The sequence below is a fragment of the Apis mellifera genome, linkage group LG2 (genome assembly GCF_003254395.2).
Source record: "Apis mellifera strain DH4 linkage group LG2, Amel_HAv3.1, whole genome shotgun sequence".
In the NCBI taxonomy this organism is placed as follows: domain Eukaryota; kingdom Metazoa; phylum Arthropoda; class Insecta; order Hymenoptera; family Apidae; genus Apis; species Apis mellifera.
This window is the reverse complement of record NC_037639.1, coordinates 1440068-1565000: the sequence shown is the minus strand read 5'-3', so window position 1 is coordinate 1565000 and position 124933 is coordinate 1440068. Positions and strand designations below refer to the sequence as shown.

At 19.5% G+C, this 124933-nt stretch overlaps 1 protein-coding gene across 9 annotated transcripts; it reads right to left on the bottom strand.

Annotated features, from left to right (window-relative positions):
• Positions 1 to 3836: 3836 nt before the first annotated feature.
• Positions 3837 to 91976, bottom strand: LOC412853 (brain tumor protein). 9 transcript variants are annotated; one of them, XM_006571921.3, is made up of 3 exons: positions 91655 to 91938; positions 45763 to 45852; positions 3837 to 9017 (listed from the first exon to the last, which is right to left on the bottom strand). In XM_006571921.3, the coding sequence occupies exon 3, from the start codon at positions 8996 to 8998 to the stop codon at positions 6602 to 6604; it is 2397 nt and encodes a 798-aa protein (XP_006571984.1). In that variant the 5' UTR covers positions 8999 to 9017; positions 45763 to 45852; positions 91655 to 91938; the 3' UTR covers positions 3837 to 6601. The 9 variants fall into 9 exon arrangements, 5 of the variants coding, with proteins under 5 accessions (XP_006571984.1, XP_003251836.1, XP_016772787.1 ...); XM_003251788.4 differs by lacking the exon at positions 91655 to 91938 and adding an exon at positions 75401 to 77169; XM_016917298.2 differs by lacking the exon at positions 91655 to 91938 and adding an exon at positions 75401 to 77169 and having other exon boundaries at positions 45777 to 45852.
• Positions 91977 to 124933: the final 32957 nt, after the last annotated feature.

Sequence of the window (124933 nt, the reverse complement as noted above, 5' to 3'; positions counted from 1 at the left end):
TTTTATTACCTTCATTATCTTTTTCTTCCTTCCGTTTTCAGTTTACGAATAAGAAACGTTCATAATCGAATATGTTAAAGCTGAAAAATTTAAGAAAAAATCAACAAGAAAAAATGAAAGTCAGCGCATACAGTAAATTTTGTAACGAAGACATATTTCAAAGAATAATTATCGTAAAATCTATTACTAGCTAATTCTTTACTATAATAGGATCTCTCTACTAGGATTGTCAAGAAATGCATTTTTCAATTGCATTTAATTCAAGCTTCATCAAACAAAGCTACAAAAAGTAAATATTTTATAGAAAAAATTTTACAATCGATTCGAATTTCTCTTTTTTCAAAATAATTACATTTGATTTTATAACAAATAATTATATTTCAGTCATTTAATTATAATTTACTCAAAAAATTATTTTTAAATTTTCATTCGTCACTGATAATTTAATTTTCATATATTAGAAACAACTGAAATAATTCCGATATTTTATTCCGATACATTATTCTATTTAATTATAATTAAAATATAAAAATTATCGACTAAATTTTGTTGACTAATTTGGTATCGATCTTCAATAAAAGAGAAATCGCGAATATTTGATAAAAGTTTCGTTAAATTCAATTAATTGACTGATATTTCATATTAAAATTTATTTGATTAAGCTTGAACGAAAAAAAAAAAGGAAAAAAAGATTTGTTCAGGAAGAAAAAGATGGGGATATGGAAAAGCGAACGAGTGTATAAGAAAAAGTAAGGTGAGACAGAAAAAAAAACTGATGTAATGTGAACTGAAAATATTATTAAAAAGCATTTTACAACAAAAAATAACTAAAAAAACAAACAAAAATACGATTTACATTTAAATTAAGAACAATCGAGTTGTATTATCTAAAAAAAATAACATAACAAACCAGTACAAAAAAAAAAAGAGAGTCTCGCATGTTCGTTTCTTCTTATGTTTCGTTATCGTCCATCATATTCGATGCAAACAACGTACGCACATTCGGAAACACTCAGACACACATACATACGTGTACATCTCATTCCTTACTTTGGAAATAATGCGTATCAAAGTGATATCTTTTTTAATTTCGTGTCTCTTGAAGAAACTAAAAAAAGTGACGAGAAAAAAAATGGTAGTGATGGCTAGCTGGCAAGTGGCATCGTCTTATTTCAACTTCCATTTTATCTACGGACATACAATAGTAATAAACGCGATAATTATAATTAATTATATATAATAATTAATTGATAATAATAATGATGATAGTTATGATGATGATGATGATGAAGATGATAACAATAATAAAAATAATAATAATAATAATTGTAATAATAATAATAATAATTGTAATAATAATAATAATAATAATAATAATAATAATAATAATAATAATAATAAACAATAATAATAAATAAGAATTAAGAAAATAAAAAATAATATGGATTATAATATTAATAACTACGAATTAAAACAGGAATACGCAATTTAAATACTAGTGGACAGATATGTTGTGATGCAGATCTTGATGGAATAAATTTTTTCATTTTTTATAGAAAAAAGAACTAATAATTTTACAATATTTAAGATTCGAAATTTTTTTTTCATATTCACTGAAAAAAGAAAAACGAAAACCAATATGAACAAATGCAATTACGAACTAAAGAATTGAATAAAAATGAAATTTCTATCATTTTTGAATGTTATTTAGAAAAAAAATTTCTGTATAATGTACTTTAACTGGTTATTCTTTCCTTCAATTCTCTTTACACTTTTCCAAATTTAATGTTAACTTTCCTTCTTATTTTTATGTTATCTTATCATCGTCGTGTAAAAACTAGCTAGAATACTGTAAATATATTCGACTACAATTAATCTATTACGAAAATTCGACAATGAATCCAATACTTTCATTATTTTTCATAACATATAACGGTAAACTGACCAATATAATAATTGATTCGTGTCATCTTCTTCCATCCATTGAAAATTCTGGAAAGGAAAGATGAATCAACCAGTTTTATCGTTTCTATATCTCGTTGAATGAATAAGAGAGAAAATAAAACTGAAAAAAAATGCACGAATCAACGAAAGAATGTTGGTTGCTAATCGAGTGTATCTGGCATTAAAAGATATTAGAAATAACTTCAAGCAAGAACCTCGAATTGAATTGACAGCGAGTGATACCGTGACGACGAATTATCAAGGATCTTCTATCATTTTTCAATTTCTTATCAATTTTTCTTCCTTTTCTCACTAATTTTTTTAATATGATTTCATATTCACTGAAAGTACCAAGGATTTTAGAAATTAAAAATGTTTGTAACATAACCCTATTTCACAGCACAAAATCTCATTGATAATTTGTTAATATTTATATGATTATGAATTAATCATGAGAATAGATTCATCATTAAAAAAAAAGACAATATTCTTAACGTCAAGTTATTTTTAAGAAGAATTAATTAATTGAACTTAATACAAGATACGTATTCATATATTATCTAGTTATTTATTAACTAAGTATTATTTAACGATTTAAACTTTATTTTTAGCTAACTCGTTAAAAATTGATTCTAATTTCAATAATTACGCTATATCATTCGAAATTATTCGTGCAAATATCCTTAAACTTCATTTGAAAATTTGAATGATGTCGATATAGTTTTGCGATAAAAAAGTTCATATATAAAATAACAGAAAAAATCATCAGGTTAAAAAAACAGAAGAAAAAAGAGGTCAAGAAATATAACAACGATTTCGCAAACTGGAAACACTGACTATCTCACTTTCAATAAAGTTTCGATTTACTCGATGTCTCGAAAATTATGAACCGGCTTCATGACTTTCCATAACTTTCAAGTAATCGAGAAATTATCGAGGATTATTCGCACAAATAATTTCAATCAAATAAAAAGAAAAAAAAAAAAGAAAATTATTTTATACCATTTTCGGAAGATCCTCAGTAATTCATGGTTTTGTACTTTTCGAGGCCAGCTAACCTCCTATTACATACCTACATACACACATACATACATACAAACATACATACACACACACACACATATATATATATAGATATATAATTGTAATATATATATATATATATATACATACATATATATAACAATAAGATTTATTATTATAAATATATTTTAAAAATTATAATGCTTTCACAACCTCTGGCAATGAGGCATTTCAATAATGAATTGATAAAAATAAACATAAAAAATAAAAAATAATAAATTAATATATAATAATAATAATGATGATGATGATAATAATAATAATAATAATAATAATAATAAACAATAATAATAACTTTAATGATAATAATAATTGTAATGATGATGACGATGACGATGATGATGATGATGATGATAATAATAATAATAATAATAATTAATGGTAATAATAATAATAATGTTGAGTATAATAATAATAATAATGATAATAACATTTATAATAACAATGATGATAATGATAATAAATGATAATGATGATAATGATGATGATAATGATGATAATAATAATAATAATAATAGTAATGGTAATAATAATAATAATAATAATAATTGTAATAATTGTAATAATAGTAATAATAATTGTAATAATAGTAATAATTGTAATAATTGCAATAATAATTGTAATAATTGTAATAATAATTGTAATAATTGTAATAATAATAATAATTGTAATAATAATAATAATAATAATAATAATAATAATAATAATAATAATAATAATAATAATAATTAATAGTAATGGTAATAATAATTAATAATAATGATAATAATGAACAATAATAATAATAAACAACAATAATATTAATAATAATAATAATGATAATGATAGTTATAGTGATAATAATAATGATAATGACATTGATAATGATAATAAACAATAATAATGATAATAATAATAAAAATATTTTGATAGTAAACATGCAGGAAATCGTGGTGAAGCCTGGACATTCAAGACTCCTATTATCAACGATTCATCCAACAAAATATATTAATACTATTCATTCAAGTTCAAAAAGCTACTAGCGCAACATACTGGTCATACTAAAGAATGGACTAACATTTTCAAATAGGAAAGTAATTGACAATAGTAGTGGCCACAATAGTGATAATGATGATTCATTTACGATCGTGATGATGTTCGTATAGGTGCTTCCAAAATAGGAGCTGGTTTCAGATAAGAATTGAAAATAGAGAATAAGAAAAATAATATCAACGAAAAGAATGCGAAAATGAATAAGAAGAACCGTTCAAATAATTCATTATATGATTTTACTATAATTCACTAAGACTACTCGCTATAGTAACACCACTACGATTACATCATCAGATTAAAAAATCAAAATGAAATGTTCGACCGACTGAAAAACAAATTTTTTTTTAGAAATTCCTTATCGTTTTCATTGGAATATAGAAGAAATATCGGATATTTGCATCAAGAATATTTATTAAATATGATTGATACGATATCGATGGAACATCCTTGCAAAGTTCGAAGATCAGTCAAGGAAGACGAGAAGATATTGCATGAATTTTGCAATATTTATCGCTGCAATGCAATTGTTTGCAATATACAATTTTCTTTTTTTCTTTTTTATTACATAAAAGCTCGACTTGTAAACGAAAGAATGTTCTCAGTCTTTTTGAGCCTATTTTCTGTAATTTCTCATCTTCCTTTACGGTAGACAAGTTTCGGATCAAGAAAATGAAAGATAAATCATACAAAAAGTAAAATATATAATTAACGCGGATTTTATAATCACATTTGTTCAAAGAAAAAAAAAGAAACTTAAACATATGTAAAAAAAGAAAAGACAAAGAAAAATACATTAACAAAACAAAAAAAAAAGTAAAAGAAAAACAACTAAAGAACAAAGATGAAATGAATCGGAATAAGTAAAATGGATTATCATCATTGTCATACTTAAAATCATAGGTTAAGATGAATGTCCGTTGATTTATATGAAAAAGAGAAATATACATATAAATATGTATAAAAAAGAACATCTACTTAATTATCTAAAAAAATAAGAAATAAATGACAAGGATAAAGAAGGATTTGGAAAAGATAAAAAAAAAAAAGAAGAGAAACAGAATACAGAATTGTCCGTTGATAAAAATTTTCAAAGATAAGTGAAAGCTTAACGAACGGACATTTGACAACGACGGTAATTGATATTGTCAATTATCATTCTTTGATTTATGTAGTAATTTAAGGCAATAAAACATATAGAATATCAATCGAATATTCTTATTTTTCAATTACGTACGCACATGAGAGGAGAAGAGAGAGCAACGAAACAAGCTCTCGCTACGTATCGATCTTTACGAATCGATGATGTCGGTAGCAAAATTATTTCGCTTTGGATCATAGTGAAATATATAATTCTTCAATGATAATTGTCATTAAACGCGATTAAGACAAGTTTAAGTCCAAAATTAAACCCAAAGAGTCGATAGTTAAAAAAATAATCGTGTCAAAACCGGACGGGTAACACGTTCGTTTGCACGACTTAGAAAAAATACGTGCAGAAACGTGATAAATATCTGAGATAATGAGAAATAAATGCTCCTCGTGGTTTTTGATCGAGAAGGGGATGAAAAGGAAAACTGGAAGGGAGATTTTGATTGGAAATCAATTTTTTGGAAAAAGGAGATGTAACGTAGAGAGGATAAATTGGTTGAAAAGGGAGAAAAATCTGGATGAGGAGGATGAGAATGGAGTGACTAGCGGCGGCGAGCTCTACAACTAAACAACAACAACAGTATTTTCAGTTATAACAACATTAACAAGTAAATTCTCCGCGTATATGCGCTTACACGTCTTGTATGAATTTCCGTTTTTCACGCGTGCGCGTATACGTAATGCACGCAAACAAAATGGGCATCCCGAATTCGCCTGCGTTTATCTTTTTCGTACGAACATTTCATATACGTGCGCGTGCGCAGTTTGGAAAATGATTCGTATATGTGCGTGTCGCAACGAGCATTGAATAGCCATTTTTCTTTGTTTGTTCTTCTTTTAATTTTCATTCCATTTATTCTCTGTATCTTGTTTTTCTTTTCAACCTCATTCATAGTTTTCGGAAATACGTGCTCAACATACATTCACACGAAAGTGAGAAATTCGCTTTACATCATGGCACGCATATATACGAAAGTATAATTGTCTGCTAGGCGGAAACAAATTCTCGAACGATCGCGACGGGAGATTTCTACTGGCGAAAGGAATCCGTTCCGCTTAGTTGGTGTACGCGCACGTATTCGTATAAATAAGGCCTGTCATCTTGAATTTCGACAGCTGTCGAATCAACGCAATTTCGCTCGCATACGCGCTGCATTTTGTTTCGTTTCATAAAACGGAAGTGAAGTGGATCGAGCGGGCGAAGATGGAGAGGTAAAGTGAGTACGAGCGATGATGGTAAGTGGGTGAAGAAAAAGATAGGCAAGTATAAGTAAAAAAAAGATCGATGAGATCCTGGTTTCATGGCCGTCGAAACAATGCCGATAAAGATGACGACGACAACGACGAAAATGACGTTAGATGATCGTTGTTGGCGTCGTAATTTTTCGATGCTCTACATGCCAATTGGCGGTACTTGTACATAACGATATATATAGAGTCGATAATCCTTGCTGGCCAATACGACCGATCCATCGTCCATTAATGCGACATCGAAACACTGGGCATGCTTAACTTTGCTTTCGAGAGCCGAAACCAATTGACCGTCTTGCGTGAAGATCGTCAGATTGAAATTATTATGATTGTCTGCTATCAGTATTTCGCCTACGGCGTTGATCCCTACCCCGATGGGGTAGTTGGTGATCCCTTCTCCACCTATTTGTCGAAGATAGGCACCCTCATAATTGAACACCTTCACGCAATGGGCGCGATTGTCGCTAATGAAGATCTCTTGTTTGTCGTTCACGACTACTCCATTCGGGAATTCTAAGTGTTTTGAGCATCCAAATTTCTGAAGAACGATGCCGGCCTGATCGAAAATAATTACGCGCATCACTTTGCATTCGACAACGACTATGCGCCCTTTCGAATCGACCGTAACACCGCGCGGATGTTGCAATATATTTGCCCCAAATTTACGCACGAATTGACCATATTGGTTGTATATTTGTATCTGATGAGTCGGTGAACGTTCGGTAACAATTATATCACCCGATGTTTTCACTACTGCCACCCGATTCGGATAAAGTAATTGACCGTCTCGTTTACCACATTCCCCAAATTGGAATTTGAATCTACCCTCTTTATCGAATATTTGAATCCGATGATTGTTCGTGTCGGCTACGATAATGTCATTTTGTGCGTTCACCGCCACTCCCGAAGGTTCGGTAAACTGTCCTTCCATAACACCAAACTCGCCAAATTTGCAATGATAAATCATTTTTTGTCGCTTAATCTGCGACTTTGGCGGAAATATCACCGTAGCGGACATCAGTTTCGAGGTAAGGTCAAGAACAGAGTCACTGGACGCAGCATTTGCCGCAACAGCAACGGATGTTGGCATTGGAAAATGATCGTTTGTAGTGACAACTGGATAAACATCGCTACCTCCGTTGCTCCATTTTTCATAAGGATTCGCGTTTATACCGTTCAAATTAAGATCGCTGATTGTGGTTGAGAATGGGCCTAGGCTATTAGCCGAACTAAAACGCTTAGTAATAACAGTGTTGTTGGTATCGAAGGACGATGGCGATGTGGATGAGGCGCAAGTAGAAGTGGAGGATATCAGGCCATTGCTGTAAGAGCGATCTAATAGAAGACCTCCCAAAGATCCAGCACTATTGGGTCCATTGTTGGCATTGCTTCCACCGTTACCATTATTGGAGAGTGCCGTTGGTCGAGCGATAGGCGGTTGTTTCCCAATCGGGCCAGCGTTACTCTCATTATTGCTTCGAACATAACCGAACGTATTTCGTACGCCTACTTGAATCGCCTGATAATTACTGACAAATTCGAGATCGGCGGTTTGACTGGCAATGTCCGGTGTATAATTCAACAATAATTGAAGTTTCGAGTCGAGAAGCTTCTTTACCATCAGTACCTCGGTAACAGTAGTGTATTTGGTTAACCGTTCGACAAATTCGCAAGTTTGAAGCATTTTATCGGCCATGTCGTTGGCCTTTTGCGTTAGAACGCCAAGAGACATTTGTTTCGTGGAAAATACCGATTCGAGTTCTTTCAACAATTCTTGTTTACGTTCTTCGAGCATCGATCGATAGAATTGAAAAGTGTCGTTGATTTCATTTTGTGCTTTGTGATACTGCACTTGTAGCCGTGCCGCTCCGTGATCGGCTGCTTTCACAGCGGCTCTTACATCCGCAGCTTTTGCTCTACATTCTTGAACTACTCTTGCCATTGCTTCGAGTTGTTGCGTCCCTACCTCAGATATGTGCGCGCAATCGTGTAATGGGCCAGGATGATCAGTAATAGCGCACTCCTTACAGACTAATGCTGTACAAGTGCGGCAAAAATATTTTAGCAATTCCTGTTTATGCCGAGGACAATAAGGTACTTTCTCGCCGTTGCTGCTACCGCTGTTGATCACCAAATTGTTTTTTGGGATTTCATTATTCGCGGTGCTGGTGGTAACCGTCTCGAGTTTCGAATCGCCCAAGTTGAGGACACGATGGCCTTCGAAGCAGTGCATGAACTGATGCGCCATCACGCAGTTAGGGCAGAGGAAATTCGCACAGTCGAAGCAACGAGCTACAGCGTCGGATTCGGTAGATTTGCACCCAGTACAACGAACTCCACCGGCGCCTCCTAATCGGCACCGTGGGCAAGGTGCCTCTCCAGGTTTTTGCGAGTCGAGGCAAAGGTCACAGCTGTCGACGTCACAGATCGCCGAGTCGCTCGCAGGCGGAGAACTGCCGCTTACTGTAAGCGGAGACAGCGAGGCCAGGGATCCGATGGAATTCGCGCGCGATTCCAGCGAAAGTGTCGGCGAGGCCATTTTCAATCAACCGGCATCCCTGTTAACAAAAATAAATAGTTTCCTTTAATAATTGTTTTCTATTATATTTTTTTAAATTATATCTAATTATATCTTTAATTTTTTATCAATTTTGAAACATTAATAAATACAAAATATAATTTCCATTTCTTTCTCAATTTTATATAAATTTTTTATTCTCTCTTTTATTCACTTTTAACTCAATTATTGCTGAATATATTTAATATATTGAATTATAATTTTAGTCATATTTTATTCTACACATTTATATTTGCAAAAGAAAAAAATGTTTCGGATAATGAATATAGATAAGAAGTGATTTTATATATAAGATATAAAATATAAAATATGGATATTTATTATATATAAAATAAGATATAAAAATAAATGTAAAATATAAAATGATATAAAATATTTTTCATTTTTGAGAAAAATCAATTAAAATTTAGTTTAAAAACTTGTTAAATACATATGAATTTAATTAATAACTGACTATATAGCAAATAAACAGTTTATAGGATATATATATATAATATATATATATAATTATGTATAATAGAACACAATATATTTACAATACAATACAATATATTTTTCTCTGAAAAATAATTTTAAAGAGAATTGAATTCGAAAATTTTGTGTACATAATACAGAATTAGGTTAGATTAGATTAAATTAGGTTAGATTAGCCAGAGAGTCGGAATTTTGTTTTATTATTAATTCTTCATTGTTATTTTCTATCTTATTATGTTTCTATATATTTAAACGAGCATGATAATTCTGATTTTATATAACATAGTAAGAATCGAAATGATTAAAATATTAATTATCAAAAATTAAATTATTATATTTGAATACTAATATATGAATCATGAAAATAGAGATGTTATAAATTCAAAATAATTTTTAAGTTAATTTTATCACTCTCTTGTATCGTTCTTTTCTTTAAATTGATATTTATATCAATCTCAATTTTTATAGCTATCATTATGTTTATAATTCTTAATATAATCTCTTTAGAAAGTATATCATTGATGATTAATAAAATTGCACAAAAAAATATGATTTCGTACTGCATTTTTCTATGAATATAAAGTTTCTTTTAATTTGTTTTCTCTTAAACATATGAAAATAAGTAAAAGCAAATTAATCATTTATAGTGAAATTTATTATATGAAAGACAAGAAAAACATAAGCAATAAAATATTATTTAATATTCTTTATTTTTCATAAAATAAATTTTATAAATTTCAAATTACAATATTTTTTAAACTAATGATTTTTCGATATAAATAACTTTGAGTACTTTTTTATAGAAAAATAATGAGTTATATTGATTAGAACAATAAAAATTATATAATTCTATTTAAAAAATTAAAATTGACTATGATTTCTAAAATCTTGATATTGTATAATGTACCTTTGTATTTATTATATAATGTATCTTTATGTATCAAACAACTTTTATCTGATATATTCTTTCCTATCATTTATATTTTTCAATAGTTATAATTTTCAATATTTGAATAATTTGAAATAAACTAAATACGTTATATATAAAAAACTCGATTTATAAATTTATTAGAAATATAATGAAATCGTCTATGTTCATTGTCAAAAATTAATCTATAAATAATCTATAAAAATTTAAACTATATGAAAAAATAACTATTTTTAAAATTACTAAAAAATTTGGAATAAAGTTTACTTAATAATTATTTATTGAAATACTTAAATAACATTTATTTGTAGCTAGTTGATCCGTTTTTCATATAGTTTCGACTGTTTGGCATTATTTTATTATTAATTATTTACGATTATTATTATGTTTAGAACAATCGAAGTAACTTTATTCATAATTATTCAACTATTAAATTTTGCTCATCAATAGATTAAAAGCGTATCGATCATCGGATATGATTGTGACTTATTGACATTTATCATGATAATTGACCGAAAATTGTTTCTTCTCGTTGCATATTTGCTGCAAATCGAATTTAAATCTATCTTTTCTTTATTTTTTATTTGTTTCCTTTTCTAAATTCTTCTCTTTTTTCTAAATAACTCATAAACAATTCACAAGGAAAAAATGTCATCCCTTTAATTAAATTTCCACTGAACGATTCTGTTTTATCTGAACCTTCCGTAGATAGATGGACGGATAAAGAAAAAAGAGCAAAAGGGAAAGACAGCGAACAAAAAGAAAAGAGGTCGATACCCTGCGAGTCCAAGGTTATGAATGCGAAGATTATCGTATATTTTCTAGTTGGCTTGGTGAACTTATGATATTCCATGTAACAATGTATTCACAATTCCACGACGGAGAATAGAAACATAGAAAAAAGATGGAACAAGGGAGGGATAAAAAATAAAAGAAAGATAATAAACGGAAGAATAAAGGAAGAAAAAGTAGAAAAGCAAAATCAGAAGGAAGAAAGAAGGTAAAATGCACGAATAACCGAATGGATGAAAACAAAGAACGTTTCACCGCTCCAGGAAACGCTTCTAAAGTTGGGCTAGCTACTCTTCTCTCTGATACACAGCGGTACCTTCGTGCAGGAATTTCGATCGAGTCCCAAGATAAAAGGTGAATGCTCCTAAGGGAAGCACTTGGATTCGAGATCATTGGAAAACTACATTTAATGTAGCGAATATCAAAAAAAATGTATTTCAAGAACAATGAAATATATAACAACATTGTTATCTGAATTTTAATTGTAAATTATCGAAATTTATTTTAATTATGTCATGATGAAATGAACAGGAATTTAAAGAAGAAATTTTATATTACGTACTATAATTATACTATTAACATTAAATTTATATAAAATTATTTTCCATTAATTCCAATTTCAATTTGTTTTTAGCAAATTTATTTAAAATATAATTTAGTGGAATATTAAAACGATTGTTTTCAGTTTTTTAAACAAAGTTAACAATATATTCATTAATTCATTATCATATATATTTTTTATATGCACTTATATAAGCACTTATTATATACACTTATTATATTTAAAATTTTTTTTTACGTTATATCATTTTTGATGGAATAGTAAAAACATAAAAATAATCCATTAATTTTAATTTTTGTTATTAATATAACAATATATATTAATATAATAAAATTATATTATTCGTTTATTTGTTTATTATTATGTTATTATGTATCTGTTATTATATACTTTATATTGAGAAATATAATAAAATAGTACAAATTTTTACTGCATCATTATAATAAAAGTAATGTAATTTTATAATTTCATAATTTGTTAATATTATATAAAATAATCATATAATTTAATATAACCATATAATATAGTCAATATCAATGTTATATTATCCATATATTATATATAATCTATATAATATATAATTATAAAATGTGTAAAATATATATATAATAATCTGACATATAATTTCTTATTTTTGATTATATCATATTAATTTGTGTACTTTTCAGAGCTATTTATTTTTATTATTCTAAATAAAAAAAAAAAATTCTAAGTAAAAAATTTTTAATTTTTTATTTATATTAATTATTCAATACAATAATATTTAATAATTATAAAAATAAAAAAAATTCGAATTTTGAAAAATTCTATTCATAAAATAATTTTTTAATATAATATATAATATAAAATAAAATTATAGAATTGTTTTTCATAAATGATAAAAAACAAGAGCAATAAATGAAATTTATTTTGGATAAAAATAGATTAAGATGAAAAACTAACTATATTGTATAATATTTTAATAAGAAAGAAAAATGTTATTCTATAATATTTGTACATTTAGATATTGACAATTTACAAGAAAAATTGAAGAAAAAATACAGTGAATTTGCAAAACTATTGGGACATCTTATATATATATATAAAGATATGTATAATTTTATACACTAAAATAAAAATACACACATTTTATACACTAAATCATAAAATTTTCAATGTGTCCAACTGTTAAAATACATCAAAAAAAATATTGAAATTTTTTAAATATCCTTCTTAAATATTTAAAAGATGATTTATAAATATTTTAAGTAAAAAAATTATTCATTTCATGAGATTTATCATATTTTAATATAATTTAAAACATTTTTGTTACTTTATATATTATATTCTAAATATGTATTTATTTATGTTTTATAATTCTAAATGTAAAATATAAAAATCAAAATTATATTAATATTAAAATATATCAACTATATCAAATATACTTTTGGAAATAATTTTGCAAGTAAATTTAGAAAAATAATAAATTTATTTAAATATCTTTTGAAATATCTATTTATAGAACATCAACAATACGAACGCTTAATTTCTTTACAAGTACGAGGGAGAATTAAGAAAAAAAAAAAAATGTTTGAACATGAAAGATTCTAAGGAGGCATAACAATAGAAAATTGTGAATCGGAAATGGAGAAGGGAAGGAAGAAAAAGGGGAAGAGTAAGATGGAAGCGAGAGAAGGAGAAATGGTAAGATAGAAGAGCGCAGTGCCGCCGGAGGTAGAGTGCGTGCACCCCGATCGATGAACGTCGTTCAGGGGTCACGCTGCGTCGCACCATGCCGCACCGCACTCCTCTGAACCACGACGCGTTTTCCCGCCCGATCCTTGCCTACTCATAGACCCCACAAGTGTATTGACTCCCTATCCCCCACTACCATCCTCCAGCGATTGCCAACTTGAAAAAGAGAGAAGGAGAAGAGACGAAAAGAATACCTATAGCAGTGACCGCTGCGATCTACGACCTTGGGCGAGAAAGGTCTCGAATCAGCCTTGCGAGGAAATCCCTTACAAGTCAACAATTATGCTCTTTTTTAAATTCATTTAATAATCATTTTCTTGTGATTTCATTTTGTTTCTAATAATCATGATTGTATCTAATAATTGTTGGTATATGTAATAAAAATTCTGTATATATGCTCTATTTATTGTGATATAGTAAATTCATTAACGAATTAAACTTCGATATAAATGAAAGTTTATAAAATATCGGATTGTAGAGTTTGATTTTAGTTTAGAATTTAGTTTGATTTTATTAAAGAATAATTAATTTACATTTCCCATAATTTTTATTATTTGATAGAGAAGTACATTTTGTCAAAAAGCAAAAGGTCTTAAAGGAAAAAGAACAAATTAATTATTTGTTAAATGATTAAATGTTAAAAAAGAATTAAGTTGAAATAGTACATATTTTGTAGTTAATAAAATAACCAGAATAATCAATGCAGACGATGTAAGATCGCTAGTTGATTTTTTTTTCTTATTTTTCTCTGCTTCCAATAAAAAAATAGTCGTGTATCCTATCCTCTATGTTTTTATAACAGTGTAAACCAACGTCTGTTTATACGACACGGCATTAATTCTACCGGTTGTCTAGGCGATTGAATCTCTTCGGGAAGAATACTCTCAAGGGCGAACCATAAATCTTGTCACCCCTCGCTGGGCCATCTTTGTAAGCCAATACCTAACAATCATGCCTAAGTGCATCGAGAAAATCGCGAGGGGCGACAAGATAGTTTGTAAAATTGCGTATTCTTTTACATACGTAATTGTGTAATGCATATCTACTATAAAGTATCAACATAATCATTTTGTTTTTGCGGTTAATTGTATAAATGCATCATTATTTAATTGCTTTCCAGCAATTGTTTAATGTTCAAATTAAAAGAGATTTTTTTTATTTTTAAAAAAATAAATAAATAAAATAGAAATATTATATTTATTTCATCGATTATTTTTATCGAATATAATTCCTTGAATAATTATAATAATTTATTACAAATATGTAGATCTTATAAAACTTTTTTTTTTGATTAAAAATTATGTAAACCTTTTATATATTTTTTATTCAATGAAATATGAAATAATGTATATGTATACATCTATGAAAAAAATGTGTTATTGCAAATTTCAAATATTTTATATTCTAATAATTCTGCAACAATATTGTAATTAATGATTATTATTTATCAATTTATATAAAATAAGTTACCGAATTCTTTAATATTCAAAAAAATATTAAATATTCAAATTTCCGCAGTCGATATATTTTTTCATTGAGACAAATACACTTATAACCATTTGAAGAAAGGAAAATGAGATTATTCGAGAAGATGACTAGAGTTGCTGGAGAAACAGCGATACGTTTTGAAACGAAGACTGCAGTCCACGGTTGAATGCACTGTAGGAAGGGGTGGCGGACGGCGCGTCTGGTTTCTATGGAAACACTGCATCGACCTCTCCAACCCTTCGACAGAAGTTCCGACGAGGGTCGAGTTCGTCACCAATAGTGGTAGGATTGAAGGAGGGGTAACCGCCCCTTTGGAAAACGCTAACTGCTGGTGCATCGCCATTCGACGCAACGCGGCAATGCGTATTTCTCGTTTATTTAGGATGATCGTGAAACAAATAATGTATAAATCTTCTTTGTTTAATCTTAAATTTAGGTATATCTGTTAAAATACAAAAAATATAATAGATAGAAATTCATTTAAGAAATAAAATAATGAACTAAAGAAATCCTAAACAGATACTACTTATCGAAAGATTAATTTTCATATCAAAGATAAATCAAAAATAGTTTTTTAAAAGTAAATGTAAATATGATTTAAATAAAATAAAATAAAACAAGAAAAAATAAAAAAATAAAAATTAAATTTAATAATTCATAAATTTAATATAAAATGTGCTGTATATATATATATTAATAATATATATAAATATTAATAAATATATATCAATGATGTTTCATCGTTATGCTTTTTGGTACTTTATTATTATCTATTTACTTTTTAGATATTAAATGTATATTTATATAAAAAAATCTAAAATGAAAATATGGAATAAGCTCAATAGATTTAATTTATACTGTAACGATAATTAATAAATTAAAATATTTAATATAAATATATTAAAAAGATTAAGAAAAATTGAAAAAAGAGAATGATAAAATAAACAGAGTGAATTATTATTTAGTTTTATTACATATATGTATAAATTAATTATATATTCATTTTTTGTGAATTATTTTTATGATACAATTATTAATTCATTACATTATTGATATCATTTATAAACATCCGTGTATAATATAAAATATCCGTATTTGATCGTGTAAATCATGTAAAAAATATATGCGATACATAATATATAATACAAATATATATACCGAACAAAATTAGTGAAAGCCATGAAAAAAATAATTCCATATAATATTTTATAGAATTATAAGATTCTTATATTACATTGATACATTATTTAATATAATAATACAAAATACAAAAATTATTCTTTTCCTTCTTAATATATTTAAATTGATTTAAATAATTTTAATGGGTGCTTTTATTCAATATGATAAAATGTTTATTTTATATAAAAAAATTAAATAATAGACTCTTTTATCTTGCTTACGAGAATAGATATAATTTAGTACGTGCTACGTATTGCAAAAAAGAAGAATCGAATTTAATACAAAACTAAATAAAAAATAATTTAAATATCACACGAAAATTTCGATAGGATGAAATTCAAAAATGAAATCTTGATAATTCGAAGATTTTAATTTGTGCTTTGAGATGTAAATTATCAAGATTGAATATTAGAATGGAATAAAAAATCAGAATTGTTATTTTTTAATAATAAAAAATATTTATTTCTAATTTTTCAAATTAAAAATAATACTTAATTTGTGAAGAGTTATATTAGTTTTTCCTTTAAAATAAATTTTTTCTTATTTTTATTTTTATATTATATTATATTTTATTATAATATTAATTATTAATATTTGTTTTTATTTCTTATATTATAAATATATGTAATAAAGGATCAAAATGAATGTGCGAAATGATTTTACAATGTAAATGAATAAATTAATCTTTATAAAATATAAAATAATTTTCTTTAATAATTTTGATCTATTTAATAAATTTTATTCAAAATTATTCATGTCTGATTATTATATTTTGTTGAAAATGAATTATTATAAATTATTAAACATTATTAGTAAATATAATGAAAATAATATTGTATAATATTACACACTTATCTTAGAAATTTATTTAACAAGAATTAACTTTTACACGTTCAATTTGTAGAATTAGATTTTTAGATAATTTTTTTACTATTTGAAAATAAGTCATAAATAAGTATTTTTTTTATTCCATTTTAACAATATCTTACGTTTTGTTTAAAATGAATAAATATTTCGACGATTTACACGTATAAATATAAAATTTTTTTATACATTTTTATGTATTATGGATTCATTTCTCTTTTTCATGTTATGTAAATATATAAATAATGTATTATGTAAATAATTACAATAAGCTTAATGCAGTAACAATTGACTTACAATATTTTCAAAAGATTTTGCAATTAATCTACTAGCTGAAAACATCTGTTCACCATGAGAATTGTTGAGAATAAAATCATGGAGTCTGGAATACTATGTTTGCGGCGTCGTTGAACTCGTGCGAGCATGACGACGAGACCACTCGCGAGAGAACGGTTTTCCGGAAGTGGCGCTCGTTTCGCCGCGGAACGGTTTACGAGCGGCAGTGTTACAACGCCTGTGCACTGAATGTGTCAGGGTTCACTGTACTCAGCGAACTTCGTGATGCCGGAAGGTCGCTCTAACACCACACGATACAGAAAATCGATTTCTAGCTCGGATTCTATCACTAGTAACTTACGTGCAACTTTTACTTCTTCACTAGACCAGTTTAAATGCTCTTTCCCATACATGTCTCTTTCCTATTTCATATTTATATCTCTTTCATAACAGTTTATATTTAAATTGTTACTAATTTTTCTTAGCAAATAATTGATTTGGAATTTCCACAAATTCTTTTTCTATTTTTATTTTTATTATAATCATTGATTGTTGATATAATTATTTATTTTTTAAATTTAAGTTTAATTTTTTTATATTGTTATTTAATTTTATAATTGAATATAACGATGAAATTTTTTTTTCTTACACAATCTTTATATTTAATTTATAATTTATGAAAATTTTAAAACGAGAGAAAAGTTAATATTTTAATTATTCAATGTTTTATTTTCAATAATGCAAAATTTATTAATTTAAAAATTTTATTTATTATTAATTATTATTTTAAAAACTAATTTTAAAAATTTATTTAGAAATTGCGATACAAATGAAATGAAAATAAAAATAAATTTAAATTAAATTGTATAAATCTTTTTGAAGCAGCATCTAAGAAAGAAGATATGATAAAAATTTAAATGTCAATTATTCTTTTCGTTATTTTCTTCAACATTTGCGTACAGAACATTGTTAATCGACATAATATTCGATATTTGAAATATCTACTTAATGTTCATAATAATAAAAGAAGGAAGCAAACAGTTAATTTTTTTTACCAATTAGATAAAAAAAAAATATATATATATATATATTTAGATTAATGGACATCTCCATTTATAATGTCGGATCTCTCTTTGTTCATGAGACAAATACTTTAAAGAGATAGAAAGAGAAAAAATACGATATACATACAAAGAAAGAGAAAGAGAGAAAAAGAGGGGTCAAGAGGAGCCAAGGATCGAGGAAAGGATTAACGCGAGGAGCAATAGAAGAGAAGAGAGGAAAAGAAAAAGAGGGAAAAGGTTCAAGCACCATTTGACCAGTCTCTGAATCATCGTTAAGCCGACCGTTACACGACTAGTCGTTAAATCACAAATGTGGGTGGCTCAAATGAGTCTTATGGTTAAAATAACATGACTATACGAATATTTATAAGAATTTCATATTATACTGTTTATAGTAATTTCGTGTATTTCGAAATAATCCGTTTTGAAAAATTTAGTAACTAAATGGATTGATATTTATATTTATTTTAATTATATTTATATTGAAATTTATATTTGCTATGTACTTTATCAATTTTTAACATTTGCAAATTTCAATTAGATAAAAGATTTTGAAATTTATATAATTGAACGCATAGAAACATGTATATATTTTCTTAAATTATTAATGAATTGATATTTTGGTTTTTAGGTATATTTAATGGTATTAAAGATTTTTTTCGATGATACATAATATTTTTATTTATAATATAATATTCTTTACAAAAATTATTAATAACAATAAAACGAAAACAATTTAAAAGATCGTAAATTCAAGTAAAATTTTATGAAATTGCAAAATAAAAATATGATGATATTAAATACACATACATAAAATAATATTTTTGCTTTAGAAGAAATAATATGTTCAGTTCTTTATTGGAATGAAAATCATATTATCACAAATGTGTCGATTTTTTTATTCAAATAAAAGTTGTATCGTATAATTTCTATTATACTTGTGAAATTATTTTTCTTAATTCATGTAAGAATATTTAGATAGCACTAGGGAATCAAAAGATATCTTTTGTTTTAGAGATTTCTAATCAAATCTATATAATCTACATGATTTATATAAGTTAGTGACTATAATAATTTTGTTTAATAATATTCTTCCTCTATCATAATGTATGCAATATATATGCAATATATCAATGAAACACAAAGATGAAATAGGGAGACGAACGGAAATATCTAATTTTAGAAATAAGTCTGGGATTATCTATACAAGTATCAATTAAATCTATCAATTAATTAATCTCTTTGAAATAAGTTAATTTTGATTATATTTGATTTGTTTTTTGAATATTTATTCTTACGTTTTTTATATGATAGATTTAATTTTCACTATATATATAACTGTATGTATAATGTCAAACATAAGATGAAAATGTGAAAATGTTAACATTTAGAAAACATATTACATATAAATTATAAACATATGAAATAATACGTAAAAATAATTGATTTATTTTTTTTATATTTTTCTTATTAGATATATATATATTTTTATATATCTATATTTAGATATATAATAAACAGAAAACTGTTTTAATTTTGTTTCGTTTTTTAGTTATTTTTTGTTTCTAATAAATTATATTGTGTAATATTAATTTGAATAAAAAAGATCAAATATATTGAAAAAATTATTTTATAAAGATTCTTAATTTATTTATTTATATTGTAAAATCATTTGACATATTAATTTTAAAATAATAAAATTTATAAATTTTATAAAATTAAGAAAAAAATAAATATATTTTAAAAGAAAATAAAAAATTATATCTTTAAATAACATCATAAAAAATTTATTTATTAAAAAGTAATTATTAAATTTTTCTTATTTAAAAAATTTTGATTTTTTCATCCATTTTAATTTATGATTTCGGTATTTTGTATATTTATAATTTCTAATTTATAATATTTTGAAATAATATATATAATATATATATTTGGGATGAATAAAAATCTGATTTTTAAATTCGCAAAATTTAAATTCGAAATCCAAAATGTTTATTTCTCTCTTTTTTTTTTCAAAAACTAAAATCTTAATTCGAAACTTTCAATTTCTAAGGATTCTCATACTTCATATAGATCCATTTATAAATTCTCATACTTATAAATGATATACCATTGATTTTTTGTTGGAGATAATGAAGGAAAATGTAGTTTAAAGTTTTAAACCGGTCTACAATCTTAAAACTTCATTTGGTATAACTACTAAATACTTAGGTGGTTTAATTTATGACTTCGTTATATCTATACTATACAAAAGAAATTTTTCGTTTTGTGTGTAACGGCAATGAAAAGTTCAAGTTTCCACGGGTAGATTTCACGGCGATAGATTTTTATGTCTGAACAACGGTGCAAAAGATTGTCAGAGAATATAAGCACTTACATACCAACGTATCTCTGACCGTGGCTACAAAGAGGCAGTAGGAGGGATAAAAACAGACGAAGCAGACGAAAGGACGAGAAGCTTTACAAGAAGCATCGACGAAAAGCACACACCTGTAGCGCGTCTAACGACTACATCACAAAAGAAGTTTCGTAAAAAAAATTTGTACGAGATTTATGCCTCAATGAAAATGCGATATCGTTCACAGAATTGTGAATTTTGCACAATGGAATAATACTCAGAAAAGAATACTTTTGTTTTGAATATACAATTTTTTTATAGAATTTAAAATATCTGATAAATAAGTTAGTGAATGAGTGAGAGAAAGAGAGAAAAAGATATTCGTGTATCACGAATTATATTGAACGAAATTCAAATAATGTTTAAATTTAGTGTTAATGAAGCATAATGAAAACGAATTATGACGATATAAATTCGTAATGTCAAATATACGTGTAATCTATTAATTTAAAATTTGAAATGTTTTGCATATTTCAATCTCAAACAAAGAATGTTTTTGCGAAATTATGAATGAATCATTATTTGATAAACGATAGTTTAGAAATATATTTGTAAGCCGAACATAAAATCTTATTTTTTCAACGTAATATGAATTTATCGTTTATATTTTATAATCAATTATAACATTATAGATATTTACTTACACATACATTTTCAGAATTTTTTTTCTTTTTTTAAAATTAAATTTAATAATAATATATATTTTCAAAAATATATATTTATTAAAAATTAGGATAATGATTGAAAACTTCAAAATGTATTAAAAATAACGTTTAAAAAAAATTAATATTTTTATATAAATATAATAAATTTATACTTTTTGTTATAACTATTCGTGAAAATATTATTTAGACGATATTGATAACAAATAATTCGAAAATATTTTTTAAATTTCTAAGCAAATAAATATATGAATTATAGGAGTTGAAATCTTTTGTTGCAAAAATAGTATCTGTTATAAGTCAGATTTTTGAAAAATTGAAAATAGAATATCGTTTTAATTTTAATCTGACAAATATTCATTCTTTTTCAACTCTAAATTCTACGAATTTGTAAAGTAGAAAAGAAATTGTGAATAAAGGATAGGTTTTCAGAAAGATTTTCCGTACTATCCTTCTTTCTTTTATTTCTGTTTATTTATTTTTTTTTTTTATAAAATTTTTTACGTTTCTTTTTATATTTTATGCATTATTATATCTCTATGAAATCGCTATCACTTTTAATTATAAAAGATAAATAGTTTAATAAATATTATTATTAATTTTTAAATTATAGAAATTATAAATATAAAAATTTGAATTTTGTGATAAAAAAAATATTGTAAATTTCATCTGTTACAACCTAATTAATAAGTCATTTATATATTAAATGATATAAAAATCATCAATAAATTTCAATGTTTAATAGATTTTAATATTTGATTAAATATTTATTCATGTGAAACATTTCAAATATTTACATATTTACAATTCAAATACAATTTCGTCTATAAATTTCGTATAATTTTTTCGACATTAATCATTTTTATTACTTATCTAGTTGAAAGCAACTTTGTGATAAATTTGAAATGATATAAATATATCAGTATTTTTCAATCTCTTTTAAGCAATTAAACCCTTTTATAGACTTTAAATAACTTATAGTTTTTTCTTCAAAATAAGGAAAATTTAAAATATTAATTGAAATTAATTAATCCGTGATAATGAAGTCATTATTACGAAATAATCAAATATTTTGAATAAATTACCAATAGGATTAGTCTGACTCGGCTAAACTATGATAATGTAATTAAAATAAATAATTTAAAATAAATAAATGTTATAAATCATTAATTAAAGATAAGAGCAAAACACTTAGCAATTCTTCTTTTGCGAAATGATTCATAAATCGAGAAATTGATATATTTATTTATGCCATTTGATGATAAGTTTCATAAAGTTTTTAATTGCTCATAAATATTAAAAATTTTATCATTATGATAATATTGATTATAGTGAACAAGTAGAATTCTCATTTTATTAAAAGCAATGAATAATGGAATTTTTTTGACAAATAAATCAAATAAATCCGTTTTTTCTATTAAAAAAAGTTTTTAAAACATTATTTGTGAAAAATATTAATATTAAACGAACTAAGGCTTAATAATATAACAATAACTTACTAAAAACTTAATAATAAAAACTTATAATAATAATAATAAACGAATATATTACACGAATATAAAAATCTTTTAATCGAAATTTAACAATTTTTTATATTATTTGTTTTAATTTTCAAATCTTTCTTAACTATCAATTCAATAATTGTTTTTAATGTTATTATTTTACTGTTTTGTACTTTTTGTTGTTTAAACATATTTATAAGTATGTATACATATTATCAGTAAACATATTTACTTGTTATTTTTTTTTTATTTCTCAATGAACTTTTTGATGCTTCTCAATTTTTTGTTTTTATTTTATTTTACAAATAGATTGATTTGTCAATTCCATATTCATAATTCTAATTTTATTCTAATTTTTAATTTTTCATTTCGTATATAATAATAAGATAATATATTCTTAAAATAAAATTTTCTTACAATCAATTGGATAATTGAATGTTCCGTAATTGAAATTTGATAATCGAATTTTTCGTTAATCGATATTTCAATAAACGGTCATTTTATTAATAAAGATTCTAATAGTTGAGATAATACTTGAATATTAATAATAAATACTAATAATAACTGAGACTCCATTTTAGTTTCTTTAATAACAATATTCATAAGATCTTTGTATATTTTATTCTTATAAGCATTGGAATAATGAAAAAGAAATTATTATATCGTTTTTTTCCAAGATATTTATTAGAATATTTATGATAAATTCATTTTATGCAAATAGTATTTTATTCCTTATTTTCATTAGAATTTATAACAAAAACTAATTCATATCAAAATAATTATAATAATTACATATAAAACATTTTTGTTTTCTAATTTATATTATAAAAGAAAGCATGAATCATTAAAGAGGGTAATAACTATTATAAAGAATGTTTTTTATATGTTTTTATAAAGTGATAGAACATTAAAAATTAAATATTTAGAGACATTAAAAAATTTAATGTAGTAAATTAGTAGTAAATTATATATTAATTTTAACATTTTATATTATAAAATTATATAATATTACATTATAATTATAGATTTTATAATTATAAAATTATTATTATATTTTTATCAATCTTATATATATTTACGTAATTATTTTAACGAGATATGAATTTATTATTATAATATAAATTAATGGTAATAATATTATGAACGTGAAAATTAATATTTATTTTTTCAAATAATTTTTCTATTTAATATGTTTGTATATGAAACTTGATATGAAATCAGTTTTCATATTATCAATTTTAAAATTAAGTGAAAAAAATAAAGATATAATCTCTAATTAAATTCTTCTATTTTATTTCAAGTCTTTATTGCAATTAATTAATTCATTATATTATATTATAAAAGAATATAAGAATAATTAATTTATTAAAATTGTTATTTTTATTTAATTTTTAATTAATATTTACATATAAATAAATCATTTTGTTTATTTTAAAAAATCGGTACGTTAAAAGAAGAAAAATCTCATTTTTCAAGTTTCGTTCAGACTTCAAAATTGTATTTGAAATTGAATTTATTTTATTATTATTTTTAATATTTTTATTTTAAAATATAAATAATTCATTTATAATAATAATTTCAGATAATTAATTAAAATTTTATTTTTTTTATTCAAAATGACAATTTTTTTTAATTTTTTATTTCAAGAAAATATTCATCAAAATAATGTTACGAAAATTAGCATTTATTCAAAAAAATAGAAAGAGCAAATATAAATCAAATTCTGATATTATTATTTCTATACTATTAACTAAATATTTATGAAATAACATTATTTAAAATAATTATTTCAAATAATTATGAAATAAATCTTTATGAATATTTCATTTGAAATATTCCTAAGTCTTATTTTATTTCATACTTACATTAGTAATTATCTACGATATAATTAGCTGGAAAAATTCAAAAATGCATCACGAATTATGATTCATCTAAGAACTATCTTATATCAATTAGTCAAGTTTTACTTCGTATTTTGTAAAAAACTGAACGAGCGGATATATCAATCAACTGGATTGTTGCCTCTTTGAATCGTCTCAATATCCATTGAGTTATATTTCATAAAACGTTCATTCTCGTTTTTATATACAGCTAATTGGCGAAATAAGAGAAGAAAAGGGGAATGTTAAACATTGTTTTTTTTAATAAACCAGAGAAATATAATATATGAGAAAACATGAGGGTACATTGTCGATTCACCCGCATGCATGTCCTCCTTACGCGCGAATTCCTATATGCACGCTTGTTCATGCGTACACGGTCTTTAACATTGATGTACGCATGCACGTGAGCATGAAGGTAACGAAACAAAGGGATGCGAGAAAAAAGGAATCGTTCAAAAAGAACAGATGCAAATGAAGTTTAAAGAAAAAAGGGAAATTGATTTTCTTACGTGTTAATTTTCTTCTTTTTGAATTCGATTTTAACTAGAATAGAAAACTATTAGATAGATAAGAAGATTATAAAAAATATTTTTCTATAAGAAGATTATAAAAAATAAAAAAATCTGAGACAAATATTCTATGTGCAAAAATAAAAAAAATATTATAGAGGAGTTAATGTATATACGTGAGATATCTTTGAGATTTTCAATTATAATAATTTTATACTACAAAAGAAATATAGAACATAATTAAAATGCTCTTTGAAAAAAAATATGTGTAAATACTGTACTTTTTATAAATACTGTAGATAAAATTGAAACGAAATTAAATCTATGATAAATTTAATAATACAATGATCTATATTTAAAGATAGATAATTGTTTTGGAATGGTATTCTAGATGTTTATCTATTGTTTACAACACATTCAAACAATATAACACATGTTTTTTAATATGTGTAATGTTTTAATAAAGTACTTATAAAGTTTTATATGACATTTAATTTTTATTTTTATCTATTGATTATACATAAAATTTATTAATACTTTTGTACGCTAAAACTTGAAACCTCACTGTGTGAAAGACACGTAGGAGGATGAAAACAAGTATGGTGGAAAGTGAATCCTTCATAAACGAATCAATAATCTTATCCTCCACTTTGCTCCTCCCTGTTATTTTTCTTTCAAATTTTCATAACTATCAATTTATTTCATTTTATATAAAAAGAAAATATTTTTTTTTTAATCTTTTGTTCGAATATAAGATTCCAATTTTATTATTTAAGTATTAATACTTAATCTTCCATATATCAAAATATATTTTTCAAAAACGATAAACAATATGGATTTTTTTTCTTGTTTTAAATTATTTGTTCATTTTGAATTAAATACTAGTTATTAATATTAATTTTATTTTTACTACTAGTATAGACTACTACGCTACTAAGCTAAATCGAAGTTTCCAATTCAATATAGAAATGATTTTAAAGAGAAATGAATTTTTTTATAACTTTCTTCAATAAAAAATAAAAATTCATTTGGAAAAATTTTACAATGGAAATTTCTCGATCCTTAGTGAGTCAGATTATCAATAAAAAATTAATATTCATTATAGCGTGATTTTCTCATTGGAAGTTAAAATATTATGATCGAATGAATTGTGACTAATATTTTTAAAGCTTTAGCAAATCATCATGTATAATATAAAAAAAAAAAAAAAAAAAAAAAAAAATAAGAAAAAGCAGGAAAATATAAAATTTCAAAAAAAAAAAATTCACAAAAATTTTCCATCTCTCTAAATAATAGTTTCACATGAAAAAATTTTTTTAATTAAATAAATTTGTTCGTTGTTAAAATATCAAATGTAAATGGATAATCATTTTAAATTCTCAAATTATTTTGTTTTCGTCAAGAAAACAATATCTTTTATCGTGCAAAAATGTGATGTAATCAGCTCTAATCATTATTTCTTTGCAATAATGCTTTTTTTGGGATATTAATATAATTAATGAATTTACGAACATTTTATAATTTTATTTCTTTCTCATTTACATCACAATAAACCATCTGTTTTTGAAAATGCCGCACTCTTTCATTTTTTTATGAATTTATTTTTTATTTTTACCGACGATACGGATTTGTCTGACTTATTATAACAATTAATCAATATATATATAAAACATGACGTTAATATATTTATGGGATATTTTCGAAGGATTGATTCTAAAGATCAAAATAAGCAAAAAAGTTGGTAACTATTGCTCACTTATAAAATTCAATTCTTGGAATCTTGAAATGAATTTCGAGTATGCCGAATGAAACTTGATACCAATCATTAATTGTTTCAGCACATATCGATACATCATGGACATTGATATCTCACTTAACTTATCTCCTTTTTTTATCTTTTCAATTGAATTCTCAGAAATCACGTATTCCTGACTGTAAGCGTTTAAATATAATATTGTATACAAAAAGTTAAGTTTATATTAGAAGCCTTTCAAAAATAGAAAGTGATAACGGAATGGTCTCGCTCTCTTTTCGTCTTTCTTCGTTTAGACATACAAATTTCAATTACTTATTACTTAAATAAATAAGTCTTAAACGACATTTTTGTATATATGAATTTTTGTATTTGCTTTGATTTCTAGAATGGACTCTTTGGAGATGCCTTACGAATATATTGTCATTTTGTATATAAATTAAAACAATCTTTTTAATCGTTTACTATATGATTAATCATAGTCTCCGAAAATTGTTAAATAAATTTTCTTTTACTACATATACTATCATTAAATATTATTATTATTAGTATTGGTAACAAAAAAACTTTGCTCTTAATCTTCTATATTTTGTAAAATATATTTAGTATTGATATATTTTGTGAAATATATTAATTATAATATTTTTAGTCTTATATTATAAATTTATTCATATTTTATTAAAATATTTGTGAAATTATTTTTATTTTTTATTAAAACTAATAACTATTATATTTCTAAACAGTAAATTAAAAAACAAAAAATTATTATATTGTACATTATTAAAAAAAATTTAGAATCAATAAAAACAATAACTTCTTAAAAGTTTACATTATATTAAAAAATATATTATATTAAAAAATTTGTTACTAATCATTAATTGTATAATAACTAAATTTAAATTTTAACAGTTTATAATATTAATATAATAAAAAATAACTTTTTTTTGATAAAAATGAATATGAAAAAAAAAATTTTGCTTTTATTTTTTATTCTATCCTACTATATGTGTTTCATAGATTTTATTTCATATTTCATTATTTCGAATTTATTTGATATTATTTCGAATTTATCTCCTGTTAATGTTAAATTTTTAAATATTTAATTTCTCTTCATTTTTTTTTTTCAATTTAAAGAAAGTTATATTTAGCAAATATATTATTAAATAACGCGGGTTAAAGTAATAAAAATATGTTCAATGATGATGAAAAAGAAAGTTTTATATTTCTTTTTATCGTTTAAGATTATTCTATGTGAATTTTGTTTCTCAAAAATAAATTTTCGTAATTTTCTAGCCATCCACAAGCGTTGGAAAACGAACTAGGCTTGATGATTTCACGTATTAATTAAGTTGAAGAATGAAAGAGCAATCGAATTTATTTGATTTTAACAAAACTTATTCTTGAGAAAATTTCTATGAATTTATTCGTTTTTATTTATTTATCTTAATTACTTTATTACTTTAATACTTATTGATCTAATTACTTTTTCATCTTTCCATTTTTTTCTTATAATTTTAAAATTAATGTTTTATTTATTTACGAACAATTTTTTTAATGAATTTTCTATATTTCATTTCAATAATACTTATATTATTTAAATGCATTTAATTGAAAATTTATAAAGTAAAGAAAAAGGAAAAAGAATTAAAAAAAAGAAAATTATTATAAAATTAACATTGCTGCTGAGAAAATATGCAAAAAATAAAAAAAAAAATAAAAATTAAATAAAAATTATTTTTCTATTATCTGAATTCAATAAATATTAAACAAAAGTATTTATTGAATAAAATTAAAAAATTTTTTTTTTAAATATAAAAATAAAAATTTTACAAATAAACTTACATTTAAAATAATACTTATATATAAAGAACTACTATTTTAAATATGTATGTATAATTTATTTATACTTTCTACTTTAATTATATATATAAATATTATTTTGAAATGAATATTTATTATAAATCTATTGAAAATTATCTATTATAAATCGTTGAAAATTCATTCATAATATTTTCAATTAATCAGAACTGATTTTGAATTATTGTATATATTTATATATTATTATATAATATTTAAATAAATTTAATTTGTATCCAATGTTTAAGAAATAAAAAAAGAAAAATAAAAAATATTTTATAATCGTATGTAATTATGAAAATTATTGAAATGTTTCAGATTTATAATATAATTATTATTATATTATGTAATATAATTTATTTTGAATATTTTTCAATTCTGCAAGTAGTTGTAAATTATATATGATTTACTAGAAAATATTAATTTATAAAAAATAAAAAAGAATAAGAATAGAAAAATATTTTTCACATAACAGCATAAGATTTCGAAAACAAAGTAAACTATTCATTTTATCAAAACACCATGCATTCTGAACATATAAAAGGAAATATAACATTCGATGGATCATAGGTGAAAATTCTAAGTTGAATCTAAGTATAATGTACATAGCAATACATATTTTCTATATATCTGTTCTAAAATTTATTTTTCAACTGGTGATAATTCAATATCAAGTATTATTAAAATATATATATATATAATAATATATTATAATAATAATACTCATTTCATTTGATAAATAATATATATATATATATATAATATAAGATATATTATATATATTATATATATAATATATATATATATAAGAAATAATACTCATTTCATTCAATAAATAATATATATATATATATATATATATATATATTATTTATTGAATGAAATGAGTATTATTTCTAATCAATAAAAAAATACCTAAAAAAAATTTTATTTCAATAAAATTTAAATATATATTGAAAATTGAAAAATTTATTTTATCAAGATATCCGACAAGATTTTTTATTTTATTTCTAATATATATTTAATTATTAGCTATTTAATTACATCATATAATTCCAGCATTAATATTTAATAAATAAATAATATTTAATAAAATATTAATAACCGAATAGGTAAATGTTAATATTTCAATAAGCAAAAAATACGTGAAGTATTTTAAACTACTTATGTAAAACTGAAAGCAGTATAACTTTTTTAAACTTATTACTATATATATAATGAATAAAGTTTTGAAGAAAAAATTCATTTTTGAATTTTAGTTTAAAATTAACTTCATTTATCCTAATAATTTATGGAAGCTTATCTTTATTTAATTATTTTAAAATATTTTATTGAATTGCAGCTTGATACATTTAATATATTATATATACACATTATATTACATATAATAATAGATAATATTAGATAAAAATATAAATATGTGTCAACATTTTTATTTTATTATTTGCAAATATATTATTTATTTTATGATATTAAATATATATATATATATATATATATATATATATATATATATATATATATATAATCAATCTTCAGTCAATAATAAAGTATAAATGCAAGAATTAAACATACAATTGTAATTACATATGAAATCCGATTATTTGTTTTCAAATATTTACACATTTTTACCTCATTTATGTTGAAATGCCAGTTTTCAGTTGCGGTAAATCAATGCGGATAAATCGATAGATAACTTTCATCAAACGAATTGATAGAAAGAATTAAAAGAATTGGAATCATATTTAGAATAAATACGAAACATAAAAACAAAATTTTATTTTGTTACTCATTAGATTAAAGTTGCATTTTATTGTAATGTTAAAATTTTTGAAATACTATTAACCACTATTTAAAAATTATTTTTATTTATTATATTAATTATTTATTTTTTTCGTTTCTATATCTAATAATAATCTAATAATTTTTAATAAATATTCTTTGCTAGAGATTTTTGAATTCATTACTTTGATAGATTATTACTTTGAATAGATTAAATAAAATTATTTTGTATATATTGTTAATTTTGTTTAAAAATATTTAAAAAATTTTTATTAGAAAATTGTTTTATAATTTTGACTTTTTTGTTTCATTCTAATATTCATTTTTATTAAATTTGTTGCATATATGTTGTTCTTTATTATTGTAATTTTATTTTCACAGTATTTACAACAAATCTAAAATATGTTTCCTTTACGAAAGTGATTCCGTAAAGAAAAAATAAAAGAAAAAAAAAAGTAATGGAAATTTTTAAATAAAACAAATTTAAATAAAATAAAATTAATAAATTAAAAATATTTGTATTAAATATATAACTTACTCCATTTTTAAATATTTTTTAAATATTAATGATAATCAAACAAAAAATGAATCATATCTCACTTTCTCGTCAATAAAACATCGAATTATAATATCGAAAATTAAATAAACAAAATAAAGATATAACAAATCTGATTTGTATTTTATATGTCCAAAAAAAAGAGGGAATAAAATTTTTTAATTTGATTTAGTTGAAAATGAAATTTTAAAGGAATAAATTTTAGTTTTTTTTTTCGATTTTTTCACTTACATGTATTATAGAATTACTTTTTATCTTATATTATTAGTTATATAATATTTTATAGTTCTAATTTTTTTCATTAGAACTACAAATGAACTCCAAATTAGATACTCATTAATTAAAAAAAATAATGAACTATTATAAAAATGAAAAGAAATATAATGTAAGAATATAAATAAAAGAATTTATACATATATATTTATTGTATTTTATTCCTATATAGATAATAGAATAAAATCAAATTTTTGATCAATTTTTCAAAATCTTAAAAAATTGAAAAGGAAAAAATTTATGTTGAAATATATTTAATGAAACATGGAATAAAACTGTTTGGGATAAGAATATTCCAGACAGCTCATAAATTTTCATAGATCTTTCCGGCCATATGTGCTCTTTCGTCGATGTTAAAAACCATTCTTTTTCTTTCGACGTGAAAGAATCCTGAATGTTCTCTTCTCTTACTGGAAGGTCCCTTCTATGGATTATCCTTATATCACCCTTACTCACATTGTGCAATTTTTCCTAGCAATGTCAATGTATTTTTAACTCATTCTTGTATCTCATAAGTGAAAGTATTCGTTTCATAATAAAAAAATATTTAGGAAAAATTTAAATCTTTTAATGGATGAGAAATTTATATATATATATAAATTTAAGTATATAAAATTAAGCCAAAGTTTCTTTTAAAAACTAAATTCAAAAAGATTAACATGAATTACAATGTTTTATTATAAAAACTATAATATTTTTATTTACATATAAACTAATTTCAATATTAATTTGTCATTATTTGTTAATAATCTGTTAATAATTTGTTAATAATCTGAAATTTGCTTAAAATTCGATATTTTCTACAATTTGTTAAGTTTTTTTAAATAAAAAAAACTTATATTCCTTAATTTTTATAAAGAAATCAAAATTTGCAATTAAGATATTGATAATTTATTATATTTTATAATTATTTTATCAATTTTATAGGATTTTTCAAATTTACTATGTAACATCTATTAACGTTCTACGTATTTTTAAAATCGAATAACATATATTTATAATATAATAATATAATGAGTAGAAAATCAGTAACAAAATAGTAATATGAATAATAATATGAAAACTTTTACCGAATATTCAATTTGAAATTAATATATATTATGTTAAAATAAGTAAAAAATTGACATTTCATATGATTTATAAGATTTTAATGTTCCATTTTCATCGTATTTTAATCGTATTCATTTATATATTAAGTTTATGGAAAAATAATATCGGTTTTATAGCAGAAGCAAATTATAAATTTACTATTTTAATCATATATAATCTTAATCATACGTTTTTTAAAATCAGAATTTATAAAATAAAATATATAAATAATATAAATACTATAAAAAAAATTGTTATGATTTATTAATAAATATTATTTTTCGAGAATTTATGTAGTATTATATTAACAATTATATCATTTATTTTTAAATAATGTTATTTTGTAATTCGGAATTTCATCACTCAATAAAATTTTTAAAATTTATTAATGTATATGTTTATTCACATAAATTTATTCATTTATTTCAAAAGTATAAATGTTTCTTCCTGAATAATTGAATTTATATATTTCTTAAATTATAACATGAGTGTTTAAGAAATACAAATTTATGAATGTGTTTAAGAATACAAATTTTCTTAGTTTTTATTAATTTAATTAAATTTATTTAGTTTTATTTAGTTTTATTATGACTTGATATTTCATTAATATAATTTTTTATTTATAATTTCTTTTTAAATATACATCAATTGTAGTAAAAAATAAAAGTAAAAAAAAATAGTAGTAAAAAAAAATACAAGTAATTGTATTTTTTAAAATTTTAATTATGAAAAGAAATTCTAAGAATTTGCTTTTTTTTTCATTAAATTAAAAATATTATCCTAAGATTAAGGATATTATAAGACTGTAAAAATATTTTTAATATTAAAATAACATTAAAAATATTATAAAAAAAAAATTGCTTAAATTATGGAAATATTTTTTGTATCTTTGTTTTATGTAATAGATTCTCCTATAGTGTTATAATAATACATATTTTATATTTTTAAGAAATTTAAACAATCATGAAACATCATGAAAACTAAAGAATTGATGTAGGGAAGTTCTATTTTAAACTTGAAAAAAAATATAATAAAAAGATCTATTTATTTTCATTCAAGATAGTTAAAGTTATGATAGTTCAAAAGTTTCAAATTCAAGATAGTTAAAAATTAGTTATACATATATAAATTTAGAGATAGATATTCGATTTTCGTTATTATTATTATAATAAAAAATATTTTATATAAACTTAAATGATTTCAGGAATGATAATTTTACAATTCTGATGTTATTAATTTTTTTTTTTTAGGTAAACATATATGAAAGACATTAATGTTTTTTTAAATGGGATTATATGTTTTTCATTGCATCATTGATATAATTTAATATTTTTAACAAAAAGAATATTAAATCATTAGTTTTGGAAATATTTTAACTTGAAATTTGTAAAATTTACATATAAAATATTAATAAATTTACATATAAAAAACAAGGAGAACATAAATAATAGGGTACTATTTCATGTGTTTTTTATTTTTCTGTAAATGATAAATAATTAATAAATAATTAATAAATAATTAATAAATCTTGAATAAAATATTTCCTAAATTAATTTTTGAACATAAATATAATATAATGTATTGTTAATATTTTTATGTAGAGAATATCAAATTGTATCAATTGATATAATAAAAAATATATGATAATAAAAAGTATTAATGATTCATATTCTGTTTTCATCTATAGAAAAAACTAATAATATTAAAATATGTTCTTGAAACTATTTGATTCTGAAAAATTTGTTACTAGCAATAACAATGGCATGTTACAATATAATATCAGGCGAATCATCTTAATAATATATAAGAATCAGTAGTATAATATAGAAAGAATTATTTTTTTATTCATTGTTGCATTAATTTTCAACGAAAAATAACAATAACTTTTATAATGCTAATGCTTTATGATAATAGCATGTTCAAATGCAATATTCTAGTAAAAAAAAAAAAGTAACAAAAAGAAAAAAATTAGTTTTCGTCACAAAAAATATATTATTTTTTATAACAAAATTATGAAATAAAATAAATAAATAATTTTTATATTGTTACTTTTTATAAGAAATGAAATTTACATATTTTTTGTAAATCATATTAAAATGATTTTGATCAATTCTCATTTCACACAGATAATAAGTTATTTATATTTATATTTCAAAATATATACAAATAAACATTATAATTATAATATAATATTAACATTAATTTAATTTAATATTTGTAATCATAAAAATATTATTTTAATAATTTTTTAATTTGTTTTTAATATTTTAATAATAATATACATTTAGCTTAATATATATTAACTTAATAAACATTAAAAATAATAGTATTTAACATTAGTGAAAAACATAGATAAAATAATTCATATATTATATACAAAGTACAAAAAATATACTCGAATAGACACTATATAATATAAAATTATATAAATTTAAAAAAATTTAAACAAAAAATGTAGCTTATCATAATATTTAAATTCTAATTTTTTTTTAATTATAAATTGTATAATTTACAATTAAGCATAAAAAAGATAAATATTCAATGATTTATGACGAAATATAAAAATAAATATGCATAAAATATGAATGAAATTAAATTTTTTTTTGCAAAAGCATAGTTTCTATTATAGAAAAGAACATAGGAACAGAAACAATAGACACCTTTCGTTCGATATATCCTTGGTGACGATCGAGCAGCATACTTTTGTGCGTTGCAAAAACACTTTCCAATACCTGCACCCACTACTACTCTGCTCTATTGTAAACCGATAGGTTGTACGACACGTCATACGTTTCCGGACCAGCTCGGACACGTTCGAATCATTCCCATGTAAAATACCAACATGAATACTCACTCGCCACGTAAAGGGGTAATTTTATTTCTAATCTGAAATAACACGATACTATAATCTTAACTGACTTTATTCGATCAAATAATATTATATATTCTATATTTTATATGTATACATATTTATTCTTTTTATTTTCCAGATGTTTGTATTTTGTATTGATCAATATTTATTTTCTTTTTATAAGAAGCATATGTAATTGATTTTCGAATAATACTCGTTTTTGAAGAACATTGTTCACTTTTATATAGACTTTTCTTTTAAGAATATTCTCTTTATACTTCATTTTGATAATAGAAAAACTATTGTGAAAAAAATAAGTGACATATGTAACTGAAATATATAAGAATCTTTAAACTTTATATTCAAATAATCAAATTCAAATAATCTCTAGAAATCAAAGTTTAATTCTTATCAATTAAATTTATATTATAATTAAACCACCAGTGCTTTTATTTAAATATAAATATGTAATTATGTGTTATAAATTATTGTTCGATATTATTTTTTTTTTAACTGTTAGAATTATTTAGAATTGTTTAATTTTTTAAGTCATTTTTGTTTGAAGACTTTGATAAAACACAATTTTTCCAATTCGAAAATTTTAATTTTTCCAATTTTAAGATTCGAGTTATTGATGTTTGACTGAATATTTTAACCAAATATATAGGATTAGCACTCATTCATAGTTGAATATATATTATATATAATCATGAAAATTATCAATTTATTGAAAAAGAAAAAAGTTTTATTTCAAGTTTTATTTATTAATAAATCATTACATTTATATTATGATTTTATATGAAATAAATATAAAAAATAATCTTTTAAAAATAAGTAAAGAATTAACTAAACTAAAATAATTTTAGCAAAATCTCAATCATGATATTTAAACTTATTGCCATAAGGTATAAATTTAATATTATATATATATATTATAATAATGATAAATAATATGATAAATAAATAATGATATGATAAATGATAAATAAATTATAATAATGATAAAGATTATTATAATTATATATATATATACGATTATATATATATACGTTTTAAAACTTGAATTTTCTTTAAATATTTCTTATTTTATTTATAGTTTCATATATCAATACAAAATAGAATTCATATCATAATTAAATGTGTAATGTATATATTTTTATTCTTAGATATTAATTTTCTATGTTAAGAAATTTAATAATCGATTGATTAAAATAAATAAAAGAAATAAAGACTTATATTTGTATATTTATGCATCTATCATATTTATTAAATATTATAAAATAAAATGAAATACATAAATACATATTCGTAATTATTTTTTTTTTATTTTAGATTTTTATTGCTATCTATATTTCGATCGAATATCAGGAGTATACAAATATTAATTTTTCTTAAAATAAATAAAAGCATAAATTATAAATATTAAATAGCACAATATATAAATATCAAATAAATATAAAATAAAATATGATATTTATTATTTAACTTTTTTTTCATAAATATTTATACTTAAATTAAGAAAGGAAAGAAAAAAATTTAAATAGAACAAAATAATAATTATAATGAATAATCTGCTGAATATTTATATTTATATTTATATGATATAAAGATATGATATAAATTTAATAAAACAAGTGAAATCAATTTTTTATTTTAATATTATTTTAAACTAAACATTCCTATATTACGAATGAATTTTATAAGAGATTAGGCAATCTGCAAAAAAATATTAAATTTTTTTTATAATATTATAATATGAATAATATGATAATAATATGAAAATAATAATTCTAGAAATTTCGGGCATTGTTTCAAAAAATTTCATAATCAATATAATATTTATCATGCAACTTTTTATTATGAAAAAATTCGTCAAAAAATATAAAATATAAGTATATATAAGAATGATTATATTATAATATTATAATATAATATTATAATGAAAAGACAATAATAAAAATTAGAAAAAAAATAATAAATCATGTAAAATGATAAAAAACAGTCTCTCAATAAAGTAATTTTTAATATATCAAATTATTTAAAATGTTGTCCATCAAAAAGAGAAAATATCGAATTAAATTAATTATATATTATTAAAAAAAAGTTATCATCATAAATATCTTTATAATTATATTATATATATAAAATCATTTAAAGACATCCGAGAACTTTAACAAATGATTTTTTAATAATTTCAACTTGGCTACAATTTAAAAAATCAAGAACATATAAATACAATAAAAAAGTTATAGTCACTATATTAAATCAAATAAAAACGAAAATAATGTATGATTAATTATCGGCGTATTAATGAAGAATACTTTATGATGCAGCACGAAAGTGTATTGAAATATATGCAAAAGACTGAACAAGACTACTGCTACATTTATACGATGCGTAATAATGGTCTGTTTGAAACAAGTCTTGACGTTCAATCGAATTTCAAACGATGAAACTTTGAATTTTCAATCAGAGTTCGTTTTCACCGTTAGAACATTTGGTCGGCGAAATCTCGTTTTCGTGATAGACCGTGGCGCATCTCTCGCGGTTAAAATAAACTCATATTTTTAGAATACTCGCATGTATAGCGTAGGTGCTGTTTTATCTCTCTGCACGCGACGCGTTTGGAGGTATATTCACCTCCCTGCGACCTTCGATCTTTCTTATTTTCTCCATTTACAAATATCATCTTGAGGTTTTGCCAATTTGAAATCTTATGTTTACATATTATTTTTTTATTGTTATCTATACAAATAAATAACTGTAATTAAATATTTTTATATTTACATTAATAACTACATTAGCTTTATCATAATAGTAATAATAATTATCATAATAATAATTATTTATCATTTATATTTATCATTATTTGACAAATTATTAAAATGATGATATTGTCTTTCGATATTCTGGATTGAAATTGTTGTCATTTTTTATTTTACATTTTACATTGTTTTAATATTTTTCTTTTCTTCCTTTAACTATTCTGAAAAAAAAATTCTGTAAAATTTTTTTAGATTTTTATAAAAATATTTTTATTATTAGTAATTTGAAATAACGAATAAAAATATTCATTTATTATATATATAATTATTAAATAAATATCTTTTACACATAAAATCTGAATTATTTAAAGGCAATTTTTTTCATTATAAAATATATATCAATAATAATGAATACTTATTTTATTGAATATACTGATTTATATTAATGATTAAGATAATATTATTATATATATTATATATTAATGATTAAGATAAAAAATTTTGGGAATTGTTTTTGAAAATTTAATATGAAATATTTCTGTAAATGCTTGCTCACTGCGCAATATTATGTATTTGATCACACTTATCAAGAACATAATTCATAAAAATAACTGACCTCGTATAGAAATGTAATAACAGAGTAGAAGGCAGTGTTGAAATTACGGAAATGTAACAGACGATTTGCCTCAAGATATATCGACCCGATGCAACCAAGTAGAAAAGAAAAATGAGAAAACCGAAGAGAGTATAGGTCGGGTTCAGTAGAGGCTTGAAATTCTTTCATGTCTCATACATGAGACGTTCCAAATGTCGAACCACCTTGAGCATTTGCCCGTGAATAGTTTATTTTATTTTTATCATATTGACTATAGTGATTTATAGATTTTTGTAATTACATTTATCACGATTTTAAATATTTCAAAATTGTAGAAATAAAATTTGATAAATCATTTTTGAATTTTTAGAAATAAGCGATTTCAAAATTGAATTCAATAAAATATTTTCCCGTATACCTATGCAATAAAACTTCATTTACATAGAATTTGATAATGTTAGGAGAGTAAATTGTACATAATTGTCGATAATAACAATTTATTTAATTCTTCTCTTTTATTACAATTTTTTATTTTTTATGAGTTTTTTTATTTCTATTAATATGAGTTTATGTTTATTTCACGAAACATTTTCTCTAAAATGCATAATAATATATCAAATACTATTTGGAAATACTATTTGTAAGTAATATTTGTAACTAATATTTATTATAGTATTTTAATAAATATTATTTATATTATTTATGCTTAATAAATCAATTCTTCTTATCATAGATATGAAATATATTTCCAATCATATTATATTATAAATATATATGTATGTGTATATATATATATATATATATATATATAAAAAGCGAAAATCGGCATTAATCTAGATAATATTGATTAAAATTATAAAGATAATCAGATAATCAGCTATTAATATTTGATTATATAATATTAGTTGAAATTAATGTTCGTTTGAATTAATGTAACTTATTAAAAATTTATTAAATTATATTAAAATATAATTATCAAGATACTTTTTAGAAATAATGGAAAGAACAATTCTATTTTATGAACGATTCAGTTTGGGATTTGATATTACTTGATTAATTTCTGTAGCGATATCTAAAAAATGAAGTTTATCATAAATTATCCACGATATTTGAAGACATGAAATATCATAAAGAACATATATATCAAATGGTTGATCATTTTAATCATAATGAATCGTATTTCGTATATAAATTAAAAATTAATTAAAAAATATTTCTGTAATTATTAAATTGTAAAATTGTTTTTTAATTCCATATAATATCTTTTTGATATTTATTTTCCATATAATATCTTTAAAATTGTTTCTCATTCAGTTTATTAATTTAACATTTTTTAAAATTACATAGTTAAATATTATATATAATTTAACTTAATTTTTAATATATAAAATTAATTATTACTAATTATTATATTTATTCTTTAATATCAAAAAATTTTTGTTTGAAATATTTTTTTATACAACAAATAATTTACATAATAAATTTAGATGGAAAAATTAAATGATTTATATATAACTATATGTGTTATCCATACGATCCATTATCCACACAGTATTGTTTTATTAAACAATAATTATTAAAGAATGGTTTTGATTATTAACATTAATAACATTTATTATAAAAAAGAAATCAACATTTTTAAAATGTCAAACTGTTCAAATATATTATTGATCGAAAAGAATTTCGAATCAAATAATTTTCTATAAAAATTATCATCGTAAATATTTATTTATTTTTATTTTCGATTTTGTAATATATCGGATATTTTTATAACAAATATTTAATTGTATTTATATATTTTCTTCATTTTTCTTTAATATTTAAATAACGATTTATATTATTAAGAACTATAAATAACATTTAAGATATTATAAATAACGTTTGCTTTTAATATTTATACTGTGATACGAGTATACAAAGTATATTTGTTATTATCTATATTTATTATGAATACAAAGTATAGAAATCAGAGACTGAATATTATTTGTTTTGGAAAGATAATCATTTGCACATGAGAGAGAAGAAACAAACAAGGAAAACACGACGGAATTATCTACTTTTACCTTATTAAATGCAATGTTGTATAAAAGCTTTCTGTATTTTCGTTATTGTTATATTGATCTTTGGCAAAATCTAAAATATAAAAAGTAAAAGAGAGTTATATCTTGAATGTCTTCGTTATTTTTAAAGATAGAAAAGGAAAAATCTTTTAAGAAAAAGTTGTTATAGATTAAGAAAGCTGTAAAATAGAAAAATTATAATATACAATAATAATTTTTTTCTTACAAAAAGATTTTCAGATTTTTGTTAATTACATATTATATTTTTATTACTGATGATGTAGAGAATTTTTTAACAAATTCCAATTACGAAATCATTCGATAATAAGTAAAAGAGAAATAAACAAATATCATGTTACAACAGTTATTTATTTAAAATAATGTTCGTTTGAATTAATGTAACATTGAAACTTTGGTTACTAAATTCCACAATATATTTCTGTTTCTGATTTTTATTCATTTCTTTCTATTTCCAATTCATTTATCATACGTATAAAAAGATAATAATTACAAAAAAAAGCAATATTAGGAATAAAAAAATCTTTTAAATACTTCCCTAATAATAATATAAAATTTTTTATAAATTTTATAGGTATATAGTTCAATTGTCAGAAAGAAATAAATTTTAAAGTTAAACATCGGAATTCATATACATATTTGTGAATATAAATATAATTTATTATTATTAGTAAATAAATAATAATAATAATCATATTTGAAACATTATAAATATATAACATTATAAATATAGAATTACAAAAGTACAAAAAGCATAAAAAATGAATAATAATATACTTTCTAAAAAATAATATTACAAATATATCAAATAATATGAAATATTATTGATATATTTAATTAATCGAAATATATCTAATTGTTTTTTGTTTAATATTCTAAATATTTTTGATTTCATTTTGACGTAGCAAATATCTAGTTTATTATATAGCTACGAATCAAAATATTATATATGCTTATTTAAAAAAAATAAATATATTAGGAAAGAATGAATATCGATTAATGGATATTAATTAATAAAATGACTTTATTTTATATCATGTATTTATATTTATATATTTAGAATTATATATTTTTTTATCTTTAATCCAACTAATTAATATTTACCAATTGCTTTATGAAGTATGTAAGCTATCATATTATTATTTTATTATTATTTTGCTTTTATTTGCTCAATATATTTAAAATAATTTTTTTATAATTATTAAAAAATTTCAATGTTCATGAAGATATTATTCTATAAAAAAACATAATTTCCTACTGTTCGAATGTTTCATTATCCGAGCACGTTTCACATGTAAACAGTTCTATCTAAAGCGATCCATATACGACGCAATTTCTTCTAAAAATTAGCAAGGATTTAATCTAGTAGCACGAATAAAAATATGTAGTACTAATTATGAGAATAGAATATGAAATAAAAATTTGAGAATGAGAAAAATGTAGCTATAAATATGAATCAATGCAATGAAACTTTTTATATTGATCTTATTATTATTATATATACATCAAATAATAATTTGGAAATATATATAAATGATATAATGATAATGATGAAATATTTATGTGATATTTCAATATTTTGAAAGGTTTGACGTTGTCAGAAAGCTGAAAATATGAGAGTCAAAAGAAATAAAGTTATCGAATTAATTTGCCATAAAAAAGTTATGCATTTTAACAATTATATTTTTGAATTAAAATAAAATAATTTGAAATTTCGAAATTTCATTTGTAATTAATATTTATCTATTTTCTGAAAATGAATAGCAATATTTTATTATTTAAATTTCTTTTTCTTTTTCTTTATTCAAACATTTATATTTCTCGATCATCGGATAATCTATTTATTGTATAAAAATGATTTTTCAATCTTATTTTTTGATAAAATGTTCATCCACAATTTATTTCTAACAAAAATTAGATACAAACAATGATCGATGACAAAATTTTAGCTTTCGTTTAATACTTTAATTATTAATTTTTGATAATTACAATTGAAGAAAAATTTTATAGCAAAATAGAAAGTATTAGAAAAATCTGATTTCTGTTCAGAGAATGTAATTACTTTAGGCAAGATCTTACAGATCACGTTCATAAAAGTCTAACCTCGGAAAAGGATCGTGTAAGTGCGCCGACTTCGCGTTCTCAAGGCTTCGGGAATGTAAAAGGTTGAAAAAGAAGATGACCGAGGGTTCGCAGGGCAACAACCAAGTTGCCGCGAGTCAAAGAAGACGAAAGAGGAGGAAGAAAGAAGAAAGAAAAAGAATGAAAAAGAAAAAGTAAAGAAAGAGACTATACAGATGAATTATAGGAATAAAAATATATAGAATGTTTTTAGAGTTTTAAATATTTTTATATCAAAATTGGATTTTCTTAAAGATTAATTATGATATGAAATAGCAAAAATATATAAATGAAAAAAAAAAGATATAAAGAATTTATATTATATATTTTGAAAGATCGTTTTAAAACAGAGGAATAAGTAAATTAATTAGTTATTGTTTTGTTTTAAAGCATAAAATGAATTATTTAGAAAACTGCAAATTGTTTTTCAGTATTATAATAACTTATGAATTTATATAAAATCTGTAGATTATTTACATAATAAAATAAAACAGATACATAACAAAAAAAGATTAGACATGATGAAATATTTCATATTTAACAATTACAGTATTATACAATTTTAATATTAAATAATGTTAAAATACTAAAATTTGTAGTAATATTAATATTTTTTTTGATTATTTATATTTTCGTTTAATTTTAAATTGTTTTTTTAAGTTATTTATTATAATAATAAATATTCCAATAATAAAAATATTCCAATTTATCAGTGACGAAAGATATCAAAATTCGGCATTCAAATGTGGAAGTTATATGCTATTTGTCAAATATCATTCACGAGAATGCATAAAAGATCGGTCAGTTTCACATTATTATATATACTTATTATATATATTATTATTATATATTTATATATATTGTATATTGTATATTGTGTATTATTATTTGAGATTTATTAAATTGTAAATAATTTAAATTCATATTAAATGGCTGAGACAAAGATAAAGTGAAATTATTCTCTTTTTATTACATTTTGTTTTCATCTTGCTTTATTTAATTTAAATTATAAATAATAATAAATCAATTTATAAATAGACTTAAATTTAATAAATTACTTATAATTTAATAAATAAATCTCAATCGATATTTCTGTATACCAACTTTTAATCTCTAAAATCAATTGTCCACAGATATTTCATGAATATATTAACATATAAAGTATATATTTGTTTATATATTTGTTATATAAATATATACTGTGCATTAAAAAAAAATCGATATAACGATATATATTTTCCATTTAATACTATCGATTTTTACTACTAATTTATAAAAGAATGAAAATGAAATAAAAAATTGAAATCGAAAACGATAATGTAGCTTAAAATGAAGAAATATTCATGGATTTATTAATTACGTTATAGCATCGAAAGCGATATTTTGGTTCTCCCTTTGCTAAACTTATTCACTAGACGAAAGATAGTTGATAGTTAGTTACGAGATTAATCGATTCCTTCGCTTATGGAAGTGTGCGTAAAGCAGCAGCGATTAAATGGCATGTCGAGCAAGGCCGTAAAATGTTCGTCAGGTGCACTGACCTGCCCTACGGTGATTAAGGAGAGTAAGAAGTGCTCACGGCGAGAAATGCAGAAGGCAGCGCGCATCGAATAATTGATGGTAGCCCCGAGAGAGCGAAGCGCGTTGTTGCGACCATGTGATATTCCATGCACGTATCCTTCACATAATAATATGCGGCGGCTATTACTTGTTATCAGACCAAATATACTCTTTCGTGAAATTTTTTTTCAATTAAGAGATATTTTGTGATTATATCTATGTCACAAAATTAATTCTTATTAATTTTAAATATAATCATATTAACTTGTTATAGCTTAAAAAATTATATAAAAATTAATATAATTTTACATAAAAGAATGCATCTTTTTATTAAATTTTTTAACATATGTGAAATAATTAACTGATAAAATATGTAAATTTTGATGAACTCGGGTATAATATTAATAACACCATAATAATAAATTGTATATAATATATATATATATATATATTAAATTAAAGGAAATTTTTCTTAAATTTGTGCAATAAATTATCTATTATTTTAATATATTATTTTTTATTTTGATATAATAACAAATTATTCTATTTAATTTTCAATAACATTATGTTATTGTTATTGTTTAATGATCAAAACAAACTTATATAAAAATTAATAAAAAATAATAATGTTTATTATTAAAATACAAATGCCTAATTATCTATATCAATATCACATTATAATCATAATGTTAATTATTTATATCCTAAAATGTATTATTAAATATATTTTTATGAATAGTATTTATATTTCATTATCATAAAGTTTATAATAAGATTCACCAACAACAAATATTTTATTAAATTTATTTCGTAATTATTATTTTATGGATCTATTAATAAATTTTAAAGAATAAATATATATAATCGAAAAAATAATAAAATATTATTTTCGTATGAAATAATATTTGTATTGAGTTAAAATAAAAAATTCATTGATTTTTAATATAATATATATTATATATATTAAAACATTATATTAAAAATATATTAAAACATAATATATATTAAAACATATGTTATTATGTTAAAAATCAATGAATTTTTACATATATTTATATATATTTTATATATATATATTATGTTTTATATATATATATATAAACATATCGAGAAAGTCTATTATACTTTACCCTCAAAGCGTAACCTTTGTAAACTTCACAATGGGCTCGCAGACTTATCGTTTCCGTAGCAGCACCTCTCAATAATAATACAGGACTCACCTGTAAATACAAAATAGATATTAAAATATAGAAAATAAATAGAGATAAAAAATAAAATTCTTCATTATGCGAAAAATATAATGTATAAAATTTATATTTCGGATTAATTCTGGAAGATTTATCTCGAAATAAGTCACAACGCATAGCTTAACTTGTACTTCTATGAATATAATTTCTCGGTAAAGAGTAGTGATAAAACACTTTTCATAATCGATACTTGTATATCACAAAAAAGATTTGAGAAAATTTAAAATAAATTAAAACAATATTTAAAAAATATAAATATTTATATAAACAAATTCTATTTGAAAATAGTATTTCATTTAATGTAATGTAAATCACAAATATAATATTTACTTTATAGTCAGAAGTAAATTTATCGAAAAATTAGTACTAATTTCAATGGCTTTAAGATATGTTGTTCAGAATATTATTTTGAGCCACTTCTTTCTATTCAATATCTGATGGTTGGATTTATTTTTCAAATTATTCTAGAAAAAACTATATTACTGAATTGTGCTTATATTTGAAAATATATTAATATACAAATATTTCATAGTATTTCATATATATAGAATACATTTATCGTAATATATTCACATTTTTTTACTGTTTTATATAAATTATAAATAGAAATATAAACAACACAAATACATTGTATATTTATCAATTTTTTATCTTTAGTCATTATTTATAGTATAGCATAAATTTTTTACGAATAATTCAAAAATCAAAACATAATTTGAAAACAATTGCACAACTGCTTATAAAGAGAAATGTTATCAAAACAATTGTTATCAAAACAATAAAAATATATTTCAAAATTGAAATTAATAAGTAGATAATTGTTTAACAAATTTTATTTCAATTCGAATTATTTTAATTCAATTCAATTTTATTATTAAATATTAAATATTAATAATTAAATATTTCAATAGAAATAAAATATTTATATTTTTCATTTAATTAAAAATAAATAATTACTACATAAATATAATAATTATTAAATAATAAATTAAAAAATTACTATGTTCTATTTTTTACTCTATTTTTTTTATTTTTATTGTATATATTAATATAATTTTAATATTCTACTGTAATTATGTTACTTATACTTATCAAGAGTTACTTATTTAAAATGTATACTATTATTTATAATATTATTTTATATTTCTGTGAATTGCTTCAAAATATTATAATTTCTGTGAGTTGATATTAACTATTATTTTAAAAAAAATTTATTTACAAAATCGTAAAGAAAAATATTTATTTCTACTTATCTACTTCAAAAATTTATTTTCTTAATGAAGATACAATATATAAAAATAATAATAAAAATAATATAAATAATATAATAAAAATAATATAATGTATAATAAAAGTAAAATATATACACAAAACATTTTTTTTTAGTAAGTGTTAAATTCTGAAGAAAAAATTTTTTATAAAAATTTTTTGTTCAAAAATACAAATAAAATAAAATTTGAAATTAAAAATCAATAATATAATATATGAAAATTTATGTATGTGAATATAATGAGTCAAATATTTTATAATTATTATAAGAAAAATTAAGATTGATATTATATAAATATTACATAAATGTTTTAAATACATTTAATATAATTTAAATTAAAAAAAAAACTATATAGTTTTCTAATGATAAACAATGATATAGAACAGAATAGTAATTTAGATAACAAAATAGTTTTTTTTATTTCTAATTAAATCTTGAAATTTCTCGTTCATGTATGTTTTCTTATTTTTAATTATTTTAATAATCATTTATTGAAATAATTACAAAAAAAATATATTTTTAAAATAAAAATTTGTTATGTAATTAAGAGATTGTACAAAATATTTATTTTGTATTTATATGCATTATACACATGCATTACATACACATACATCACAATGCATTATACACAATATATTTCGCATATTTATGTATATTTTAGAATATATATGTTTATTCCATCAATTTGAATTAATTTATAAATAAAATAACTATATGTATCTTAAATAATAATAATATATTAGAATTACTTGAATGAATTATGTAATTTTTAAACTTAATTTTTTAGAAATATTTTTTATTAGAAACAAATAATAATGTTTAATGTTACTGTTTATTGTTTTCTTTGTTTTCTATATCTTTTAATTAATGTACATAGATAAAAGAACATCAGAAGCAAATAAATTTGTCATAGCAAAACTGTTTAGCGTTATCTCTTCATTTTAATGTTCGTTTGATTTGATTTAATTTATCGTATTATAAAATGTAATTAAATTATATGATACAAGAGGAAAAAATATTGCTAAATTTTTGTTATTAAATCTTTATTGATATATTTATATCAGTGTATATGTACAAGTATTTATTTCATATTTATAAATATTCATAATTCAATAATTATCTTTACAAAATGATGGTATAAGAAAAATATTTTTGTCGACGATTTTCCTTTTTAAATAAATGTTTTTAAACTATAATATATCTTTTATCATTAAATAAAAATTTTTTTCTTAACAATTGTAATTATATAAAATCATTATTAATTGATAAGATGTATTATTAATTCAAAAAGATTAGGAAAATTTGATCTTCAATATTATGTACATATATATGTTACATGATATATTTATTCTTTGAAATAAATTCATTGGATGTTTACTTATATTGATTAATTTGAAATCTATTGTATCCATTGTATCTAGTACCTATAAAAAGCGTTAAAATACTTATAAAATTGAACAAGATTTACAATAATTTTAAATAATATTACGAAATTATGTTACAAATAACATTATATTGAAAGAAATTAATGATAAGATATCTATTGAATTATAAGATATATAATTTAATTAATACATAATTTTGGATAATTTTGGATATTTTTTGCATAAAAAGAAATACAAAACTATAAATATATGTTTACATAAATTTTTTTTATAATTTTTAAGTATCGAATTAATTTTTCAAATATCAATCCTATAGTTAATTACTTTTTAATTTTTTTTTAATAAAGATTGTAGTAGCTATCAATCAATATTTATTATAGTAAAAAGAAAAAACAAATAAAAATATATCCTAAAAGAAAACTGTAACACATATATTTATGTTACATTAAATAATATCATATCGAAATACAATCAATCACAGAACATTTTTATCACCTTATGCAATTTTAATTAACGCGTTATATTATCAAAACTAACGAAAATTTTGTTTGTGAGTATATTATAACTTATACATATATACATATATAGAAGAAATTTTTATTCTTAGTCATGTAATCATTTTGATGCGATTTTAAAACTTCTCTTTTTTTATTTTGTTATATGTAAATCTATAATAATATGAAATAAAGAAAGATTTCAATAATATTCAAGTTTTAATGTTTTATTCTTTTCTAAAAATAAAATAATAAAATAATTTTTATTTCAAAAGTAGATTTAAAATATGAAAAATTGCTAAATTTTGAGGATTAATTAATTTTATTTTTGTAAAAATAATTACTCTACATATATAATAATGTAGGATATTTACATTTACATAAACTTTTAAAATCAAAATTTTTAATTTGGATAAATTTTTTTATAAGATAAATAATATCTTGAACAAAAATTTTTTTCCTTAACTTTTTTTCTTATAATAGATATTATTATAAGAAAAATTATATAATAGATATAATATATTTTTATTTTTATAGTATTTATAGTATTTAGCTATTCTATATTATATTATATGTATCTTTCATGAATATTTATGTATGATTAATCATTAATTTTTTCGTATATTACGTTTATAAATAACTTGAATGTCATTTTCAATAATTCAAATCCAATAGATATTAGTCAAATAAAAAAATGCTACATTTTCGCGTATAATTTATTTTATAAACATTTTAACAATAATAACAAACAATTTATTAATAATGATTTATTAATAATCAACGAAATATTAATAAATTAAAAAATTACATATATATTTAAAATTAAATGTATGATATAATCAGTACCAGTATAGTATAATAGTAAGATTATATCTGAGATTAATATAATTCATAATAAAACATTGTTTAAAACGATAATAATAATAGTAATGATATAAAAAATGAAAATTATACAGAAATAACAATCATAAATTATTTTTAAGCAATTTTTTCAAACCAATATCTATAAAGACAATATTTACCATTGAAACTGATAAGATAAGAAAAGTAATGCATTAAAAAAGATGTTATAGAATTTCAAGATTTCGATTACATTATTATTAATAATAATTCGCATTATTTTTCGATATTACGATATTTATATGATTTCTTCGTTCTTATAAAAAATAACGTAAAAATCATAAAAGATTTAAAAAAGAAAAAAATAAATTTTATGTTTAACGTCAATTTTAAATCAATTTATATTATTATGTATATGTAGGATATATACTACTGAATATTTAGTAAAGCTAGGTACAATATAAAAAAAAATATAAACATGTTATAAAAAATTATAACTTTGAAAATTTCGGAAAAAATTATTACTTTTTTAATAAATAAATCTCAACACTTTTATCTTTATTTTAATCTCTAGTATTTCTATTTTTCAAAAATATCGAATACGAAAAATACGAATATATTTATGTATATATATTTATATAAGAATTGCAATAAATTTGAGCAATTTGAGCAATAGAATTTGAGAGCATAGAAAATTATTTCATAGTTAATGATTCATATAATAATTATTTTCTCTTCTGTTTTATAATTATGAATAAATGCAATAAGAAGGATCTTTTATAGTTATATAATTTTTTATTTCTATATCTAATAGTTTTTTTAAATTTAATTATCAATATATTTATTATTTTCAAATATTGAAAATTATTCAAATTATTATATTCTAATATAATTTCTTAATTAAAATAAGAGAATGAAATATTCAATATAATTAAATATGCAAAAAGATATTAAATTAAATTAAAAAGATTAGAATAAGAAAAAATACATTTTATCATAATAAAATATTATAAATTCTAAGAAATGTTTTTAAGATAAATCATTTCTAATATTTATTTTTTATTATCATTATATCTTATTATCATTCTAATCATTACATTATTATTATTCTAATCAATACATTAATCATCAATAATTTTTAAAAAAATGTATAACATTTTTAATTAATGTTATTATGTTTTTATCTATTTAATCTATATATCTGTATGTATATATATAATTATAATAATTATTATTATTATTACACAATCACTTATATGATTTCTATTAAAATTAGAAAATTTATTTTTTTATAATATTATGTAATTTTATAAATATTATTATTTGAAATATATATTATTGACATATATCTTGGAAAATATAATGAATAAAATAAAAAATAATAAAAATTATTATTACAAATTAATTTTTTAAAAAAATTAATAAGTTAATTTTAAAATATTTTATTATCAAGAAGAATTTATATATTCATAATTATGATACTGAAAAATGAATTTATTCATAATTTGCTTTGAGAAATTAAGAATAAAAAATGAAAACAGTTTTAAAAGCGACAATAACGTTGAGCTTGGAAATACATGAACAAGGGCAATGAAAATGACGTGAAAAAAAAATGAAAAAGAAGTGTCCGTTAAATTGCTATAGGCTAATAAAATCAAAAAATACATGATGAATTGAAAGATTATAGAAGATTGGAAAATCTCAGAAAATAAAAGAAAAATTAAAGAAAAACTGACGTTTACATATATTACTTATTTATAAATCATTAACAAAAATATAGTTTCATGTAAGATGTTTTATACAAAAAACTTGCGCGGTTATCAATAATAAATACTACATATAAAAAAAAAAGCAGAAAAAGTGTAAAATTTTATTGTTTATATTTTCGTTTTTCGAAAAAATCAAAATTGAAAAAATATATAAGGATATTGTGTGTATTCAAATTTTAAAATTCAATTTTCTCAAAAATAAATATTGAAATGAAACAATTTTATGCTTATTCTCATGTCTAAAATAACTTATCTTAATTTATTCATATTCCATAGAGATTTTATTTAAACTATTTTTTAAAATCGATTTTATCAAAAATAAAAACTCACATAAAAATTTATTTTTGCGACGTAACGATAAAGAATACAATCTATAAAATTCTTGACTTCCGAAATGAATTAAAATTCTTTAAAAAAAAGAATAAAAATAACTTATATGAGATACATATGAATTTTACTTAATTTATATAATATTTCTTAGAAAATAAAAAAACCAGTTAAAAATAATAATATTTTTTCAATTCTAAAAGAAAGATAAGAAAAAATAAAGAATGTGAAATACTTTAAGAATGATAGAAAGTTTATAATGATGTAGAAAGTTTTTTAAAATCCAAGTTCAATAACATATTATTTATTCTTTTACTGCTTCCTTTTTATTCATACTGTAACTTCTATTATTGTTCCCATCATAATAATTAATCAAGATTGCATATTTCGGTACAAACATTAACAAAGAAATGCAAACAAACGTTCTCCAGACATGTTAATATTAATGTATATTAATTTTACTTTTCAAGACATAACAAGTTATAATTAATTTGAATTCAATATAAATATAACTTCAAAACTTCCGTCTAAAATATAATAATGATGTAAAGTTTCTATATAAAAATATAATTGTATTATTTAATAAATGTCATTAAAAATTAATTTTTAACAGACATTTTATTTAAATGTCAGGACATTTCTAATAGTTAACAATAAGATAATAATTATAGACAGATTCTAATTATAATTTCTTGAAAAAGTCAAAATAAGAATTAAAAAAATATTAAAAATATTCGTATATAATAGTAATATTCTAAGTAATTTTATAAATATTCTATTTATTGATAAAATCTTATAAAACGAACAAGTTATAGATACTTTAGATCATAAATATTATAACAAAAAATAATAATAAAAAATATTTTTTTCAAATTAGGCGATTAATTTTTTTTACTCGTAAAAAGAAAGAAGAACTATAAAATTATCTGATTAATCTCAATTAATACATCAAATTATGATTATAATAATCACTTCAGAGATGTTTCTTTTATTGTTTGCCAGTTTTCAAACCAATTGACATTGATAACGATAATAATAATTTTGCAGAATAATATTCAATATACAACCTTTAGTATGTATATATATATACACACATGTTAGTACATAAGCACAAATCAACAACATCTTCCGCTTCCTGTTGCGATATAACACAAAACCAGTTGTTTCTCGTGTTGCAGGCTAATTAACCTACTTAAACGTCTCTTTTTACGAGTTAAATTGATCTATGACTTGGATTTCATTCCGTATATATTATGCATATAAAACATTTAGATTTATGACTTTTTAATAATAAGGAAAAAAATTTTTTTTTATTATAAATTCAAAATAGAAACATAATAAATATAATAATTATATATTAAATTATATATTTTTTATATTCTTTATTTATTCTATAATCTTTATATTACTTCATTCCTATATTCAAATATTTATTACATTTTTTCGATAAGAAAATGATTTCATGATTAAATCGATTCATCTAAAAATTCAATATTCGTCATTAAAAATTTCTTATTACATGATTCATTATTATCACAATTTTTCAATGAAAATTTTTATTTAAAATTCTATATATTTGATATCTAATTTGAAGTTGAAGACCGACTATTTCTTTTTTTGTTAATTTTTGTAGAAAAAATTAGTTCCATATTTGTCTATTCGATATTCATTTTCAAGAACGAATTATTATTCTATTATTATTCTATAATTAATTTGAAAGTATAATATGAATTTACTATTTATTTGAAATGAAATATGATATTTCAAATTTCTACTTTTGTTTTCGTCATCAATTATTTTAGTTTTATATCGTTTATTAAATGAGTCATAAATTTATCAATCGAATAACAAGAAATAACAACAAAATCGAAAAATATACTTTATCATTAATACAAATATCTTTATTTTTCAAATTTTATGAGTATAATATAAGATTTAATAAAATTATATATATAAAAAAAAAATCGTCAAAAACTAATAACAATCAAATATTCGAAAGTATTGTAACTATGATATTCTAAAAACATTAATCATTAATAGGCTAATAAACTTGTATTTAAAATTAGCAAATAATCAATAACATGAATTATACAAAATATTTCTATGAAAACATATTTTGCATATAAATATTATCGAGGAATAAGAATGCTAACTTGAATGCTATTAATAGTACATGTATGTGTAAATAAATCGCAATATTTAATAAATTGCGAATAACAAAAAAGTTAGTCAAAAAAAAAATCAATAATAATTAACAAAATAATTATATTTTTACATAGTTTTTTTTTAATATTATAATTTTTTTAGTCTTTTTTTATTTTAAGAGCTACATTTCATTATACACAAATGAAAAATAAAAAATTAATTCTTATCATTATAAATCAAATAAGAATATTTAATTCTTAAATAAGATTTGTGCATGGATGGATTGTTTCATAATAAAATCCAAAATTTTAATTAATTGATTATTGTGTAAAAAAAGAATTTTAATAAACTATCAATTTTAATTGTCTTTTTAAAAATATTTTTTATATTTGAAAAATTATTTTATAATATTTATATATATGGATTTTATTACATTATTAATTATTTAATTAATTATTGTTAATTATTATTAATTAAATAAATTAAACTAATATAAATCTACATTTTCATTGGACTTTTATTTAATTTAAATTAAGAAATTAAAGTCATTATAGATATATTATTTATACAGAATATAAATAAGTATTGAAGATAACAAAAGATTATTTATACAAATTGTTATAATCGAACAAAAATATCTGTTCATGAAATGAAAAAAATTTTCTTCTTAAAAATCGTACATTAAAATTTAAAAATATTTGATATGAAATAATATATCTAAAAAAAAAATGTATTAATATTTATATAATATAAAAATAAGTTATTAATTTCTATATATATTCTTTTATATATTCTCAAATAAATAATTCTTAATGTTTTATTAATGTAAATGACTTCATAAAATATGCATCACATATTGTTATTAACATTATACTTTCACTTTCATTTATGTGCTTATATTTTCTTCATGTAAACTACAATCAAATTTCTATATTAAGATAACTTGCCTATATTATTGACAAAATATCATAATTAATTATTTTAAATTTTATCTTTTCTTTTAATTAAAACCGAAATAAAAGATTTTTTTCTTCTTTTTTCTTGATTTAAAAAAAGGGAAAATATTGGGAAAATATTAACTTATATATAAATTTTATATTAAATTTCAATTAAAAAATTCGATAAAACATAAATTCTATAAAACTTCAAAAATTTCTATAATCTCTATAATCTTCTCTTAAAAAAATTACAAATATTTAATCTTATTTGCTTTTCTAATTTTCTTATCATATTTATTATATTTACCGATGTATAATACTTTAAGAGTTTAATAAAATTTCTCAAACGAGGTCTGAAATCTCGAAAATTCGAATTAGGTGACCGCAAAAAGTCACGTGGTTCGAATAGCTCGCCTTGTCACTACCGGAAATGTATGATTTACGTGCATGCATATATATTCCTTTTAATAACAAGTAGAAATATAATTAAATTTTACCATTATAAATAGTAATTATAAATAAATTGATTAATAATGTTAAAAATTTAAAAATTAAAAATTGTTATAAATGCAAAAATCGTTTATAGGAATTAATTTCCGTAAATGTACACACGTTGTATTTTATCCTCGGAATATGGATCAATTGAATTCAAAATGACAATAGATTCAAAATTTAATTTCCGTTATTTCCAATTTTTAAGTCAATTACAAATAATCGATTTATTAAAAATTAACCTAGTTGAAAATTATTGAAATCATATTATATTTGTCGAACTATTTAATATTTTTAAATAAATAAATAATAAAGGTTTTGTTTAATAAATGTTATGGCTTGTATTATAGCTTGTATTTTATGTTGTATTATAAATGAAAAACATTATATTTTATCTTATAAATGATATTTTAAACAAGAAAACAATTTATTATTGTAATAATTTTCTTTATAAGAAATTCGATGATTAATGAAGAGAGAATAATTGTTGATTTGAAAAAAAAAATAATTCCGAGTGTTAAGTTTATACTTTACGTCTAGGTCATTTGGATCAGACTTGGTCATGACTTCAAAGAAAGACAATGACATCACATCACAAGAATCCTCGAATTCTATTGTACTGCTGATTCGCAAATAGCTATATACATATAATATTATACGACATTTCTTCTCCCATTACAATATTCATTACTTCTCTCATTACAAATTTATTACGAGTCTTGATCTCACATTTGATTAAATTATTATTTTTAATGCAAACATGATAGGGATGTTTTAATCAATTCTTATCCACATGGAAACTATGGATCATATATGGCATGTGACGCATAACGTAAGCGTTTTAAATAACCTGAGAAGGATTAAATAAAAAGATTTTCAATAGAAAGTAAACATTAAATATTAATGTTTAAATGACTTTTGACATATAAAACTGTCTATCATATTAACCGACAATAATATTATAATAGTATTCTATTTTTTGTAATATCACTCCATTTTGTAAATAATGTTACATCAACGAACAAGTTTATTTGTATTAAAAACGAAAAATAATTTATTTTCAGGCAACTTGTAGAAACAATTTGATCAAAAAATACGATTTCGTTTTGTTTCTTCGTTATCGTACATATTAATTATATACGTATTTATATATATTTTAATATTTTATTAAATTATAATATATTTTAATAAGTCACGCAATAACCATATATAAAATGTAAGAATTGAAAAAATTATGATAAATGGTACGCATTCTAGCTATATAGTTAGAATTATGGCCCAATTGATAATAACGAAACAAGGACTTGGGAAACATGGAGGCCATTTCCGCTGATAATGCTTCAGTTCTGACACACACCTTTCTGATTGTAGATAAATGATTTAATTTTACTTCTTCATTTAACTTTTTTGAAATTTATGATTTAAATTTAATTATTCAATATTACATATAAATTTAATTAAATAAATCTATTAAATTGATTTATTTCATTAAATTGAAATATAATTTTAAAGATTTTATGAAATATTTTATGAAATAACACTTAATTTAAATTTAAAATTTTTTAAAAAAAACTTAAATCGACATAAAATAATATATTTTTTTATCAATTACATGACTATCAATGAATACTTTACATTAATAAAATATGTAATAAGCATTTGATTATGAATGAAACAAATGATCCATTGTTAATAACATTTCATTTTTATATAATTTTCTAATATGTGTATTCTATATATTCTATTATAATATTGTAAAAAGTTTATTTTTTACAATTATAATAGTATCAAATTAAAAATATAATTTTTTCCTTTGTTTTTCAAAGATTTATTTATATCATTTTTTATTTTTTATATACTTATAGAAAATAAATTATTCATTAAATTCTATGGATTTTTTATCACGAAATTATTATTAATATTAAAATAATTTCTATTTTTTTTCTTAATTTGAATAATGTTCATTAACTTATTGATCTATTCTCACTATTTTAGTAAAAAATTACCATTTATGATATACATTATATAAAAGGAAAGTAATTGATTTTTCGCTTTGTTATAATTTTTACAATAGTATCATTTCAGAGCATATTGACTTAATAAAATAAGTTGAAAGTGTAATTCTTAATTAATAAATTTAATTTATTTCATTTTGATTGTAATTTTAACAATTTAATTAATAATATAATTAATAACACGAATTAATTACGAATTTACGAATATTATCGTAAATGTTACAGTTAATTAATTGCAAAATATCTTTTCTTTTATTTGTTGACAATTAATATATACATATGTTATTGATTAAATTTGGAATCATTAACATGTTCCAAGAATTTCAATAAAAATCATATTATAATACTTTTTGGAGTGTGTACTTTATTAGTAATTTAAAAAATTAATTTGTTATTATTATGTTTCAATTGAAAACAGGAGAAAAATTTAATAAGTTATTATATATAATTTAATTTCTAGAAAAATTTTAAAATATGAAATGTTATAAATATATAAATATATATAATAATTCAATCATAAGTTGAATATTAATATTAGTCTAATATTTTTATCGATTATAAAATTAGATGTTAGAATTGGTTACAATTAGTGCCAATTGATCAAGATTCCATATGACTATTCACTAATAAACAGTTTTACTCAGAAGGGTTTTACTACTAGTTGCAACGAGAAGAGACAACGCTGTACAAACGTCACTTCTCCTCGACACAGATTTTCTGCTTCTAATACAATTTGATTTACGGTTCATCGATACGACGCGGCGCGACACAAAAGATTGTGTTTTATGACTTCGTGGAACGATCGACCGATCATTTCGAATGTTTAATTTTCTGAGTATTCGTTACACGGGTATATGTGTAATACGATATTGTGTTTCATAATAGTTGAACAACTTCTGATAATTAAAGTGTGACCAAAAAGTATTATAATCGAATTTCGCTAATTCGATTCTTGAATAATATTATGACAATCGATATCGTTATGGATATCGTTATAAATATCGTTATACTATCGTTAAGATATCAATAACAAAAAATAATTGAAATTACAAATTTTTTTTATTTAAAATTATTATAAAATGTTGTTTGAATACCTATGGATTTTATTAATTATATTTCATTAAATATTCGATATATTCGAAATATCATTAAAATATCAACATAAATAAAAGGATTAATATCAACATAATAAACTGAAATAAAGTCTATAATATAGACTTTTCCAATAAAGGAATTTCTATTTATTTTTATTTCAAGTAATTACAAATAATTATACAAATAATTTTAACAATATTTTTATAATTTTAGAAATATTAGCTATCTGAATAAAAATTTTGAATAAGAAATACTAAAAACTCTAATCATTTTTATTCCTAAATAATATCTTAATGATATTATCAAAATATTTAAAATTATCAAGAGAGATACCGATAACATATCGATAATCGATAGTCACAATTTTATTCTCAAGAGATAAAATCTTCAAGTTATTGAAATATTTTCAAATAAGAGAAGTTTAACAAATGGTAATTGAAAATTTGACATATAAGAACAAAATTTAATTTTCAATATTTTCTTTCAATTTTTACTATTGAAAAAATAAGACCTAAAAGAAAAAAAATTCATAAATGTTATCTTTCATTTTTAGATATTTGAGATACATAATTCTAACAATTGAAAGAAAAGAAACAATATCGAAAGATTAGTATTGATTACTGATAACTTGATATATAATTATGGAGCTGTAAAATTGAATAAACTTTGATTTATAGAATTTGGATTACAGACATAAATTAACACATTTAATAATGAAATAAATAATTCGAGCTAAAATATTGTAAATTCTACACGTTTGCATTTTATGTATATAAAAATTGTCGTAGAAGAAAATAAACAAAATTATATTTTTATAAAAAGTTTCAAATCATATTATAAATTATACAAATACAGATTGTATGTATAATTATTAAATTTAGTATAATTCATTAAAATAACATATATTCGTTGGATTTAAATTTTATACTATTGAAATACTTCATAGATCATAATATATATAAATAAATGTACAATATAAATATAATAAAATTTTATGAATTACAATACTCTCTTTGTATTTGTTATTCCGTAAAAAATATTAGTTTGTTTATTTTCATTAAAATTTTTATAAATGCAGCGAAACATTTGATATAAGATATGAATATTTAATATAAGATAATATATATCATATAGTAACAATCTTTAATATCCGTAATAATACTTAAATAATTTTAAACTAATTTTAATTACCAAACTGCTATTATTATTTAATATTTATTATTTATTAATAATTTTTTATTTTTTATTAACAATCTTGAAAAGAATATATTCTTTTATTATAATAAATTATAATAATATACTAAATTTTTCATTGTCAATAAACAGATGTTTAATTTTTTTTTAACTTTTTTAATTTTTTTTAAAAATTATCAGATTCATAGATAAATTATTTGCACAAAACTAGAACGAAAAAATATAAAATTGGAATATCTGATTATCAAAACACAAGAGGCTAACTAGTCTCATTTGTATCCATGTTTTACGATAGCTACGGGATCATCAAGTTGCAGTTGTTTGCTAACCATAACTCGATGTGAATCATCACAAGCCGATTCAAACTTATGACGTATGACTTTTCAACGAATAAATATCACGATCTTGATAGTATGTATTCAGTAATACAGTTACAAACATATAGATAGAAATGACGCAAGTTATCAGTTGTTGAAATATATATATATGCATGTATCAGTTGCGCTAAAGCATTGATTTGTTCGTTTCTTTCTTGTTACATTTTTCAAACGAAGTAACGAAGTAAACTGATGTAGATCGATATTATACCAAGATATATAATCGCAAAAAAAGAAAACGGATTAGTAGACATGTACTAATAAAGACTTCCGTGAATTTCCAGTTATTTGGATTATTTTTTATAACAATTTCTCAAATTTACATTTATACGAGAAATCGGAATTACTCGAGTTTTTGATCATTTATTTTAAACTCAGGTAAAATAAAAAAAACATTTTATTTTAATTTTAAAAAGTTAAATTTAAATTATTTTTCTATTAAAATTGATTAAAATAAGTTGTTAATATATATTGAATGAATTGTTGAAAATATAAATAAAAATTTATTTAGTAAAAAAAGACGATTTAAACTAAACTGTTAATATATTTATAGTAAATTCTGGAGAATTGATTAATTTTAGAGATAATTTTAGATTAATTGTAGAGATTAAAACAAAAACGGTTCAGATTTATTTCTTAAGTGTTATAAGTAGTTTAAGTTGAAGTTGTTCATTTCATCTAGCACGAAATCAAGTTAATTATAATTTAATTTCAAGTGTATAAAACAATTTTATTGTGTTTGTTTTTATCTTTAGACCAAACTCTGAAAAAGCTGTTTTACAAATATATTAACGTTCACGAATATACAATACATACATTTATATAAATAAAATATGTACTATATTCTAACTAATTAAAATTAATTAATTAAAATTGAACAAATAAATTGAGCAAATAAAATGAAAATAAAATTTTCATGAATCATGATCAAACATTCAACATTTATATTTATATCTACTCTTGAACAAAAATTTTTTTCTTTTTTTAGTAGATTATTTTTTATCAATTAAAGAGGAAAAATATGCAGTTTATATCTATATTTTTCAAAATGAAATATTTTCTATATTTTATGTTATGTATTTTCAGTAAACTGAGATAAAGAAATTTAATTTAAATAAGTATAAATAATATAAAGAAGTATAATTTTAAAGAATGTGTATAAAACAAGAAATCATAAGAATATTTAATAATTTAAAAAAATTCACGAAACATAGAAACTCATTAAACATATAATATTATAAATAAATTTAAATATTATTCCAATAATGACACTACACACAAAAAAAATATATTATCTTCAAAATATATTATATTAATATTATCCATATAGAATTATAAAACAATTGTTCAAATAGTGGATTTTAATAATTGATTTATTTCATTTGACACTTGTGAATACTGATAGTTTTTAAATGAGGACAACAAAACGATATGTTAGAAATTAAGTTGACGTAATATACCAAGAACAAAAGGAAGAAACATAATGAAGAGAAAGTGTGTCAAGGTTGTAAATTTGGATAGAAAAATTAACAAAAACAAACGTTACAAGGATATATAATTGAATTGGTATATTGACAATACCGATCAATCGAAAAATGATTAGAGTTTTATAAACGCAAATAAAAATAAAAAGTTTTTACATAATAAAGTCAAATATTTTATATATTTTATTTATTATTTTTATATATTTTTATATATTATTTTTATATTATATTTATTTTTTTTATTATTATTTTATATATTTTTATTGTTTTATAATTTTATATTAAAAACATATAAATAGAAAATGTTAATATGATATATTTTAATGATATAGCTATACATATTATATATATACTTCATATATATTTTTATCATCTAATATATGTTGTAATCGTTTATGTAATATTATGTAATAACATTTAGATACATATATTAGAGACTAATAGCTTTAATGTTAATAAATAAAATAAAATTAATAAATTATATATATTCTTAAATCTTATATTAATATGTAAATGCATTCTTTTATTTAAAGTTCAATGTAATATTTTTTATTTTTCCATCGAAAAATAGATTTTCTAAATCTAACTGAATTATTATTATCTGATAATGTAATTTATGATTTGTAATTTGTCAAATCATTAATATTATTAATTATAAATTATTGTAAGAAATTTAATATGAATTTATAACATGAAAATTTCGAAATTATTAATTATAATACTTATCCTCAAAATATTTCTTAAAACAATTTAATAGATTTTACGAATATGACAAATATTATGACAAAAATTATTTCAAATTTTACCATTAAGTCCATCTATATATATATCTATAATATAGATTGCCCTAAATATAAGTAATTTTTTGAAAATTGAAAAAAATAAATGATTCGAACAAAATAATTAATTTTTTTTTCGTTTTCGATTTTAGAAATAAAAATTTTAATAAAAATCAATAAAATTTTTTTTTTATTTGAAACTTTAAATATAATGATAATTTATGTTTTTATAACGTTACAAGGCAATTGTTGTGAGCAAATGTAAAATTAAATACCATTCACTCAAAGAATAAAATAATGAATAAAAGATGCTTGATAGATTAATACAAAATAAATAATATTAGAAAAATAATGTATATTTTTTTTAATATAGATATCATTAACTAAAAACGAACTGCTAAATGTATTTATTTAAAGCCTACAAACATCAGAATGTTAATTGTGAGAAAATCTTATTGTGTGATTTGATGTGATGGATTTGATGTGATATATAATAAATTCAAATTTCTTATTTTCGTTTTGGAGAGAAAAAAAGAAAATAGTGATATAGTACTCTACATTGGAATTAATAATTAATAACAATTGTATTATTATTTATTATATAACAACATATATTTCTAATGTATGTTTTTAGTTCAAATATATAATAACAGGAAAAATGAACGAATTTTAGATTCCTTATTCTAAATATTTATGATAAATTTTTTACTTAAATTATTTTTGAAATTAACTGTTTTTATTTACTTATATATAAATGATTGTGATTTGAAACACATTAGATTATTAATATTATTGTAATAAAAATTTTCATAGAGTTTTTTCATTATTATAAATAACCAAAAATATATTATTTTATTTATAATTTACATGGAACATTTATTAATATGTGATATATGAAATAATATTTAACATTATATATATATATATATATATATATATATATATATATAATTAAATAATTATAAAAATATAATTAATAATCATGTGATCATGTAGTTTCAATGAAATTCAAATTTTTATTAAAGAAAATTCTATATTCAATTCAATATTCTATATTATTCACAAATATGAAATTCTTCATATGGAAAAGTTCAAGTATTTTAAAATTTTATTCTTTCTTTTAAAATTATTTTTTCTTTCATTTTTTATTTTTTCTTAGATATAAAAAAATATATACAAGCATTGAATTAAAAAAGCAAAAATGAAAAAAAAAGCAATCAAATTCGTAGTTTATGATTCATAGTCTGGTCGATACTTACAAATTATGAAATAGGTCACACTTTCCTTACTGTAACGATAAAAAAAAATTTGAAGAAAAGAAAAGAATCATGCCTTGTATCTCAAAGAGCTAAGATGTGGACATTTAAAATTCTATATTTTCGAATATGCTTATAAATTATATTGTTAATAGTTATTCGAATAAAATATCATTATAATCTTTGAAAAAAATTATAAATATTTTATAGCTTTTTTTCTAAATAATACTAATAATAGTTCTGAATATTTTCTTCAAATCTTATAATTGTATACTACAATTATAATTTAAAACACAGGATTTCTATTTTTAATCCAAGAAATTTAATATTATATTATATTTCAATTTCATTATAGGAATTAAATCATCATTCTTTGGAAAACCGCAAAAAAAATAAATTGGAATAGTATACTAGTAATTACATTACCACTTTCTCCTCTATATATATTCCTATATATATAGGAATTAAGTTGCATTTACATATATATGCACGCAACTTTACATTCTATAGGTAGAACGCGTCATTGTTACAGGTTGTTCGATTAAAAAGGACCGGTTCACAATTAATCGATTGATTCAGTTAGTTCGGTGCTGTCCTTAACCTAGTTTTTGTCACTGTTAAATAAAATTGTATTCTTCCATCTTTCATTTTCACAAAACTTATTCCATTTCGCATAAATCGTGAAATTAGATGAAATATTAGATAAAAGATGAGAAAGAAGAAACTTTTTAATACGAGCATCGGTACTTTCACTTTTGAACCAATGCGCGGCTAATACCAAATTCCAAGATTACGTTACGAGGAAATGAAAGTTAAAACAAGCTTCGTAAACATTCGTAGAAATTTAACGGAAGGAAAGGATTTGAATCGTTCAACGCGTAAAATCATCAAAATGTGACGTAATTAACGAAGATAGGATATTTTTTCAAATTTTTATTCTTTGATCTTTTGTTTTGCACTGATATTTATTATATAATTTAATGTGTGCATTATTAATATTGTATTCATTATTTATCATTATATTATCTTTATCTGTTAATTAATATTATTGTTTAAATACCTAAATTTAATTAATTTGTGCGATATAAAAAAAAACAAAATTAGAAATCTAAAATTAGTAAAATATTTAATAAAATATTGTATATGTATATGTAATTGTATATGTAATTATTATTCTTATAATATAAAAAAAATTGAAAACTATTTAATTTCGATCTTTCGATTTATAATGAAATTTGTGTCATGTCACTCACATAGTAACAAACCAAGTATCATTTTACAAAGAGAATTTGCACACAATATTTATTGATCTACGCATGACTTTTAAATGAATGTACAAGCATAAAGTCACAGTTTTCTGAGTAATAGTTGTAACATGCGGAACTCTACGAGTAAGTCGATTTATGGTGTTGTAGTTATGCGGAAATTCGAATGAAATCGTTGCATATGACATACCGTGATGTTTTCGCACGTAATACTTTTCATAGCGAGAAAAAAGAAAAGAAAAAAGAAAATGATCCAGATATTATGACTCATGAGTAAAAAGGCATACAAGTAGACTCATACTTATCTACTTATCTAGGACAATAGAAAATATTATGTGCTTATAAAACATATATTATTTTAAATATTTATATATACTTATACTTTTTATGCAAAATTATATTTATTTTAAAATTTCATTTAAAATATAATTTTAGAATCTAAAGTTTAAATATATATTTTATTAAGTAGTTTTACAGCAAAGATAAATAATAAAAAATATATAAATGAATAATATATAATCTGTTTTCAACGATATTGGCAAATATCTATTTTGCAATGTAAATAATGATAATATTCAATTCAATATTTTAAATTGTATGCGCCGAAATTATTATATAATTTATAAAAAAAATTAGAGAAAAAATTCTATACACTAGAGATTTATAAAAAAATTATTAAAATTTTTTGGAAAAACTGGGATATAACTAATATTTTTATTTATTATATGTAAATGAAATTAATATTTGAACAGTAATTTTATGCAAATAAGAGTATATATATTATTTTATAGATATATATAAATTATATTGTATATATTTATATTGTATACATATTATATTGTATATATTTTATTATTATGATAAAATATTTTGGTTTATAATTAAAAAATATTAAATAAATAAATGATATGAAAGCTTATATAAATATCTATATGTGACTCGATATAAGCATAGTGTTGCTTCGATTTGAAGTCACGTTACGAGCAAGAGAACAAGTTATGAGGTAACAGCACGCATGGGAAGACATACCCTTTCACTTTGGCATTTCACTCTCGCGGGAATAGAATGGGACTGTTCACTGTGAGATGGTACGGGTTGACAACCAGCGAAAGTGTAAAAAAATAATTACGGAACATAAATTCTCGCCAAGTATACCTGAATATTTTTTATATATATTCACAATAATCGTGTGTATTTTTTATATTCTAAATTTTTTTCAAATTTTAAATATTTTACAGTTTATATTATGTTTAAATTTATTCATTGATTTATTATCATTTGGTATATTTATTAAAAAGAAAGAAAATGCAAATTATTGAATATTGCAAAATAAATAATTGCAATATTACAATTTTTTTATTATAATTAAGTACATATAAAAACATATAGGTATGTATTAATAATTGAATAAAGCAAAGAAATTAGAAAGAGAAAGCAAATTAGTTATGTTATGTTATATGATTGAATATATAAAAACAAACTAATTCGTTTTAGAATGATTGTAAGTAACATATGATTGTAAATATATGATTTGCAATTTTTAATTGAAAGACTTCGAAAAAAGACAAAAAATATCACTTAATTTTGTTGAAAACTTCGTATATCAATCAATTAAAAATAAAATAATACAATAATACAATATTAAAAAATGCTATAATAATTTTTTAAAGATATAATAGATTTACAATAGATTAATTTAAAAATATTAGAATATATTGAAAATCTATGACATTTCGGTAATATCATTTTACGACAATGTTTCCCAACTAATATGTCACGCAATATAAACGTATTGCGAAAAATTGATTAAAAATTTATTAAAATCTTATTAACCATAAAAATATTTAATATTTATTATTATTTATAAATAGTATTAAAAAATATTAATAGAAATCTATTAATAGGAATTAAAATTCAATTAAAAACTGATATTGATTATAAAATATTGTTTCTATTAATAATTATACTTGACATTTGAAGGATCGATTTTAAAACAAATTTTAAAAAAAATTTTATGTACAAAATTATATGAAATTATCAATTAAGGTTTATTTATTAAATTATAGGCAACTGAAGTTTGCATTAGATGAAACAAGAATAAAACAGTGAGACATAATTCTATTTCCGTTACCGTTATATTTTTATAATCGTATTACCGTTATATTTTTGTCTTATTTCAAAGCGAACTTCAATTGCTTATAACTCAATAAGTAAATTATAATCGATATTTTTGTATATCAACTGTTATATTTGTTTTGGTTTCTATCCTTCAAGGTCTCCGAAATATATCATTCCTATGCCAATATGATTAATTATTCAATTTTGAAAATTTTCATTAATTAAAGAAATTAAAAAAAATAAATATTGTTTCAAAATATAATAATAAATATAATAATATAATTATAATAATAATTTATAATAATATATATATATAATTTAATAAAAATTTATAATAATATAATAATAAATATAATAAATATAATAATAATAGTTAATAATAAAAAATTTTAATTATAACAGTTTATATCATCTCATTATATATTAATTTTTAATTAAAAATCCAAATGATATAAGATATAATTTTAGAAAATAAATTGAATATATCATAGAATGATATTATCATAGAAATGATAAATTGAAAATAAACAAACATTTAAATAATTTAATCTAACTATTCAAAATTTGAAAACTGTTGCTAATGCAAAGAGGTTAAGAAATTGTTTGAAATATAGCTTTAATAATAAAATCTATTGTTATAAGATTGTACGTTACAGAACATCTTATTGTATATAACTTTTGAACAAGATTCGAATGTTTAGGATATAGAAATAAATCGATAAATTGAAAGTGAAGAAGCACTTGTGAAAACACGTTTATATATATTAATGCGAGAATATATATACTACGTGATCAGCGCGATAGTATACGAAATACGTAACCATGGTATATAACTTTCCCACAGTCGAATCGAATTGCGATTAATATAACCCGCGCTAATATGTGCTAACCCAATGAGCTCGTACAACGAAACATAATTGCCTTTCTTACTGCCTTCATAAGGTTATATAAGATAGAAGCAGAGCAAGTAAAAGGCAGCACGCAAGTAAATACTTATACGCGTGTTTTAAAGCACGATAGCGAGACACTTTCGTCTCTTGTTAAACAGATAAGCTGAAGCAACAGTTTGCTAGTGGCAACAGTTTACTTTCGCTGCTTAAGATCCGTCCACATGACATCGCGTCGTTCCTAAATAAGGCCTGATCGGGACAGAAACGGGTTTCGTACAAGGTAATCTCGTTAATTAGATACACCATGGTCCGCGTATCTAAGCTGTGAAACTGTTTATTCGTTTGTGCTGATTTCTCTTACTATCAATTTTTCTTTGTCAACTTGTATTCACTGAAAAAATATTTCCTAAAGCATATAAAACCGGAGATTGAAATTTTACGATTCGAACGATATACATTGTGTATACACGAGTATATAGCTGCATTTTACAATAATATATTGTGATATATAGTTTGTAAATTGAGATATTACATTTAAAATTGAAAAAATAAAATTCGATTATTTAATATGGAACTTTGTTTTTGTCACAATCAAATTTTAAAATTCGTTAGACACATATGCTTCATTAGAAGCATATTTTTGTTTATGTTTATAAATAAGAATATATTAATAAAAATTTGATATAATTTTAAAAAATAATAAACATTAATTTTATTAGTTATTGATTAAATTTTATTTCTAATTATTCTTTATAATTATAATTTTAATTAATTTTGTTAATTATTAAAAATAAGATTCTTAATATCGATTTCAATGACTTGTGAAATATATTGTAGAATTTAACATTTTGAACAATTTTTTTCTATAAATGTAATCACGGTTTAACTTTAGTTTTCCAAAAAAAAAAAATTGCTGCTATTACCATATTAAATTTCGCATATTTGTATGTATTATTGATAGTATGTGCGTCAGCAACCGCGACATATCATTTATATAAACATATCACAATGCGGCATCCAAAATGTATAACAGAGCTAATATTACCATATTTATTATATATTTATACAGAATTTAAATTCTTTTGAATTTGCAGAATACAAAAATAAAATATCCTTAGAAATAAAATATAAAATAATTTCTGAACATAATTACAATAATCGAAGTTTCTATATAGAATAATATATAAAATAAAATAAAAAAAAACAAAAAATATCTATCACTATGTAATATATAATATATTGATAACAAGATACGGATTTTCATAATACAATTTCTTTTGTTTTTTATCAATTTACCAAATATACATTTATTTATACAATTATTTATATAAATAACTTATATAAATTAAGAAAGAAGAAAAAAATTCAAAAGAACTTTTTGACCGATTTACTTACTATACATTTTGGACGCCAACTTGCAATGTATTTATAGAAACAATAGATAAGCGGTAACTACAAATATATTGTCATGGACATATAAACGAAATTTAATGTAGCATTTTCTTTCAAATATTTCGAAAAAGCCGAGCAACCTTTACAGATAGCTATTATATGTTCAGGTATAGCAAATTCTTTAAAATGTTAATCTCGACAAGATTACTAAAATCTGAGAACTTTCTAATAATTATTTTAATTTTGTTTCTAGTCAGAAATAATATTATATAATACTAAAATTAAAATAATATAGCATAAAATTAAATGAACAAAGCAGATTCAATGAAAATATATTCTTTAATTAATCAATTTTAATTTTCGATTTTTTTAAAAATTATTAAAAAATTTTATCCTATATTTTCGATATTTTATAAAATGTATCCTTTTCGATTATATTTTGTATTACAAATATTAAATTATTTATCGATTATATTTATATAATAATATTTATATGTGTATATATTACAAATTTTCATTTAAAATACGATTGTAAATTTCAAATATTTTTATTAATAATATATAATTTTGATTTCATTTCATTTGAAATGAATGTTATCTTATTTTAATTAAGAATCTTTTTTATTTATTTTTAGTTTAAATAATCCGAATCATGGAAATGATAAAAAAATTTATTTTTAAGTAAATACAATTCAAAACTTTGTTACCATTAATTCTGATTATTTCTAATTATTTCTATTGTTTTTTGTTAAATATGATTTTGTTAAGCAAAATTTAAAAAAAAATGCATTTAACAGTATCTTTTCAATTATCAGAAAAAATGATATAATTAATACAATTTAAATATCTGTAATACTTCTTATATTATTTTGAAATATGCTTTAAAAAAATTATTAAAAAAATTACTAAATAAAATTACTATTATTAAAAAAATTACTAAATAAAAAAGTATTATATTAAAATATTTTCGTATAATGTAGAAAAAGAATATAAATGATTTCAAATCATGCATTTCTGATATAATGCCATGCACTTTGGAAAAATGATCGGTCAGTTCTGAGAAAAACCGGTTTCTTTCTTATAACAGAAGAAGCCTGAAAACTTAGGCCCAAATATTCTGCGCATCATTCTGGAATGTAAGTTGCTTTCTGAAGATAAAGGTCTAGAAGAAAAAGAAATGTTCTTTTTAAGAAATTTCTTAAAATTTTTGTAAAAGTTATAAAGAGAATATCGATATAAACATTCGAAATTTAGAATTTATTGATTATATCTTGTATTTTAATTTGCGCATTAATTAATATGATTAATCAATTTAAGATAAAAGTAATTAAAAGCAATAGATTAATTGAGATTAACATTTTATTTAATTAGTTAATATTTATAAAATATTATCAATAATTCTATTATGAGATAACATATACAATTAATTTTTGCGAAGTATAGCCATCATCAATTAATAATCTCACTGTTAGAACAGATTTAAATCCATAAATCGATAAATAGATATACATATGCAATGAGTACTTTAATACTTAGTCACGATCGATAAGCAATTAGAGGCATATATAACGGATGAATTATCGAAACTATTTCATATTCATGAATATATATTAAACAACAATTCTAAAACGAAATATGAAAAATAATATAGAAAATTCTATGCTACATATACAAATGTCTATAATATATTCAAAAATGAAATTTATAAATTAGTAATCAAAAATAGAAAAAATAAAGAATATTTAAATAAATGTCAAGCAATTTTATACATGTATGTTTTTCTTTATTTTTCAAAACGTTGATAATATAATAATTATTAATATTTCTCAATAGAATTATATATAATATGCTTTACAGAACATTAAATGAAAAATATAGAATAAAATTAATAAACTTAAAAAAATTGAAAATTCGTTAAATATATTAATATCTGACGGTAATGTTTTGACAATATATTTTATTATTTATTTTTATTTTTTAATTAATATTTATTTTTTGAAAGAGAATTTATTAAATAATTTTATTTTATACTTTTCAATTTATTTATTCTCATGAAAATAATCTCTTCTTTCTTTCTTCATTTTTATATATATAATTATTTTCTAGTCTTATCATGAATTTTATCTTATTATATATATGTGTAAGTACTTACATCATTCACAATAATACAATAAAATAATGTATTTTATAAGAATGAATTATTTATGTATTTCAATTTGTATTTATTTTGTAAAAGATTATAATTTATATAAAATATAATTTATATTAACAATCTTTGATTTAAAATATGTAGACAATTAGTGATTTTTAAAAAATTTTAGAAAATAAAAAAAATATTTTTATTTTTCAATCTCCAAAAATATTAATTTATAATAATTTTTAAATATTATTGTATTTATTATAAATCTACGAACTTTAAAAGCAAGTTACATACCAAGAGCAAAAAAAATGTTTAAAAATGAAATACTGATAATCTAATTATAGCATATCAATTCATTGATTAAACATTTCTTGATAATCTAGTTATTCATTCAACGAATCTCTAATGGAATCTCTAATGAAATTAATTAAATCTGTTTATACAATATATTAGCGACAATAGATTAATCATAATAAAATGTGAAAAAAAGATATCTTTTTTCCTTGTGTTTAATACAAGATAATTTTAGTAATTTAATTTCAATAATACAATTTAATATTAAAAAAATATTAATGAAAATTAAATATTTTAGAAATATTCTAACATTATATTTATTAAATAATATTATAAAATTGCATTATTTTATACATTTAATGCATTAAAAGCTTTCTTTGAATTGATATTTTATTAATATTACATAATAATTCGTTATAGAATATTGAAGTCTATAAAAGTAATTAAACGAAAATTATAATGATAAAAATAATAAAATATATATATTAATAATTATAATAAAAATTAAAAAATATATATTTTTAAAAAATCTATTATATAATAGTATAATATATACTACTATTATATATACTATTTATATATACTATATATACTACTTTGTTTTTTTTATAAATTTTTTTATAAATTTATTCACTTAGAAATAAAAAATAACATAAATTACATTTACATTCCGTATTTTCTATATTATTAAAAAATATATTTATGCACATAAGTTTCATTAATTTGGTTTTTGCATTAAAATAATTTCTGATTATTTATGAGAAAAAGTGTAAAATTAAATATGTATATATAACGTTGAACGCGACGTGACAACCGTCTCGTGTGAAGCGTATTTATGTCGAATCACGTAAAAATGACTCACTATGTTGTTATGTAGCGTACATTCTCATGTTATGAATGAAACGATTCTATAAGCTCGGTGTATTTATCAGGAATTTTCTTCTATTTACAAGAATCTCAACCATGTATAGATCCAAATGATTTCTACTTCCTATAACCATTCTATTTTCTATAACCATTCATATTCGATTTATATTGTAGACTTTTAATCGATTTTTATTGATATTATCTTTCAAATATCAAATTCACGCAAGGATTATATATGTAAATATAGATTTTAAATAATAGATAAATTTAACACACACGCACACACACTTTTTCATTTCTCTCTATATATAGAATATATTATATATATATAGAAATGAAAATAAATTCCATTTCGTTTGTTCCAATTGTTTATAACATATATTTAACCATCCGTCGATGAATAGTAAATCTCGCGAGATTATTGCATTTGTTTTTAAAAATTTGTTAAATTTTATAAAAAATAATGGAAGAATGAATAATATAACACTCTCGTGTAAAAATTTATTTTATAATTCAAATGAAGAGCGAATGTTATGAATAAAAAATGCTCAATGTATGCAACAATTTCATTATCGCCTTTCAAGAGTTAAAAATTATAATATATATTTATATTATATTTATTATGTTAATGAAAAAGAATTTCAGTATCCATGTCATCTCAAACAAATTAATATTGCTTAAGAATTTTTTATTTCGTTTTGTTTCATTTTAGTTTTCATCTAGTATTTCTCAACGTACTGGACAGAAACGTTGTCAAGAAATAAATGCGCGGCTTCTGTCGAAGTACATTATTTCATTTACGAATGAATCATCGATCTGAGTGGACATTCAAATTAGTGGTATTCGTAGAAAATCAAAATTTCACAAAAACTATCTGATTTCGATAAATTTTTATTATCATTTTTCCTGAATTTAAATCCAACTTATAACTTACGATGAAGCTACATGCATGAACAATGTTGTTTGACCAAATTAAAATTTTATTTTGATTTTCCTTTAATCATAATATTATACATACATAAATATATGAAATAAAAAATATTTTGATTTGTATTATATATATATATATATATATATATAGATTTATTATTTTTATTTTAATTATAAATTTTATATTTAAATATGAATCAAATGAATCAGAAAAATAATAATTTATTACTTATTAAAAACAATTTATTAAAAACCAAATAAAATTTCATCAATATATTTTTAAATTGTTCGCACTTAATTTCATGTTAATTGTAAAATAATTATTATGTAAAAAAAATAATTGTTTAATTCTAAACATCGAAGTAAAAAAATAAAATGATAAAATTAAAAAATATATGAAAATAACATGTTAAAAAATATAAAATGCTATTATATTAATTTTCGTTGTTTGTATTATTGAATAATTTATTATACATTAAATATTATAATATATTTCGACAATACACATCCATTTTGTATAATTTTTGTAATTCGTGTTTTTACATTCCATTGATTATATTAATAAATTAATATAGTCTTAATGAATGTACGTGATCTCGACAAATATAATTAGTTTTTGAATGAAATTTTATTCCGACTATATAACATATAATTTGAGAATTATTCTCAACAGAATTTTAAATAATTAAATTGATTGAATCACAAGATCACTTAAGCTTCAAATTATCGCATCAAAGTCCATAATTAACAATCATGCTTTTGAATAATTATCCGTTGTCACCAACAGACGATAAATGTCACGTTTCAAATCACTCGAACGTCTAATTATATGACAAATGTATCCACTGGTATGCATAACTACTTTGCAACGTAGTCAACTTTCAAACTGACAGAAATAACAAGAGTATGATTTTTGAGTCATATGTAGACATGACATTTGATAAGAGCAGATCGCTTTACAAAACAATGATTGTAATTATTTATGAAAGTAATTAAAACGATAATGTGACAAAAGAGTAAAAATAAAGACGATTTTTAATAATATAATAAATTTTTAAAAAAAGTTAAACTGAAAAATATTTTAAAAAATATATTTTTTTCAATTTTCTTTTTATTTTTTACACTTTTAGATATTTTTAATATTTAAAATTCGTAAAATTATTTTAACATTGTTAATATTTATAAAATCATTGTTAAATATATTTAATAAAAATATAATTAATACTATTTTGTAGATTTTAATGAAAAATTGATATTATAAAAAAAAAGAAGAATTAAAAAATAAATTTTTTAAATTAAAAATGCAATATATATGAATATATAACTTTTATAAAATTGCAAATTTAATTTTATTAAATATTATTTTTCGAATTAAAAGTTTTGAAATTTTAAATATGAAAATTTACTATAAAAAATTCAAGTCAATATAACTTTATTATGCATTTATTATTACTGTAAATATATAAGTTATCGTTAAATTATATAAGAATAATAAACGTTAAATTATTGAAATAATAATAAAACTTCTTCTGTCTAATATTAAAATATAATTCGCAATTTATTTTAATAATTGTACATATTACAAAGATTAATCTAGAATATATGAAATTATGATTTTCATTATAATTAAAATAAAAAAAAATATATATATTTACAATTTGAAAGTACACAGAAAAAAATTTCAAGTTAGGAATAATTTATGGTAAAATATTTATCATATTTTTTGTTTGACAAATTTTTTACGTTAAAAAAAATGTAAATTTACCGTAAATACGAGGATAATCCGTACGTAGCCGAACGGAGGAATTCTGCTTTTCAGTCAAAAAATCCTTCAAATTCAGGTGTGCACTGTATATTTGTGGCACATGTCACACAAAAGCGAATTGAGGAGCAAAAATAAAGGCAAATGAAAATCTTTGTTATGTTGATAATTAGTAGATAAAGATTTATATTGTAGTCACGTTTGTCTTTATTCAGCTTCTCTGTTTCACCATTTAGCACATTTTAACGGCACGTATGAACGATCGATTTCTTAACATGTACACGTAACAATTATCGTTGGTAATTGCGTGCCTACCCCTTAGAAAGTAATCGTTAGGTTAGGTCGCCGGTATGTCGAGAACGCACTCACAAAACTGCCAATTAAGAATCCAACTTCTGTTCACCGTTGTTCAAAACTTATTTGAATTCACTCAAAGTGGTTTGAAAACACGAAAACGAAAGCACCTTGGAAAACACACACGCGTAAAAGATGCCTATTTTACACTTGCATTGATTTTAGCGTTAACGTATCTACACGATAAAACTTGCGAAACGATACGCGGAAATAACTTATAATGTACCGTACACAAATTGAACTGATTTTGATAAAAAATTTCAATAGGAACAGGAAATTTTCTTCACTTTCTCCACTCAAAATTCTTGATCAATAAGAATTTCTGTGACACAAGCACAATATTATTGTTACCTGCCTTTTTTCTTTATTTTAACCGGCAAGCCGGTTCATGGATATATGCTTCTTTTTTGCTCTTTGAAGTTCTACTCTTATTCTTCCGTTCTTTGTTCCTCACGGCTCGGCCGCTGCTACGTGACTGGCCGATTGCTAGACACTTATGCCACACGAGGCGCGCCGAAGGCAAACGAAGGGGGACCGACGGTTCGTCGATCGGAAACGACCCTCAGTTGAGGGAGCCTTCCTTTGTTCAGGCGAGACTGTGCAGCATAGCTCGTAATATAGTTTCTCTCTTTTTTTCACTTTTTCTTCTCTTTTTCCCTACGCTCGATTCTTCCTTCTATTTTTCACGTTCTATTCGTTTTTCCACTTTTATTTCTTTCTCTTCTTTGCACACATTCACGACAATTTTCTCTTCTCTTCCTTACTCAATTACGATTTCTATCTCACTACTCTCTCTCTTCCTCCCTCTCACTCTTTTTCTCCCGCTTCACTACAATACGAATGATCGTACGGTCTGTTAATAACTAAAACGATAGCAACGATCACATATAGCGTCTCGACGGTGGTAACGACGACGAAGCGTTGGCGGTGGTGATGGCACCGGTGGTGAAGTGACGGCATTGGTGGTGGTAGCGGTGGTAGTGGTGATGGCGACAGCGAGTGGTGGTGGTGGCGGCGGTGGTGGTGGTAGAAGTAGTGGGGTAGTGGTGGCGTCGCTATCCCTTCTCACTTGACGGGGGCGGAAGAGATGTATAAATATAACCACTACCACCGGTTACTACCCCTCTTGTATTACCCTTGGAGATTCCGAACAGTATCCTGCGCAACCCCACCATGTAGTATATATTCTCCCCACACATTTCAGCCTGCTATAAACTGATGGTCATCATAACGGATGCACGAATCCAAAGAAATCGGTTGAAAGTTATTCATCAGTGTAGTTTAAGTGCCATTGACTGCTTTTATAAGGACTCAACAAATGCCAGTGATTAAATTTGTAGCTATCTATAATCATTCAGATTTGATTTAAGATTTATTCATAAAATCTATATATAGAATCCATAATTATGAAATCAATTGATATACCATAATATCTAATCGTGCGCATATTATCTTTAATAATATGTAATTTATATGTATTTAAATATAATTTATATGTATATAAATATTCGAATTAAATAGTTTAAAACATTTTTATTAGCAAAAATTACAAAAAATTGTAAAAGAATATAAAAAAAAAATTTTTCTATAATAAATATTAAATTATTTCTTTTTTTACTTTCACTATTTATATTACTATAAATAATATATAATATTAAATAAATTTAAAGTTAAAAATTAAATGATTAAATATAATTAAAAAAACAATAATAAATTGAAATATTTTTATTTGTATATTTTTTTATCTGAAAAAAAATTTCAAAAAATATTATTGCTGTTCTTAAATAACAATTTTTTAAATAATAATTTATATATTTTGGAATAAAATACATATATAACATTAATATACATAGAAAATATTGTAAAAATTTAAAATTGAAATAATATAACATTGAATAAATAATTTGTCAAATAAAAAAACAATAAGCAATAATGATATGAAAATATTTTATTAAAAAAAAAAAAATAATTAAAATTTTAAAACTTAAATTTTAAAGCTTAAATTTTTATATTATATATAACAAATTATTTTATACTATATATATTACATTTAAATATTTAAAATTATTTTATTGTTATTTTAAACAATATTCTTTTAAATAATAATATTCAATAATAATTTCAAATCACTGTTTTTTAATAAATTAGCGACACATTTTAAAATTAGTTAAATATTTTCAACTATTAGAATTTTTACTTAAAATTATAACACATTTTAATTTTGTTATTATAAAATAAAATTTATTATAAAATATTTACAATATTAATATATTTACGCATTTTAAATATAATAATAATTTATGCTCGTCGATAATTGATTAATACAAATACAATTTCTTCATAAATTACATTTTTCAAATATTAATAACAATAAGTTAAATAAAATAATAAGAAGTATTAATTATTTTTTAATGAAATTTTATTAATTTTTATGACATATTGATTTCAACATAACATCGGTTAAGAAATTCCATTTTAGAAAATATAAAAATAGACCATAAAAATATACAATATTGATAATATGATGATCTAGATGATATAATTTTGATAAAGTATACAAATGATACATGAAAGTATATCCAATTATCAGAAAAGAATTTATCTATATCATAAGCTACAATGGAATATACATAGCTTTTCATGGATCGATAATTCATTATTGTCTTTGCAATCTATTTGTTACGATAATGTGACAATGAAATATATTACATATTTTATGGGAATTTTACAATATGGGAACTTATACAATTATATTTCTTTGTAAAATAATGATAAACTTTTTTATAATTTACAAATTATATTACAAATTAATATTATCTATGTCAAATTTAAAATATAAAATTCATTAAATATATCAATTAATAAAAAAAAATCTATATAAATTATTAAAAAAAAAAAAAATTAAATATTTTGTATAGAAATAAGAAAATTAAATTTAAAATATAATAATTTTAGGAGATAAATAGAATAAAAAAATATAATACAAGATAGATTAAATATACAATATTTAATTAATTATATGAAAGATAAAAGAAAACAAATAGACATAATATTCTAATAAACATAATATTCAATATTAAATCGAAAAATGATATTTACTATAGCGATAAGAAACATGTAAATCATATTCAGTATATATTGGAAAAAGTACAAAAAGAAAAATTTAAAAATTTTATTTTTATAAAAAAATTGATTTATAATTTTAGATAAAGAAAAATATAATTGTATTAAAATTATGAAAAGTTGTTTTTTTTTTTTATATTACATAGAATATGAAAAATTTGATATATCATTGATATTAAATTTGTGTAAAATATACATTATAATGTTTATTTTGCGTTAAGTTTTTGAAATATTTTTGATTAATATGTATTTTTATTGATTAATGAAAATTACATATTTTGTTTTTATATCTTTTCATAATGCCTATATTACTATTTTCATGTTATTTTTACAACTATAACAAGAATAGAATAAAAGTTAAACAATTGCGATCAACAATTTTATTTTTATATTATACTGACTCAAATCGTCATTACAATTTTCACTTTATGACATCTATATATATTTCAAATATTCATATTTTTTTATTTAACAATGATACAATTCATTCTAAGTTTTTTTAAATTAAATAACATTATGATTATTATTAAATTTATTATTTTTTTGTAAACACTTTATCAGTGAAAAGATCAATGATATTTTTAAAAATAATACAATAGTATTTAATCAAGAGAACAAAATGACAAATGTATTTGTTTTGCAAACAAGAAATTATATATTTTATATATTTTTTTATTATGTATTTTCTTTGTTTTTTTATAATTAAATTTCAATTTTCATTTTACAAGTATATATTTTTATTTTAAATTATATATGGCAAAGATAATTAAAAGAATTTAGAAAGAATCAAAAATTTTTCTCATATAATTTTTTAAATAAATAACTTCTCATTGTTGACAAATGAACATAAGATCAAATATTTTCAAATCGTTCAAAAAAGATTAAATGTTAATATCAAACTTAATTTTATGGAATATATATTAGAATATATATGAAAAGAAAAAAAATATATAAACTATTTCATTAAATGTGAAAAGTATGATAGAAGAAAAATTAGTAATTTTTTTCCAGAAAATCAAATTTTGAAATTGAATGTAAATTTGACTAATTTCCAATTTGTTATAAATCTTTAATTAACAGGAGATAGAATAAAATTCTTTTATTCGAAAATTCATTTTTAAGAAAACGAATTTTAAAATTAATAGAATATATGTGTACTTCATTAACTTATATAATTACATGTATGAAATTAATTTTCTCGAAAATGAGAATTTAAATAAATTTTATTTTATTACATTTTTTATTTATTTTCGTATGTAAAATAATTTCTTATAAGCAAATATTTATTTACATTCAATCAAGAATTAATAAATTTTATTTTTATATTTGACAAGTTTTTATATTTAATTTATCTATTCGATAATAAGTATTTAAAAAAAAATTTATTTTATATTTTGGATTTATTTTTGTATTTTAAATTTATTCTTGCCATATTTCTTATATATACATTCTTATAATAAAATTATATATGCACATCAATCATAATATATGTATATTATATATTATACACAAATATACATCTTTATGATATTTGCATTAATAATAATTTAAAATTATTATTTATTAAATATTATAATACAACTTAAAACTTTCCCACGTTATCATATCTTTTCGTTCAAATATTAAAGTACGTATATATAATATTGAAGTACCTTGATAAATGAATGACGTAAATATTAGTTATCAGAAAAATACAAAAAAGCTAGGGCTTTTTAAAATATATTATATTTATTTTATATTTTATATTTATTTGTATTTAATTTAAATATTTTATTACTATAGCAATTCAATATATGCGCAAAAAACTTTAATCTATTAAAAAAATTATATATTTTCTGAATATGCTTTTAAAAATTATATATCATTACAATTACAAATAGTTATATATAAACTACAATTATTACAGTTTTATGATTACAATTTTTTTTTCTATAAGTATATATCAATAAAATAATAAATAAATATTTTTATTATTAACCAGAGAAAAAACCACAGATCATAAAATTTTTATTGCAAAATTAGTTATAGTATTTATCATTATAAATAATCAAGTAATTTAATAAATTATCTACATAATATAAATGTTATCTTGTAAAAATTTTTTATTATTAATAAAAATAAAGTATTTTAATAAATAATATAATTAAGATTTTATTAAATCAATATATGATTATAATAAATGAATTTTAATAGGGCGTATCTTTTTTCATTATTTATATTTTTACCGTATTAATTCGGAATACAATATTATATTATACAATATAAATCACATCACATCACAATGAAATTATAGAAATAAAATATCTAATTTTTTTTCTAAGATAATGATATATCTGTCGAATAGATTAAAAATTTTATTATATATTATAAAATAAATATAAGATAAAAAAAAGTAATTATGAAAATTTTAATTATCATTTATTGATAATAAACTAATTTTTGTTTTTATTTATCATTACAATTATCAATAAATTTAAAAAATAAATATAATTTATAATATATATTTATATATATACGTATTTGTTCCAATCAAATTATTTAAAAATATAATATCAATTTTAATTTATCAATTTATATCAATTTATATATTTAAATTATACAAAAATAAATATGTATAATATAATGTTAACTGTATTAATCAATTAAAATTTTTATAAATTATTATATTATAATATTATATATTACATTAATATAATAATATTATTATTAGTTATAATATATAATATTTTAATATATAATTAATTATAATATTATAATATATAATTATTAAATTTTATTGAAGCTTATTAAATTTATCAAAAAATTATAAAAATCTTAAATGTATATATTAATTTTTTTTTTATTTTTAATTTTCTATCGAATTATATGTAGAAATAAAAATGAAAGTTTATATGATATATTGTATAATTATTTAATTTATTTAAATATGAAATAAGTTCTTTATTTATTTTTTTGCTATTATATTATAATCATACTAATTATACAAGTAAAATATAATTTTAGAAATATAATGAGATTAATTATTAAATAAATTTCATAATCCATGATTAAATAGTTCTGATCAAATTTTATTATTATTAATAAATAATTTCTTATTTTCGTATTTTTAATCTTTCAATTTTTATGTACAATTTATCAAATATATATCAGAAAATAGCTGATTTTTCGAAAAAAAAACAGCAATTGTGAGTATTCATAAATCTTTTAATTCATTTGTAAAGTTCATTTTAGTTTTCTTATATAATATCGCGGTTATAATTTTGTATTATTATTTAAAGAAATAATATTTTGTCGAAATAAAATAGTCAGGTTTCTCGTGAATATGAACGTCTGGCTGAAAACAAGTAATCGTATCGGCGTGTGCCACGCCGGAAAACAGCTGACTTGTATTTTTTCGTTAAAGCAGCTGGTCTTCAAACCCGTGAGCCAAGAGTTGTCTGCGTTCCTTATACCGGGTGTTCCTTGATTAACGATTATATATGTATTTATATACATAATAATATTATATACATAATATTTATATACATTATATACATAAGTATGTGTAAATATTTGATCATAAAACCTTATAGAAAATTTTTATAAATATAAAATATATTTACTATTTATATAAATTTTTATAAGCATTAAATAATATATCAGCATGTAAAAAATATCATTATCATTGTAAATAAATAAAATTATTAATAAAAAATTTAAAATAAATTTGAACATATATAGAATTAATAAAAGAAGAAAATTATATATAGAATAATAAAAAAAGAATTCGTGAATATTATAAAAATATTTTAAAAGATATTTTATTTTAAAAGTTTTGTCTAAAGAAAAATTTTAATTATTACTAAAGATAGAGTTATTATATAAATAATTAAGATTATGAATAATTAATAATAATTATTGAATGTCTGCAAAATTTGTTGCAAAAATCTTCGTAATAATTTTAATATTTTTTATATTATATAATTTAATATTAATTTAATATTATTTAATATTAATTTATTTATTTATATCAAACAATATTATATATAATCGTGAATCATATTTATTTACGTTTTGTAAAACATACATATTATATCGATTTGTTCATAGAATTTTTTTATAGAAAAAATTCAAATAATTTTGTAAATTATTATATTTTAAAAATGTTTGAAATTCTTTTATAATTTATATTATATATCTTTAAAATAATTTTTATTTAAAAATTATTTATTTAAAAATTATAAAAAATAAATTAAAAAAATAAATTATACTATCTTTATAAATAATTAATATATGTATCTATTAATAAACAATTAAAAATATTTAAAAAGTAATAAAATAAAATTTAAATCTTTAATCTTACAATGTAAAACGTAGTGCATATCATTATGAGTTTCCCATCTACTTTTATTATCTAAGTTTGATATTATTCCCATAGTAAAAAGTTTGGAACGTTGCATGCATAGAAACGAAAGAAAAAAGCAATAAAAGTGTCATTTTGCTAGTCAATAATTAACGAAAGTTCCAGAGTTTCAATCGTTATTTCTGTGCGTGTCACCCTTCTTACTTACTTAACTTGAGAATTGTTTTCAAAAGATATCAAGGAAAGATTTTATTATCAATTCATTATTTTTATTATAGAATTAAGATTAAAACAAAAAATTAAAAAGATAAGAAACTATAAAGAAAGAAATTATATTTATAAAAGATAAGATAAAAGAATTTAATAAAAAATTAAATACTTTCATTAATTATTTATTTATTTTCATTTATTAATTATTTATTTTATCTATTTATTAATCTTATTTATTATTATATTATTATTATATAAACATGTATAAAATTTATATATATATGTATAGTGTAATAATTTTTCTAACAATATTTATATTATAAACAATATTTATATTATATTATATGAATGAAAATTCAGAAAGGAATATTCTTTTCTCATGATTTTTCACTTTACAAAATATAATTATAATTATAAAAATAAAAACATAATTATAATATAATTATTATAATTAAATAATAATTGATTCTATTGTCACATCATTTTATATAAACAGTACAATTATATTTATTATATGCTTTTCTTTTTTAATGAAATAAAATATTAAAAAGTAATTTAATTTTTTTTAATTTTTTCAATAAAGATGTTTTATGTTATCCTTCGTTTTTTTTTTTTTACGTAAAATATAAGAAATATGCAGAGTATTATTGAATTGATGGTATGAAATAAAATAAAATAAAGCTATATAAAAAAAATAGAAAATCGAAAATGTAAAATGATATTTTTTTCATATGAAAGATCATTTTCATTCAAATCAACATAAAGATTAATTAAATACATGTAAATATATTTTATTATATTATTGATTATTTATTATATTATTATATTATTGATTATATTATAGATTAGTTTTTATTGCATTCATATAAATGAACTTTAAGCTTGTTATTATTTCCAAGTCAAACTTTCAATCTTTGTCATTTTTAGTGATTAATCGAAAACACACAGATATTTGCTTGTTTATTTGAATCTTCTATCTTCTATCGCATATTACAATTTGGATAATTTCTATATAATAATAATAATTAGCAGCCATAAATGCATGTAATGTGAGAATCATATCAATGTACTCTATATAATATATATTGAGCTAACATAGCATTAGATAGAACAATAAAGATTGAAAATTTAACAGGAATTAATAATAAATCATGACATTGATAAAGCTCATGTATATAAACATAAAAAAAATTAGTCTATAATGTAGCCAATAATGTATTTATGTATAGTTGACAAATCTTCAATATATATAGAATGTAATTGTAATATATATAGAATATAAGATTTTCTATTCTTGGAATAACTTTGAAAGGTTGATTCTAGATACCAAAACAAATACAAAAGATAGTATACATAAAGATCCGTTGATTATTTATTAAATTATGTAAATAATATAAGTTTATGTTACATAAAACAAAACGAAGCAAAATGGCAACATGTAACAAAATAATTTCACGCTATTTTTATCTCACTTCATCTTGAGTTCAATATAAATTTAAATTGTGAATATGAATTATAAAATCTCAATAGACATTTTGTACATCAATTTTCGTTTTTATACCGATCTTTAGAATTAATTCTCCAGAATTATTACAGAATGTTTCATGAATATATTAATATTTTTTATACCGTATTACATTTATATATATATAATATGAATATATATAAATTTTATAAAATTTAATTAAATTTTAATTAAAATTTAATATAAATATAATCTTTAATATTACAATTTATCAACTAGAATAAATCAAATTCTTAGAAAATTTTACATACTTAATTTCTTTTATAATTGTATATAATTGTATATAATTGTATATACATACCTACATCATATCCGAATGATTTTATAATAATATTATAGACTTGGATAAAATTCTAAATAACTATATTTGACTATAAAAAGACAAAATCTCAGGTAATCAATGTAAGGAATTTTTAGTTTTACTAGCGTATTTATCCATGCAAAAGATCGGATTATTATATTCTTATAGCAATTAAATTTTTTATGCGATATGTTAAATTTATACAATTGATAATAAAATCAATATAATTCGTCAACAAATTTTAATATACTAACATGATATAAAATGTTATTTTGTTAAATTTTTTTCATTTTTTTCGTTAATAACTTTATTATTTTTTCATACTTTAAATCATTAAATATAAAAAATTATATAAAAATTAGAAATTTTATATAATTTTTATTTTTCTAAAGATTATTATTTAAGAAAAATTATTAAATTAATTCTAAACAAAAAAAAAATGTATACTTTCTAAATATATTTTATATGTATAATATTTATTATTTATTATTATTGATTATTAGAATTTCTATTAGAATAAATTTAATAATATTTAATTTAATTAATAATAACATTTTTTATCAATAATATATTAATATTAATGAAATATTAATATTTAAATTCATTGAAGAAATTTATTTATTTATAGATAAAATAATTTAAGATTTACTAAAAATGAGAATTTTTAAAGATAAGAAGAAAAATGATTATTTACAATATTTATAAGTAATATTGTTTTTCAAGAAATGAATTATGATAAAAAATTTTATAATTTTAAGTAATTCTTTTTCGTTGAAAAATTTAGAGAAAAGTATATAAAAAAATTTATATAGTAATTTATCATGACAGTAATATATTTAATAAACATACATTTTATTTATTTATACAGAGCATTTTATATTAGGTTTACATACAGCTTTTAAGAAATAAAAAATAAAATTAAATTTCATGGCACAAAATTAAATAATTTCGAATGATGCATCATATGCACTGTAATGAATATGTTTTGATGATTCTAAAATTATTTTTATTTTTTTAATGGAATTATTGGATATTTTTTTATATGCCAATCAATGTGATCTTTTATTTCCTGAAAAATGTTTTATATTGATATGATGAAATAAAATATATTAATATATTCATGTCGAAAATTAATTAGTTTAAAATATTTTAATTCTAAATTTTATTTTATTATTATTAAATTTTATTATTAAATTTTATCATGTAAAATATATATAAAAAAAAAAAGGAAAATAAAATGCTTTTCTTGTCTTTCATAAATATATGAAATTAAAGTTAATTGATTTTTGAGATAAGTATATATCAAAAAATATTAAAAATACTCTCTTATAAATAATAAATAAATATTTTAATTAGCATATAAAAAAGTATATAATTTCTTTTAAGAAACAAAGACAACTTTGAAATTTTTCCATTTTTGAATCAACTATATGATGACATATATCATATAATATATTATTCAAAACTATTTAATTCTATATTTTAAATAAAAGTTTATTAAAATTATTTTATCTTTTATCGCTTAAAAGCTTAAAAAGCTAGATTCAATTGTGCGAGATTCAATTATCTTATAGAATTTTTTTTAATAATATTTCATTTTTTAAAATTATCACATGAGGAAATATAAAGAAGAATAGTCTTTCTTGAAAATCAAACTATCAATATTCAGACGACACGATGAAGATATGCAAAAAAGGAATTTAGAAAATTTTTTTTTGAGAAGGACAGCTGTAAATATTTCAAAGATGTGTAAATTTGGTAGATCTAGTATTATATAATATTGGTATTATATGGTATCTTTAGAATATGAAAAAACAATTTTTTTTTTCTAATACAATTGAAATTATTTAGAAAAAATAATTTGACATTTGATAATCATAGTTAATGATTTTATTTATTTAATAATAATTATGTTCATGTTATGATCATGTTTCGTAAGATAAATGATGATGAATATATGTAATCCTAATAAAAAAAACTTATTACAAAAAAGTAATTAACACAATTAATTTTATATAATATATTAATATATATTAATTTTATATAATTTTATATTAATATATATTATATTATTACATATTGCTATAAAGCTAATTATTCTTTTATATAATATTATATTATATTTTTGTTATTTTAATGAAATTCCATTGTATTTTAATATTTTAACAATATTATATAATATTATAATACATAACATAGTATACTTACATTAAAGTAATACTTTTTAATAAAATAATACAATTTTCAATCTTTTTCAAAATTATTGTAATGTATATAAAAATTTTACATATATACTTATAAAATATTTTTTCCTTAATAATATATAATAATATTGCTAGTATATTGATTGGTATATAAAAAAATATCCAATAATTTAATTAAAATTTTATAATCTTATCATAACATAAAAATTAATAATTATATTTTAGAAAAGAAAATTTAAAAAATATGTTTCTTTTCATACTATATTAATTACATATTACATAAATCTTATAGATAATCTTATAAATAATCATTAACAAAATTTTTTAACGAAACTTTGAAAACTAATATGCATAATCGATCATTTAAAATATACTTAGATTTATAAAAGATCATATACATAACTTGTTTAGAATGAATAATTTACTACACATGCCAAGTTGTTCGGTTACAATTTCACTCATTGAATAATTGCACGAATGGTTAAATATGTATATATACATTTATTTCCTAAATAGCAAAGCCATTACGAGAAAAGTAAAAGAAAAAAGATAAATAGGAAATAGGACTATCGATAGTAAAAGGGAGAGTAACTGTGTTGCTTTGACGATTTTTTTTTAATGAAAACAAACCAAGGTTACAACGCTTTATTACGTCGTTTGCAAACTCCAATTTCTTGTGCAATTCGTTTTGCCAAATAATCATTAGACAAATAATTTGAATGAACAATAATTTGAATTTTTTCATTATTCTTTTTTTCCTTTTTTTTATCTTTTTTTTATAAATTGATCAAAATAAAAAATTATTTATCGTTAATGTAGTAATTATGTTAAAGAGACAAAAATTTTAATTATATTATTTATTTAAAATTTTAATTTTAATTATTTTTACAAATAATTCTTTATTTTAAGAATTTATATTTGAAACAACATTGAAGATAATAGAAAAATCGTAATTAAATAAAATTTTATTTAATATACTTTATGGTAAAAATTATAAAATATATTTATATTAACTATAAAAAATATTTTAATAAAATTTATTTATTCATTAAGAATTTTATTACTTTATATAAAATAATAAATTATTTGCAATAAGTTTAAAAAATTGTAGTTTTACAATTATTGAAAAATAACTTATATAATAATATATAATAAATAATAAATAAATAATAATAATAAAATGCATATAATAAATATAATAAACATAAAAAAATATAATAGAAATATTTGAAATTTTTATTATGTATGAAAAATTTTTATTTTTTTCGTACATAAATCTATATATTGGTATATATATATACTTTCTATTAATTACTAAGAAACGAATGATTAAAAAAATGACAATATCAAAATTATGAATAATTTCCAATCATTATACAAATAATAAATCTTTGAATAATAAATTAATTCAAAACAATTATGATTAATGACATGAATAAAAATATTAAAAAGTGTTTTTACAAATTTAATAAATTAAGACAAATTTAAACATATATGATATATACATTTATATTCATGCCTTTAAATCATAAAAAGAATATTTGTTTGTAAAAGATATGTCTTGTTTCGCAATTGTGATCAAAGAAGATTAGTTATTCAAAAAACTTCAACACTTCATATATAAATACTTATTTTGTGTATCTCTAATTTATTATTTTTTATGTATACAATACATATATAAATATTAAAAAAATCTTTTTATATTATAAATAATAAGATTTAGCATTTAAAATTATTATTTTTTATTATGCGCTGATAAACTATTTACGCAATATATATATAATTATTTTTGTATTATTGTGTAATATATGTATTGTAATTCTCAACATGCTAAAAAACTTTTTTAAAAATAATTTTTTGATATCTTTATATATTATATAATATTATAAAATATTTAATCATTTTAATTCAATTAATAATAAAACATTCTATGAATATTTTTTTAATTTATTAATATAAATAAAAATTATTTATTAATTTTATATTTTAATTTTATTTCTACTTTTTTGTATGATAGTTTGAATTTATTTATCGTTTATTCGATCTTGTTAATTTTTTTTGTTTGATTTTTTTATTTTTTTATTTTGAAATTAAATTTTTTTTATTTAAATTAAAATGAAATTTATAACTACATTACAAAATAGAATTACAAAAGGTAGATTTTTAAAATAGTATTGCTATTTCTTCAAACATTGTGGGAAAAGCCAACATAAATTCATTATTTTTTTTTTTTTGTTGAAACAAATTTCATGCATATATAGTTGCAATAAACTATATATAAGGGCATGTCAACTGTATAAGAGAGAATTGGAGATAGAGTTTCAGAGAATCAAATGCTTTTTGCTTTTGGGCATGTACATGAATCTAAAAGCTGACGAGAATAACGAGAAGAACATTTATCGCTCTGATCCGTCACCTCCAACGCACATGCTGAAGAAATTAAAATTTTTTGTCCATTTCCTCGAACGACTAGTCACCATCTACAGCAGACCGTCGTGGGATCCCAACAAAAAGAAAATAAAAACGAGAAAACGAAGAAGCGTCTGACGACATCGCTGCACGATGCTTTCAGAATTCATTAATGGAAATTTTACTCACCAATACTGCTGTTTTTGACCATTTCTTCCTTATTTTCTTCCAGTAGTATCCAGAAAAATTTTAGAATTAAAGAGAATTGTGATACATACCTATATATGAACAGAAAGAGAAACACGATTTGAAAGTACATAATTAAATATTGATCAGAATTTTTGTAACTTTATGTTTTAGAGTTTAATCTAAGATATTAAATTATTTTGTCAAGATATTTTATTTTTATAATAAAGATTAAACTTTAATTAAAAAATTAAATGTTATTCTAATAAATGAATATTTTAGTATCTGAAAAATAAGATATAATTTATTTGAAAGAAATAAAAATTTGAAAAAAAATATTTAAGTTTAAAATTGAATATGTAAACAATATATAATAAATTTCTTATTTAATTTTACATTCCGAGAACTTAAAATATATTTTCTTGAAATAACATTTTTTGATATATATATAAAATCTATCTTTATATAAATTTTGAACTAATATTCTTTAACATGTTCTGATATCGAATTTAATTTTTGTCAATAATGAATCATAAAATGAATTTTTTTTTTCAAATATCTTTCAAATATCTTCTTAACTATCTTCTATAATTTATATCTTCCAGTTTACTTCTCAGTTAACTATCTTATTATTTTTGAATATCTTATTATTTTTGAAATCCTATAATAGATATACAATACTTAAATTTATTTTAAAAAAATCTAATTTTTATTTTTATTTATAATATAATTATTAGTAAAAGTACATATGTCATTTAAAAATAAATTTCTCAAAATACAGTATTTTTAAAAATATTAAAGCGTTTTAAAACTTTTTTTTCAATTTTAATAAATATTTTTAAACTATAAAAATTGAAATTCATTTATATATATATATATATATATATATATATATATATATATATATATATAAAATAAGTATATATAAGTAAATATATAAGAAAAATAAGACTAGTAAAATCGACAAATATTGTTTTTTATACATTTTTATTTCATAAAAATTTTATTTTAAATATCATTAGTTTTTCAATTTAAATATTATCACCATCATATTGCTTTGATAAAATATATATTATAAAAGAATAAAAATATATTAAAATATATTATAAATCATAAATTACAAATTATTATTATATCTACAAATTTATAAATATATATGTATAAAATTGATGTCACCATTTTATTTCGTATTTAAATATGTTTAATCAATGTAACATGTTTTTACGAACATAAAGCATAAAACAATAAACCGCGGTTTTACCATGGAATTGCAATTGACGTATTTCCGGGTCGAAAACAATCGCCCAATCACGCCTTAACCGTCTATGTACTTCCGCTCTTCAATTACTCGATCACTGGGCTTTAACAAGAGATGTGAACACGAGATTGTTTCGAGAATGGTGAAATTTACATCGTACGAAATGAACGTATTTGAATGTATATTTATACTTCACAAAATCGAATTTCCAAAAAATAGAACTGACACTTTAGTTTTGACGATTATAATATATCTTTAATTTATTAATCAAAAATTGTTCAAATATTAAAAATATTTAATTATACATTATTATTATAATATTAAAATGAATGATTCGATTCTTACCTTTTGTATTATGTTGCAACAGTTGTCAAATAATAACCCGGTAAACTTCCAATGTGATATGCTTGAAGGTTAGGTTTTCGCCGGTTCGAATATATAAACATATACTTTTTCTAATTTATGTTTTTCTACTTTGGTATGTTACAAATTATTATGTTATATCGTTTTACATATTGATAAACAATATTATACACATATAATACACATTTTAACCATAAAATTAAGTGTCAGATTTTACTTCACGCTACGTACGATTCGACGTTATTCGTAAACTTTCGTGCCCGACTCGTGCAATTCCGTCATTTCTCGGCCAGGTACGTGTCTCGATAGATAGTAAACTACAGTTTCAAGAAGGTAAAGATTTTAAGAAATGGTTAGAATACTTACATAGTATATTATTATGTTTTTATTTTGTTATTAGTTATTATTTTTATATTTCATTATTTAACATAGAAAACTATTGTTTAAACAATAATAGTATTTATTTAAAATTAACATAGTTATTAAAATAAAAAGAGTAATTATAAAACATTTTTTTAAATTTTTTTTTTTAAATGTACTTGTGATATTAATATAATTTATAAAATTTTTAAATAATAAATTACAAAAATATTAATTATTCTGAAATATTGACGATGAAAGATAATATTTCTATATTTTTATTCTTTATATTTTTTTTTTATAATTTTTATTGTTTTGTTTTTATAAATTTTTGCAAAAAATTATATTAATAAATTTATATTTCAAAAATATATTTCCGATATAATATATATTTTATTATTTTCGATAATGTGTATTTTACTATATAATGTGTATTAAAATAAATAAAATTAAAATATAAATTCTTTATATTTCTCATAGTTCTTCGATAAAGAACTATACAATTTTTAATATTTTATAAATTGAAATTTTTATGAATATAGAATTTTATGAATATAGAAAATTTTTGAATTCTAATACTGATTCTAATATCATTTAAATTTTAGAAAAATAAATATACGATCTTGAAAATATAAGTTCACAGAAATATTCAAACAATATCTTATAAGAAAAAAATCATGATGAAATTTTAATGATTTATATAAAGAAAACATAATGGGTTATATGTATTAAGTAATTTTTTTTAGAAAATCTCTTCATACTCCAGAAAATTTTAGTATTCCTTTTTTATATTTTTGTATGCAATTGAGAATTTAAAAATATATTTTTAAAAAAATATAATATTTTTGTAAAAATGATCTACAATCGTATAATTCATATAAAAATGTATATGTATAACCCATTATACTTTATATGTATACAAAATTTAATCAAAATCAAAATTATTAGATTAGATATTTTTTTAAATAGATATATAGTAAATATAATCAATTTCGTGATTCTCAAATGTTTAATTTCAACTGGTGTCATATAATTACAATAATACTTTTAAAATTTAATTCTAATTTTAACTAAACTAAACTTAATTCTAACATATTAATGTATATTTTTATTATATTTTTATTAATAATTTATAACAAGCATTTAAATATTTTTGTAATTCATTAAAATTATTTATAAATAAAAATGATATATTAAACATATTTTTTAAAAAGAAGGAATTTATATTTTTAAAAGAAAAGTTAAAATTTATCTTAATTTAAAAAAAATGACTTATTGTTTTTTATAAATCTTTCATCATTACATAATACAATACAAATTCTATATTAATTTTTTTTAAATAAAAAATTAAAATTGATATCATAATAAAAATTTAATATACGAAATTATTAGACGAAAATAAAAATAAAAATGTTATATATATAAACTTATACAAAATATTAAATGACTTTATCCATCACGAAATGATTTTACTATTCCATTTAAAAATATTTTCTTAAGATTCTATCATTTAACGATTGGTTGTATTTAGTACCATTGTTATATTTTTTATGCTTAATTTTTGTGTTGTATTTCTTCTTGATTTCATATATATAAAAATAATAATATGTTAAAACATAAAATATTTAATATATTTACAAGAAATAAATATCTTTATATTTTTACAAATAAATTTTTTTTCATTCTGTTTTTAAAATATATCAATTTTGTTGGAAATTAGAAAAAGAATAATCAATGATAAACAGAAAAATGATTGAAAAAATATAATATATAAAAATACAGAAATATAATAAATAAAAATAAAGAAGAAGAAACGATTATTTTAATATATTATTAATTTTTTATAGCATAAGTAATACAAATATTCCATAATAACACCGAAATAATTTAAAAAATTTCAAATTTCAATAATTGTTAAATTTTTATAGTTATAAAGTATAACTATTAATCAAAAAATGTATTCTAATGAATCTATTTAAAAAAAATGCAAATTCTATTAAAAAAAATTCAAAATATGGTCTCTTTTATAGTATATGGAAATAAAAAAAAATTCATAATTTTTAAATTATATAAAAAATAAAAAAAGTCTGTATAAATGTGGATCAAAAAATTAATATTTTCAAATATTTTATTTATTCAACATATTTTTCAATATATTATTTATAAATAATTTTTTTGTTTAAATAAATGACATTCAATAAATGACTTGAAATTATTATTATATATATCAAGTAAGAAAAATAAAAGTTTTTTGTATTAGGAAAAAAAAAATGATAAAATAATTATTTCGTACAAATATACATATATTATATAATGAACAAATCATTCATTTTAATTAAAAAAAATCATTTAAAACTTTGAAAATATTATTTTTTTAATTGTTTATTAATTTTTTTTTATTTGTCAATTATTTAGTCTTAAAACAATTATATAAATATATAAATTTTTTTTATTAATATAATAATATATAATTTTTTTTATCATTTCTAACCATTGTAAAGATTTATTCCAATCGAAGAAATCCTGAATATACAGATATATATTCTATATTCATATACATACATATTATTAATATATATGATTTTTATCATTAATTTTCAAATTAATTATCAAATTATATTTTTTTTGTTTAGATTTATTCAATTTTTTATTATATTTTTTTTATTATATTTTTTATTACATAGTTAAAATTTATATATTTGAAATTTTTTTTTAAGAATATCACAGATATTCTTAGAAATGATAAATTATACGTTTTATTTTTATTTTTATTTTTATTTTTTTATATTTTATATTTTATATTTTTATATTATTTTTTATATTTTTTTATTATAATATATAAAACATATATATATGAATTTTAAAAAAATATAATTAAACATTCTAGAACGATTTATTTCTTTTATTAACTTTGATTAGACAAAAATTAAACAATATAAATATTTAAAAAAAATGTAAATCATTATGTCATGAAAATTAAATATTTTATTAATTATTAATGATATATTTATTTTTAGAGAAAGATAATTAATCATTTTTTTATAAAATAAAAAATATAGAAAATAAAAATCATACTTAAAATAATTTTATTTATTATTTTGTGATAAACAATATTTTTAAGATTGTGATAATATTAAGATTTTTATATTGTTCAATTATATTCCATTCGAAAAATTGAAGAAAAACAACGCAAGTAATAAAATTATTATATTATTATATATTATATTAAGGAAATGAAACAAGGTTTCAGGATATATGAATTCTTAATCAGTATTGGTATGACATATAATAAACGGATTTTCCTTTCGCGCTCGAGAGTAAGAGTAATCTTGCAACTTTCATTTGTACTCATTCGGAGGGGGGTCTTCATGATGTCATAAATATAATTCTGTATCGTAATCCGAATCGTGAAAGGTTCTGATCGAGAAAAGAGGTTAATACCATACGAAAATGAATCTCTATCAATATCAATTGAGTGAGTGAAATAAAAATGTTCCAGTAAAGATTTCTATGTATTACCAAACAGGTATGTAGAATATGTAGAATTATATATATATATATATATATATATATATTTTACATGTATTTACATATATATGTTGATAAATATTGAGATATTAAGATATCTATTTATTATATAAATTAATTTAATTATGTTATATTATAACACTTTTATTATACTATTATTCATTTTTTAATGATAATAAAAATTATAATGTAAAACAAATATATAAGAATATATATAATGAAAATCTATAAATAAAAAATATATAAAATATAAGAGAATAAAATATAAAAATATAAGAGAATATAAAATATAAAAATGTTTAAATGTTTACAATATTTATATACAATAATTGATATATATATATTCTTTTTTCATTTTTTTTAAATATTAATATATTATAATATTTAATATTATAATATTGTATAATTGTACAATTAATTAGCTTTGAAATTATCTTAATCAAGATTGTTATAATTATAATTATGTTGTTATTGATCATAGATATACATATGTATTATATTAATTTCATGATCGATCTATAAATAAATTCAGTAGGTAATAAATTCAAATTTTTGTTAAATATAAATTTATGATTATTGAAAATTATATATATGTGTATATGATTATTAATAATAAACTTGGATTTCTATTAATAAAAATTTTTTTATTTTTTAGAATTTTTTAAGACAAAATTATTTATATTTATATTTATTTATTTAAAAAATATCTATTTGTAAAAATGAAATTATCGTATAAGATTAGAATATAAGATTCATAAAAATATAACTTGTGTTTATGCTTAATTTCACTTCAATTGCAATTGAAATAATATAACTCGTAATCCAGTTTAATAATTTCCTTGGTGGAAGAATCGTAGTGCTATGTAAGTGACCGGAAGTTATTTGATACGTAAAATTTCTATCCCGGAAATAACAAAGGTGAAACGATTATAAGCGAGAAAGTATTATCATATCTACATGTATATTCATATCTCTTTTCTTTTAGTACAATTAATATTTTTTAATCTGTTTTTATATTTTAAATCAGTTTCAACATCTAATATTTAAAATATCAAGTTTATTATAAGTTTGAAGTTTAAGCAATTAAAACAAGCAATATAACTTTTTTTAATATCGTATTCATAAATAAATTTATAATTTGTATTATTGTAACATAAAATTTTACTTCTTAATTATAAACATATTTATTAATTAATTTTCTGTAAAATAAATATTTCTAAAAAATATTATTAAATAATGTCTTTTTAATTCATATTGAATTTAAAAATATAAATTTTAAAAGATCGGAAATAAATGCTTAAAGACATTATGCAATGATATCTTCATTCTTTTAATTTTTTAAATATGATAAAATTTATGTTCAAAGATTGTGATTCAATTTATTAAATATTAGAATTTCATATTTAGAATCGATTAATTCTTAATTAATTATAGCATAAATAAAAAATGCATTTATTGAATTTAATATTTTTATATCAGTCATATATAGTTTTTGTCATAGTAAATCTTCAAATTTTTGAAATAGAAAAATATGAATGATAAATTAATTTTTAATGGACAATTGATTAAATAAATATTATATATAATAAATGTATTGATGAGTCGAAGAATATCACGAATCATTGTAAAGATAATCAGATCAATAATACATAAAACATAAAACATATTGAAAATACAACATGATTATTTCGAAGGATTTGTAAAAATAATCGGATAACGTAAAATTATGTCTCTTAAAAAAAATATATATTTATATTAATTTTTATTAATCTCATAAGATATCTAAAAAGAAAAAAATAATAAATGAATTATAAAAAAAATGAATTATAAATGAATTAAATAAATGAATTATGTTTCTCTTGATAAAGACATTGCAATTTTAAAATAATTTTTTACAAAATTTTAAAAATAGAAAATAGAAAATTAATATTTTCATTTTTTTTCTTGTATAATTTTGTATAATATAATTTTAACAATAAAAATTTATTTATTTTATAATTTTATTAAAAAGCACATATACATTTATTTCAAAAAATTTTTGTTTATAGATTTTATACAAATATATATTTTTTTGTATATAAATTATTTAACAATTTGAATTATAAATTAAATATATATGCATATACATATGAGCAAATTTTATTGCTGACTATATATAATTTTTAAACTTAAATAATATTATTTTATTAATAAATAAAATTTAAATATATCATTCGTAATATGTATTATTAATTAAATTTGCTCCAAGATTAGTTTATTAAATTATCCTACAAAAAAGCTAAAAGTTCTGAAATTTTAAGATACGAATTATAAATATATAAATATTATAAATAAACATAATATACATAATACATTCTATAATGTAAAATATTTTCTATATAAATGTATATATGTATGTAATTTAAAACTTGAGAAAATATCTTCAAAATTTTTTTAATTGTGAAAATTAGATAGAAATGTAACAATTTTATATATACCTACTTTCGATCAAAGATTAATATATCAACATCGTATCTGGGCCAAGTAAAACTGGTTATGGAAAAGTCTACAACACTATTTTTCTTTTGGAAGATGACCAAACTGGTTTTGACCTTGTCAGGGATTTATCCTTGATGCAAATCCACATGATCTAATGTTAATCGCATTCTTTAGATGCGATGTGATGTGTTTCAATCAATAACCACAAAAAAATTTAGTATCTTTAATTCAATTCAACAATTAAAATTATAATTTAATTAATTATTCTATATAATATTTCATCCAAATTTTTATCCATGATTTTATAAATTCATAATTTTCTAATTTATTTATATTTATGTAAATATTTATAGAATACAATTTTTTTACTATTAAATGTTAATACATTATTTTAAATTATTGAATCATGTATCTCAAATGATGTTAAAAATTTATTTTATTGTATTCAGCTTTTAATAATATAATTATGTACATGAATAATATGATATATTTGTGTATATAAATAATATATAATTTATTATTTTATGTTAATAAATCATATATTAACAAAATTTATTTTATATTTTTATATGATAAATAATTTCAGATTTAATTTTTCTATTTTTGATCATACATAAATAGATATATTTAACTTATTAAGCCATATATGAATATATGCTTATTAAATCAATATGTGTATATGTATACGTATATGTATATCATGCAACTATAATAAAAATAACATATAGAATTTAATAGGAATAATAATAGGAATTAATAATGTGAATATATCACATTTATAGTAATAGTATAAATATACAGAATTACAGATTTGTATAAGTTACTTATTACTATTCCTAGTACACAAATACATATTATATATATAAATACATATTTATATTATTATTATAATAAATAATACATATATTTGTTTCAACAGATTAATAAAAATATAACTATATTTAAAATAAATACTTTTAAATAATATCTTCAAAATTACTGAATTGGTTAGAATAAATCTTTTGCCTAGTAATATCAATAATGACTATTATTTTGATTAGTAATTTTTGTTCCAATATTGGATTAATTTGTATCGAACGAACATTGTAATTGTATCATTAAAGATATTATCCGGAATAATCAAAAAAACAAAACATATGCAATATAGCCAATCATATTATGCCGTTCTATTTTGTGCATACTTTTACTTAAGCAGATGTAAAAGTGTATGCATTTACTAGTCATTTGATTGACTGTAATAAATTTATTTTATGAATTTGTATATATATATTGACTAATAAGTGTATATAGATTATGATCAAATTTTTAACATACTGATACTGATATATCATTATCAATATTATTTAAACTATTTGCATATTAATATTTTATAATATTACAATTTTTATATTATATAAAAAGATTTCTTACTATATAAAAAGATATCTTTTATATTAAATAAAAAAAAAATACAAAGCGTACAAAAAGAGAGAAGGATATATCATGGATATTTGTATTGAAAACGAAGAATAGATCGATTTTTCATAGGAATAGAATGATAATTTTTCTCTAATCGAATGCTTTATAAAATGTAAATGTACTGAGATAAGGAAAGTCCTGGAAATGCGTAAGGGCACTGACACATCTCAGAGGAGTCGAGGTCGACTCCTTTGGTAAGATTAAACAGCCTGTGCCGTGATATACGATAGTCGCCATATAAGGAGTACAATAATTTGAAGTTAAACCATAATATCGTCTGTGAGTTCAGGCCTATACTCTGGGTTCCCTCGAGTGAGCAACAGACTGGCAAAGAAGACTATGGAGGTCTCGATTCGTGGAAGTCTCGTATGGCTGCAATAGAAGAGCACCAGTTCGTTTCTTCCCTTCCTCTCTTTTTCCTGTTGCCACCACTCGACATCATCCTTCTCCTCATTCTCGTTTTCCTTCTTTCTTTTCATCATTCTTCTCTCCCTCCATTTCCTCTCGCGAATAGTTTCTTTATTGACCCTCCTCATCTCGCTAACCAGTAGATCTTTTATCTTTCTCTTTTCCTTTCCGTTCCTGAATACTATTCGATTCTTTCCCTCGTTTAGTTTCATTTCATTTTCTTTCCTTTTCTCGTTGTTATTCCTTATTCTATTTTGGATATTTCTTATATCTCTTATCTTTAGCCATCAGCCACTCTACACTTTTATCCGTTTCTTTACTCTTATCCGTGAATTTGGTCTTTCTTTCTATTTTCTTTTTGCACGTATATTATACCTATTGTTTTTCTACAAATTTTCACAGTTGCAATCTATTTGACCATGCAATGCTGTATCTGTCGATTATATATCTTTTCGACGGATGCGTTCTTCTTAATATATATTCTATATGTGTGTACATATATATATATATATATATATATATATATATATATATATATATATATATATATATATTATATAAATTTATATTATATATATTATATATATGTATAAAATAATAAAATTTTATATTTTTAAATAGTAAGTCGATTTATTAAATAATCTTTATTTAAAGATTCTCATTTATTTTAAATATATTCAATTAATACAAATATGTATTTCAAATTATATATTCATATAAATGCAAATGTATATTTCAAATTACAATAAAATGTAGTAAATAGATTATTTGAATATAAAGTGCAAAAACAAAATCGGATAAAGAATAATATACGAACAATTAATTGTAATATAAATAATTTTATATTAAAATATGTATAATTTATCTTTTATATTCATATATATATATATATTAAGATAAAAATAATTGATGCTTATTTTTGGTTATAATAGATGCAAATAATGATATTTATTGATGAATATTTCTCATAAATTGTAAATTATAGAAATTATTATATATTTATATTCATTTTTTTTTTTTTTGCTTTTTTTGCAATTAAAATATTTTAAGTCATTTAAGTATTTTAAGTCATTAAGTAATTTTGTTTCATTTTTAATATTTACTTTCACTATTTATAAGTGATATTTTTTTTTAAATTAGAAATTAATATATAATTATGAAATTAATTATTTCATTTATTTTGTTCTATTTAGTTAATAAAATATCGATCTTATTTATATCTTATTTAAATAAAAAAATATATTTTGTATTTATTATCAAAAAATTATAATCAAAAAATATAAACAATTTAGTACTTGAATTATGGTCAAATCCAGCATTGATATTTTTCCTGCATTAGAAAGAAATCTTGTTTCATAATTTACAAATACGTATATAAATACATATTGTTTTATAATTACAAATATTAGTCATTGGATTAAATACTACTCTCGATTATGACACAATGAAATTATGCTCAGTCATTTTTCAAAATTTATGAAAAACTCAATTACTCATTTTCTTTCCTGTCTCAGTTTATTTCCTAACTAATAATATCCGAACTTCCATTCCTTTGCTATCTGAGAATACAAATTTCTTTGCCAAAACTTTTATTGTATTGATTACAATAGTAACCATCAATTTATTTTTTCCATCGAATGACAAGAATTGATAGAAAGGTTACGCTTCGCTTTTCCTTGTTATATAAGTAGTATAGTAAGGATATAGTTTGCCATAGAAGAGAGGATTGGAGGAAACCTTTTCGAAATATTTCGAAGCGGTCGCCGGCTTGGTTCTTCCATTGGCAGAATACGAGAATGCTGCAGTGATGGTGGGCCTTGAGGCCCCTCCTGGTCGCTATTAGGGTCTCTCCGGGGACAATAGAGGACCGTTAGACGTGCTGTGGGTTAAGGATAGAGGCTCGAACCAACCATGGGAATCCCTGGATTGAGGGTAGATGCGAAAGACCAAGACCGAAGCCGATAGTCTCGCGAGTAAGAAGGAACTGGTTTACCTGTCTCTTCTTCTTTTCTTCTGTTCTTGCTTTACCTCGGATGATCCTTCGAACGATCCCTTCGAAGAAATACTTTTCCATCAATAAGCTTATTTTTGGATTTTCGACATTGAAATGCAACAAGATTCATTTGATTATGAAATTACATAGAAAAGATTACGATTTGATTAAATTTCTCATAATGATAATTCGAAGGAATAGTTCTATTTTGGTTTGAATTTGTATTTTAGTTTTATTAAAATTTACAAAAGATGTAAAAAAAAATAATGGAAATACAACAATTAATTTCTTAAAATAGAAAAGTGTATATAATGATACAATTTATTATATTTATGCCTAATTAATTAGCAATTTGTCCATAACAATTATAAAATGAAAACTAAATTTTATTTTTAATATATTTTTAATTATAATTTTTCAAATTAAATTTCCATTGTTATAAATTATAAATATTTTTTATTAATTTTATTAATAAAATTTAATTTTTATTAATATTGTATTTAAATTAAAATCAAATTAAAAAATTAATATTTTATGCAATAAATAATGCAATATTTTGAATTAAATGTATTCATTCAAAGTATATTAAAACATATACTATTTCTAAAAAATTTCATAGCTTAAAATAAATATTGTTTTCGAAGAACAAAATTTTAAAATAATTATAAAATTATCTTTTTTATTGATTTGATCTTATTTATTAGTAAGATTTAATAAAGATTGTAAAAATCGAAGCACTTTCTTACAACTAAGTTTTTGTAAGAAAGGAAGAAAAACTCAAGATCAAAAAAAGATAGAAATAGTATGTGAGAGAGGGAAGAATAGAGAAAAATGAAAAAACGAGGAAAAAAAAAAAAATTAAAGAAGAATTAAAAAATTAAGACAATAATCATTTGGATATATTTTTATTTGCTCTCATATGGTAATCAAAACAACAATATTTAAATTATATGTATTGTATGTATTTACACATATGTACTTATATATTTGTATAAAAAATTTTTAGTAATAGTTTCAAACATTAAAATTAATTATAAAATTATCAATTTTAATGCGCATATAAACTATGATTTTAAAATATAGAAAAAAATGTAAAATAAAATATATAATTATATTTATTAAATAAATATATAATTAGAGAATATGATTATCTATTTTTTATTTGACTATTGTATTTTATTATTTATTATTTATTATGTTATTTTATAATAGCATTGATGAGAATTTTATTTATATATTTCAAATAAAGTAACATTCATAAGTGAAATATGTAAATAATATGATAAATATATCGTAATATATGTATATTGTCTCACTAACATATAATTGAATGTTAATCAAGTGATATATAAGCGTATAATGATGTGTACGATTTTATGATTATTTATCTCAAGTGTCCACCTTGTTAACATTGATTGTATGCATCCCTTACATTGTAATTCAATTCACAGACCTTCTTAATCAAACCAAACGCGATACAATTTATTAAATTCATGTTGAATAAATTTTGTATAACATATAACATATAATAATTTTCATTAATTTTAAAGCATATAACTAATGCATCATTATATGAATTATATTCATTTGATTATTTTAGCTCATAATAGCATTAATAAATTATAAATGTAAAATTGATATTACTGTCATAAAATAAAAATATTTTTCATTATAATTTAATTGCTCAATGATTACTTTATATTGTAATATTCTGTAAAAATAAAATATTTTTCATTAATTTTTAAAAAAATTATATATAATAATTTTAAATAATATTTCTTTTTATTTTAAAAAATTGGTAAAATTTTTTCCATTTTTCCTAGTTTATCTTTATTTATTTTTAATTAACCTATGAAATGTTTATTAAAATAAATATAAATATTTATAATACTAGAAGATTATTTATTTATAATATAATATATTTATTTTCTATTTTATAGATTTAAATAGCATTTTGCTTTAGTTTGCTCTAGTTAAACTAAGTTAAATTATATAGTATTATTAATTTTAATATATTATATTATATTATATTATATTATATTATATTATATTATATTATATTATATTATATTATATTATATTATATTGTATTATATTATATATATGTATTATATATATATTATATTACATATTATATTATATCATATATATATATATTAATTTTAATATAGGTTAATTATCATTATATATCATTATATATCATTATATATTATATAAATTTTAAATTTGTTTATAAATTAGATATAAATTTTAATTTAAATTTTAATTAAAGTTTGAAAGATATCAATACGAATATAATATAAATATATGTATAAGTACATATCAATGCTTGTTGTACAAATATTGTACATAAAATTTAAGTTTTTATATATAAATAAAAGAAGATAAAGTTTTTAATTATTTTTTTATATTATATAAAAATCATTTATATCTATTTTATAAGTTTATTAATTTATATATAAAATATATATTTAAATATATATATATATTTATTATAAAATATAAATTTATATATAAATAATTTTTTTTTTGTTTTTTAATTCATTTCAAATTCATTTATTATTATTTTTTATTATTATTAAAAAAAAATTATATTATTAAAGACATTAATAATTAATAATATTTATGATAAGTTATTGATATGTAACGATATAAAATAATTAACTGAATATAATGAAAATATCAATGAGAAATATTTGAATTTTATCGAAAACGTCAGCTGTAGACTGTGTTTAACCATGCGTGTACATATTTTCCGGTTCTGTCTTTTTCTTTTCTTCACTTCAGAGCCACAATTTCGTCAATGGAACAGACGTCCAGCGTCAGGTTGAAAGTTCTGGGTTTCGGATTTCCGTGTAATATGAGCTTCACTCCATGTATTAAACAGCCAAGTTTCAAGCGAATGATACATTTATTGCAATAATTAGAACAAACGATATAATTTTTCATTGCATATTTATTTTATGCAAACGTTCATCGATTAATATCAGTTTTTGACAACATTTATAAATTAATAAAATTTTCAAGGCTTTTGAATATAGTTACATACTTTTAATAAATTGAAGAAATAAAAAAATATAATGTACAAAATATTTAATGACTAAATATATATTAATAAATATTAATATTATATTTATATTATGTTATATTAATATATAAATATTAATATTAATATTATAAATGAATATTTTTAAAATATATAGCTTTTCATATACAAAATATTTCAGAATAGAATGTTTTTAAAATAAAATAATAGAATGTTAATTTTAAAAAAAATAAAAATGATTTTATATGCAAAAATGAAACGAAAGAAAAAATACAATTTGGTCATTAAGATAATCGATTAATTTCTTTTTAGATATAAATTATTTCTGTGATGTGAATCTTGTGAATAACTGTACATATTTATGAATCTGCAGGTACATCAGCTTAGATTTTCTTTGACAAATTCTATTAATATTAATTTTTTTTATGTTTATCAAATATTTAACTCTTGTTTAATAACTAAAAATATAAATTATAAAAAACTATAAACCATACATATCCATAATAACCATACATAAACATAAAATCTATTTAAAAATTAATTTATTTATTTTTTATATATGAAATATAAAAAATTATTAAAATTTTATAAAAATATAAGTGAAATAAATAAATTTTTTAATTTTAAATTTCACTTTTACTGTACTTTTACTGTAATTGTATATATATATATATCATATAGCATGTCTTAAGATAAACGTTACAAGACATAGAAAATAATTTTCTATATAAAAATAACTTATTTTCAAAATAAGTTAAAAAAGGAAAAAGAATAAAATTTCATCATTTAATTTTCATTTTCGAAAAAATCAAATTCTAAAACTTTTTATATAATATAGATTTGTTAATTTTCGATTAGATATGAATATTGAATTATAAATATGGAGTAATACATATTTTACACATAAAAATAAATAAAAAGTAAATAAATAAAATACATAAAATAAAATACAATTTTATTGTTTAAATCCTTATTTTTAAGAAATTAAAAATAATAAATTAAGATATTAATAATAATTTAATAAATTTGATAAATTTCGATTTTCTTGAAATTTTTAAATAAAAAAATTTCATTTTACAATTTATCTTATAATTTTTACATATAAAATATCTTTTTATTGAAAATTTATCGGCAATAGTATTTGATAATATTTATTATATTTTTATTTTATATTTCTAATAAATATGTTTCATGTTTATATGTATTATTACTATTCAAGTCTATATTTTTCTTTGATTATTTAATATATGTATTTTTTCTGAAATTTTATAATATTTTCAATATATTACACATAACATTATTAGATTAATTAGTGAAAAATAAAATTTTAAAAAAATTAATAAAAATTAAAATATAATATGAAATAATAAAAGTATAATACATAATGTGTATTATAAAAGTATATATAATATAAGTAAATATAATATATATAAAGTACATATAATATAATATAAGTAAATATAATAAATATAATAAATATAAAATTTAAAATAGAAATGTATAAATAGAAATATATAATAAAGGAATAAATAAGGATTAATAATATATATAATATATAGATATAGGAATAAATATATATATAATATATAATATAAAAATCAATTATTAAAAATTGATTATATTTTTATTATAAAAATATTATTTAAAATAATTAGAAATAATCAAAGATTACAAAAAATTTATAATATATATTGGAAAAAAGATAATTATACAATATTATATAATTTTATCATATAACATTAAAAATAAATCTATTTTAGAAAAAAATTGTATTTAAAATTAAAGATTTTTTTGAATTATTATAACAGAATATTATGTTTAAATTATTTTTCCAAGAAAAAATTTTGTTGGATTTTTTTTATCATAATCTTTTTGTTAGCTTAGGATTATCTATTATATCTTCGGATATTTTTATATTTTCTTTTTTTTAGACCAATAAATGTTGGTTCAATTTCCAATCTAACAATTTAAAAAATATACAAAATATTTATAAGGATATTCATATTATTTATGTTACTGATTTACATTTATTATTAAAGATAAATTTATTTCATAAAAACATCTCTATGTTTTATAATGTAAAAATTTTTTTCATTATTGATATTTCGTTCTTAATTTTTATATATTATCTTTATTATATTTACTAATTTCTATAAGGATATTAAAATTTAATTTATTAAATAAGATGGAATTGTTATAAAATTCAGATTAAATTGATACTGCAATATATTTAAATTTGTTATTTATATATATAACAAATTAATATAAAAAAATACCTCTGAAAAATAAAAATAGTTTTTCTTAATAATATATAGTATATATACTATTTACTTATACTATTATATATATTACTTTTTATATATATATATATATATATTATTTATAATTTCAATTTTTTGACAATTTTCTTTTAAATTTTGATAATCTTGCAACTTTTAGTATAATTGAACTTCAATAACTCAATAATTCTTCAGTTTATGAAAATTTCATATCTTTAAGTAAAATAGATTCCAGAAACAAAAATTTGAAACATCAAGAGATATTGTATAAAGGCTAATATTTTTTAAAAAATTTTAATATTTTAAAAAAAATGAAAATTTATGAGTATTCGAAATGATTCTAATGATTGAAAGAATCAATAATAATATGAAGCGAAAGAATCAATAATGATATGAAATAATTAATTTGAAATGCCATTTTTGATTTCCAAATTTTTTTAATAAATCTGAATTTAATATAATGAAATAATTTTAATTTTGAAGAGAAATATTTTTAATAGAATCATGATAATTTGAATCTTTATGAGTCAAAACTTTTCGAAGAATAAAATATAATTTTTTTCGTTTTCTTTTTCAGCTGTAAAAATTATCTTTAAATCGAAAATAAATTTTCTAATAAATAAATCAAATTTTGCTATACAATGAGATAACAATGATAATTTATTCATAATAATAATTCATAATAATATTGATAACTTTATTTTTATATAAATTATAAAAATAATAAATATTTTTTAAATATCTTATTACTAAAATAATAATTATGATAATAATATATTAATAAAACAAATAAAAAATAAAAATTACAATAATTTAATTTCCATCGAAATTTAATTGTATATATATCGAAATATAATATGTATAATAACATTTTAAAACATAGCCTTGTAAATAGTTTATAAATATATTCAATCTGATTGTAGTATACTTTACTTAATAATAAATAATAATATTTAATAAAGAAAAAAGAAAAAAATTATTTCTTTTTTATATATTATTTTATATATTTATATTTTTTATATATTTTATATATTTCTTTTTATATATATAAAAATTATATATATATGTATATATATTGTTCAAAATTGTTTAGAGATTGTTAAATATATAATTCATAAAATTAAATAAATTATATAACTACAAATGCATAATTCTAACTTTAAATATTATTTTTCATGTATCATATAAATATCAAGAAAAAGTGCTATGTAAAATTCCAATAGATTAACGCGATATTAAAAATATGATAGCTTGCTTTGGTTTATATTTTCGTTGAATCAGGTGAAGTTGAAACCATTCTCAGTACTTATGTGTCAAGAGATTATACATGTTGATATTTATAATTTATTCAATAAAATACAAGATGTTTTAAATGTATAAATATTGTAAAAATCATTTATTATTATTGTTAAATGAAATTAATTGATTTATTAACTTATTGATTTATTATATAATATATTTAATATTTCATTTGCAATAGTTTTAGAATATAATTATAGAAGATTTTTATTAATCTAATTTATTATTTTTATATGTTTTAATTAAAGAAATAAATTATTTTATTAAAATTAATATAACTATATAATGAATTAGTTAAGCTATTATTATTGTTTAAATATATCTATTTTAATGTATTTCTTTTTATTATATTTATTAAAAAAATGTATATTTTTCATTAGAAGCATTAATGCGTTATAAATTATTTTTTATTGCATTTGTCAAATATAATTTTTTCGAAATTTAATTCTTAAAATTAATAGATGTTATACCATAAAACTTTTTATATAATTAGGTATTTACATAAAAGTTTGATTTAGACTTTATATTTTTATTTAATTATAATTTTATTAATATATTTCATACTATTTTAATTATTATTACACAATTATATATATATTACACAAATTAATATTAAATTTCTTATTTTTTGAATAATTATTTTTTGGAAAGAAAATAAAAAAAAAGGATATCAATTCGAGTTGCATTTATCACATTTTAATCAAGAATCATGATTTCATAATTATCAAACTATTTGAATTGTAAAGTATACTTAAATTATAAAAAATATAAAGTGTGTAAGAACATTTAATAAAAATGTTACGATATTGTCGGCACGTATCTACCTTTTTCTATTACATTTACATAACAAAAAAATATGTTTCCATGAACATAATAAGCCATGTTTTTCCATTATGCACATATATATATATAATCAAATTTGAATTAATATTTGTAATTTATGCACTCTTGAAATTTCCGCGACGAATCCTAATCTTTGTCTGGTATGATTTCATAATTAAGTAGTTTTGTATGCATTATGATGTCCTATTATGTTTTTAAAGATCCTATTATGTTTCTAAAAGTTATCCAGAAGACACATATATTTTCGAATGGAACTGGAAATATCCTATGATTCTGAAATATGAAATTCATTTAGATCTCTTTTGTTTTTAAACTAATTCCAAGTAGCTGATCGTTAATATAAACTCTTTTCTGAATATGAGTATATTTATAATTGTTGTATATTATGTGTATATTATGTATAAATAATATACATAAATGATAGGAATTTATTGAAGTGATTTAGTATTGAGAAAATATTTTCATTTTCCCTTGGTAATAATTAAATTTTATTTATTTATTTATTTTATAATTATTTTATAAAATATTTATGATTTTACAAAATAAGATTTTTAAAAAATTGTGTTTCTTATTTAATTAAATAAAGCAATATAAATTTTTAAAATAAGATCTTATTTGTGAATATAATTAAATGTGAAAATCTCCTTAAATACAATATAAGTAATATAAATAATCATGTATCTAAATGTTGATAAAAATAAAATTTTAATTAATGAAATTAAGTATTATATATATAAAAATAGAAATGAAGATATTATATTTATTATATTTATTTTATTTATATTATTATATTTATTATATTTATTTACTAAAAAATCAATCGTTTAAATGTTTTTAATGTATAAATAGATATTATACATTAAATTTCATTTTTAATATTTCAATATTAATATTAATTCTTTATTCATTACATATGAATTATTTAATAAATATTTGATTTACTTAATCAATTTGATTTATTATATTTTATTTTGTTTATTTATTATATATTTATTACTATAAATTTTTAAAATATAAATATATAATATTTGAAAGCAATTGAACAATTAGAACAATTAGAAAAAAAAATAATATATTGAAATATTTCCAAATTTTCTTAATTTAATTTCTTGATTACAAATAGATCACAACAAAAAATTATTATTTGGTCTATGATTTTGTGAAATTTATTATTTTTAGAATAAAAATTTTTATATCATAATCTGATATAATTGAATCATAAAGTTTTATTATAAATACTAAAATCTAAATTAAATTATTATTATTATTAATAAAATTATTATTAATATTGAACTAAACTGCAAAAAATATTTCAACTATTCGATTCTGGGACGGAATAGTTGAAATAGTTTAAGAAATATAGATATATTTGAGACCAAAATTTTCAAGAATTATTTTCGAAAATATTTTTTACAAATGAGAATTATTTTGAGAGTGATTGTTCAAGAATATAAATATCTTCATTCTTAATACTTATATCCATTTACGAAAAAATTATTAAAAATTTTTGCAATTTTCAAGAATTTCATTTTCAAATGAATATTAATATAATTTTAATATTAAAAAATTAAAGTATTTATTACATCAAATTATAAATGAAAATGAAATTAAAGAAAAATAATCTTATTTACATAAAAAGTTATTAGTAATTAAAATTATAAGATTTTTAATAAAATAAGAAATAAGAATTTTATTCTATATCACAATTATTCATTTTTCATATGTTATTATTTGTATTTATAAAAAAATATTGAAATCTTTAAATATTATAAATTTTGTATAAATAAATAATTTGCATAAATAATTGTATAAATTTTTCTGCTACTATAATAATGTGAAACAATTTATTCTAAAAGAACTAGAATTATTATGAAATGAAAGATAATATCTATTATTTGGACATTTGAACAAAAAAGTGACTCGAAGCATATTATTACTACTTCATGGTTCCATAATTTCCCGAATAAAAATTTGTCTCTGATATAAAACATATTTTTTGATTTATATATGATATTATATATGATATGACGATATATATGATATATTTTTATATATAATATATATTTGATATATGACAATGAAAATAGAATAAATTATTAAAATTTACTGCTTATTATATTTTATTAAATTATATAAAAATTTTACTTATATTCCAAATTTACAATATTGTGTCTAAAAATGTATACGTATTTAATTTTTTTTATATATTATTATTCTTTTTATATAATATTATATAATAACTTAGTAAATTTTATAAATTTAAACAATATTACATATTCAATATTACAAAAGATTACACATAAAATATTGATAGAAATTTATATCAGTTTTTATGATCTTTTTCGATCAATTTTATATCTATCTATTTTATGGCTCATACATAGTTATTTATGACAAATTCATAAAATTTCATAAAGGAAGTATTCTATATTCATAAAATATTACATTTTTTGAATTTAAAAATCAATATAAATTAAACTATTATAACATTTAAACATAAAATAAAACAATTTTTTCAAATTTTTTCCATCTAAGAAAAACATTTACTATATTTTTAAAATAAATGTCATGAATGAATACATATATATATGTAAATTGAATACTTGATCAAATTTGATCGAATGAGCTAAGAATGAAGTATAATATAAAAATGATAAAATTATTGATATATTATTGATATATTTATTTTACATTTGATTTAAAAATATCGATTATACGAATATATTATCCTAAATTAATTTACTTTTATATTAGCAAAATTTAATACATAATCCAATACTTGATCAAATGAATGGAAGTGTCTTTTAGCTGCTGATCTAAGTTCAATTAAGAGAAGAATCATAGCGAGAAACGAGAGAAGTCATTAACAATAGGACAAAAGATCAGAATCGTTCGGAATTTTGGCACGCTCCAGAAATTTCAATTCGAGATTATCCTTATGCTGCATGAGTTTACATATGTTCACATCTTTCCGTGTGTGAATGCGCGCCTGGTATTCCAAGCCTAGGTATTTTGTGGTTATAGTTCATTGCAGTTGCCAGGATCCTACAAGTGGTTGACCCTGGCTGCGACAGTTTGTTAACCGACTGTTGAGATTCGCACCAATAGTAAACCATATCCCGAAGGCTTTTTCAAGATTCTTCCTTCGTTTCCGTTTCAAAGAGTGTGTAGGTGTTTTACGTACTTATGCCACAAATGAATCTTTATAAATCATAAAACTGACTGAACAATTAAATCAACCATTTCTTTTACTATTATTTTCATCTGAATACCGCTACTGTATTCGTTTTTCTTCTTTTTCTCTTTTCTTTTATTTTCGCCCATTTTCAAACGAATTCATGAAAGGAATGAGAATTTAAAATTCTCAATAATAATAAATTACAGTTATTCTTTCCATATAGTATTGCGCTATTGCGATCAGAGATAAAATGCAACTGATAGAATTTTCAATTAATCTGAATAACAATGATTTGTCGATTATTGTTTTCTCTGTCTCAAGAAAATAATTAACTAAAATGAAATATTATTATTCAAACTTTTATACGCATTTTTTATACGCAAGAATCTTTTTTCTCAGAAAGAAAATTCCAATTAAACATTTATTCTGCTTTGAAAAAGTTAAAATTATGGCAAGTAAATTACCATTTATAAATACATTTCGCATACTTGTTATAACATTAATATATTAATTAAAAATTTGTGAATTATTAATATGGGAAATTTTTATTGATAGTATTTATTTAAATGTTATCAATAAATTAAATAAATAATGCTATCAAGTTTCGAATTAAAAACTTTCTCTATTGTTTAATTATTCTTTTATTTTTAAGAAAACAAACAATCATATGAAAATAATAAATGCTTGTTTTCTTTTTTATTCTATTTTTAATTTTTTAATATATTTTAATAATTTAATTTAATAATTTTTATTTTTATATTTTATCCTAAAAAATTTTATATAATCTTCTAAAATTATATTATATTTAAGAAAGTTACTATTCTTCAAAATTCTTATTAATTAAATACAATTGCCAAAATTGAAGTTTTAATAAATATAGTTAATCTGTTTATCCATAAAATTAAATAAAATAATTATTTATAAAATTAAACAATTCTATTTAATTTTTACGATTTTATATTTCTAATAATGCAATATGCGACGATCTTGCTATTGAAAAAGTCAAAAATAGTGTCATTCGCTCATATCAAATCTTATAATAATTTTTATAAAAATTTTACAAAAATTTTCAATATTATTATTATTTTTTGGATTTCTTATAATAAACAAAATTTTATTCTTTGCTAACAATAAAGAAAATATATAATGAAATATAATTTATTTGTTCATCTTTGTCTATTTAAATGTATTTATGATTAATAGATAATTAAAAATTTGTTTCTTCTCTTCGTGCTATGTAATAGATAAAAAAATTCTCAACATGATTATTAAACCATTTATATCCAACAATTTTTAATATTAGGCATAATATTCAATAAAGTAAATAGATATCATTTTTGACAATAATTAAGAAACAGGCAATTAAAATTGAATGTAAGCCAGTATGATTTGATATATGTGATAGTTTTAATGAATATTATTTTAATAATATTTTTATGATATCATAAAACGTTTTTAAAAATATTTTATTTGCTTTTATATTGTAATTATGAATCAGACAAATATATGTATATATATATTTATAACTTGCAATGTAAAGTTCGTTTTCAATTAAATTTCATACGATATGTAATTTTTTATTTTATGAATAATTTTAAATTCTTGATATTGTAGAAAATTAATATAGTTAGTTGACGAAAATTTGTATACAATTTAAACAATACTTTACATGTGATTTAAAAATATTTAAAAAAAAATTCTCATAGTTTGAAATTAATTATAGATTTGAATATATTTTTCCTTTTTTTCTCGTGATTTCATCCTTATTGTATTATGAATTAAATAAATTAAACTGCATTCTATAATTTTTACATTTTCGATGTTTTCACTTCACTTTATAAATATTTCAAGCTTCTATACAAAATAGAACTCATTTAAATATGAATCAAGCAAGATATTTGGTATTATTATATTAATATTAAGGAAAATATTTTCATTTGCAATTTAATTTCTTTAATTAAAATAAAATTAATTAAATGAAATTAATCTAATTGAAAATGTATTACGATAAATTAAAATATAAATGTATTATAATAAATTTTATCAAGTAATAAAAATAAAGATTTTGATATTATTCTAAATTTTATGTTATTTATAAAAAATTGATTATTTTATTTATTAATATTTTTTTATTTCAACAATGCAAGATTAAAAAAAGAAAAATGATTCATAGATCAAAAATATAAGTATATAATGTAAAATGTATAATGTATAATAAATACATCATTGAAAGTATTAAATGAAGATAGCTAGAATAAAAATTTTGTGATGTTTTAATGATTTATGACAATAAGCATAAGATCCATAAAACAGGAGATTTCAAATAAGAAATTCCCAATGGGAAATTCAAGTACAATCCATAACGAATCAGGTAATATTTGTTTCAATTGTCTGTATTGTATTACCTGGTAGTACCAAGAAATTTTCAGAATATAAGAAAGGAAGACGAATAGTGAAGTTTGCAGTTAGATAGAATGTTTTATTATTAAATGTCTATATTTCTGACAATAAATAGATAAAATACTTATTGTTAAATGTCTATATTTCTAAAAATAATATTTCATAAAAGTATATTGAAGTTAAATCAAATGAAAGTTAATAACATTTAGTGTGAATTATATATGAAAAAAATTGATAATATGTATTTAAAATATTGATAAAATTGATTTTTATTAATAGTTATTATTAATAGTGAATTGATAAATGTTTAATTAATAATATTTTTTGTAATAAAATCAAAGAATCATTATTTAAAATATTATAAAAATATTATAAATAATATTTTATATTAATTTTAATCAGAAATATATAAATATATGATAATAAATATAAAAATTCATCAAGTTGTAAATAATATTAAAAAATATATAAAATATTAAGTAGTACAAAAATTTTAAATATATGTAGAAAAATTCATTTTGAATTTATTCTAAAAAAAAGATAATATATTCTATTTAAATAAAAAATTTAAATTATTTTTATTATTATTATAGATAGAAAAAAATAGCAGAGAAGAGTATATATTTTTAAAATACATATTTAATGATAATAAAAACATTTTAACCCAAGATCATTTCAAGGTCATCATTATTTGATTGTGTACTTATTTTTAATGCTAATAATGTTTTTATTATGTGACGTTTTCATCAACATTAAAACGAGTTATTTTAATGACTTATTTTGTGACATTATGAGATAATCTTGAAAATAAAGAATAAATTTAAATTCGTACAATATAAAACAAAATTTATAAATGGATTGATTTTATAAAATATTCAAAATTCGTGTTATAAATAAGTATATATTATTATATTTACTATTTTTATTAATTTTATATAATTAATTTTTTATAATTTTATAAATTTTTTCAGCAATTTATGGTAATTTAATTTTTGTTTTCAGAAAATAAGTGTTCACTAGAAATATCGAGAAATTTATAAGCATGAAGTTTAATAGAATCCTTGCAACAGGATGTGTTTTTACACTGTATCTTTGACAACTATTACTGGCAAATCCCTTTTCAAGAGACTTTCCAACCAACAGAATTCTTGGAAGGAAATTCTTATCGAAGCAGCAAAATCCTCAGGTCTAAGCTCTAAACGATATTCCCTTCTCAACGAGGGTGGCCGATTGTTTAGGTTGGAATCTGAAGAGGCGTGGACGGCATTCCGGCTGGTGGTTCGAGTAATTCGAACGTGTCCGGAACGACGTTGTTTCATGGGATACGATGGTACCATGCAATTGACTTAAGCCATTTTTTAGCTAAATAAATTAAATTTTTTCAAATTTAACAATGAAAAAATTTTTTCAAAATTTCATAACACTGAAATTTCATAACTATGAAATTTTAGCTATACGTATACTGATTATTTTATAATTAAGAAAAAGTACGTTATTAATTTGTAATTTATAATTTTTTAAATATTACAATATTTTAACATTATTCGCAATTTTTATTTATAGATAAATTAAATTATTTAAACATGATATGCAGGCTATCTCGTCTCATTTTGAATTTTCTCAATATTATTGAGAAAATTTTATTATTTATTATTTATTCAAAGAATAAAAGTTACAAATAAAAATTGAATATTTTAGTGTTATTAATTCTTTCAAAAATGAAGATGATATAATATAATATAATTGCATTTTTTAACTTTATTTTTTTAACTGGAAATATATATTTTTTAATATATTAGTTAATGCAACTTAACATTTTTTATAAAAAAATATTAACTTATTTATGTGTAAAAATTATTAATTTAACAAATATTTTAATTTGAATTTTATAAAATTTTATTATATGAAAGACAAAAAAAAAATATAAACCGAGTATTAGTTTTATATATGTTTCTATTCAAAAACATGCAATATCTTTATATAAAAAATATTGATATGCATTGATTAATTATTAAAAAATATATAATTTAAAAAGTTGATTTATGTGATTTTATGCGTCCATTCACAAAAAAATTAATAATATTATAATTTGTTTCCATTAATAATATTCAACTTTCATATAAAACATTTTTTGCTATGAATAATAATATTAAGAAAATAAAAATGTCAAACACATGAGATATAGAGATTCTATATAATATATCATTAATAAAAATATTTTGAAAATGCATTTTATCTATAAAGAGCAATATTCGCCAATTTTTTTTTTGGATTAGCAACTTATTTTAAAATTATAATAAATTTTTGTAATCATAATTTTTAAAATAAACATTTTTATTTACTTGACATAATATATTTTAATACTTGTTTTAATTGTTTATATGTTGATAAGAAATTTAGTATATAATAGAAGTAAATAGAAAATAGAAGTAAAGAAAATAATTGAACATGGAAATAAGATGATTATGTAAAATATTTATGAAAATGAATTTATTGAAGATATTTTGCTTACAATTAATATCTTTTTATAAATGTTTTTGATTTTTCTCACAAATTTTCAAGACATAATGAGTGGAAAGAGAAGAGAAAGTTCACCATCTGTTGATACTATCGTGTGGAATTTTTTTTTCGATGTCTGGCGTATCGTTTGGCGCCTTAGAATATTCAATAAAAAAAAATATTTATATTACAATATTAATAATTAATATAGATACATTTTGCATATTGTTTGTTACATTAATCAATTTCTTTATGATTCAATCTTTTGAATTATCTTTCAATATTATCTATAGGTATTAAAATATTAAATATTTTTGTGTACTAAAAAAATTTTAGTAAAATTTTCATATCTGACATATTTTTGCAATATATTATCGTGTCACATAAGGGAAACGAAGATATAAAAAGAAATTTTTATCATTTAATTATATATTGATAAAATAACGAATAATGTAAACTATAGATAATGTAAATATAAGTTTATTGCAATATTATATTTCAATTAAATTAATTAAATAAATTAAGGATATTATCAAACTAGTTATAATATTAAGATATTTAAAAATCTTAAAGATAAAATATATAAATAATTAAATTAATTTGAAATTAATTATTTTAGATGTAATAAAAACTTAAAAATAATATTTAATATTTCTTTAATATATTTTAATTATTTAAAATGATTCATTTTTTATTTAATTCATTTAATCTTTATTATATTTACATTTATTGTTATATTATTTATAATATTATTTTATTATATAATTTTTTCTTTATTATGATTTATTTATCATTTTTTTTGTTAATTGAATGAATTTATTATTGTATTTTATAATATTAATTTTAATAATAAAGATTCATTAAATTATAAAGACTCTTGATGAAAAGATTATATTAAAATTATATTAAATAAATAAATTATATTAAATATTCTTTTATATTATTAATGAGACAGTTGATATTCTTATAATATTCATAACTTTATTATATTTATTAATATTTTGATTATGATTTCGTTTATTTATTATTTGTTTAGTATTTAATTTAATATATAACATTTAAACTATTATGATATAAAATATAAAAATTAAAATATAAAATATAAAAATTAAAATATAAAATATAAAAATTAAAATATAAAATAAAAAAAATAAAAAATAAATTTAAAGTTTATAAAACTATCATATATGTTATAATATATTGTAATATTTTTTTTTTTTAAGTTTTCTTTATATTTTTTATAAATATGATTGAATTAAATCTCAAATTTAAAAAAAATGTATTTAACATAAAAAAAATATTTAAGAAATTTAAAAAAATGTGGAAAGTAATAATATAAAAACTATAAAATTTATAAAATGATTTTATAATTAAAAAAATATAAAAATTGTTAGAATAGAAAAAAAAAAAGTTATGATGTAATATAAGTACATATGAATATTTATATTTTATAAAAGATCAAATATGGAAATATTAGTAGGAAAATACTAGAAATACTAGAAATGACATCATTCTAGTGCAGCACGTGCATCTACTATGATACACTGCTTTATGCTTGACAATATATATTCGCTCACATGCGCATTCCATTCTAAATGATGTTTATCTACATTACTTTTATCTTTTGCTATCTTTTACTATCTGTCTGCATAATATTTTAAAGTTATAATCATATTTATTTTCATTTTGATAATTCTCTATATTTGCTTAAGTATTAATATTTGAATGAGTAAAATAGAGAAAACTTGAAATAAATTAAATCATATGTTGAAATATTCTCATAAATGCTATTTAATAATAAAATTTAATGTTATTAAATCAATAAATTTTATAAATTAATTAATATTATGGAATAATATATAAGTATTTTACTTAGTACTATATAACATAAAAATAATCATATTATTTCATTTAAATCATGGACAAGTATTATATATTTATTATTTTTTTAATTTTATAATATAAATAAAATATATATAAATATATATATATTTCGTTTAACTGAAATGTACATATATAATAGAAAAAATTTATAAGTGTAATAATGAATAATATTTATGTAATAATAGTGATTGGTATTTAATGTACTCATAGTACTTAATAATAATAAATATACTATATATATATTATATAAATAAAAATCATATTGAATAAAAAATTTTATTATTTTAAATATTATTAAAAAATATTTTTTATTTCAAAGTAATGCATAATTTTCTTTTTTCTTTCATATCTTTTTGAAATAAATTAAATTTATTTATAAATAATACATTTTAATTTATATTATTTATATATATATAATATTATAAAAAATAAATGCATAATATAATATAGCATAAATAAAAATAATATTTATCAGTCATATGAAAATTTATTTTCATATTATTTTCATAATATGAATTATTTATATAATATAGTTATTTTTATATAAATTATTAATTATATATTAATTATTAATTTAATTATTAAATTAGTTTATATAAACACATAATAAAAACATATATTAGAATTGTATTAAAATTGTCCTATAATTAACAATTAATAAAGAAAAAGTTTTAATTACAATTTTAATTAATAAATTATTAAGTAAATTTTTATTTTTGCTAAGGTATATTACATATTTTTATGATATAGATTATGTTTCGAATATATTAATTCGAATATAATATTTATCATTATCATATTGTATTGTACATATATATCATCATATATATATATCATCAAATATTTATCATTAAGTACAAAACAGAAAAAAATGAAAAATGAATCATATTGATAGGAAAAAAAATAGTTTTTTTTTCCGTTAGTCAAATATTCAACAATATATATATTTATATGACTTAATTTTTTGCAGTCGAGTGTGACAAAGAATGTTCTCCGTCATCCATCATCAATTTAGATAAAAATCGAATTTAAATAAAAAATTTTAAATCAATTCAAAATATATTAAATCTAATCAGATTTTTTTTTATTATTTCTTTATTATTTAAAATTATACAATTATTATCCAATGATCAGAAAAGATTGGATGGAAAATTATATATTAAAAGAATAAAATAAAATAATGAATTTTCGTATGTATCTCGAGAATGAAAACAGCTATCAAAATGAAACAAAGAGAAAATATGATTCTCTGGTTATAATATATATTTATTTTTTAATATAATCATTAACTATATATGATAAGTTTTTTTCATTTAATGAAACATGAAACATTCTGCCAATGTTCGATAGAGTGTCATTATTATTTTGAGTTTTTTTAATTCTGGAAAAAAATGAAAATTTGAAGAGGTTAAATCTGGGTTGATAAAGCGAATGATCTTAAATTTCAAACTACAAGAGCATCGAAAGTTGCATGCGGTATGCAATTGAACATTATCATTGATACCTTATTTCTAACCTTGAATTGTGCGAAGCAAAGTTATATTCTACATTTGGCATATTTATAAAGAAGAGATGTAGTTGTAAGTAGAGTAAAATGTATCTATTATTATTTTATTATCTCCTTCTGGAAATATAGACGAAAGTTCATTTTTAGTCGACTTTTATTATATTTTGCATCCACAAAAAAGATAAAGATTGTGTAATGTATTCAAATCGCAAGATGCTAATAAATTGAAAAAAAGAATATATATTCTATGACTATGTGTATATGAAATATGCATGATTTATATGATCTTTTTATATATGAAATAAAAAAAATCTAAATTATATATTTAAAAGAATATTTCACAAGATTATATAATTATAACTTGTAAATCATGGTAATAATTTAAATAATAATTTAATTTACATATTAAAATATTATGCTCTGTAAAAATATTTATGCATTTAAATATGTTAATATATTAATTAATTTCTGAAATATTGAAATATAAAAAAATATTTAACAATGTTTAGTGAACTTATTGAAGATAAACTGGAATAAAAAATTTAAAATAATCCATATTTTCAATTTATTTGTCATTCATATTGTCGTTACTTTTATACAAAAAAAAATATGGAATTGAGAAACTTTCCAAAAAGTTCTATAGAATTTTGTAACGGTACATTAAGACGGAAAAATGTTACCGTCCTTAAAAAGAGCAGGTAGAAGGATTACCTGTCGTAATTACTTACAAAGTGAAAAACTTTTGGGATTTTCTGCGATTTCTAAAAGAAAAAAAGGAATATTCAGCTAGAACAATAGAGATTTATTTACTAATTTGTTGTAATATATGATATAATAGTTATGAATGTGGGATGATTCCAATAGAATAAGATGATCGAATGCAATTTGCCAGCTTTTTCTTAGATTTTTGTTATTATATAAAATAATATTAAAATTTAAAACTGGAACAAAAAGACAGTAAAATTTTCAGATTCTGAAATGATAATTTTTTAAAAAGCTTCAAAAGGCTTGGTTAAAAATAAATGAAACAAATTTTCAATTAGAAAAAAACATTGAACTTTAAAATTAAATTTTTCTAAAAATAATTTTTCTGTCTAAACTTTAAAAAATATTTAAAAAGAATAATTTATTATTAATTGATTCATCATCAAAAATATAAAAATATATATTTTTAACTGCGAGTTTAAACGAATACTTGAAAGTATCATCTATATATTTATATTATAATATAATATAATATAGAGAATTTTTCCAAAATCATGATACACGAATGGTATAAATAATTTTATGTGCAAAAATAAATAGAAAAAAAAATATTTTTTTTATATAAGATTTCGTTTTAAAGTAAAAGTCAAGTTTAAAAAATTTTTAAGTACAAGTGAAATATTGAATGATTAATAATGATTGATAATTAATACTGAATTAGATAAATGAATTTTGATAGAAAGTAATTTTACATCTGAAAATAAATAAAAAATTTGAAATAAATTTTTTTCATATAAAAATTAATTTTCTAGAAAATTGAATTTATCGATTACTTTTCGACTTTAAATATTTAATCTCAATTTTTTAAAAAATAAGAATATAAATAAATGAATATAAAATTTTATTTTTTTTTCTTATTTCCACTTATAAAATAATCATCTATGAATTTATTTATTTATTTATTACTTTACTTATATTTATTATATCAAGAATTATATCAATTCACTTATATCAATTTCACTTATATTTGAAAAATTTTATTTTATTTATTTAAAAAACGAAGTTTTAAGTGGAAAAAATGTTTTTTTTTGTAATTTATTGATGTAGAATCATTATTTTTTGTATCATTATTTCGGAGATGATTTTGCATATAATTAATTAAAAAAAATCTTCATTCTTATATAAATTCAACTAATTGTAAGTTCTATTATTAAATTCAATAATAATTTTTATATAACATGTTTTGTAATTCCAATAAAATATTATTGAAATTTTTTTTATTAATAAAATATCATTCCATGAAATAAACTCTTAAAATTTCAATATTATTTTTTTAAAATATAACTTTATTTTAATCATACACTATGAGATGAAATATAAAATTATAAAATATTAAATATAAATTTGCTTTTGTTAAAAATATTTTCAGACGAAATTATATATGAATCATAATAAAAATTTGAAAATTGAATTCACTCAGATTTTTTATTGAAATATAAATTGCTCTATTATATAATCTATTATATTCAGATATACAAATTTTTATTAGAATCAAATTTTTCAAAATAGGTTTTTCTCTAATAATAATTTATTAATTTTAATAATAATAATTTAATATTAATTTTCTCTAATAATAAAATATAGAGATTTTTATCAGAATTGTACATATTATTGAAGAAAATTTTTTATGAAAAAAGAATATTGATTTTTATTAAATTATTTTATTAATGTAATAAGAATGATTTTTATTTCTTTAATATTTAATATCTTATTACTTCGACAAAATTAAATATATTTCAATTACATAACTTATTATGTATGTATGTTTTACAATAATATATTTCTGAAAAAAGATTAAATAATTATTACGAAAAATATCAAAAATAAATCAAAGTTTAAAAAATATCGAGTTTAAAATTGGAAAATTGAAAAATTGATTATTGAAAAATTGATAAAACTGAATAATATATGGTTCGATTATAGAAATCTAATAATTATATAATAATTATATAATTCTTATTATTGAGGATATTATTAATGAATTATTTAATATTCAAGAATTAATGTATTGCATAATAATAGAAGTTCATCTTTTTTTAATATAAATGAATAATTTATCAAAAATTCTTACTTTATAATTGAAAAAATATTAGATATTTTTTCTCTAGAACTTAACAGACTTTGAATTAAAAAAATATCTTCACTTCTCTTGCTAAGAATTTATCTATCGGAATAGAGTTATAATCGTATTCTTAGTTTTAAATTTTTATAAATCTTGATGATATTTTGAAAATTTAAAATGAAATAAAATATAGATATATAAATTATTGAATTTATTACTTTTTTAACAATTTAAAATGTTTTTTATTCAAACAAACAAAAATGAATATAATCAAATGCAAGACCAAAATTCAAACTTGAATCTTAACAATTCTGAAAATAATTCTTCGCTAAATATTGTTAATAGTAGCAAAATATCTTAAAATGTTCAACTAATGAAAATTATAAATGATAGATAAAATAAAGAATAAATTTGAATAAATTTCTAATAATAAGAAATAATATATAAGAAATAAATTTATTAATAAGACAAATAAAAGAAAATTCGATAGAAATAATCAGAAACGAATTAAAAAGCGCTAATAAAAAAGCTAAAAATAAATAAAAAAATATTAATAACATATCTAAATCTTTTGATGAGAAATTCGTTTTTTCTTTTAAGATGCGTTAGACAAATTTGATTATGAATTTGAATTATTTTTAATTTAATAAGTTTTATCGAGAAAGTATATATGTTTATATGCTGTAAAAAAAATGGCTAATTAAAAATTATATTAAAATTGGATTCAACAATAAAAGTTTATTTTAACCATACAAAAATTTATTGTAATTATTGTAAATTTATTGTTATTTAAATGTATTGTTAATTAACTTTATTTTAAAATCTAATTCATTTGAATCAGATGACGATATAATAAGAACTAACATAAGAGTTTAAGCAAGAAATAATTAACAATAATTAATAATAAAATAGTAAAAATAATTAATATTAATATAGGAATTTCAATGGAAATTTTATCCATTAACTCAATTTATAATTATTATTATAAAAGAAAGCAACTTATTTTATATACATCTATAGATCTATATACATCTATAGTATACATATAGTATACATCTATAGATCTATATACTATAATATATATCTATATATCTATAGTATATAATTTTTTAAAATAAATTGTATCAGAAAAATTAATACTATTTTTTAATTGCAGAACATTTACTGAAACTATATTAATTAATATTATAATTAATATTAGTATTATTCGTATATTTAAATTCGTATATTTAAGAATTTCAACGTAACATTTTAAGTAGAAGAATTTCAAAGTA

Bases quoted from the DNA above. Each gene is read 5' to 3' on its own strand.
- LOC412853 (XM_006571921.3), bottom strand. From the start codon at position 8,998: ATGGCCTCGCCGACACTTTCGCTGGAATCGCGCGCGAATTCCATCGGA.